A 143,445-nucleotide genomic window follows, 5' to 3' on the forward strand; every position below is an offset into this window, starting at 1 on the left:
CTGACCGCCGATCGACCGACCCTTCGCCTGTCCCCGACACTGGAAACTTGCCTCATCCCTCATCTCCGGACAAAAAACGCTGCACTTGGGTTCAGTTATCCCGGCTCCCTGTATTCCGCGTGACACTTATATGGACAGATGTGTGCCTTTCCAAATCATATCAGACCAATTGAATTTACTACAGGTAGACTGCAAACAAAATATAGAAACATCTCAAAGATGATCAATAGAAATGAGATGCACCTAAGCCAAATGTCAAGTGTCACAGAAAATGGTCTGAATACTTATGTCAATGTGATATTTCAGTGTTTTATTTTTAATAAATTTGCAAAAATTCAGAAAATCATGTTTCTGCTTTGTCATTATGGGGTTTTGCATGTACATTGACAAGGAAAAAAAATTAAACAATTTTAGCAGAAGGCTGCAACATTTAAAAAAGCAAAAAAATATGGATACATTTGTGAGGTCAGTGTATCGGGGAGCAGGAGAGGACCCAGATGCGGGATCATTCAGGCGGCAGTTCTCGAGTCGAAGCAAAGATCATAGTTGAGATAGGCGAAGGGTCAGAACCGAGGAGCAAATGTCATTCCAAGGATGATCCAGAGGCGTGGTTGGACGGATGAGTGATGATTGTGGCCGTGGGAGACAGGATACAAGGACAGGGAGACAGGCAGAGAAGAACGAGGAAGGGAAACGTAGAGAGCAGGACAGGCAAGGTATGAGCGTGGTGGGGGTGGTTGTCTTGATGAGATTCCGCAACCAGGGAGGGGTGGACTGGTGCCCTTCATACCCAGCTGCGTTGACTGTGACCAGATGCTTGTACTGAGGACGTGGGCATGACCATACCCCTCACCATATGGGTGGCTCTTGCCTCCCTGCTACCTCTAGAAGAAAGACGACCCCTGGGATGTGGTGCAGGCCAATCTGGATGGTCTATGTGGAAGTCGGATATGAGTGATGGATCGAGGATGTCCCATGCAGGCACCCAGCTGTGTTCCTCAGGCCCATACCCTTCCCAGTCCACCAGGTAGTAAAACCCCGACGCTGGCACTTTGAGTCCAGGAGGGAGTGAACGGTGTATGGCGGAGCCTCGTCCACCTCCATAGGAGGAGGTGCTGGAGTTCCTTGAGTGGTCTGGAGAAGTGAGGTCTAGTAGGGCTTGAGCAAGGACACATGGAATGTGGGGCATATGTGAAGATGAAGGGGTAGTTGTAACCTGTATGACAGTGGAGTGACACGTCGGATTACCTTAAAGGGACTAATAAACCAGGGACTGAGTTTCATGGAGGGCAGTTTTAGCTTAATGTCTCGGGTTGACAACCATACTTGTTGTTTGGGCTGGAAAAACAAGGTGCAACAGTGCTTGTCTGCTTGCTGCTTATACTGCCTGGTGTTTCTCCGCAGGTGCTGCTGGACTGTCCACCAGACCTATTCGCTGTTCTGGTTCCAGGAATCCACCGTGGGGATGTCACTAGGGCCAGGATGCCAGGAAAACAAGGGGGGGTTGGTATCATCATTGGACAGAACGTGGATACATTTGAGTCGGTGAGGAATAGGAGGTCACTGAACAAACTGCTCTCCATCATGGACACTCCATCCCACCCACTTCACAGCACGCTGCAGAGACAGCGAAGCTCATTTTCTAAAAGACTCATTCAGCTCCGCTGCCGTAAAGAACGGTTCAGGAAATCATTCCTACCGTTTGCAATAACTTTGTACAACAGCTCGCCTCTGTGTGACAGATGAACTATTCAGCACTATTGTTAGTTCATTTTGTTAATAATTCATAATGATTATATTACCGTTTTATACAACTTGCACTTTACTGTTGCACTACATATTGTTTTAATTTACTTATTTAATATACTATTTATTCTTTTTTTTCTATTCTTCCAACTGTATACATAATTGTACATACTTATATTTTTATCTTGTATTTTTAACTTGTATTTTTCCACTTGTTTTATATGTTTTTTAAATATATATTGCAAGTATTTATCTGACTTGTGTTCTGCTGTAACATAATAATTTCCTTTGTGGGCTCTATCTATCTATCTATCTATCTATCTATCTATCTATCTATCTATCTAATACACATTGAAACGGAGACAGTCCTGTGTACAAGTGTGAGAGGGAATTGTGAGCATACTCCGCCCAAGGCAAGAATCTCAACCACTGGTTCTACCATTGGCTGCAGTAACTTCTTAAGAATCAGTCCAGGTGGTCAACCTGTTTGTTAGCCTGGGGGTGTTATCTTGAGGTGAGGCTGATGGACATGCCCAGCTTCTACCAAAAGGCTTTCCATACTCTTGAGGAAAACTGGGGCCCCCAGTCAGAGACGATGTCCTTGGATAAACCATGCAGTCAGAACACATGGTGGAACAGGTGTTCTGCAGTGTCTAGGGCCGAGGGGAGTTGAAGCATGGGGATTAAGTGGCAGGCCTTGGAAAAGCGGTGGAGGACCACCAGAACAATAGTGTTAGTGTCAAAGGGGGGCAAATCTGTCAAAAAGTCAACCGCTATGTGAGACCAAGGCCTGGACGGCACCGGGAGGGGCTCCAATAGCCCAGTGGGATTTTCATTTGGAGACTTGGCCTGTGCACATACCTCACACGCCTCGACAAACTCCTGGACATCATCTTGGATAGATGGCTACCAGTACTTTCTCTGGAAGAGAATGAGGGTCCTACGGCAACCCAGGTGGCCAGCAGCTGGAGAATCGTACACTCAGTGGAGTAAGGGAGCTCTCAACCTCACCGGGACCTATTCTTTCCCTGGTGGGGATGTCTACAGGAGCTGGCCTCTGAGGTCCTGCAGAAATTGCCACTGCACAGGTGTGACAAAGCATGAGGTGGGTAGGCTGGATCCTGGAGAAGTGGTTTTTAGGTCTTTGTCATGAACGCTGGACAGGTCATCAGCCTTTGTGTTCTTTTACCTCAGTTGATAGGACACAGTGAACCGAAACCTGGTGAAAACAAGCAATCGTCATGCCTGGTTTGGGTTCAGCGTGGGACTCTTCTAGCCAATGCCTACATTCCTACAGAGCGAGCTTAATGGCCAGCAATTCCCAGTTCCCTATATCAAAATTATGCTCAGCAGGAGGCAGTTTGCACGAAAAGAAGCACAGGGGAAGAGCTTCTGCGGGGTCCCTGTCTCTGCAAGAGCACCGCCCTGAATCCCACTACTGAAGCATCTACCTCCACTACGAAAGGTAGTTTTAGGCTGGGGTGTTGGAGCACGAGGGACATGATGATCCATGTTTTTTAACTCCGGAAATGCGTCTATAGCCTCCGAGGTCCAGGTGAGCTGTATCCCCTTGCCTCGAGGCAGTGAGGTGAGCGGAGTTTCTATGGAACCTAATCCCTTAATAAAATGGTGGTAGAAGTTCACAAACCCCAGAAACCTCTCTAGTGCCTTCACCAGCGTCGGCCTGTGCCAGTCTAGCATGGTCTGAACCTTTCTGGGGTCCATGGCTACCCCTTCCAGACTCAAGATAAACCCCAGGAAGACGATGCATTCCTGGTGAAAGAGACACTTCTCCCCATTTACAAAGAGGCTGTTGCAAAGCAACCTCTGCAGCAACTGATGCACATACTGCACATGTTCCTCCATTGAACCTGAGAAAATCAAAATGTCACCCAGGTAGACTAGCACGCATTTGTTGACTAGCTCCTCCAACACGTGGTTGACAAAGGCCTGGAACACAGAGGATGCGTTCGCCAACCCGAATGGCATGACCAGATACTCATAGTGCCCCAGGGCGGTGCTAAGCACAGTCTTCTATTCGTCCCCCTCCTTGATTAGGATCAGGTTGTATGCTTCACAGGTCCAGTTTTGTGAATACCTTGGCCCCATGGACCTGCTCCAGTGCTGCAGTAATGAGGGGCAAGGGCTGAGGGTATTTGACCATGATTTCATTGAGCCTACGGTAATCAATGCATCTCCGCAATGCTCTGTCCTTTTTCCTGATGAAAAAGAATCCTGTGGATGCTGGAGAAGTAGAGGGCTGATTATGCTGGAGGCCAGAGCCTCAGTTATATATTCCTCCATAGCCTTTTGTTCAGGGAGGGACAAGGGATACAACCTACCCTGAGGGGGAGAGATCCCTGGGAGGAGGTCTATTGAACAGTCCCAGGGCCTATGCAGAGGTAGAGTCGATGCTCGGGTCTTACTGAACACCTCTATGAAGTCCCAATAGACCGCGGGCATCTCAAAGGGCTGGGCTGTCTCTGGGGTCTCTACGGAGGTGGCCTTATATGGGAGCAATAGGCAGGATGTGGCGCATAGCAATCCCCAGGACATTAGTTCCCCGGTGCTCCAGGAAAAAACCAGATGGTGACTAGTCAACCATGTGCATTCCAAAATGATGAGGTTGTGCTAGGACCTAATGAGGAAGAAAGAGCTATCTTCCCTATGGCAGACCCTCACCTGAAGTCCAAGTAGCTTGGTGCGGGACTTTACCACCCCTGTGCCCAGCGGTTGACCATCAAGCATGCTGATCAATAATGCCACATCACAGCCTCACACAGGAATCCTCCGGGCTTCTGCATATGTAATGTCCATGAAGCTACTAGCAGCCCCAGAATCTACGAGTGCCCGAGCTAACACCCGGTTCCCTCCCACAAAGCCACGGGAACACTGAGTTGCGAGACAGACAAGGAGGGTCACTCACCAGTCGCTCGCAGCAGGTGGCCAGGAGATGGTTGGGATGGCCGCAGTAGAGGCAGAGTCCCTTCATAAACCGCTGTTGCCTTTCTATGACAGTTAGTTGTCCTTGGCCGACCTGCATAGGTTACTGGGGCTCAGAAGGGGATCCGGGCACTTATGGGACCTGCCTGAGGAGCCACAGCTGTTCTCAGTCAAGATTGTCCAGGGTAATGGCCATCTCCACAAACCAGTCAAAGGGTCAAAGGACCAGTCTTCTCCTCAATTGGCTAGTTTGGCTAGCAAGGATTCAAATGATTGCGGAAGCTTGCCAGGAGAGCTGTGGCATTCCACTGGTTACCTGCTGCCAGTGTGCAGAATTCCAGTGTGTATGCAGCCATTGGCTGGTGTCCCTGCTGGATCTTCATCAAGCGGCCGCTGACTATCTGGAGAGTGGATGGTAAAAGACCACCACAAACTGTTTCCTGAAATGTTAATAGGTGACAGAGGTAAGCTTTTTCCAGACCACCATCGCCCATTCTAGCGAGGGTCCGGTCAGCAGAGACACTAAATAGGTCAGTCTGCTTTTATCTGGCTGATATATGTGAGATATACTGGCAAAAACTAGCTCACATTGTAATAAAAATCCTTGGAATTTCTCCAGGGAGCCATCGTACCTCAGGGGTGTGGTACATTCAGCCTGGGGTCTGTCACAAGGACAACTGGGGGCGACTGTGGATGAAGCCGGTCACGGTGCAATTTTATTTTAAAAATTGTAGTGCTGTAGTTATATTATGTGGCAGGACCTGTTTTCCAGAAATATAGAAAAACATTGTGTGAAGTCTTCATTAAAACATCAATCAATTGAAAACAAAAAACCTCCACAAATACTTTGCATGACTAGTTGTGAAAAAACCAATTGTCAATGCAGCTGGTACAGTTCACTCTGATGCCCAGTGCATGGTCTTTCCTTAAAAGAGTGGGAAACACAAGCAGTTTGACAAAAAAGCTTTACTTGGCAAATTTCTAATTGTTTTCATGGATCTCAAAGTATTACTGTAGGAGGATCCAGCTTTCCTTATTTCCTTAACCCACTGGCACTGGAGTCTCCAGCTCTGACCTTGTGCTGGCTGAATTTCTGTTGAAGAATTGTGTAAGTTGTAAGCCCACAGGAAGGACCTGGGTCAGGAATAGTCAAGCACCATGACCTCCTCGTGTCCTCAATGAGCACCAAAACCACACTGCAGCAATTTCCTTGTCAAGTTCCTATAAACACAAGTCCGCATAAAGTACGTAATCTCTGGTCTTCACCCATTATTATGCTGAGTTCAGCATCTGTCTCACACTGGGTTCTTATTCCCTACACATCTATCTCTGACCTGCCACCTTGTCTTTGATGGCATAATCCTGGATGAAACAAACACTATCAATGCAGTTTAGGGATTTATATGGCTAGTGTTTATGACAACTTTTTACAGTCCTTGTTGGTCAAAAGCCTTGTAACAGGAGTATTTAAAAGATAAATGAAGAGTAAAACTAACAATTTACTGAAGCTGGGCATATGACTGGGGTCCATTTTTAGGTTCTGCTTATCGCCAGTGGGGGCAGAGGTTTTTGGGGTTTGCCTGGTGTTACTCTCTCTTTTTTGGCTAGTGTTTCTTCTATTTTCTGGTTCAGGTTGTATTTTAAATGTTATTGGCATTTCTTCATTTTTCTTATGACTTCATTAAAGGTGGTGTCAGTATGGCCTAATTCAGTATTTACTGTTCTCTAAATTTTAGATAAGAAAAAATTTATTTGGTAAAATTATATTTTATCACCATTGGGGGTGTGGTGGCGCAGTGGGTCGGACTGGGTCCTACTCTCCAGTGGGTCTGGGGTTCAAGTCCCGCTTGGGGTGCCTTGCGACGGACTGGCGTCCCGTCCTGGGTGTGTCCCCTCCCCCTCTGGCCTTACGCCCTGTGTTGCTGGGTAGGCTCCAGTTCCCCGCGACCCTGTATGGGACAAGCAGTTCAGAAAAAAAAAAAATATTTTATCACCATGGAGTTAAACCACAGGATAAATACACACACACACACACACACATTTTCAGAACCGCTTGTCCCTTACGGGGTCACGGGGAACCGGAGCCTACCCGGCAACACAGGGCGTAAGGCCAGAGGGGGAAGGGGACACACCCAGGACGGGACGCCAGTCCGCCACAAGGCACCCCAAGTGGGACTCGAACCCCAGACCCACCGGAGAGCAGGACTGCGGTCCAACCCACTGCGCCACCGCACCCCACAGGATAAATATTTACGTCATTATTTGTGGATAATAGCTCATGAACACTGTTAGTAAACTCTGGAAAGGCCAATTACAATTTGAAAGGAAATTATAATAATTATCTAATTCTACAGGATTTCTGTCCTGTATCGGGACCTGGCAGTTTAGTTGTTTTTGTAAGAAGGTTTACACCACTGTGGCTAAATGAGCACCACTCCCTCATTGGTAAACTCAGGCAGGAAGAATAGTTGATCAAAGGGAGCCCTTACTGAATGGCTAGAAGTACAGGCCAAAAATACCCACAACTTCCCACAATGAAGCTCACAGTACAGGCACAGTACAGCAGGTATAAAGGGGCAAGCCAAAGAAGCAAAGGGCCCAGCTGGAGACAGGGCAGCAGGCAGTGGCCAGAGCAATAACAAGGATTCTGAAGGGAGAAAAATAAGGTCGAGCCCCAGCAGAAGCATGGTCTCTGGCCCTCTGTTAGTGTGTATGCGTGCACCTTTGTGCGTCTGCGGAGGCAGGCGGAGCTCCCCTGTGGGCGGTTCAGTGTGTGGCAGGGCCACGTGATGGTGACTCGTGGGTCTGCGCCCATAGGGGCCTCCACTGTGGCAAGACACTCCCAGTGTGTCTGTAATTACTCAGCCAGGCCTGGCCCTGCCCTGAGCCACAATTTGAGGTGGCGTGAAATAAATACATGCTTTCCAACAATAAACAACTGCTTTTTCAAATTATAGCACCTCCTCACCCCCCACCCCCCCAAGATTGGGGTTTCCTCATCTACCAGAGGGGAAAATGCCAACCAGTGCTGCTCAGGGCTCCCCTTATTCCCACGCTTTTAAGATCTTCATTCTGGCAAATACAGTGATTTTGGGCTGTTCACAACATCTCCCAGAGTCTGAGCAGTAACCCTACATTCCCAGTACAAAGGTGTAGATACAACCAGGGGGAACAAAGCCAGTATCAAACCCCTGAAGCTGCACTGCCCATTTGTTATGGCACGATGACATTTTTGGCTGCCAGCACCATTTTCAGGTGCTACATTGTTTTCCCATAGTTGCCTGTATCCTGAGTGCTGTTTGATATCTCTGAACAAGCAAGCCACTCAAAGACTGCCAGCAGGTTGTGGTGAACTGTCCTTACTGAGGATTCACACTCTTTCAAACAACAGCTTTATTCAGCAAGGATGTCACCTAAAACGTCTTGAGTTTTACTTCTAAATATGCTGGAAGACAACTACTTTCCTGTGCTTTTTAGTGCTCGTCTTCACCACGGCCCGACTGTAAATTTAGATGATTTTGTGAATACGAAATCTTTCTTTCCCACTCCTGTCACAAAAGATCCTATTTCATAAAATCTATTTTAACAGAGGCCTCAGTTCCGTAAGAGTGGTGTAGCATGAATCATTCTGCGGAGGCACTTAAGTACTATGCAATATTTATGGAAATAAAAAGAAAATATACATTACCTCAGTAACCTGAGAAAATACCACAATGCTGCTCAACAAAAAGCATATTTAAGGTACAAATAGACTGGAGTGAAAAAATTCAGGCAAATTTAATGTGATTCCATAAGTGTCTTTCTTCTCCTCCTCCTTCTTCAAATCTGCACAGGAAAATATAAATTTAAACACATATACTCAAAATGTTTATGTTATAAAGAAGAGGATAACGATAATTACAGAAAAAAAACAGGCACAATAGATTATGAGATACATGCACATACATTCTGAAATATCTTTCCAGGTTAGCAGCATTACAACAGTATAAAGAAAGGGATGTTGTTGCTGGTATTGGACTTGTCTCTTTGCTAACTAACACAAACATAAATAAAAAAGTATAAAATATAATCCTGTCATTTTACATACAGTCTAAGAGTGGAGTGAGACTGAGTGTAGAAAAAACATAGTCCCTGTGGTGCTGTCCTGTTCCTTTGAGGTCTGACCAACAATGGCTCAATTACATCTGGAATATATTTGCTAACTAACTTCCTAAATCAAGAAGACTTCTCCTTTCTTGTAAAAACAAAGTTCACTCTCACACACACACCTTCTGAACCTCTTGTCCCATGCAGGGTCGTGGGGAGCCAGAGCCTACCCGGCAACACAGGGCATAAGGCCAGAGGGGGAGGGGACATACCCAAGACAGGACGCCAGTCCGCCGCAAGGCACCCCAAGCAGGACTTGAACCCCAGACCTACTGGAGAGGAGGACCTGGTCCAACCCACTGCACCACCGCGCCCCCAAAACAAAGTTCATTTCTATAAAAAAAAGAACTTTGTGTTTGATTTGTTTTGGACAAACACCTTTAAAAATTATTAAGTATTTTCAAACACTGTCTTACTGACTCATAAAATCAGACTTAATAAATCTGTTTAAATTCTAGTTAGTGTGTTACAGCATTATGCTGCCTACACTATGACACACTGTCACCATGTGGTACAAAAGTGTATAACAGCACCAGATCCAAGAATTTGGGGTGTGAATACCTGTATGAATTAAATTTAAATCAAGTAACTAAGATCAGAAGATGCCAGCAACATCAGAAATCTGACCCACAAGAAATAACATGAAGGTCAACTCACAGTACAGGCCTCATAACCATTCAACTCTAAAAGACGTCTGGAAAATTCCATTATGAGCCTGGATCATGCCCTCACTGTTTCAGAAAATGGCAAACTTATAACAGAATTGTCAGTAAATGCATAAAGAAAGGAATACACTTCAATTTTTGTTGTGCATTTCCTCATAATGCAAGGTCAACCATGAACTCCAATACAATGTTAAAGTAATAGCAGCAATACTCCCAATGAACCATGACCTATGTCTGAACACCCCCAATAAGTCACGCTATTTCTTGACCCCTTCAACATGTGGTTGCTAAGGAAACAGACAGTGACATCTCAAATTCGGCAATACATTTTTTGGTCAAGGTGTTAAAGCATTAACACAAAACGGTGAATAAAACCCTGGAACCCACAGTCCTAAGGGGCTAAATGCTACATTCCATTTGTCCTCACTCACCTGGGGCAGTCTTAAGTCTGTTGAAGCTTCTTGTCTTGCCCTTAGTGCTCTGGAATGTGCTTTTAGTGACACCTGTCCCCAGAAAGACAGCCTGTGATTCTCCAGAAGGAGCACTGATCTCCACTTGACCAGGTTGTACTATTAGGCCTAGAAGAAGAGGGGCACATACACCTTGAGCCAGTGGTGTTATTCTATGGCTGCAATGACTCCACACCAAAACAAACATCCAAAGACTGCCCAATTTTTCTTTTTGTAAATTTTTATTCAATAAATAAGCCACAAAAACCATCATGTCACCACTAAAATATCCACAATAAAATAAAATCAATAAAATCAACCAATATAATCATTGCATGACAGAATCTTAAAAACACTAAAAAACATACCCTAAGCCTAAAACAATAAATAAAAACAAGAGTTTGGGAATGATGATTGATTCAAGTCTATCTTTCTTTCAGCACATCAAAGCCACAACCCGGACCTGCAGATACATCCTGCATAATATCCGCAGGATCCGTCCTTACATCACAACTGACTCTACCCAACTACTTGTGCAGGCCATGGTGACATCCCATCTGTACTACTGCAACTCTTTCTTGTGTGGCCTTCCTGCTGCTGCCATCAAGCCTTTGCAGCTGATACAGAATGCTGCTGCACGAGTTGTGTTTGACTTGCCAAAGCGTTCCCACGTATCTTCTCTACTTGTTTCTCTGTATTGGCTTCCTATAGCTGCCCGGAGCAAATTTAAGACCATGATTATTGACACCAGAGGGTGCGGTGGCGCAGTGGGTTGGACCACAGTCCTGATCTCCGGTGGGTCTAGGGTTCGAGTCCTGCTTGGGGTGCCTTGCAATGGACTGGTGTCCCGTCCTGGGTGTGTCCCTTCCCCCTCCGGCCTTACACCCTGTGTTGCCGGGTAGGTTCCGGCTCCCCGTGACCCTGTCTGGGACAAGCGGTTCTGAAAGTGTGTGTGTGTGATTATTGTCAACAAATGCATCAATAGAACTGTTCCTAGCTGTTTACAAGACTTGATCAACTGCTACACCACAACCAGACCGCTTTGCTCGTCTACTTCTGCTGGCTTGGTGATCCCGCCCATGAAAGGTAAAGTGCGGAGGTTCTCCGTTGTGGTGGAATGACCTCACTCAGAACTGCTGAAACCATGTCTAAATTTGAGAAGGGTCAGAAAAGACACCTTTTCCAGACTCACTTCGCCCATGATCTCTCAAGCTCATGTATGATGTAAGTGTTCATGCACTGTAACTTTATGATCATGCCCAGATAAGCCTTTACACAGTCGCTACTCTTGTATTCTATGTAAATGTTTGTGTACCTTTAAAAAAAAAAAAAAAATTGTAGGAAGGTGATCAAGATTCGTCTATTCTAAGTTTTATGCACCTACTCGTGTAATGAACAACGGTGCATGAAGTGGAAAGAAACTAAATTTTAAACTAAAGTTTACTTAAGAGATAGGGGGTGCGGTGGCGCAGTGGGTTGGACCACATTCCTGCTGTCCGGTGGGTCTGGGGTTCGAGTCCCGCTTGGGGTACCTTGCGACGGACTGGCGTCCCGTCCTGGGTGTGTCCCCTCCCCCTCCGGCCTTACGCCCTGTGTTGCCGGGTAGGCTCCGGTTCCCCCGTGACCCTGTATGGGACAAGCGGCTCTGAAAATGTGTGTGTGTGTGTGTGTGTGTGTGTTTACTTAAGAATCACGTCTGCAACTATGTCTCTCTTTCTACTAATGTAATGCACAAATTGTATTTTCTCTGAGATGTACGTCGCTTTGAAGAAAAGTATCTGTTAAATGACTAAATGTAAATGTCAGGAATTCCCTGTCTGTGGTTCAACCAGCTTTCCATGTTTGTCTTGACTATGAGCATACATGCTCACGTGTGCAGAAAAAAAAATAAATGAACAAATACAGACGGTCCCCGACCCACCCATCGTAAACCCATCATAAGTCAAAAATATCATAAGTTGAAAATGCATTTTATACACCTAACCTACATCTTTGCTTCTTATCCTTTAAGATGGTCGAGATCATTGATTGCGAAAGTCCAAGTTCATGTGCGATGGCCATTACCAGCTTGCCGCCTTCATGCCTTTATCTTGAGTTTATCCTGAAGAGTAATTGCCTTCCTCTTCTTCTTGTCAGTAGCAGGAGACATAGATGGGCGTTTCATAGATATGATGGATGCACAAAACACAACGCAGATACAGTGGGGTATCCAAAAAAATGCTGACAACACAGAACATTGTAGTGCATTGGTTGTATACACTAGGAACCGCGTGGCAGCCTGATCCGGAACGCTGCTGCTGCTCAGCTGCCTAACATAACAAGAGAGTTTTGCACCACATATCGCTTACCGAGGAAAGTAGAGTCAGTAGATAAGAGGCAAACATACCACTGTACTGAACTAATAAGAGTGATAGGTGTTGTCCCATGTGATGCAAAAGACAATGAAATCTGCCAGTTTGCCAGTTATTTTGATGCGGCTCCACGGATCATTTTCTTAATAACTTCACAAACTTTGATGAACTAAAAATTCTTTTCTCCAAAGTTGGACATGAACTTAGAAGTGGAGCTGGATATTCTGATAGATAGACTGATAGATATTCTGAGTGTTGGCATTCTGCTAAATTGTGATCTGATGGACAGATACATTGATGTATGTACTTGATGCATTTCTCCAAAGCAAATTAAAATTATTTACCCATTTATACAGCTGCGTAATTTTACCAAAGCAAATGAGGGTAAGTGCTACAGTGGGAGGCAGGATTTCAACCTGGTCTAAAAGCAGTAGCTCCAAACTCTACAGCCTGCTAAACCTAAATTGCAGGATTTTGGGTGGTTTGTCTGTCATCCCCGCAGGGTGACGCAGAAATTTTATTTCTACTGTTTTTACTCTAGATAGCCCAGAGTAGTTTTATACCTGAAGACGTTGGAAACACAAAAGGAGGACAAAAAGACATCATCAGTGGCAAGGACGGCAGCTTGAAGGATGCAGGCATTGAAAAACACCATCCACTTCCGCTGGAGGTACTGGGACAACGTTGATGGATTTCCCGAGCAGATTCCCTTCATTTGGGAGATCGTTCTTGGACTCTTGGGCCTTCCAGCGGAGGACATCATTTTCATCCAGAGGAATGGGCCGTCATCCTTCTTCGACTTCACGACAATCGATGAATGTTACCAAAGGGTACTGAAGACATGTAGAGTGAATGCTTTGTTCCTAAGCTGCTTCCCTATTCCATCGAGTCATTTTGAAAGACTGATAGAAGAGTAGTGACTATCTACATCTGTGACTGTTTGACTCCTTGTGACAGCTTTCCTGGGGCTTTGCTGACATCTTCCCTAAACACAAGGAAGACCGGGACATTCTGGGCACCTGGACTGGATGCAGACGCTACTTAGTTTGCCTGTGTCTTGACCCTGCAGGGATAGACAGGTACAGCCACCCACCTGTGTATTTCACCTAGGCAAGGCAAAAGGCTACTTCTTTTATTAGGGTCAGCTTCCTTCCTGGCATTTGTGTCTCATCCAGGGACATACCAGCAGAACTTGTAAGAGATGAAGTGCCAGCATTGTTTGGAGACTGGCTACCTGGCTAAGGATTGTGTTGGCCTCCATCATTGGGGAGCGTGGGGAGAAGAGCATCTTTCCTGCAATTGCCCACAGTGCATGCCATCCTATGCAGGAGTGATGTGAGCCTAGACAGTGTTGATAGGGGATGGAACCCACCCTTCATCCGGCAGCACTGTGGCTCAAAAGGGATGAGTGGCAGTGCTGGTCACAGCACTGAAACGGTACTCACATGTGTTGTTAATGATATTCTCATTTCTTCTGATGCTGGTCAGATCTCTATTCTTATGTTGCTGGACTTGAGTGCTGCATTTGATACTGTAGACCATATTATCCTACTGAGCAGACTTGAAAATCTGCTTGGACTAAGGGATAGTGATCTGAAGTGGTTCAACTCGTATTTAGGTAACCGTGAACAATTTATGCTGACTGCACCCCCTTCATCTCAACTATGGTCCAGTATAGTGTGCTACAGGGCTCTGTGTTGGGTCTATTACTGTTCTCCCTGTATATGTCACCATCGGGTGACATTATTCACAAACACAACGTGAATTTCCATTCATATGCCAATGACACACTGCTATATGTTTTGTTTAAGCCTGATAAGGTATCACATGTGGTGTCTTTACACACACACACACACACACACACACACACACACACACATACACACACATACACACACACACAATGTCTACAACCGCTTGTCCCAAGCAGGGTCACGGCAAGCTGGAGACTAGCCAGGCAGCACAGGGTGGGAGGCTGGAGGGGGAGGGGACACACCCAGTACGGGATGCTAGTCTGCTGGATGGCACCCCAAGAAGGACTCGAACCCCAGACCAACCACAGAGCAGACCCAGGACCAGGCCAAACCCACTGTGCCACAACACCCCCCCATAATATATATATAAAATTATGAATGAGTAAAAATTTTTTATCTCTAAATGCCAAGAAAACAGAGGTACTTGTGGTGGGTGGTGATGCCAAAACTCTTAACATAATCATGCCAATCTTTACAATAAATGGTATTAGTTGCAAGCGTACAGATTGTGTCAAGGATCTGGGTGTCCTGTTAGATGGAAAGCTGTCATTTGTATCTCAAGTAAATGCTTTGACTAAGTTGTGCTTCCTTCAGTTAAGAAACATAGCTAAATTACGGCAATTCCTATGTAGACAGAATGCTGAGAAATTGGTTCATGCTTTTGTTTCAAGCAGGCTAGACTATTTTAATGCTTTATTATTGGGTTGTCCATACCAGACTGTATCCAGGCTACAGTTGGTACAAAATGCTGGTGCGAGAATTGTCACTAGAAATAGGAAATATGACCATGTAACACCAGTACCTAAATCATTGCATTGGCTCCCAGTCACATTTACAGTTGATTATAAAATCCTACTTTTGACTTAGAAGGCAGTACATGGCATTGCTCCAGCTTACCTTTGTGAGATTATTGATTCTTATATCCCAGGACGATATCTTCATTCATTGGATGCAGGTTACCTTAAAGTACCTGTGATCAATAAGATCTCAGTAGGAGGTTACGCCTTTAGTTATAGAGCACCTAAACTATGGAACACTCTACCAGTTACTGTCAGAAATGCCCTGTCTGCCTCTGTCTTCAAATCCAGACTAAAGATTTACATGTTTACTCAGGCATTCAACCTTGAAATGTAATTCTACTTGGCTGTGTTTCTTTTTCCCACCTCTACATCAATGAAAATTAAATTTACTTCTTTAAGTTACAAATTACTAACTATTTCTTCTTGTTGAGGATTGTCTCCCTACATAAGACCTGAGGAGGCTGGCCGGCGGTCACAGACACACCCCCCATGCCAACTGAAGATAATAATCAACTGCCATGATGGACAAGACATACCACCCACACACACATTCTCAGAACCACTTGTCCCATACAGGGTCGCAGGGAACCGGAGCCTACCCGGTAACACAAGGCATAAGGCCAGAAGGGGAGGGGACACACCCAGGACGGGACGCCAGTCCGTCGTAAGGCACCCCAAGCAAGACTCGAACCCCAGACCCACCGGAGAGCAGGACTGTGGCCCAACCCACTGCGCCACCACACCCCACTACAAGACATACCATATAGCAACAATATGATTTTTACTTGTAAACTGGCTTAGAACTGTTACTTCTGTTACTTAATCTAGAATGCCCAGGAGGGGTGGGCAGCCAGTGGCTCTTGGACCCCCAGAGGTTTTTGCTCCCTTGATTTTCAGTTGGGTGTTTTTGTTCCTTTCCTCTGTGGCCAGTAGGCATATTTATAGCTCTATAAAAGCATTATGATAGTCGGTAGTCAACCGTCTTCTATGTTTCTTATCTGATGTGTTTGTTTTTCATGCCTTATGCCTGTGCTAAAGCGCTCTGTGTCACTGTGTGAGAAGAGCGCTCTATAAAAATGAATTGAATTGAATTGAATTGAATTCTCTGAGGCAGTGTGGCTGGGTCTTCTTCGCTGGGCACTTTTATGTGGTCCCTGGCCTAGGAACAGAAAAATACTCCTGGTAACACAAACAGTGCACAGGACTTCTTAAGAGTGACCAAGAAAAAGAATAAACACAGGAAGGCAGCTGGGTTAGTTACTGGTACTCCATTGGGTGAGCCAGTTTTGAATGCAACCACCCAAAAGGGCCAAGAAGATTCCTCCCCTCTATAGCAGTTGTTGGTTATTGATCTGTCCCAGGTGGGGTCTCACCCTAAATTCAGCTCATCAGAGAGGGGTCCCACCTGAACGCACATACACATTTTCTGAACTGCTTGTCCCATATGGGGTCGCAGGGAACCAGAGCCTACCCAGCAACACAGGGCATAAGGCCAGAGGGGGAGGGGACACACCCAGGACGGGATGCCAGTCCGTCGCAGGGCACCCCAAGCGGGACTTGAACCCCAGACCCACCGGAGAGCAGGACCCAGTCCAATCCACTGCACCCCCTGCATTTGATATTTAATAATGTTTAAATGTGTTTCTAGTGTTATATGAATGTTTGTGTTTTCGAAAATAACTGAAAAAATAAGAGTAACGTTAAAAGTTTAATATAATGCTAGGGGGGCACGGCGGTGTGGAGGCACGGCGGTGCAGCGGACTTGCCTGGATCCTGCTCTCTGGCAGGTCTGGGATTCGAGTCTTGCTTGGGGTGCCTTGCAATGGACTGGTGTCCCATCCTGCGTGTGTCCCCTCCCTCTTCAGCCTTTCACCCCATGTTGCCGGGTTAGGCTCCCATTCACCGCGACCCTGCTCAGGACATGCGGTTTCAGACCGTGTGTGTGTGTGTGTGTGTGTGTGTGTGTGGGCAGGCACTTTACTTATGGGTTAATCACTGTATTTTAGTGTTTTTTAAATTTTTTCTTAAAACACTTTTAAAGGTAAAGGTTTTTAAAGTTCCAAGTTTTGTTTTTAAAGTGGTTGTTTATATTTGTTTTTAGCCTCTGATGTTTTTGCCACTTTCTGTATTTAGAAAGATAAATTTATGTTCAGACAAGTGAAATATCTCTAATTAGGTACAATGTGGGTGTGGGGGGGCAGTGGTGCAGCAGGTTTGGCTGGGTCCTGCTCTCTGGTGGGCCTGGGGTTCGAGTCTCGCTGGGGGTGTCCTATGAAGGACTAGCGTCCCACCCTGGGTGCGTCCCATGCCCCATGCCGCTGGACTATGCCCTGGCTCAAGGCAACCCTGCTCAGGACAAGCTGCTTCAGCCAATATGTATGCAGTGTGGATGTGTTTTTGTGTTTTGGAATTTTGGAGTGTTTCACCTGAAATGGTATGAGATATAATTTGCAAAAAAAACCCAATAGTCAAAAAAGTGCCTGAATAAAGTACACATACACATTTTCTGAACCGCTCGTCCCAGACAGGGTCGCAGGGAACCGGAACCTACCCGGCAACACAGGGCGTAAGGCCAGAGGGGGAGGGGACACACCCAGGACGGGACGCCAGTCTGCCGCAAGGCACCCCAAGCGGGACTCGAACCACAGAACCACCAGAGAGGAGGATCCGGTCCAACCCACTGTGCCACCGCACCCCCCTGAATAAAGTAAATTACTGGAATTTAGTTTTTTTCCCAAAAGGAATTTAGATATATTTTGAAAAGTTTAAATTTTATGTTACATTTATCACAAAAACCTTTTTCTGTTCTGGGTATCACACCAGCCTGGTTTCTTTGTTCTTCTTGGAATGGTGGCTCAGCTTGGTGAATTCCTTTGGGCTGACCAGCTTCTGGAGGGTGCCAGTTCAAAATATGTATGAAAAGCTCTATCAAAAGAATATTGGTACAGACTGTGGTGACTGGGTAGAAAATCCTTCTTTTCTCCTACCTCCATACACAGGCCACAGGGTCACAGCTGCTCTTTCCCCTGACCTGCCCTGTAAGAGGTTGGGTTGGACCTCCTAGCCAATCATCCTCTGAACATGTTCTGCTTGTACCACTTCTTATTCAGACTCAGTCTCGTCCTACTCAGTCACCAGTCTACCCTTCAGAACCCTGCCATACAAAGTTGGTGTCTTCATTAAATTATTCTTGCATTCAGTCATTTACTCATTTGTTCAAAAAAAAAAAAAAAACCGCTTGTCCTAATGCAAGGTTGAGGATCTCTGGTGCCAATCCCACAAATAAAGGGCACGAAAGAGTACACACCCATTTCATCAGAAGGCTCGCACACATTCACTCATTACAGGCAGTTTAGATTCTATTTTAGCAAAAGTAATATTGAACTGGTTATCTCTGCACACAGGGCATCGAAGGCCCCAGGGATCATAGGATCAAACATTATTTATCAGCAAAGGACCCTGGACATCCTTCACCTTCAACTTCTGTTACTCCGATTGGTGCTGGAATGTAAACAATACAGGCGGATAAAACTTAGGCCAAGAACATAAGTCCATTGAAGAGTTGTACTACAATGTGTCAAACACTTCACTGTAGATATTTCACACAGAGACTGCCTGTCCACCCTGCCCTCAACCACCCAATTTCTGAACTCCCAGGAGAAATTCTCAGAGGAGACCCTTGACCTGATGCATCACCCTCTCCTGTCCTACCCCATTGGTACACACTTAAGGCCAGGTGGAGTCCAGCCATATTGGCACCATCTCACTTTCTACTAATATAACGTTGTTTGAGCGCTTCCCTGTTTCACACAGAAAAGAATGTCAGCGTGCCCATCTAACTGACACAATGCCTGTTCCCTTTATGGGAAGTAAAATGTGACACATACCTAAGTATATCTGGTCAAGTGAAGACCAAATTCAGGGTTGTTCCCTCCACTAATTCAGACCACCCAGTGTGTTTCCCACAATGGCTTTTGAGAAGGTTTACTTTCCCTACCCTTTCTGCCATAACATTTTTCAATCTCCAGTCGCTCACAAACCCTTAGAGAATGTGTAAGTCATTCAAAATGCCCATTGCTGGATTCAACATCACAGCACATCAAGCACATAGTGATAGTCCCTTCAAGACACCCAGCCTTCATACCTGTAATAAAATACAAACCCCACTTCCAGAAAAGTTGGGATATTTTCTGAAATGCAATAAAATCAAAAATCAGTGATTTGTTAATTCTCTTGAACCTTTAACTGACAAAAGTACAAAGATTTAAATTGTTTTCACTGGCCAATTAATTTAATATTTATAACATTAATTGTATTTTGTATATATAAACAAATTTAGAATTTGATGCCTGCAACACATTCAACAAAAGTTGGAACAGAGGCATGTTTACCACCGTGTTACATCACCTTTCCTTTTAATTACACTTTTTGCTTAGGAACTGAGAATACTAATTGTTGCAGTTCTGCAAGTGGAATTTTTGTCCATTCTTGCTTGATCCAAGACTTCCTCTGCTCAGCAGTCCGTGGTTGCCATTGTCTGGTTCTCCTCTTCATAATGTGCCATACATTTTCAATAGGACACAGATCTGGACTGGTGGCAAGCTAGTCAAGCACTTGCACTCTGTCTTTATGAAGCCACACTGCACATGCAGAACAACTCCAGGTATTGTCTTGCTGGAATAACCATGCACTTCCCAGGAAAAGACGTTGCCTTGATAGCAGCATATGTCTCTCTAAAATCCTAATATACATCTCAGCATTAACGGTAGCTTCGCACATATGCAGGTCATCCATGCCATGGGCACTGATACACCCCCATACCATCACAGATGTTGGGTTTTGCACCTTCACCTGATAACAGTCTGGATAGTCTTTTTCATCTTTGGCATGGAGAACTTGACGTCCATTTTTCCCAAAAACAAGCCGAAACATGGACTTAATTGACCACAGCACACGTTTCCACTGCTTTTCGGTTCATCTGAGATGAACTCAGGCCTAGAGAACTCGGCGGCGTTTCTGCATAAAACTGATGTATGGCTTCCTTCTTGCGTGTTTCAGGTTGCATTTCTGGATGAAACAGCAAACTGTGTTAAGTGACAACGGTTTTCCGAAGTACTGCTAAGCTCATGTGGCTATATTTATCACAGTAGCATGACAGTTTCTCATGCAATGCTGTCTAAGGGCTCGAAGGTCACACATTCATTAGTGGTTTCTGGCCTTGCCCTTTACACACTGAGATTTCTCCTAATTCCCTGAATCTTTTCAGAACATTATGTACTGTAGATGGTGAAAGACCTAAATTCATTGCAGTCTTGTGTTGAGTAATTTTCTTTTTGAACTGACTGACAATTCTCTCATGAAGTTTGGCACAAAGTGGTGAGCCACGACCCATTCTTGCTTACAAAGACTGTGCCTCTAGTGGATGCTCCTTTCGTACCCATCATGATACCCTCACCTGTTACCAATTAATCTGCTTATTGAGGAATCTTGCAAAACTGTGCTACTTGAATATTCTATAAACTTTTCTCTCTTATTTTGCCTCTGTCCCAACTTTGAGTGTGTTGCAGGGATCAAATTCTAATTTTGTTTATATTTACAAAATACAATCAAGTTGGTCAGCTAAAATATTATTTCTTTGTACTTTTGTCAGATAAAGTTTCCAGAGAATTTTCAAATTTCAGATTTTTGTTTTTACAGAATTTTAGAAACTTTCCCAACTTTTCCAGAAATGGGATTTGTAATATTACTGTTTTGGCCAAAGCTTTTGTCTTTGGCTGCATTTCTGGGATCTTCCCTGAGGAAGCAAAGAAAAGCAGCTCAACCACAGACCTGGAGACGGTAACCGGGGGGTGAACATGCCCACACCTCAGGAAGTAAACTCCATCACAAAGCCAGGTCAAAACGCACACAGACAAAACATTGGTTCTGAGTCACCGGTACTGAGACAGACAGAAATATCTCTAATGGCTATTTAGGATGAGCGGTCACAGCATCTGGATTGAAACCACCGCCTGGTTTGTATGCCTGGCTGTGTTAGGAAGTCATCTTAAATACATTTCACCCATGGAGTCATGTGCCCCCCAGCTGTGGAGAATCACGTATATAAGGGAGAAGAAAGAAACTGGGAGCCTTGCTTTGTGCTTTCTCTCAGTACAGGCAGTTGATGGCTTTAAGGCAGGCCTTTCATGTGACAAGCGCATCTGATCAAAGTTTGTCACCAACTTCTGTGCTGCTGACACAAAACAAATCATCCACTCTCCTCTCTGACACACCAGACTGAAGAACAGAAACAAATTAATTAGGTTTAGATCTGGTAACTTTGATTGGATGGAGAAAGTTGCTCAGTTTGGAGAAACATAGTTATGTCTGAAACCAGAGTGTGGGTGTAATGACGAAAACAGAAATCATATTCTATACATTCGTTTCCAATCAATAAAAAATTTAATATATTTAAAGTATACAAAATGTATATTCATTTAAACAGCACTGAAGCAATATAAACTTTCTTTTTTTGCAAACTATGTACCGCAGAAAAAACTCCCAAAACCACAGCATCTCGTACCAGACCAGCCCGTGGACCTCCACCAATGTTCGACCATATTCACAGTAGCGAGTTTTATTAGAAACACTTCACCGTATCGAAGAGGACAAAACAATGTGTACAGATGTCCCTGGAGGAACTTATCAGTGCAACCATCCAGCGTCATTCATCACAACCCTATAGTGATCAAACCTTTCAGCACCAGACTGACATAAACCAGATTAAAAGAATGACTCATGACGGTAGCCTGGCAGGGTAGCCAGCATGTGATACCCCTCACCGTGGCCGGTCTCCAGCCAAGCAGGCCACCCGTTAAAGGGGTCGAGGCACCAAATCCATTGCCAGAAAACAAAGCAAAACACTATCCTCTCGGCTTCTGATTGCTTTTTATTTCCATTACATACAGGTTGCCATTTTATTTCCTTGACACTATCACAAAACTTGGACAGACAAAAGTTTGGGAAAACTACATGAAAAAGAACTCATACTCCGAACAATAATGTCTATATATCAGGTAACTTGTCAGATATTTTATGAACCAAAAAAAAAAACAGCAAAAATACTCACTAGAGTTATACAGAAAAATTGGGGGACGGTACAAATTAGGCTTGATTGGACACATGGAGGTAATCAAGTGCCTAACCAGTGTTTTTCCTATTAATTAGTATGTTGCTGACACCTTTGTCCAAGATCAAGACAATTTTACTATACTGGACTTCCTACTATCATTCAGCTTGTTATATAGCACAGCAATGTAACAAACCATCCATTCATCAGTTTCCAGGCAGCTTATCCAGCTAGGATTGTGCAACTTCTGCCAACTCAACTCAGGAGATCCCCAGCTGCTGCCAGGCCCAATCATTCCAGAGGGTCCTGAGCTGACCTCAGAGCCTGGTCCCAGTTGGCCGTGCTTGACATCATTGCTGCCGCTACTCCCAGCCTGCAGTTGATCTCATGCTCCCTTCTCCCCTCACTCTTGAATAAGACCCCAAGATATTTAAACTCCTCGACCTGGGGCAAATTCTCTCCTCTTACGTGAAGGGGGCGTGCCATCCTATTCCATGACAAAACCATGGACTCAGACATGGAGGCGCTGATCCTCATACCAACCGCTTAACACTCGGCTGCAAACTGTTCCAGTGCGTGCTGGAGGCATCCATGTGACAGTGTCAAAAGTACAACAGCATCCGCAAAAAGCAGAGACATCACCTTCCGGCCCTCACACAGAATGTCCTCATGACTTCGGCTGCGGCCTTGATATCCTGTTCATGAAAACCACAAACAGGAGTGGAGACAAGGCACAGCCTTGGCAGAATCCAACACCCGCATTGAACAGGCTTGACTTAATGCCAAGTATGCGGACACAGCTCTTGCTCCATGTGTACAGAGACCGAATGGCCCAGAGTAGTGGCCCTGGCACCCCATACTCCCAAAGCACCTCCCACAGAATTTCTCAGGGAACTCGGTCATAGGCCTTCTCCAAGTCCAGAAAACACACGTAAACTGGATTAATGAACTCCCATGCCCCCTCAATTACCTGTGAAAGGGTGAAAAGCTGGTCTGCTGTTCCACGGCCAGGATGGAATCTGCATTGTTCCTCTTCAATCTGAGGTTCAACTATTGGCCGGAGCCTCCTTTCCAGCACCCTGGCATAGATTTTACCAGGGAGGATAAGAAGTGTGATACCTCGATAGTTGGCACACATTCTCCGGTCCTTTTTTTTAAAGATAGGGACCACAATCCCAGTATGCCAATCCAAAGGTACTGTCCCCAAGGTCCATGCAACATTGCAGAGGCGTGTCAGCCATGACAGCCACACAATATCCAGGGCCTTAAGCAGTTCTGGGTGAATCTCACCCACCCCTGGTGCCATGCCACTGTGGAGCTTTCCAACTACCTCAGTGACTTCCACGATGGAAATGGACTTTGATACCCCGGAAGTCTCTGGCCATGACTCCTGTAAGGGGAGGCATATCTCTCGGGTGTAGGAGTTCCTCAAAGTGCTCCTTCCACCTCCCGACAATGTCTCCATTTGACGTTAGAATCTCCTCACATTTGCTGAGCAAAGCCTGATGGACCGTCCTCCGACCCCTCCTGAGGCGCTGCATGGATCTCCAGAACCTCCTTGATGCCTACCGAAAGTCATTTTCCATGGCTTCTCCAGACTTTTCCCATGTTCTGGGTTTTGCTTCTGTAGCCGCAGCTACTGCTGCCTTTTATGCCTGTTACCTATCTGCTGAGTCAGGATTCCTCAGAGCCAACCAGGCCCAAAAGGCCTCCTTCTTCAGCTTGAAAGCTTCCCTCACCACTGGTGTCCACCAGCGGGTTCTTAGGTTGCTGCCATGACTGGCATGCACAAGCTTTTGGCCACAGCTGCGCCTGGCTGCTTCCACAATGGAGGTTTTGAACAGGGTCAATTCAGACTCCATGTCCTCTACCTCCTCCGGGACCTGAGAGAAGTTTTCACAGAGGTGGAAGTTAAAATCATTCCGGATAGGGTTCTCCAACACTTGTTCCCAGCACACCCTCACCATACGTTTGGGGCTCCCAGGTGTGTTCATCAGTTTTCCCTGCCATCTGATCCAGCTCACCACCAGATGACCAGTTGACAGCTCAGCACCTCTCTTCACCCAAGTGTCCAGAACATGTGGCTTCAAGTCAGATAAAATAACTACAAAGTCAATCATTGACCTTTGGCCCAAGGAACTCTGGTACCAAATACACTTATGAGCATCCTTGTGTTCAATATGGTGTTTGTTATGGAGAACCATGAACAGCACAGAAATCCAATAACATTTCACCATTCAGGTTTAGATCGGGTAAGCTGTTCTTCCCAGTCACCCCCCCGCCCCCCCTCCAGATTTCCCAGTCATTGCCAACTTGAGTGTTGAAGTCACCCAGTAAGACTATGGAATCTGTAGGTTGGGCCCTATCCAGAACCTCACCCACTCTCTCTAAGAAGGTGAAATACTCTGAACTGCTGTTTGGTGCATAAGCACACATAACAGTAAGTTTTCCTCTCTGCGGCCTTAAGTCGCATTGAGGCGACCCTCTTGTCCGCCGGGACAAAGTGCAACTGTACGGCAGCCAGCCGGGGACTTGTGAGTATCCCCATACCCGCCTGGTGCCCCTCACCCTGTGCAACTCCTGAGTAGGAGAGAGACCACCCCGTATCGAGGAGTTTGGTCCCAGAGCCGACACTGTAAATGGAGGTGAGCCCAACTATCTCTAGTTGGTATCCTTCAACCTTCTGCACGAGTTCCAGTTCCTTTCCCCCCCGTGAGGTGGTATTCCATGTTCCAAGAGCCAGTTTCTGCTGTGAGGGTCCGCGACACCATGCGCCACCCTGCCTCCTCTTGCTGCCTGAAAGGCACTGCACCCAACCCCCATGTTGGACCTTACAGGTGGTGGGTCCACATAGCCCGCAATGTAACAAAGTCAGTGCAATTTAGAGTCACCAATTCAGCACTGGGCTGTGTGAGGAAACCACAGTACCCAGAAAAATCCTACACAAAAGATGAAAACTCTGCACACAGATTCAAACCCACATTTGAACATACGGTGCTGTGACACACTACCCACTGTCCTGCTATACTACCACATTATGCCTATTCTTTAGATACATTGCTAAACACACTCAGCAGTGGTTTCATTTATACTGATGAAATGAACACCTTCTGTTTCCTTTCATGAAATCGTATCTAAGTGTCAGAAGTTCATGAGAAGTCCAGCACACGAAAGGTAAAGCTCAGAGGTTCTCGGTTCTGGCTCCACTGTGGTGGAATGACCTTCCCCTGTCATTCACAACTGTGGAAACTCTGTCTATATTCAAGAAGGGTCTGAAAACTCACCTTTTCCGGATCCACTTCGCCCAAGATCTCTCCAGCCCATTTACGGTGTAACTGTTCACACACCATAACTTCATGAGTATCCCCTGATACAACCTTTATTCAGCCACTATGCCGGTATTGGACTTTCTTATTTGTGTATCTTAGAATATTTAAGAAAAAAAAACTGGTGGGAGGTTATCAGGATTTGTCTATCCTGTGTTTTATCCACCTACTTGAACGATGAACCTCGGTGCAGCAAGTGGTAGGTAACAATCTAGGTTTACTTGAGACTTTCGTGTCTGCAGCTATGTTTCGTTCTCTTAATGTAATGCATAAATTGTACTTTTGCTGAGATGTACGTCGCTTTGGACAAAAGCATCTGCTAAATGAATAAATGTAAACCTATGTAAATGTAATGTAAGTTTTTTCATTTAGAAGTTGTTATTTCTTCCCCCACTTGTATGTAAAGTGAAGAAGAGGTCATCTTATAAAGGTTATGTGTGTCTGTTACTCCATCTGGTGCCATAGCAGTTCTTCAAAGTAAGCTATGAGAAAAATTATTTCCTTATGAAGCAATTATTTAATAAAAATTATTTCCTTATGGCATTGAATTATTCCATTTAGTGGAGATGAACTCTGGAACCTTATAGTTCAAAGTTAGACCTGCAACTGGAAGTCTGCAGAGTCAAGAGCCAGAGGAACCCTGAAGTGGTATCCTTCAGAAAGGTACTCTGCATAAGCAAAATATCCTGTGAAATATCTTTTGTATTAATAGGTACATTTTTTGGTACTTTGGACAAAATTATCATCTTAAAAAAGAAAGAGCTGTCTTGTACATTCTCTGTAATTAACCAAACTGATTTTAATTAAAAAATAATTAAAAGTCTGATAGGGGGCAAAGTGGCGCAGTGGGCTTGGCTGGGTCCTGCTCTCTGGTGGGTCGGGGTTTGAGTCCCGTTTGGGGTGCCTTGCGACGGACTGGCGTCCCGTCCTGGGTGTGTCTCCTCCCCCTCCAGCCTCACGCCCTGTGTTGCCGGGTTAGGCTTCAGCTTGCTGACACCCCACTCAGGACAAGCATCTTCAGCCACTCTGTGTGTGTGTGTGTGTGTGTGTGTGTGTGTGTGTGTGTGTGTGTGTGTGTGTGTTAAAAGTCTGCTATGATATTTTGGTGCTGTGGAGATTAAATGAGGCTCTAATTACTGATGCAAATCTATTGACAAGATAGAGGTCATCACTCGACAGTGACCAAAATAAGGAGAGCATTTATAAATCCAAAACTTTTTCTAAGGCATTACCCACATGCAGAAAATAAAATATAATGGTTAAAATATAATGGTAAGATCTGAAATATTTGAGTTGATTACCCAAATCCGTTAGATGCTGGTGATTACTTGCAGGTTATTATTACAAAGTTAATTTAATTTGACAGTGTCTAACTGAGAAAGGCTGATGCAGACAGAGGCAGTCCCTCTTTGTCAAGATCAACCCAGGTACCTCAACCTCTTTTTAAGTCAGCCAAAATCATCAGGGCAGCATTACAACCTGCAGCGCCCATCACTCCCCCACCTGAAACACAAAAAAAGGACAAAACAAAAAAAAATTCAGGGTTGCCAAGAGTAATTATGGTTCACATACCAGACTTGTGTGAGACCTGGATCTGAATTCTTGGGGTCACAACAAACACTGTGTGAAAACAATGAAAACTATTAAACCATATATAAACCATATATAACCATGTATAAAAAGTAGAAGAAATGTCACTTTTAACCCACGAAAGGGCTAAAAGATGATAAATTCATGGTCACAATGCTTCTGAAAGTGTTTTTAATTATAAAACACTTCTGAATGTTCCAAAACACAAAAAATGTCCATCCATCCATTTTCTAGGGTCATGGTGGCAAAAGGGAGAGCAGAGAAGCCCAGACGTTCCTATCCCTTGCAACTTCCTCCAGCTTAACCTGGGGAATCACCAGCCGCTCCCAGGGCGAACTGGGAGATATCATCTCTCCAGCGGGTCCTGGGCTGACCTCAGGGTCTCGTCCCAGTTGGCCATGTCTGGTATACCTCCGAAGGGAGGCGCCCAGGGGGCATCCTTACCAGATGCCTGAACCACCTCCACTGGCTCCTCTCAATGCGGAGGAGTAGCGGCTCTACTCTGAGTTCCTCCTGGATTGTCGAACTCCTCACCCTGTCACAGAGAGTGAGTCTCAGCACCATGCGGAGAAAACTCATTTCAGCCGCTTGTATCCATTATCTTATTCTTTCGGTCATTACCCAGAGTTCATGACCATAGGTGAGAGTAGGGATGTAGACCGACCGGTAAATGGAGAGCTTTGCCTTATGGCTGAGCTCACCTTTCATCACTCCAGTCCTATGCAGTGATCGCATTTCTGCTGCCACTGTTCCCAGTCTTTAGCCGATCACACGCTCCCTTCTCCCCTCACTCATGAATAAGACCCCAAGATACTTGAACTCCTCCACCTGGGGCAAATTCTCTCCCCTTACCTGAAGTGAGCATGCTATCCTTTTCCGTGACAGAACCATGGACTCAGACATGGAGGTGTTGACCTTCATACCGACTGCTTCACACTCGGCTGCAAACCATTCCAGTGCATGCTGGAGGCATCCATGTGACGGTGTCAAAAGTACAACATCATCCGCAAAAAGTGGAGACATCACCTTCTGGCCCCTACATGTGGTTTTCATGGACATGAAAACCACAAACAGGAGTGGAGACAAGGCACAACCTTGGCGGAGTCTAAGACTCACATTGAACAGGCTTGACTTAATGCCGAGTATGCAGACACAGCTCTTGCTCTGTGTGTACAGAGACCAAATGGCCTGCAGAGGTGGCCCCGGCACCCCATACTACTGAAGCACCTCCCACAGAATTTCTCAGGGAACATGGTCGTAGGCCTTCTCCAAGTCCAGAAAACACACGTAAACTGGATTAGCGAACTCCCATGCCCCCTCAATTATCTGCAAGAGGGTCCACTGTTCCACGGCCAGGATGGAATCTGCATTGTTCCTCTTCAATCTGAGGTTCAACTATTGGCCGGAGCCTCCTTTCCAGCACCCTGGCATAGATTTTACCAGGGAGGATAAGAAGTGTGATACCCCGATAGTTGGCACACATTCTCCGGTCCCTATTCTTAAAGATAGGGACCACCATCCCAGTATGCTAATCCAAAGGCACTGTCCTCGAGGTCCATGCAACATTGCAGAGGCATGTCAGCCATGTCAGCCATGACAGCCACACAACATCCAGGGCCTTAAGCAGTTCTGGGTGAATCTCATCCACCCCCCGGTGCTTTACCACTGTGAAGCTTTCCAACTACCTCAGTAACTTCCACCAGGGAAATGGACTTTGATACCCCGGAAGCCTCTGGCCCTGACTCCTGTAAGGGGAGGCATATCTCTCGAGTTTAGGAGTTCCTCAAAGTGCTCCTTCCACCTCCCAACAATGTCCTCGTGTGAGGTCAAAGTTTCTCCACCTTTGCTAAGCAAAGCCGGATGGACCCTCCTCCGATCCCTCCTGAGGAGCCGCATGGAACTCCAGAACCTCCTTGATGCCGACCGAAAGTTATTTTCCATGGCCTCTCCAAACTTTTCCCATGTTCTGGATTCTGCTTCTGTAGCTGCAGCTGCTGCTGCCTTTTATGCCTGCCGGTACCTATCTGCTGAGTCAGAATTCCCCAGAGCCAACCAGGCCCTAAAGGCCTCCTTCTTCAGCTTGACAGCTTCCCTCACCACCAGTGTCCACGACCAGGTTCTCTGGTTGCGGTCTTGACTGACCAACAAGCTTTTGGCCACAGCTGCGCCTGGCTGCTTCCACAGTGGAGGTTTTGAATAGGGTCCATTCAGACTCCATGTCCTCTACCTCCTCTAGGACATGGGAGAAGTTCTCATCGAGGTGGAAGTTAAAATCATTCTGGACAGGGTCCTCTGACAGTCGTTCGCAGCATACCCTCACTATGTGCTTGGGTCTACCAGGTCTGTCCATCAGTTTTCCCTGCCATCTGATCCAGCCTACCACCAGATGGTGATCGGTTGATAGCTCAGCACCTCTCTTCACCCGAGTGTCCAAAACATGTGGCTTCAAGTCAGATGAAATAACTACAAAGTCAATCATTGACCTTTGGCCCAAGGAACTCTGGTACCAAATACACTTATGAGCATCCTTGTGTTCAACATGGTATTTGTTATGGACAACCATGAACAGCACAGAAATCCAATAACATTTCACCATTCGGGTTTAGATCGGGTAAGCTGTTCTTCCCAGTCACCCCCCCTCCACATTTCCCAGTCATTGCCAACTTGAGTGTTGAAGTCACCCAGTAAGACTATGGAGTCTGTAGGTGGGGCCCTGTCCAGCACCCCAGCTACTCTCTCCAAGAAGGTCGAATACTCTGAACTGCTGTTTGGTGCATAAGCACACATAACAGTAAGTTTTCCTCTCTGCAGCCTTAAGTCGCATTGAGGCGACCCTCTTGTCCACCGGGACAAACTGCAACTGTACAGCAGCCATCCGGGGGCTTGTGAGTATCCTCATACCTACCTGGCACCTCTCACCCTGTGCAACTCCTGAGTAGGCAAGAGACCACCCGCTATCAAGGAGTTTGGTTCCAGAGCCAACACTGTGAGTGGAAGTAAGCCCAACTATATCTAGTTGGTATCTCTCAACTTCCTGCACCTGTTCTGGCTCCTTTCCCCCCAGTGAGGTAACATTCCACATGCCAAGAGCCAGTTTCTACCACAAGGTCCCGGTGACCCTATTCCAGGCAGGGTAAACGTTTACTTGTTTACATTCGCCATAGGCACATTACTTGCTTTGTCAGTTTAAATATTCTCACTTTTAGGTGTTCTGGCTATCTATTGTTATTTATTGTTACTGTTACTAGCATTATTTATTGTTTTGTTTTTGTGCAGGTCTATCTATTGGTTTTGTTCATAGTCTGTGGGGAAGCACTCAAGAATTTCATAGGACTTTGTACACGGTACTTGTACTTATGACAATAAACCTTGAACCTTGAACCTAGGGGTTTTTCAGATCATGTTAGTCTAGATCTTCCCTCCAGACCTAGTCACCATGGGAGACCCTACCAGGAGCATACTGCTCCTCATGACATAAGCCCTTCCACCACAAACAAGGTCCCAATCCAGGAAGGGGCAAAAAAAAAAAAAAAAAAAAAAAAAAAACATTTCATTAACCATTTAAATTTAATGACAAACCTGGATGGCATCCGCTGCCACACAGATAAAGACCTTTGACTGGTGAACGATAGCTGGAGACAGAAGGTAAAGGTCGTGCCAGATACAACTGGTCCAATGACATTGCACCATGAAAAATATTCTGTAGGATTGGGAATAAAGGAAATGAAATTGATTAGTAGCTCATTAATAAAATGTTTAAAGAAAGTTTATTAGCTCAAATTTTAGCAAAAACAAAAACAGGAGGCAAAAGGTAAAAGAAGCTGAGGGTTATATCTGAAGCTACTCAAAAATACTCCAAGAGCAATACTGGAAGCATCTCTGAAACTGAATATCTTTCCAATGTGTCACTGCAATCATTCTGAAACAGCAATTTTCAGTGTGTTCACTGAAATTTGTCCTAAATAATTTATCAGCCACACATTCCAAAATACCCAGCTACTGCATGTTTAACTAGAGATATAAATGGCAGTGGTATGTAAACGCACCCCTCCTGTGAGTCCAAAAATCCTTTCCAGGTCAGGGGGTGCCAGGACCTCCTTGCCCACTATGGTGCTTCTGAAACCAGGAGCATAGCACTCAATCCAGTTGAAGACTGCAGGATCAACAAGACATACATATAAACAACAGATATTTATAAAGATTATTAAAAAGCAGGGGGGCGCGTTGGTGCAGTGGGTTGGACCGGGTCCTGCTCTCCAGTGGGTCTGGGGTTCGAGTCCCGCTTGGGGTGCCTTGCGGCGGACTGGCGTCCCATCCTGGGTGTGTCCCCTCCCCCTCCAGCCTTACGCCCTGCGTTGCCGGGTAGGCTCTGGTTCCCCACGACCCCATTTGGGACGAGTGGTTCAGAAAATGTGTGTGTATTAAAAACTAAAATTCTCACACACTTTAGAAGCATTATAGTTCCATTTTATTTGTGAGGCCACGGTGTTGTAGCCTTAGAACGACACATACTGTACCAAAAATAAAAAACATTTTCTTCATATGAGGTTGAAGTCAAATGCGACAGCAGATCATTTCATTCAACATCCATTAAAATAAAGTACATTCTTGCCATTTCAGACCTCTATTTCAGATACTGGATAATCTGAATAAAAGTACAGGATTACAAAAACAAGAAAAATTTGAAAATGATTAACATAAAAAAAAAAAATCAGAGGTGCATAACTTTGCTATGCTGCATGTCTTAACGTAGAACTACGTGTGGGTGGTGAGCCTCGACCCACTCGGCCAAATATCAGGTCAGTCGCTGCTTCATCCACGTATATGGGCTCATGCTGCACGGCGATGTCGGGTACGCGAGAAGTCGATGGTTGAGGCTCCGAGGCCACCTGAGGCGATTTTGCAGCCTCCCGCACACGCTGCTCACGTTGTCGCTCAGCCAGTGTTTTGTTTGGCTGGTGTCTGTCATTTTCCTGCCGGCGCGATACATGTCCGATGGCACTGCTCTCTAGCGACGAGCTGACGTGCTGACGCCAACGCTATGACGTGGTTCAAACGTAATGACATGTAACGCAACGTGTAGCAACTCCATAACCAGCCAAATGAGGGACATTTTCTCAATGGTGCCAGCTCGCTCAGGCTGAACCGGCAGCACCCGTTCATATCTCGTTTGATGTGGTGTTCTTTCCTCTGTCCAACGGTATATGCACTATCCCTCTGTGTCTTTTCATTTGCGAGCAGTAGCGGCGAGAAGCGTTGCATTTTTTCATGACAGGCAATTCCCAAGTTACCCCCCCCACACATTGAGGAGAAAGACATAGAACACTATGTAGTTCTACGTCAAAATACAGAGCTGGAAAAACTGAGAAAAAAAGAAAGTGTTTGCAGTCATCAATCACTAAAAAAATCATGTTAACAAAGAAGCTGCAAAGGGGTATTAAACCAACATATGCCACAACAGTAATAGAATGGAGAATAAAATATGAATTGGCATCATTCAAGGTGGAAGTCCATATTCTTAACTATACTAACTCAATATAATTAAACAAGTCTTATTAGCTGTGAAATGTGGCTTCTTCCTGTTTGTGGCTTTTGCAAAGATTCCACAGGTGAGTACTGCGAATTTTGATCCGTCAAATATTCAACAGCTTCTATTTCTACTTTAATCTTCAGTTTTAATAGATGGAGAGTATGTGGATGTAAAGTATGCATTGTTTTTCACTTTCTCCATCTTTCCTCTCTGCAGCTGCCATGTGACTGAATATTGCAGCAGGTAAGAGAAACTTGCTCACCACTTACATACAAGGCTGCTAAAGACATTTATCAGTTGACAGGATATTAAAACCCACTGTATCTTGTACTTCTGAGAGACTAATCTCGACTCAATGAAGTGATACTGTTCAAGCATGTTAAGAAAATTAAAGTTTAAATTACATCTGCAAATCACTGTTATTTGTACTTAAATTTGCAGTCCTTCTCTACATAATACTCTCCTTCAGGTCAAGCTGGAAGAACGAAGTCCCACATGCTCAATTTTGTATAACCACCTGTGTTATGAGAAAATATTACTTTGGAAACAAACTCAGAGAGAGACAAATAAAAGTAAAAATATCCCACAACTCATGTTTCATGAGCAAAATGCATTTTTGGTAGCTCTGCTTTAAAAAGCACAGCTGCGGCTGGAGAACGCCCCCTACTGTCCACTTGGCATGGACTTTTACCTGAGTCGGCATACTTTTCCTTGTCATTCTCTGTCCAGGCACGCCCTCCTTCCAGCCAGTAAGGGGTGAACTGGGAGAAGATGGAGATAACGTGGCAGCCAGAAGGGGCCAGAGTGGGGTCCAGTACAGACGGAATGCACACCTCCACCATGGGTCTTGCATAAAAAACAAGGCATGAATAACAATGGCAAGGACGATTTAGTGCAATGCATAGCAGCTCCAGGAAACAACATGAGGCACTCTACTGCAGTTCACTCTCAAAATTCGTATGCCCAAGTGCTGTATCTTGCTGACCTTGTAGATGGACGACCATGCTTACATTCCTGGTAGGCCTTCTCCAATACATCTACACTCTCACAGTTTATATGGATGGAGCATTGGTGGTGGGGGCCTGGCAAACTGTCTGAGCGATTGGGGGCAGCCAGGAAATTAGGTAGTCTGTCCACAGCAACTGTAAGCAAGGAGCACATTTAGCAGCAGAAACATTGTTTGGGTGAGAGGGATGCAGCTCTCTGCAAAGGAATCAAGCATAATTTATGATCTGTGGGAATTCGGTAAAAATTGTGTTTGTCAGAAGAGCCAGAGCTTACCATTAATCTTGGTGACAGGAGATGTGTAGTCAATCTGAGATACTGCTTTAAGAAAATCTGGAGTCAGCGTGCTCTGCAGGCATTTCCAGTGGAGCAGAGTTAGTGAAAAAGGCCACCAGGGATGTTACAGTTACAGCTACAGTTCAGCAAAACACTGTAAGAGAGCAGTACCTGTGGCGTGAGCTGCCCGAAGGTCACATGTGGCGTGGCATTAGATAGAACCACTTTACTGTGGATCTCAAAGCCATCCTTCAGCACAATGCCTGTAGCACAGCCATCCTGATTAACCAACACTTGTGTCACCTCCTACAAGGTACACAAAAAACAAAGAGGCCCAGGAATTCAGGGTCAGTGATTGCACCAATATCAAAGAGAAAAACGTGCCTTCTATAACTGAGGCAGGAGGATATTAAGTTTGTCCTGTGGGGAGGTACATCTTGCCTGTTCCTGTGCACTCACCAATGATAAAACACTGTAGGGTGTGTGCATTTTCACTACACACTCTAGAAAGTTTCTTTCTGGAAAACTTTGCATTCTTACCATTGCTGCAAGAGACTTATTGATAAAATGGAAAGGTCCATGGGAGTTCTTACCTTCTCAGTGAAGATGGATGCCCCATGGGCACGTGCAGAACTGGCAATAGAATCTGACACACCTCCCATACCCCCTTCCACATAGCCCCAGGCTCCACGCTCCTTCTCCAACTCCCCCATCACATGGTGCAGGAGCACATAGCTGCCGATCATGACAACGTTAGACAACAATGTTGTACATCCCAGTCCAAAAGACCTCTGAATGCACTAAAGTTATGCAAGTTCCTTCTAAACTTTTAAATCCTAAATTAAGTTGTGGTACCCAGGAATGTAATATATGAACCTTACGCCCAAAGCGATAATTAACAGGAAGGTGGAAAACAGTAGTCATGACCTCTCACCCGCTGCCAGGGCTTCTGGGGCTCACCATAGCACCAATCACTGCATCTGTGGCCAGCGTAGCTTTCAGCGGTTCTGATTCAAACCAGCAGTTTAATACCTGGATGTCAAATACATACATGGTACACAGCACCCATTCAGTACTCAAAAAGAAGAACATTACACGATGCTGGACCCATTGCTCATCACTGAACAAAAAAAATCTGCATTCTTATTACCAACCTTCATTGCTGGTGCAGTTAGGAGCTGGTAGAAATCTGGAAGGTTCTTTCCCAGCTGTAATCCTGTTGACATAAGCAGCACATGGTGTATCTGCTGTGGTTTTTCCTTGGTACCCTGAGGTCATTAAGGTGCTTGCAATAGAGGCAGGTCATTATCTCTGAAGACAGGAAAGCCTGCCAAAGCCTTCCCAATGTCACTGCTAAAATGACCAAAAACTGCAGTTAATTTCCAGCTGTACAGTTGAGGCAGCAAATAGAGGCAACGTAGACTAGCATGTGGAGCTGCAACTGTTTGTCACTACTGCTGTAAGGTGTATTCCATATTGGACTTGGGCATCCATACCACACTGCAGCAGGGGTCTCAAGGTCTTTAGAGCAGCCACTCTCCTCCTCAAAGATCCCTCATTAATCGCAGCTACATCCACAGGTGGGGCATCTAAGAGAGGACTGATAGCACGAGCAATTTTCTCTAGATGACTCTGGAACACTGGATAGGCCTAGCAGAGACAAAGCCAGAGGCATCGGCCAGAGAAACAGGCAACATCTAGTTCAAACATGGTCCTGAAACTGAAGATTACAAAAAGATTAGGTAAACAAAGATTAAACAAGCAGACTATTTCTACTCTGACCATTAAAAGAAGCCACTGAATTTAAACTGTATGTGTTCCATACAGTGTAACATTAAATATAATTGGTAATTTAAACATTTATCAATTCTGCTGCAAAGAAAATAAAGTCATTAAACAAACATGACACAAAAACTGGAGCCAAAAAGCAAGCATCTGTGAATTTGCATCAGTGTCAGCAGTGAATATCTTTACTCTTGCATCCTTTTCAGAAAACTTCCCAATCTCCTGCATGTTCTTCTCTGAGTCAGACCCCAGTAGCAGAGAACGTGGTGGACGCCCACCAACACCTTCCTCCAGCATTGGTGTGAAGGCATGGGGGTCCCTCATGTAGACTTTCAGCCCATGTTTCTAAAAAGGAAAAATATTTGGACACATGAGAAAAATAAGCAGGATTTAGATTACATGTCAGATTTAAAAAGAGGGTTAAAAATTTAAGAAGCTCACGTGCTGACTCGTAGAATCTTATTTTAACAATCAGACTGTAGTCTTGAACAGGGTACAAGGTACTTAAGACTATCTAGTTAAACTTTTCAATCTTGTGGATAGTAGTGTAGTGGTTACAGCTGCTGCCTGTGGCCCTAAAGCTCACACGTTCAAATCCCACCTCCAGCTGTAGTACCATTCAGCAAGATACTTACCCTGAATTGCTCCAGTAAAAAATTACCCAGATGGATAAACAGTTAATAAGTAACTTAATATTGTAAGATGCTTCAGAGAAAAGCATCAACCAAATGAATGAACATGACTGCATTTCAAAGTGTACCATCTGAAAAGCAAAAATTCAACATCAATGAGTTATGAATGTATCAGTTATCACAGTTCTTTGTCAAATATAAGATGTCATGTATTCACATGCAAGCCATGAGGAAATGCAATGGAACACATATGCATTCCCTTCCTGTTTCAAAAGAACCCTTTCCTATGACAATATAATTATTTTCCTCACCAACTGAGTAATATCACAGTTCAGACTTAGAAATTTGTAGATAATAACACTTACATGGAGACAGCTGGTAGTGTAGTGGTTAGTGCCTTTATTTTCAAAGATTACAAGCTTGATCCTCACCTCTGGCTGTAGTACCTTTGACCAAGCTACTTACCCTAAATTGCTCCAGTTGTATAAATAAGTATATAATTGTAAGCTTAAAATAACTGCAACCTTAAAATCGGAAATTTCTTAGGAGAAAAGCGTCAGCTAAATTAATAAGAGTATACGATTAACAGCACTGTCTAGAAATTTAACTGACATTTTAAAATATGTACAGCCATTTTGCTCACTTTAACGACCAGCACTGTTCTCCTGGATGATGAACTCGGGGTAATGTTCAGTAGACTTGCCTGCTTTTAATTATATCTATGTGTTGCTTAATGACACTTCTATCCAAAGAAACTTACAGAATTGGTTCACTTCATATAATCCGATATTTTGCTAGAATAATTCAGTGTAAGTGGCACAACTACTGCGGAGGCAGCAGAGTAGAGACAGAACAGTAACCTTGAGGTTAAAGTCCGTATCCTTAAACACTACCTATAGTCACTAGATGCACTAAATGAAGAAAAATAGAACAGCTAGCATAAAATGCAGTCACCCAAAGTAATTAGTACCCTGTTAAGCTGTGCACTAACACCTCAGGTTATACTAAATTGATTTAACCCTTGCCAGGCAGATGTTGCAAACTAGCATGAGCTGGTACAGATTTTTCCTACTGCTAGTGTTAATTTGGTCCTGAGAGGGTTAAAGGATAACTCATCTATGTGTTTTAGGTGTGACGTAGAGAAACATCAGCATTAGACCCTTAGGCCCTTCATACTGACAAGCACAGTGCCCTGTTGTAACTTTGTAGTACTGATTTTATTTGCCTTGCAAGTTGACTGTCCTTTGAGTGAAATTTTGTCTCCTCAGTGGTGTTGATCATTCTTACACCTCTGTACACAAAGGAGCATGAGGTTTCACGGCACTCAAGATCTCTCCAGCTCATGTACGGTGTAAATATTCATGCACCGGAACTTCATGAGCATCACCAGATAAAGCCTTTATTCAGCCACTACTCCGGCATTGTTTTTGTTTGCTTGTGTATCTCAATATTTAAAAAAAAAAAAAAAATTGGTAGGAGGGTATCAGGATTTGTCTATCCTGTGTTTTATGCACCTACTTGAACAATGAACCTCGGTGCAGCAAGTGGTAGGCAACAAACTAGGTTTACTTGAGTCACATGTCTGCAGCTATGTATCTTTCTCTTAATATAATGCATGAATTGTACTTTTGCTAAGATATACGTCGCTTTGGACGAAAGTATCTGCTAAATGAATAAATGTATGAACAATAATAACACAACAGGTAGTCCTCCGGTCTTTGAGAAACAGTTATTCAGGAATACCTGGAACTATATTAAGAAAAACTTAGCTTTGAGACTTTTTAGATTGATATTTTTTTATTGTCTAAGTGATGTGCTGCATGCAAGACCTTTAAAAAATATGCTGTGGTACAGAGTTTCAATGTATCAGAAGAGAATGATCACCAATGATTTGGGTATTCTCACTGTGACTACAAACACGTTGGCAACAGACCCTGTCCTAACTGTCACGACCTCAGAGGGTAAAATCCCTGTTTAACACAGGCACCACCTGAGATCATGCAACTAACCAAATACACCTGTTTTCAGTTAGTCTCATAATCAGTTCCCAGCCCTGTGAAAGGAAGTAAAGACACATGACTAGTTTATGAATTCTTGATAAGCTCTTTACTACTTTCTCTGTGATTCTGTAACAAGTCCTGCCAACTGACCCATTTCTCATGTTACTCTCCAGTGTGTTTCTGTTCCAGTCCTGAGCTCCTGTCCTGTCGATACCAGTCCTTTGTATCACCCTGTTGAAGCCATGTCTTTATGTTAACTGTTCATGCCACAGTTTCACTTACTGTAAGAACACTTTGTGTATCTTATTCCATATCACTCATGCACTTTATCTCCAGGTTTGAACTGTGTACACGTGCGTATGTACTCTATGGTTGATAAAAATGCACTTTATGTCCGTGTCCAGACGTTACAGCAAAACACGTCCGTGTTTGCGTCACATCCTGAGGTCACAGTCACCTGAAGCTGTAGGTCCTTGTAGATATGGGGTCTTAGAAGGCTGAGCAAGTAAGAGGCCCGGGAAAAGCGAAATCCTATAGACAATATAAACAGCCAAATGAGCGACAAAAAATGGATAGAAGGCCCTACATGCACTAATAACAGGCTTGAACAGCAAGGGTACACAACCTATATGGAGAAGATCAAGCAGAGGACGTGTTCTCAGGCTCTTCTGAGAAAGACACACCTGGAATAATCTCCTCGGACACAGCTGCTCCTCCAAGCACATGACGGCGCTCCAAGACAACAGTCTCCAAGCCGGCCTTCTGCAGGTATGCGGCCTGGGCATAAACAGATCATCGTTAGGCTCTTCAGACAGGTCCTGGGATCAAGCAAATGGCCTACTCTGAATCAGCTCATAAGATTGGCGGTAGTTCTTCTGGCTAGCTGAAACTTATTTTTGTAGTATCCTAAGAAGGTTGCAAAGAACTCAGAATGCAGCATCATAGGCATTGCAAGGGGGCGTGACCCCCGATGTATAACTCCGTTTTGTATTGAGGATCATATCATGTGGTTAGTCTCCATGTGTTTAAGGTGTAAGGAATTGACCAGGATGCAACTGAACTTACTGCTATCAGCCCGTTGTGCCCTGCAAAGTAAAATGAGACTGAATGAAATAGTTCTATAATGCTTAAACAAATAAGGGAGGGGGCGGGGTAAAAAGCACAACGTCTCTCTGCCACATTTGCCACGAATAACAGGGACAATCATGAATGTGAAATCAGCAATCTGGTGGTGGCAAAAAGACGATAAGACACGGAAAAGTATTAAACACAGTCCTTAACTGCAGATCAAAGGACAGCCAGTTATGAATTTGCCTCTGTAGAGTGTGGGGTCAAATACTCGCGAGTGTTTAACCGTCTAAACTTTCCACATGAACTTTATGGGTTAAAATGTATCTCGTGCCAACATGCAAAACCATTCACGTGGCAAACTGTAAATATGCATATGACCACACCACCTAGCGATCGTACACACACACACACACACACACACACACATTTTCAGAACCGCTTGTCCCGTACGGGGTCGCGGGGAACCGGAGCCTACCCGGCAACACAGGGCGTAAGGCAGGAGGGGGAGGGGACACACCCAGGACGGGACGCCAGTCCGTCACAAGGCACCCCAAGCGGGACTCGAACCCCAGACCCACCGGAGAGCAGGACCCGGGCCAACCCACTGCGCCACTGCACCCCCTCCGCGATCGTATTTAACTCGTATCAAAAGTTGTCCGCTGTGTGCCAGTGTTGAAAGGTTTCTCTGAGAATATGCACTAAGCAATGGCGTAACGTTACCTCCTCCGACGACCACTGCATCGTATCGCGTTTTAAGCGCTGTCACGTGACTCGCTCGGGTAGCGGGTCTCAGCCCACACCACGCGCGACGAGACCACATCGCTGCAAGCTGCCAACCTGCTACAGTCTCTGGCACCGCTATGCAAAGGCCACAAGTGCCAGTCCCATTGGTATAAAAATAGCCATGAAGGGAAAACTAGCCAATAATTATATATGCAGCCAATCGTATGCACGGAAACCTCTGTAAATCATTTTATCTGGCCAATCAAAATTTCATGTCTATGACTATCTCTCTCAGTATCTGTGCTGTTCAAGGAAGAGGGTGAACGCTCTCTAATTCTAAATACTGGAGTCGTCGCAAGTTTTATTTAAGCGGATTGTTCTGTTTGATTTGTGAATGTTACGAAATGTACAGAATTTTGTAGAAAATATAGTACTTCCGCGTCCGACAATCCTTCGCCCTGGTCAGCAGAGGGAGGTACTCTCTCTCCCGCGCGAACTGTACTCTCTGTCCTTTGTTCTAGTAGAGTCCGGAGGGACGATGGACTTCGGCGTTATTATGGTGACCCACTGAAACAATAGATCCACTGAGTGTGTGTATCTGGACTCTGTCTCAGTGGTACATTAACAGTTATGGGAACCAAACGTATCAGCAAAATGTCCTAAACGGAGTTATACACTGGGGTCACGCCCCCTTGTCTATGCTGCCTCCTACTAGTTCGTTGCAATCTTATTTTCCCACTTTTTCCACATATTTCCTTTTTATACTTAACTGTTTATTTTTTTAAAAAAAAACTGATGTAATAGCTGTTATATGGAATTGCAACATGTTGTTGTCTTTCGGTGCAAACGGGGAAAAATGTGGCAACGCTTCAGACTTCCGGAGCTGGAAATAAAGGTGGAGACGTCAGCCTTGCTATGAAGCTGTGTTTCACTCAGAACATTGGTGAAAGCTGACTCTAAACCGTGGAATCTGAGCCTGACATAACAAGTTTCTAATCTAACATAAGCAGTTTTTTTAAGCTTGAGTCAACGCTGAAAGTGGCATGAACGCAACTTTTCATTGGGTTTAGACATCGGGATACACTTAGGTTTTCTTCGAAAAACGAGTGTGGTAACCTTGTGAAAATGCCATCAGAACAGCTTACGTTTGAAATTGCGTCTTTTTTTATGCCTCAGAAATGCAATGTGTGTAGAACAGTCTGAAGATCTTGGTCAAATGACTTGTAAATGAGTAACGTGTCGAAAGCATCATGTCCAAACAGCGCTGGAACGCCACTGTGACATGCATTACAGAAATTGAACTGTATTAGATGTCAGAAATACAATGTTTAGTAAAAATCAGTGTGACAAAGTGATAGTAACATTGGGCTATGCTGAAAGCAATATGATGTTGATTTTAAGCAGTGAACAGTCAGAGAGGAGGAAAGTGCGGGTACAGTGCCCACGGCTGTTATTATATAATCTCACCAGCGGGTCCTGGGCTGACCTCGGGGTCACATCCCAGTCAGCCATGCCTGGTATATCTCCAAAGAGAGGCACCCAAGGGGAATCCTTACCAGATGCCCAAACCACTTCAGCTGGCTCTTCTCAATGCAGAGGAGAAGCGGCTCTACTCTGAGTTCTTGGTCTTGCAAGGTAATACAATACATTAGCAATAATTCCTAATAGAAGGAATTATAAGTATAATAATATAAATACAAGTACTGTATATACTCACAATTGCTAAGTAATACACTGCTGTACACACACACACTTTCAGAACCGCTTGTCCCATACAGGGTCGCGGGGGACCAGAGCCAACCCGGCAACACAGGGCGCAAGGCCGGAGGGGGAGGGGACACACCCAGGGCGGGACGCCAGTCCGTCGCAAGGCACCCCAAGCGGGACTCGAACCCCAGACCCCCTGGAGAGGAGGACTGTGGTCCAACCCACTGTGCCACCGCACCCCCCTCTACACTGCTGTATAAGTCAGTAAATCCCTGCAAAATCGGTTACAGGCATTAGGTTATAATAGATTATTACAACAAAGGATATGAGAGTAATTTCGGAATGAGTTTGTGGTTAGTGAGAGACTCTGGAGAAGCTTCTCAGAATAATTAAAATTATACTGAGTGGAAATGACGACTGAGGGATATTGGGGAGAGAAGCAGAGACACAAATCTGTCAAGAGTGCTGCTGTACCTCCGAGAAACAACGCACCGCACTGTAAGCCTCCACTCTGCGGGACTCTGGGCACAGTTAATGGTTGAACCAGAGGAGTTGGAGACTGGCAGTATGGAGAAAGTACAGCAGTACTGCACCTGGAAAGCCTTATAAAAGGAAATCATATGGAAATAGATGCACATGATCTGCTGAAGCTGTTTGTCCCAACCGGGGTCGTGGTGTGCCGGAGCCTAACTCGGCAACACAGGGCGTAAGGCTGGAGGGGACACACTCAGGACAGGACGCCAGTCCATCACACGGCACCTCAAGTGGGACTCAAACCCCAGACTCACCAGAGAGCAGGACCCAGCCAAACCCGCTGCACCACCGCACCCCCAACCAGATGGAAATAGCTTTGCCATTTTAAAGTTGGTGGACTATGCAAGACAAAAAAGGAAACTGGGAATGCAAACTGAATATTGTTTTAATGTGTTTTAAGCAATAAATAAATGCAAATATGTTACTGATTGATAATTCTCAAAATTGCTACATGACTTGTACTTTTGCAGGAATTTTCTTTTATACAAGCCAACTTTGTTTCAACTGAAAACATTAAATGATGTGATTTTCTGCATTTCTTGGAGTAAAGGTTTTACTGAAAGTTTAATATTTTCCACCATCATATCAGCAGAAAATCTAGATAAGTGTCATGCAATACATCTGAGACCTCCCTTTGACTGTAGGTTTAAGGGGGTGTAATAGAAGTGCCTGCAATTAAGGACATTCGTAATATTGATAAAGTTTTGATGCCCTCCCCATAACTAAGAAGTTGGTATTTTACTGCATTTGACAAACGCAACTCCAAAATAATATCTGTACAGCTTCATTGTTACATAGCATCTGTGTCTGTGTATACAACATTTTTTTCTTTAATTTAGTCAAATCACAGTATAGGTGCAATAGTGCTTTAGCTCCATTCAGCAGAAGAAACCCTGTAGTTGACTCTCTGCATGGCCTCTCACTAAACCCTAGCGAGGAAGTCAGTTACATGAGCCCAATAGTTAACTTCACAACTAAACCCAATAACACACAATGCTTACCCTACCTGAGTAAGAACTGGAGTTCATCGGAAACCTAAGGCCCTGCTGAACAAAGCATATTTTAAGATTACCTACATGAATTTTGTTTAATGATTTTGCACTGTAATATGTATTAAATGTACATAATTTTCCAATATTAGTGTTATATTTATGCGTTATATTTTGTTGGTGCTTAACAAGGTGCTGTTTTCACATTTCTACCACAGAGGAGTTCTCATGCACCTTGCAATTGAGTAGACCCATTTTATTCATGTCTCTGCCCCAGAAGCCAAGTGCCAGTCTCACTGAACTGTCATCATCCCTGAGAGTCTGAATTTCTTAGAAAACAAGCATGGTCATTTACAGGAACATCTGTTCACCAAGGGTGTCCTCAGAAAATTAACAAAATCTAAATCAAAAAGAAATGTGTACAGCTACTGCTGAGAAATGGGTGAAAGAAACCTGGAATGCTTCTTTGTTTATTGCTATTTGAATTTGAAGATGTGGACATTTGACACAATAATGTAAAAATTAGAGTTTTCATATTTTTCCTGACAGTTTTTTTTTCTGTAACCCATGACATTATCGTTATTTCATACTGTGGTCTGTCCAGCATGTCATGGATTTTTAACAAATTTTAATGCATTTTGAAACGTTATGCATTGTCTTGATTTGAAACTCAGAATGGTGACTATCATCTGTAATTGTATTTTCATTGATAGTGGTTCTTATTTATAGCTTTATAACAAATGTTATTTGTTATATATTACATTTACTTACTCTTGTCAAGCTAGGGGGTGCAGTGGTGCAGTGGGTTGAACCACAGTCCTGCTCTCCAGTGGGTCTGGGGTTCAAGTCCTGCTTGAGGTGCCTTGTGACGGACTGGTGTCCTGTCCTGGGTGTGTCCCCTCCCCCTCCAGCCTTATGCCCTGTGTTACCGGGTAGGCTTTGGTTCCCTGTGACCCTGTATGGGACAAGTGGTTCTGAAAATGTGTGTGTGTGTACTCTTGTCAAACAGTTAGTCCTGACAATACTGATGTCTCTATACTTATACAGAAAAACATTAGACTCCTAGTCAATTCATTTTAGTGCTGGTACTATTTTAACACATTATCACCTGGAAACTTTAGGTTTGTATCCTGTGTCCACCTGTACAGAGTTCTGGCTCTTCCTTCAGCAACAGCATTCCCAACTCACCTTCTTATCCATCCATGTTTAGTGTTTTGGGATATTTTAATAATCATTGTGAGGGGGTGCGGTGGCGCAGTGGGTTGGACCGCAGTCCTGCTCTCCCGTGGGTCTGGGGTTCAAGTCCCGCTTGGGGTGTCTTGCGGCGGACTGGCGTCCCGTCCTGGGTGTGTCCCCTTCCCCCTCCAGCCTTACGCCCTGTGTTGCCGGGTAGGCTCCGGTTCCCCGTGACCCCGTAAGGGACAAGCGGTTCTGAAAATGTGTGTGTGTGTGTGTAATAATCATTGTTGAAATCTGATGTTTGTGGTCTGAGCAGAAGGGTTGGTATGGATTGGAGTCTCACCATCTTTTGTCATGGAATCTGCTGTCCACTTGCAGACCTGGGCTCAGTTCTCACCCTTGTGAGAGAATTGCAAATGAATGTTGTATATGTGGGTTATAACAGTGCAAGTGTAGAATGAGATCAATGGAAAATTATTATTATTATTATTAGAAGGAACAAAAGAAAAGTGGAGGCTATGTCCTTCTGCTTTAATAGTGAGGAAGATGGGTGCTGGGGCAGGGTGGCTGATGTATCAGAATTACTCACTGGACATGCAAAGGCACCTTGAAAGTAGCCTTTAGATATATCAAGTGCAAGTACCTCAGTGAACTGCTAAACAGAACATCTTAGTCAACAAAACATCTGTTTCCTAATGTTTCTCTGAACTGACAGAAAGAACTGCTGTATATGCCACCTTTGTAAATTATCACAATTTCTTTTTAGAAAACAAGGGTAGTGTCATGGGGGGTGTAGTGGTGCAGTGGGTTTGGTCAGGTCCTGCTCTCTGGCAGGTCTGGGGTTCAAGTCCTGCTTGGGGTGCCTTGCAATGGACTGGTATCCCGTCCTCAGTGTGTTCTCTCCCCCTCCAGCCTTATGCCCTGTGTTGCCGGGTTAGGCTCCAGCTTGCTGCGACCCCACTTGGGACAAGCTTTAGCCAGTGTGTGTGGGTAGTGTTATGCCTGCAACTGTACGATTCACTCCGCACCTGCAGACCTTCAGGGCATGCAAGTATAAAAGGGTGCGAGCAGACCATGGAACCTTCATTGAGCGACCGCAACCAGTGCTTTGCGCTCTGTGCTATTCTTGTCTGCGTTTCCCTTACCTCCTCCTCCTGTTTCCCCCCAACAATTGCTTTGGCTCCCTGACTTGTGCTCTTGTTCTCGAATCTGACTCTAGCCTGCCCCTTTTTGGAAAACATTTGTGAATCGTTCAAACCCAGACCGTCCCCGACCACGCTTTTGGATTTTCCCAATTTTTTTCTTTGCTTGACCGCCTGCACCACACTGTGTCCGCCCAAGGCGCCATGTTGGGCTCACATGAGCAATTCCTGTGCCAGATCGAAGAGACGTTCTGTGGTTTAGTCACAGTCCTGGAAGAGGGTGGGATTGTCCAGACAACCCCTGCCTCAGCCTCCCCGGACCCTCCTTGTGCCGCCACCATGGCCCCTCCAGAGCCTTCCCCACTCCTGCAGTCCCTCGCAACTGCCCCCGTCTGGCCACACTGGAAAAGTATAATGGCTCTCCTGAGCATGGTCAAGGATTCATTATGCAATGTGAGTTGGTGTTTTCGTGTACTCCACATCTTTACCATACTGATGACACCAAGGTGGTGTACATCATCTCCCTGCTGACGGGTCCGGCACGAAAATGGGCAATGGCGGGCTGGAAAAGCCACTCCTCGACCACCTATGAGGAATTCAAAGAAAAGTTTGAGGCAGTGTTTGACCATCCCTTGTCCTCTTGCGTCGCCAGTGATTGCCTCATGACCATCAAGCAAGGAAACCGATCGGTCGCAGAATGTTCCCTCGAGTTCCAGACCCTCGCAGAGCAAAGCGGGTGGAATTCCATCTCCCTTCTGGCCAGCTTCACGACCGGTGTCCACCTGCGGATCCAAGTCGAGCTGGCGTACCACGAAGAGGACTGGACCTTGGATAGCTTCATAGAGAACGCGGTTGTGGTTGACAACTTGGGCCGGTAACACTGCCCGAAGCCGTAGCTAATCCCTCCCATCCTGGGGCCAACCACCGACATCCCAGAAATAATGCAGATCGGCCAGGGCTGGCTCCCAGCAGAAGAAAGAAGGTGCAGACATCGGGAGAACCTGTGACTGTACTGCGGAGTATGAGGACACTACCAGCGGGACTGCCCACAACGACCAGCCCGCGAACCATGCCCAGCTTCGCAGGTGAGTGTTACATGTTGGCCTCGGTCGCAGTTAAGCCTGCTGGTGGTACTCACCTGGGGGGGTACGCAGGTTCACACTACGGCGATGGCGGATTCCGGGGCTGCAGATTGCTTTATGGATGAGGGGTTTGCACGCTGATTGGGGATCTCGGTAAAGGCTTGTGACGTCACATTATGGGTCAGTGTGCTAGATGGCCAACCCTTTAGGTCTGGCGTGGTGGACTCCATCACCGGGGCTCTACAGTTGACGGTCGGCGTATGCCATCAAGAGGAACTGACCTTCTACTTAATCCGTTCCCCTCACACCCTGGTGATTTTGGGTTTTCCGTGGCTTGTATAACAGGACCCCGTCTTTTGTTGGAGTTCCGGGGAATTAGTGACTTGGGGCCCCCTGTGTGTCCGGACCTGTCTGATGCTCCCCTGTCATGCTACCTCCATCGAGAGCTCCAAGGAGGCAACCCCAGTGGTCATCCCTTCCAAATGGCTTGACCTCAGTGAGGTTTTCAGTAAGGCCCAGGCGGCGGACCTTCCTCCACACCGTAGCTGGGATTGCGCGATAGGCCTTCTTCCAGACATGACACCTCCACGTGGTCATATATACCCCCTGTCCTTACCAGAACTGAAGGCCATGGAGGTGTACATCACTGAAGCCCTCAGTGCGGGCATCACCCAGCCCTCCAAGTCATCTGCATCTGCGGGTTTTTTCTTTGTGGAGAAGGAGGACGGAGAGTGCGGCCTTCTGTTGACTACAGGGGTCTGAACTTGATCATGGTGCATTACCCACTGCCCCTGATTTCGGCTACACTCGAGTGGGTCAATGGCTCCTTCTGATTCACCAAGCTGGACCTGCGAAGAGCATACAACCTCATCAGGGTACGGGAAGGGGACGAGTAGAAGACCGAGTTCAGTACCACCAAGTACACATATTTTGTCATGCCATTCGGTTTGTCAAACGCGCCTTCCGTATTCCAAGCTTTCATGAAGCATGTACTGGAGACCTGATTAAAATGAGTGTGTTCTAGTGTATTTGGACAACATCCTAGTGTTTTACCAGACCTGGAACCAACATGTGCAAGACGTGAGGGTGGTGCTACAGCGACTCCTGCGAAATGGTCTGCACATTAAAAGTGAGAAATGCTTATTTCATCAAACCCAAGTATCCTTCTTAGATTATATCTTGAGCAGATAAGCTGTGACCATGGACTCGCAAAAGATCTGGGCCATGCTACAATGGCCAAAACCGAAGTTCCTGAAGGAACTGCAATGATTCCTAGGCTCTGCAAACTTCTACAGGCACTTCATCAGGGGATACAGTTTGGTTGCCGCCCCTCTGACAGCGCTCACATCGGGCAAGGAGTCTTGCCTGAGATGGACAGAGGAGGCCAAATGCACTCAAGGCGCGGTTCACCTCAGTCCCTGTCCTCCGACATTCTAATCACTCACTCCCTTCTGTGGTAGAGGTAGACGCCTTGGTTGTGGGAGTAGGAGCAGTCCTATTACAGCATCAAGGGGACCTGGTCAAACTGTACCCCTGTACTTTCTTCTCACGCAAACTCAGGCCGGCCGAGTGGAACTATACATCAGGAACGAGGAGTTGCTGCCCATCAAATTGGGGCTCAAAAAGTAACGTCACTGGCTGGAGGGAGCGACACACCCCTTCCTGGTTCTCACTGATCATTGAATCCTGCAATATCTCCAGATGGCACGATGGTTGAATCCTCATCAGGCAAAGTGGGCCTTATTTTTCATCAGGTTTAACTTCACTGTCTTTTACAGACCAGGCTCCAAGAATGCCAAGGCAGACGCCCTGTCTCGTATCCATGACCTTTACCCAGCCCCAATTCACCCTGAGACTATCCTACCCCCTCAATGCATTGTAGCCCCAGGGAGGTGGTGCTTTTTTGATGAGCTCCAGGCAGCGCAGGCCACAGACCCGGGGTCCTCTGACGACAGACCGGGAAGGAATACGCTTCAGCCCAGCTCTGGCTGTCGGTCCTACAATGGGCCCACGACACCCCTGAAGTGAGTCATCTAGGGGTGCACAGGATGCTTTCCCACCTCCAAGGGCAGTTCTGGTGGCCTTCGCTGGCTGTGGATGTGCAGGATGATGTCAAGGCCTGTGTTACATGTGCCCAGGCCAAGACCCCGACACAGAAGCCTGCTGGACTGTTGGAGCACCTGGTCATGCCAACACACCCCTGAACCAATGTCACCATGGACTGCCTGGTCGACCTTCCCCACTTGGATGGTAAGACAGTGATACTCACCCTGGTTGACCGCTTCTCCAAATCGTGTCGGTTGATCCCTCTCCCAAGGCTTCCCACAGCTCTGCAGACAGCTGAATTCCTGTTCCAACACGTTTTCCGCTGTTATGGCCTCCTGGAAGACATAATGTCAGACAGGGATGCGTATTTCACCTTGAGGGTCTGGAAGGCGTTCTGGGACAGGCTTGGGGTGTCCATCAGCCTGACCTCAGAGGTACCACCCCCAAGCAAACAGGCAGGTCCAATGGATACAACAGGAGATTGGCAGGTACTGCGCACTGAAACAGCATGAGTGGGCTCATTTCCTGCCATGGGCCGAGTACGCCCACAATACCCAGCCCCACGCACCCACAGGTATTCGCCATTCCAGTGCATGTTGGGCTACCAACCAGCCCTATTTCCTTGGCAGTCTACTCGCAGTCAGTTCCCCGCAGTGGACACGTGGTACAGGGAAAGCGGGAAAACCTGGCGGGTCATCCAGTGGGACCTGAGGACTCAGACCCAACAGTATAAACATCAGGCGGACTGACACCGTCTTCACATCGCCTTAACGCCAGGACAGAGGGTATGGTTGTCCACTAGGGACCTGAAGCTACACCTCCCCTCACGGAAGCTCAGTCCCAGGTACATTGGTCCGTTTAAGGTCTTCAAACAGGTCATCCCCGACACCTACAAACTCCTTCTACCACTGTGGTTGCGAGGCCACTTGACCTTTCATGTTTCCCTGTTGAAACTGTGTGCGACGTTCCTTGTCCAGGCTCCCAAGCAGGAGCAGCTGGTCCCTCCGGTTCAGGTGGATGGAAGACCCGCTTAGACCGTGAGAGGCCTGACCAGATCAGACCACAGAACCTCCACTGAGCGACCATACCCAGTGCTATTCTTGTCTGCATTTCCTTTACCTCCTCCTCCTGTTCCCCTCTGATGACTCCTTTGCTTCCCTGACTTGTGCTCCTTTTCTCAACTCTGACTCTAGCCTGCCTCTTTTTGGAAACGTTTGCAAATCGCTCAAACCTGGACCATCCCTGACCACACTTTTGGATTTCCCCTACAATAAAGCACCTGCATCTGAGCCCACTGCGTCTGTCTCCTGATTTCCGAATGACAGGTAGATGGTGACTGCCCAGACCCTGGATCTTGCAGTAACAACTCTGCAGAAGTAGGATCTGCCAATTTCATGGCAAGGTATTTCAGCAGTAATATCAAATCTTCAAGCTGCTGGTTAAACATTTGTCTTCTTGTTAAAATAGAGGGCTTGCCAAAAAGGTTGACAACTAACAAGTTTCTGCACTAGGAGACCCAACACACACCTACATTCACGTTCGTCTGATTTTATTTCCAGGGCAAATATCGAAATAATTTAAAATGTTAAAACATCAACGGAATTCAAGACTAGTACAAATTCTGGTATCATATTGATTTTTGCACAGGAGATAAACTTAGGAATAAAACTGGATGACTACTAAAGTATCTGCCCAACAACAAAGTTTATATTAACATGAAACAGATATGCATTCTTCTATGTAAATTGATTTAAACAGGAATTCATATTTTCAATGCACATAAATTGTATCCTGCTTTTCGTAATATGAAAATAGATTCTCAAAGTAGGTTACTGGAAAAATAAACGAGGAAGAAATTTAGGTTAATCTAACACAGAGCAGATATACTACATATTAATGAGGTCCCAGCAGATTGTGTTTTTATCAGTAAAGTAATAAGATGTTGAGAAACACGTTAATCTTAAAAAGTATTTAGTTAAGCACACATGGATTTCAGTTTGTTAGTAATAAACTTTGTTATTGTGCATTAACACCATCCCTTATTTTTTATTCAAGCGGTAGATCTTATGTCGGATGATTTCAATAATAACAGTGAACAGTGAGAAAGCTTGTAAATTAAATAAGGTAAAGCCGTATGCGCCGGAACCAGTTACCGGAAAATGCAACTACACTGACAATGTTAAGATACGACTTCAGAGGTGGACAGGTAAACCCTCAGTGAAACAGCTGAGATGGCTGGTATGACCGGGATGACCACTTGATCGCAACCCAGATTTGTTCTTCCCAGCAAGGGGAGCGATGAACTCTGTCCCTTTGTCTACGCTTTCCATACTTTCCGTTTTAAATCAGGGTATTCTGGTGTTCGTTTACTGTATATTGTTTAAATTAATAGCTGTTTAATAACCAAAAATACAGATAAGACGTCAGTTTTATCAAGTCCTGCGTTGACCAAGCGTCCAATGCAGGGAAGCGCTTGTAAGCGTGACTCGCTAAAGTGTTTCTCAGCGCTCTGTCAGTCATGTAGAACAAACCATGTCGGCTACGGGGGGTTGCTTCTCTGTGATTATGTTAAAAAGCGACGTAAAACAACATTTTATTTAAAACACCTGACCGTATTTTTTTCATGGAAATTAAAGTAAAGCACAAACCAAACAATTTCCTTTGAGCTACGAGACTTATGTCTGTCCCCGATTCCACGGTTTACCACAATGGACCAGCTCTGTACCAGTTGTTTTAAACTAACTTCCTTTATAAGGAATAAATAATTTGCTCCACTTCTCTATAGATTACCTCATTTATCGCTTTACGTTTATTTTATTTGAAGTATTACTTATATGAGGTATTTAATTACCGTTGCAAACTTGTTTCATGGAAAACTTTTTCCTTTCTTCAAATTCCTGGCGGCGAATCATTTCAGCGGAGCCATGTTAAGTACATGCCATGGTAAATAAGGTAATTATTTATTTTAATAAAGCTGCGCCGATACACTTTGCAATAATATACTTGATATTGCATGTAAAAAGACAATATAGCAGGCATTGAACGTTAAAAGGTGAAAGGTGTTGAGAATTTTTTTAAGTGCCTATGTGACAGCTGTTAACGCTGTGGGTACGAACGTCTAGTAGAGAGGTGGACGCGAGTGGACGTAGGCTACAGGTGAGAAGGACCGAACGCCGTCTTCTCCTCGGGCTCACACACTTTTATGCTAAATCTGCAGACAGGATCTGGAATAAATCAGCGCCGATTCAAACATCAACTAGTACCATACAGGATTATCTTTTTCATGTTCGTGAAATAATTTCTCGTTGCACGTCTGTCACGGCACATTCTGACATCTGCAGAGAATGAATATGACAGTTGTAACAACTGCTCATCTAGTATTTACCAACCATGTTTCTCGCTGTCATACTTGAAATGCGCGACTAACACTGGGACAACCTAATATTAAGTTATACACGTTGTAGTTTAAAAGTTGGAATCTTGCGTGATAAACAGTAAAATGCAAGGAGATTTGTGACTTTTTGTCTGCATTTAGGGAATGTCTGCTGCTTCGACTTGTCTTTGTTTACTTGACTGCAAAACTTGCTGTTTAAAAAACGTATAGGACATTGTCATTGTTGATTAACAGTATAATAATTGCCCTTCTCCCTCATTTGTTTCCAACTGCTGTGCAGAAACTACTGCTATACACAAGTAAGTTTTAAACCTAAAATTTGCATTGCATAAGATATGAATACAGGTTTTGGAGAAAAATACATGCAAATGATCTGTCCTCCTTGAATTGTTGTTTTCAAAATTGTATGTTCCTTCCTGCTGTTCACCATGGTACCTTTGCTGCACAATCTTGCCTGTCTAAACTTGACGGCACCTGCATATTTGCCTAAGTGCATTAGTTATTTTCCCCTATGCCAGAAATAGCACTTTCTCTGTTTACATTATATTTCTCATTATTGTCTGTCCTAAACAAACTATTCCGCATCACCAAAATAATTTGAAAACCTGCGACTCAGATTCTTGGCTAGTAATTTAATAAATGCTACCCATTTTAAGAAGTCTGTCAGTTTTCAGTTTTCTCTTAGGGATATGATCTCAACAATCCACTTCCCTGGTATTATGTTGGACAGACCTCTCTATACATGGGCTTCACTGTTCAGCCTGCTGAGGTCAGAGGGAAGTGCTGTGCCAACAGGGCATGTCATTTGCATGTTATGCATGATTCTACCTGGTCAAATGAATCCAGCTGTTTAGACGAGAGGGAACCTTTTTTTTTTTTTTTTTTTTTTTTGATGTCACTTCCTGCGTTTGTTTTGTGGCTCATAAGCGTTTTGTAGGGACAGACTGTCCCTTTCAGGAATTTTTAATGGATTTTGCTCATGCGCTGTCTCCCCCTCTCTCTCCTCCCTTACTTCCTCTGGCTGCCTCATGCGTAATCGCTGCTGCCCAGGAGACTGAGCCTCCGGTGCCCAGACGACATGACACAGTAAAAGGAGTGATTAGGCTGCTATTTTGGGGATCTAGGACAAGGATTCTGAGGAAGAACTGCCCTTTGCATTGGTGTGAAAGAAAGAGGTACTATAGAATATGAACTCCTCCATCAAAATGGATTATCGTGTTTATCCTGGTATGTACCTGGACATAAAAGCGTCTAGTCTTTCAGCTCTTCATAGTTTCGGTGCTCCAGGTTTCTTCACAGCACCAAGCTAGTTACATAGCTACTTGACAGTGGTGGGACTAAACTCATCACATGACCTGTGATATAAATTTAATTTTAGATTTTGCAGCATAAATGCACCAACCCATCACAGGCACCCAGCCTTTGCTTGAATCTGCCCACGGCCTCTGGGTACAGTCGTAGCACACCACCTGAACATCTCTATCCACGGACATGCCTCAGGTAGGATGCCAAGGAGTCAAATTAAATGGTAATTTAAGCTATAGAAAGCTCTTTGTAACGGTAGGGAATACACATTTCTCTCTAGCCAGGCACCAGTGGTATGGAGCCCAGTTTTGGTGATCCCTACGGGAACCACAGATGCTTCCTTATCTTGGAGCCATATACCATCTCTCCACTAGGGAGCAGCACAGAGTATGAAGAGGTAAATCATTGGACTTAGACTGGAAAGTGTGACAGCAAATTGCAGTTATGTTGCGAGAAGCAGTACTTGGTTTTCTTGTGCTTTTTTTTACTTTCTGTGACATATACTATCTGTGCTTCACAGTTGACATGTTTATGTGTGTTCACATGCTCCCAGAAGGGCATGGTTCTAATGCTAGGCTCCCCAGCTATCACCTGCAAACGACCTTTTGAGCTACTGAGTGACCTAGTGGATGACGGCTTCGGCGAGGACCTACACCATGAGCGCTGGGATGTGTCTGCATTAGATGACATTGCCCACTCTTCCAAAGGAAGCCTAGAGGGGGAACTAGTGATCTCTGAAGGCACGTTGACTGCTAAGAGAAGCAGAAGCATGGAGGGGCTGACAGAGCAAGCAGGTTCACTGAGTGGTCAGCAGGCTCAGGGCAACTCCAAGACAGAAATCATGACTGGCTCAGATTCAGAGGCACAGCTTCAAGAGAATAGTCCTGAGGCTGAAGTCACAGAGATGAAGCCACCTCCATTGGAACAGCACTGTGGGGAGCACAACTACTCCCTTCAGGCAGAGCCCAATCTGGGCTCTGGGACTGAGTCAGGAGATGCTGAAGAGGAAGCACAAGGAGCTGCTGTGGAAACTACAGCAGATGTGAACTCAGGACCTGAGTGTGGTGAGCTCAGCTGGCAGTCATTCAAAACCAAAGAATGTACTACTGTTTATCCCAGAGGATTCTTAAAGTTTAAAACCTCAGTTTTCATCCGTGCCATGTTACAGCCACCATTATCTAACTCATTACCTATGTTTGTCTTACCCTGCTGTAAAATGAATGTGTTTTTTTTCCCTCTCCTCAAACTAAGGCCCAGACGATCAGGTCATCAGGCAGCCAAAGAAGCGCAGGTGTTTCTGGGAATACAGCCAAGGTCACATAGCAGAAAGCAAGAGGGAGTGCTGCAGACAGTCTCTGTGTTGGAGCTCCACCACGCTGCCCAGCACTCTGTATCTGAGGGAGGGAATGGCCTGGAAGGGTAAGGTGTAGCTTCCACCTGTTTTCCACGTCTTTATTTTGGGGTAAACGCGCATGGTGTGGAAGGTGATGGAAGTTCTAGAGTTTTGGTGGTAGTAATGGGTTCAGTTTTTGTAGAGTGAGGCATACCTTTAAGGCTGTAGCATATGCCTTTCTTTCTAACCCATTCCATGTACTTGATGAAATGGAACACCCTTGTAGGAAAGAAGTATCCTAGAAAGGCTCGCAAGACCGATGCCAGTGACCTAACACCCAATCCGCAGAAGCTGTGCACCATTGGTGATCAGCTGCACAAGCTCAATGCAGCCATTGAGGGTATGACACCTGCTAATGACCTGCCCATCGTGGCTCGCGCACGCTCCCGCAAGGAGAAAAATAAATTGGCTTCAAGGTAAGAGCACAGAGTGGAGAATGGCAAAGGCTTGATCAAGAGTGACAACAGCAAGGCAATTCAACACTGTCTCGTTTTTATGTGATTATAGAGCTTGCCGTCTGAAAAAGAAAGCACAGCATGAGGCTAACAAGATAAAGTTGTGGGGCCTCAACCAAGAGTATGGTGAGTTTTGGAGCCAGTGTTGGCCAGATCACCAAGTCTTAACTGGATAGATATGCTGCAGAAATGGCCTATAAAAGGATAGATAAGTAGCTTCCAATCCTCAAAAATAAGGTATATAATGAATACTGAAAGCTTTTCCAGTGCTGTCAGTATACTGTCTAATATGCAGACCTCCTAAGCAATGTATTAGTTGTGGAAAGTACAATTTTATACTAAGTGCCCTGTCAAAGATGGTCACTGGTTACTTTCTTCGGATCTTAGTTAATAGTTAATTACAGAGCAGACATTACTTAATGCAGAAAATTCTGCTAAATTAAGAACTTCTAAATTTAGTTGACTCATTTGTACCTTGATCAAATTGTTCCTCATGAGTTCTGGGTGTCCATGTAGCACAGGAGGTCATTGTTCATTTTTGGCTTTTAATAATGTTGCAATAATGTCAAGATATTTTATTTTAATATTACCAACTTGTCTAGCTGAACATTTACTTGAGGTATTCTGGCTAGGCGCCTTACAGAAGGGTACAAAGGTCTCTTACTTTCTTTGTGTATAAAAAGAAGTCCACTTCTCTTAAAGGAAGCCCTTTCAAAGAAAGCACATGTTAATGGCCTGTTAATCGATTGCTATATGACAACCGTCCAGCACCTTTTCTGGTCAGTTGTTCTATAGACCAGCTTGTATTTTATACTGTGGAATCCATGTACACTTCCATTCTATACATAGAATAGTTTGTATAAAGAAGCTTTCTCTGGCTGTGGAAAGTGGTGGTGAGCTGACCCATCTTCCTCACATCAGACCTTTAAAGTATACATGCTTACAACATGAAAATGCACCAGCCAACAAAAAAGGATCAGGTCAGAGCAGGGTACAAGAAATAAGCAGACAGTGACAGTAAAGCACGGCAACCAGAGATGTGGTCTTCTGAAGTGGTTGTGCTTTCTACCTGCAAAGAGAACTTGTTGAGGGCCCTGCTGCGCATCAAGGAGGTAATACGACGACGAGTGGAGAGCCGTAAGTCTGATAACGAAATGGGAATGACTGACACACTCGAGAGCATACTGAAGGAATCTGCCGGTAAGTCAGCCGGTGGCCTTTTCCCCATTTATATCTTGCATTATAAATGTGATCTTCACAGCTCTGGGTTTCTTAGCTGTTCAGCATTACATTTCACACCTTTGAATTTATTGTGTGGAAGCCAGCAAAAGTGACTCAAGCATTACTATGCTTTTATGACCTTGAGGTCTATAATATGAGACTGCTTTTAACAAATCAGATGTGCCTGCTGTGATGGACTGGCGTCTTGTCAAGGGTGGACCCCTCAAGCCTAGCACCCGGCATTTCTGGGAGAGGCTTTGGACTGCCTTTACCCTGACCAGGCCAAGCAGTTAAGGAAGGAGAGTGAATGAGTAAGTGATGTGTCTGTGTGTCTGAACAGGCCCACGTGTGGCTGGACAGACCAAAGAGTTTGTGGAGAGGATCCTGGAGAGCAGTGCTGTCTAACTGGGGGCTCTGGGACTTCAGCAGGGCCATTCCATGTGACTTTCCTCTCCCCCTAACCTTCAAAGCTGCACTTTGTTATGAATGAATGACAACAAGATACTGATCATCATTAAGAACCACAGTCTGCATCGGGACCCTCCTGGCATCTCACTAATGTCCTCACTTTCACAGCAGTATTTAATCCCCCACAATGCTGTGCAAAATGTTTGCTGCAGTTCTCATGTGCATTCATAGTTAGGTTAATGTTTCTGGTATGTGTGGGCACGCATAGCCCTGTTGAGGATATTTTTAGCCCATTGTGCCTATAAAAAGACACTGTTCCTGTAGTTGATGACTGAAGTGGCTGGGCAGAACTCTAAGCAGATTGACTAGCATCTTAAATATTGACTGGAGATTGACTAGCATTTTAAATGCTTCTTTCTAAAATTCCTATTCTGAAAGATGAACTGTAATGGTACAAGCTTCCTTTGTATAACTAGTGTAATTCCTTCCTGAAAATTGGTTGTATTGTGAATTCTTGTATAACAAATCAACATTAATTTAAGTTGGGGAAAATAATGTGTTCCTGAATGACAAAATCGGATTGGGGTCTTGTTGTGGCAGAAGGGCTTGCGTGATCTAGGGATCTCTAGAGCTATATTGTCAGGAGCAGTATGCTCCTGGTAGGGTCTCCCATGGTGAACAGGTCTGGAGTGAAGATCCAAACTAACACGATCCAAAAATCCCCATTAGAAAGTAAACAAAACAATGTTTACCTTGCCCAGAATAGGATCACCAGGACCTACCCGTGGTGGCTGGGTAGTCCAGGTAACCTGGCCAGGCTCAGCTCAAAAAGGCAACTTGGGGGGGCCATGTGGTCCCATCACCCAGAAGGTCCAACATGGGGGTCAGATGCAATGCCTTTCAGGCAGCAGGAGGGGGCAGGGTGATGTGTAACCCCTCATGGTAGAAACTGGCTCTTGGCACGTGGAATGTTACCTCAGCTGGGGGGAAGGAGCCAGAATAGGTGCGGGAAGTTGAGAGATACCAACTAGATACAGTTGGGCTCACCTCCACTCACGGTGTTGGCTCTGGAACCAAACTCCTAGGTAAGGGGTGGTCTCTCTCCTACTCAGGAGTTGCACGGGGTGAGAGGTGCCGGATGGGTGTGGGGATACTCACAAGCCCCTGGCTGGCTGCCATACAGTTGAAGTTTGTCCCGGTGGACGAGAGGGTCACCTCAGTGCGACTTAAGGTCGCAGAGAGGAAAACTCTCACTGTTGTGTGTGCTTATGCACCAAACAGCAGTTCAGAGTATTTAACCTTCTTAGAGAGAGTGGGTGAGGTTCTGGATAGGGCCCAACCTACAGATTCCATAGTCCTGCTGGGTGACTTCAATGCTCAAGTTGGCAATGACTTGGGAAGATTGGCTTGCCCAATCTAAACCTGAATGGTGAAATGTTATTGGACTTCTGTGCTAGTCATGGTTTGTCCATAACAAACACCATGTTTGAACACAAGGATGCTCATAAGTGTACTTGGTACCAGAGCTCCTTGGGCCAAAGGTCAGTGATCGACTTGTAGTCGTTTCATCTGACTTGAGGCCACGTGTTCTGGACACCTGGGTGAAGAGAGGAGCTGAGCTGTCAACCAATCACCATCAAGTAGTGAGCTGGATCAGGTGGCAGGGAAAATGATGAACAGACTTGGTAGACCCAAGCGCATAGTGAGGGTGTGCTAGGAACAACTGTCAGAGGACCCTGTCCAGAATGACTTTAACTCCCATCTCCATGAGAACTTAAGGCCTTGGTTGTTGTGGGGCTGTCATGGCTGACACACCTCTGCAATGTTGCATGGACCTCGGGGACAGTGCCTTTGGATTGGCAAACTGAGGTGGTGGTCCCTATTTTTAAGAACGGGGACCTGAGAGTGTGTGCCAACTATTGGGGTATCACATTTTTTCAGACTCTCTGGGGAAAATCTATGCCAGGGTGCTAGAAAGGAGACTCCAACTGATAACTGAACCTTAGATTAAAGAGGAACAATGCAGATTCCATCCTGGCTGTGGAACATTGGACCAGCTTTTTAAAACCCTCTTGCAGATAATTGAGGGGGCATGGGAGTTCGCTAATCCAGTCTACATGTGTTTAGTGGACTTGGTGAAGGCCTATGACCAAGTTCCCTGAGAAATTCTGTGGGAGGTGCTTCGGGAGTATGGGGTGCCGGGGCCACCACTGTGTCTATTCGGTCTCTGTACACACGGAGTGAGAGCTGTGTCCGCATACTCGGCATTAAGTCATGCTCGTTCAATCTGGGAGTTGGACTCCACCAAGGTTGTGCCTTATCCCCATTCCTATTTGCGGTTTTCATGGACAGGATATCCAGATGCAGCCAAGGTCAGGAGGGCATTATATGTGAGGGCCAGAAGATAATGTCTCTGCTTTTTCTGGATGATGTTTTACTTTTGGCATTGTTACATGGATGCCCCCAGCACGCACTGGAACGGTTTGCAGGCGAGTGTGAAGCAGTCAGTATGAGGCACCTCCAAGTGTGAATCCATTGTTCTCTCACAGAAAAGGATGGCATGCCCCCTTCAGGTAAGGGGAGAGAATTTGCCCCGGATGGAGGAGTTTCAGTATCTCTGGGTCTTGTTCACGAGTAAGGGGAGAAGGGAGCGTGAGATCGGCCGCAGGCTGGGAGCAGCGGCAACAGTAATGCAGTCACTGTACTGGACTGTAGTGGTGAAGGGGGAGCTGAGCCATAAGGCAAAGCTCTCCATTTACCGGTCGGTCTACATCCCTACCCTCACCTATGGTCATTAACTCTGGGTAATGACTGAAAGAATAAGATAGCGGATACAAGAGACTGAAATGAGTTTTTTCCACAGGGTGATTGGACTCACTCTCTGTGACAGGGTGAGAAGTTCGGCCATCCGGGAGGAACTCAGAGTAGAGCTGCTATTCCTCCGCATTGAGAGGAGCCAGTTGAGGTGGTTCGGTCATCTGGTAAGGATGCCTCCTGGGCACCTGCCTTTGGAGGTATACCAGGCACGGCGAACTGGGATGAGACCCCGAGGTTGGCCCAAGACCCGCTGGCGAGATTATATCTCCCAGTTTGGCCTGGGAGCAGCTGGGGATCCCCTGGGTTGAGCTGGAGTAAATTGCGAGGGATAGGGATGTCTGGGCTTCTCTGCTCTCACTATTTCCACTGTGACCCTAGAAGGACTATGAATGAATGAATGAATGAATGAATGAATGAATATGCTCGCAATTGCACTGTAATGAACTGGGATCCTCTCTAAGGTATACCTAGCCTTGTGCCTTGTGCTTCTGGAATAGGTTCCAGAACACCATTATCCTGCACTGGAAAAGTGGTAACTGAGAATGAATGCATTCTGTTGTGATTTTATTATTTTAAACACTGTTGTAATTTTTGTTCTTTTATTCTGTTGTACTAAAGGGGCAATTTTTAACATTATTATAAACACTTATAACTCTTCTATGCTGAGATATCAGCTCACAGATATTACAAAAAAACATGGGTGTTTTGGGTCTTTGAACATGAGACACCCTTGCCTAGAACCCCAAAACTCCAGGTAGCTCTACCTTGAAAGCTTAGCAAATTACATGTGATCATAAGTCCAAATTTTCATAATATGAACATTTGTTACATAAAGGAAGCTTGTATACTAAACCAAAAAAATAGTCAAATAGGTGCTTTAGATTGCATTGAAAAATTGTACCATAATGCTGTAATATGTTCTGTAGACTACAGAACATGCTGTGTAGATGTTTGTTTTATACCTCTCATAAACCTAAGTGTATTTGCAGGAACTGGATAAACTGGAAAAAAGAATTCTTGTCCAGTGCATCTCCAGATGCCTGCAGGGATGGGGAGTACCTGTTCTCAATGTTTGTTTACATATAGGTTCACACTTGACCTATACCTGAAGCATTAGTTTTGATTAGTATTGACTTCATCTCTTTAAGAAAACGGTGTACTAAAAAGGAAGCTGTTGACCCCCTCCACTCCTCATCCTAGAGCTGTCTCTGGTGCTCTGGAAAGTGCCTTCTGCAGGTTTATGGAGAGGATCTGATGTTCATGTCACCACTGAGCTTCTGCCTTCTTTCTTTCTCATACTTTTTTTTGACATCTGTTGGGAATACTTTAATTAGAAAATTCTTAACCGTGCCCAAAAACTATTGACTGATCCACATTAGGATGTTAAACAGAATTTGTTTATAATGAAAGCTCTGAAGATGTGAAATGTGGAGTAAGTGATAAAAACATTGAGAAGCCAGTGATACTGAAGAAGTTGGATGCTGTCCCCAAAGAGAGGTAACCTGTGTGCTGTATGTTGTATTTAGTCCCACTGCACCATTATCCTTCTCAGTAAATCATGTGTTGTTAGTGTAAATTCAACTCCTGGCATGATTCTTCTGTGTGTTTTAAAATGTCCGTTCTTCTGATGTTGTCTGGAATTGTGGTTTTGATTCCTTGGAGCCACAACATTCTGTAATGTGCACTATAATCCTCCATGCTTTTTACACTTTCTGCGCACACGGCCTACAACGGTGCTGTTTTGTGCAATATTATACCTGGGTGCAGTTAATGTCGGTGTGAGTTAGCTGCAAGGGTCTCCTGTCTGCTTGCTTACTAAACATCAAGCCCTGAAGTGTGAGTGTCACAATATTGTCATAGCCTCTCTGGTGTCCTTTATACCTATAGTAACATCTTCCTGCCACCTTGTAGATGAGAAAAGGGCTGAAGTCCTAATTCAGAGTGTGAAAACACAACATTGGGATTATAAAGTCTTACTAATGACAGATCTTAGTGCCTACACCTAACTAACTTAATGAACACTTAGTATTTTCACCATATAAAGAAACTTGGACAGTGGAGCAATAGCACAGTGGGTAGCACTGCTACACAGTGCTTGGGCTGTTCGGATGTAGGTTTGAATGTGGCTCAGTCTGTGTGGAGTTTGCATGTGCTCCCCATATTCAAGTGTGTTTCCTCTGGGTGCTTCTGTTTCCTCACATAGTTCAAAGGCGTCTTTTTTTAGTGGATTGGTGACTCAGTTACTGAGTGAAAGACTTTTGAGCTTATTTTATAAATTCAATTTGTTGCACTTTACTGCCTAAAACAGTAAACTGTTGAGAAAAGGGGGAAAACCTGTTACTTAAGTGGAACACTAGTCAGCTATTAACTTTCATTCCAGAATGAGTTGTGCAACAATTACCCTAAAAATCATTACCGTTGATGATCTGTCTGCAGAATTTGTGCTTGTGCTTATACTTTGGTCTCTCTTTAGCAGTATCCATTGCCAAAACAAAGCAAAGTGCCATATAAATAAAAGCCTTATATTGTCACTATTTCCTTAAGGCAAACTGTATATCTGCAAAATGTATATTTTAATATTTATGAGCATATGATGTATTAATAAAGTATATTTTTAAATCTCTGTTCTGATGTCTTACTATAAAAATGAATCATTGGCAAAGGATATTTATGGGGTTGTTACGATGTCCGCCCCAGTGCGGACATCGCCTACTGCATCCTGGTAAAACCTTAAAAATTGACTTACTTGGTTTCCAGAATCAGGATACACACACACATTGTCTGAAGCTGCTTGTCCTAAGAGCGGTCATGGCGAACCGGAGCCTAACCCAGCAACACAGGGCGGAAGGCTGGAGCAGAAGGGGACATATCCAGGAGGGGATGCCAGTCCGTCGCAAGGCACCCCAAGTAGGACTTGAACCCCAGACCCACTAGAGAGCGGGACCCAGCCAAACCCCCGGTGCCCTCATAGAATCAGGATCCTGGAGTTATATAAAATAGTTTTCAACCTTTCCACTTGAAATATTTAAAATCTTTTCAGTAATTTTGGGATAAAAGTATTCATTTGTTTTTCCATACAAAGATGATCCAAGAATTTTAAGTGAAATACCAGATTAGCAAAGGGGAAGTACACAAAATACCTACAAAACTGGAACAGCTGTTGGCATAATGGTTAGAGTTGCTGCCTTTGGCCCTAAAGGTTGCAGGTTTGAATTTCCCCTCTGGCTGTAGTATTCTTGAGTAAGGTACTTACTCTAAGTTGCTCCAGTAAATTTACCCAGCTATATAAATGGGTTGATAATTGTAAAATAGCTTAACATTGTAAGTCACTTTGGAGAAAAGCATTAGCTAAATGAATAAATGTAAGTGTACTTGAGGCTGACCCCGTATGGGACAAGCGGTTCTGAAAGTATGTGTGTGTACTTGAGGCTGACACTTGGTGATGTGAAACTGGTGGGTTATAGTCAATACTTTCACAAACATAGCTTTTGCTCAGATATGTTTTGAAGAAAAGAACCTTTTGAAATCCTTGATGGTTCATAACTCTATGGGCCAATAAATTTCAGTTCCCTATATTAGAGGAAAAAGTTGCCCCCTTCAGCGCAGTTGTCTTTTTGAAAAAGACTGCTTTCAGTAGGATTGCTCCAGCAGTCTGAATTGTGGTTTTTACTGGCAAGATGGGGCCAATGCACATCTATATGTCAGGCTTTTCGCTTGCTCATGGGATGGTCGTTAATAATGGATTTTCACAAACGTGTAGTTACTCAGCAGCAGCATGAGATGCAAGATTTTGGGAACCAGTGGCATTATTTTTGATGAAGGTGACACTTATGTTCCATGTTTCTTTGCTGTTTTCTTCTTTTCTCTCTACCCATATTCCAGGTCAGGGAAAGGGTGGGTAAATATCATCTGGCATATTCTCTTGATGAGGGGTCCATGCCAGTCAGCCCATGGAACAGGAATGACTGTTTGAGTTCTCCAACAGGGGCCACTGGGCTCTTTGAATCCATCTTCTTCTTTCTAGTTAATCTAACTGTAAGTAGATTAACATTGTAAGTTGCTTTAGAGAAAAGTGTCAGCTAACTGAGTAAATGTAATGTAATATAAGAATCCTCATTCCATGAAAGGAATGCCTTTGAGGAAATTCTGCTTTTTGATATTTTACCAATATCAGACACTAGATGGCGGAGTAATCATATAGAAAAGATGACACTGGGGTCCTGCTCGAGCAGTGTTTTCAGTGTTTAGATTCATAACATAAGCTTTGGCATGACATAGAGCATTGCCATAATGATCCATGGCTATCTGTGATGACTGCACTAGCTTTACAGCATTAAATATGGGCAGCATGGTGGCACAGCGAGTAGTGCTGCTTGCTGTCTCACAGCGCCTGGGTGGTGTGACGGGACATGGGTTTGATCCCCCCTCAGTCTGTGTGGAGTTTGCATGTTGTCTGTCTGGATTTCTTCCAATAGTCCAAATACGTGAGTGAGGGAGTGTGTTCCACTGCTCTATGGATAAGTGACCCATTGTAAGTAGTGTACCTAGCAGTGTAAGTCACCTTGGTGAATAAGGTGTGTGGGCTGATAACACTACACAGACTTCATTGGAAGTTGCTTTGGAGAAAAGTGTCTGCTAAATAAATCTGTCTTACAGAAAGTAAGGTATTCTACAGTACATCCAAGTTAGTTAGACAAGTCCCCCAATTCACCAACCCTCCTACCCTGTTCCCTCTATAATACTAAAAACAATCCTGAGTTTGTATGTAAGATGCCTGGCACAATGGCTTCAGCTGAATAATAATAGTAATCTACAGTACTGTGATAGATCACAAATAAAGTAATACATTCTTATAACTGGATATGTTAGAGTAACTAAATATGAGGAGATACCCAAGGTTAACCATTTCAGTGATTACCCTGGGATGGCTGGACCCACTAAGCCTCATAACACCCCTCTGCCTGTGGAAGAGTCGGCTACAAAGAGTGGCACTCCAACACTTCACAGCCTAGCATGGTGTTCTTTATACCACAGTCTCAGCAACGCTTCTGGACACAAACACCTCTTGTCAGTGCCACTGTCACTGTACTTTGTCAGAAATGGTCAGGTTTTAAGGAGCATGAATCATGGAACAGAGAGGATACTTACACAATAAGCTACTTAAAAACTAGCATTGCCTATATTTCACTGAGTTCAGAAATACACATAAAGTAAGAGAACAGGCTCTCCAGGATATGTGTTATCCCATTCAAATTGTTTGCAAAAACATACGACATGATCTCATATTGCTTATGCTGTGAAACTTAACTCTTCACATTTCTACCAAATGAAAGATCCCCTGGGGCAACAATGAAGTAGCCCTCTATTACTGCTCTTGGGTTTCCCGACAGCTGCCTATAACACCTCTCTGTGGGAATGTTAAAAGGCATGAGGTCAAGGAAGACAGAGAACACTCCCCCAGTGCCCATGTGCATCTCCTTGAAGTAGCTCATCTACACAACACACAATCAAGCCTAATATGATTAAGGCCTGAGACTTTTGTTCTTGTAAGCAGAAATTAACACTTCATTGCTTCTGTCGGCAGAAATTCAACACCGTGCTTCTGATCAGAGCTTACTCACGAAAGGGATGCAAATCAGATTAGCTAAAGATCGGCAAGAATGAAACATGATTAGCTCCTTTAGGGCAAATTAGCTAATTTCCTGCTTGCCCCAGAGAGATGCAGTAATGGAGATGTGGATGATGCTAATTGATAGCAAGGTGGAGGGAGGCTGTCTGTTTTTCAGTGATACCATTAACTCATATTTACAGAAGAGGGCCAGAGGCCATTCCTGCCTTCATGTTGAGCTCCACAAGGGGACGTCCTCTCTCTGTTAAGAACAGCGTACAGTCCAGCTGTACAAAACTTGGATTGCTCAGTTCAACATGAAAGAAGCAGAAGACTCGCTTTTGGAGTTTGAACCAACAAACTTGAAATCATACATAACACATCAAAATGTCCAAATAGGTACTTGCAGTCTACTCACATCTAAAAAAAAAAAAAAATCCATTCCTTTTGTCATGTTAGGAAAGGATGGGAAAAACCCCAGGACAGAACTTCCTGAAGAATGTTTCTGCATCAGCAAGGGGATTATCTGCAAAGAGATCATTGACTTTATCCCCAAAGCCAGTACAAGCACAGCTGGCTTCTTGTCACTAGCATTTAACTAAATCCACACTAAGTTTACACAGAATCACAGCAAAAGTGAAAGCATCCTATTCAGCACCAAGAAAATATTTCAGTAACTCTGCCAATTTCCCTGTAAAGCCCAGTTTTAATTTAGGACTCCTCAATGGCACAAGATAAAATTCTGAGAAAACAGCACAAAGTAAAGGTGGAGGGGTTCCTCTAAACTTACATTACTCTAATAGGACATGTAGTTTTTAGTTTTTAACTTCACCTATCTAGCCAAAATGGGAAGGGATGTGGGTTGGATACCAAAAAAATCTGGATAATACGGAATCATAAGTAATATAAAGCTCTATATGCACACAGATGGTTAAATGGGCTCAGAAATTAAGTAATAATTATTTCAGTGTTTTTAAAATAAACCTTAAAATGAAACCAAAATAAACCAGTTATTAAATGTCACAGCTCAGCACACAACTAAGGTAAAAAAAAAACACAAAACAAGCCTCCATGTAGACAGAGATATTTAGAGAATGGTGAGCAGAACTGCTTGATGCTACATGTAAGCCTAAACTAGACAGGTTTTCAGTCAAATACAAAATGTCAAGCACAAAAAAAAAAAAAAAAAAAAAAACATCAGCAGGATAATATGGAAGGCCTGAAAACTGATGCTATGGTGAACAGAGGACACAGAGTATACTGGACCCAAGAGCAGGATCTTTTATTCTGAACAGAAGGATCAGACTGGTACTCTTGGTCGGGGACAGGCGAATGGTCAGTCAATTGGTGAGCGGGGTGGTAGCGAGGAACAAAGCAGGTTGTCAGATTTAGGGAGTCAAGGAGCAGGGCTAGTGGATGGTAAGAGAATAGGCATAAAACAAGGATTTGAGATTGCAGAAGGGACGGTAGTTTCAGGAAAGATTCCGCAAAGGTACGGCGGGGGACTGGCTCCTCTTAAATCTGAACACTGGTTATGCTGGTTAGAAGAGGTGCCTGGGGTGTGGTGATGGGCGTGACAGTAAACCCCCCCCCCAGGTACACTACTTACAATGGGTCACTCATCTATACATCAGTGGAACACACTCTCTCTATCACTCACACACTAGGGGTAAACCTGAATAGCATGTCTTTGGACTGTGGGAGGAAACCAGAGCACCCGGTGGAAACCCATGCAAACACAGGGAGAACATGCAAACTCCACATAGACTGAGCAGGGATCGAATTCATGTCGTCTCGCACCACACAGGCGCTTGAGACAGCAGCGCTACTCGCTGTGCCATCATGCTGTTACGGTACCAAAAGTCAATGGCTGGGACATCCGTGAGGCCTGAATGCCAGGGACAGAGAAGGGGCTGATAACCTAGGAGACACTGGAAATGTGATAAACCTGTGGAGGAATGAGAAAGGAAATTGTGGGCATACTCCGCCCACAGTAAGGAACGGGATCACTGGTCCTGGTTGCGGTTGCAGTAGCTCCAACAAAAGCGGCTAAGGTCTTGGGTCAGGTGGTCTACTTATCCAATTGCCTGTGGGTGGTACCCCTGGGTGAGGCTGACCGACACCTCCAGCTTTTGCCAGAATGCCTTCCATACTTGGGATACAAACTGTAGTCTGCAGTCTAAGACAATATTTTTGGGCAACCCGTAGATGCAGAATACGCGGTGGAACAGCTGCTCGGCCATAGCCAGCACAGCTGAGAACCATGGTAAGGACATGAGACGGCAAGCTTTGGAGAACTGGTCAATGGCCACCAACACGACAATGTTTCCCTCCAAGGTGGGTAGGTCCATGTGGAAATCCACTGCCATGTGGGACCATGGCCAGGAAGGGACAGGGAGAGGTTCCAGCAGGTCTGCTGGCTTTTGGTTCGGGGTCTTCGCTTAGGCACATACCTCACAGCACTCCACAAACTCCTGCACATCCTCACAGATGGAGGGCCACCAGTATTTTCACTGAAGTAGAGTGTAATGATTGAAATGAATGATGAATCAGCATACAGAGAGGAGCTGCACCAACTCACAGAATGGTGTAGAGACAACAGTCTATCTCTTAATGTTGATAAGACTAAAGAGATGATTGTTGACTTCAGGAGGACCCAAGTAGACCACTAACCAATGCACATCAACTGTGGAGAGAGTCAAAAGCTCCAAGTTTCTTGGTGTCCACATGACGGAGGACCTCTTCTGGACTCGCAACACCACCTGCCTATCCAAAAAAGCGTAGCAGCATCTCCACCTCTTAAAGAGGCTGAAGAGAGCTAAAATCCCCCCTCCCATCCTCACTACGTTCTACGGAGGAACAATAGAGAGTGTCCTGACCAGCTGTCTCACTGCAAGACCCTACAGCAAATTGTGAGAACATCTGAAAAGATTATCAGAGTCCCTATACACACCATCGACGCCTTATACAACAGCTGCTGCATCCGCAAAGCCACCAGCATTGTGGATGACCCCTCTCACCCCTCTGATGGACTCTCGCCCTCTTGCCATCTGGCAGAAAGTACAGGAGAATCCGTGCCACCACAACGGATTCCACAACAGTTTCTTCCCTTAGGTAGTCAGATTACTCAACACCCTGCTGCCTCCCAGTGCTCACCTGGCACAGTCAGACAGATAACCCAGCATGACTTCATACACTACAAACTGCCTACAGTTCACAGCGCATGTTTTTTGTATTTATTTATTGTCTGGTACTCCTGTTCTGTGTTGCACCATTGTCACCGGAGAAACGACATTTCATTCCACTGTATACAAGCTATACAGAGGCATGACACTAAAAACAACTTGAACTTGAAAGGCTCCCTTGACAACCTGGATGACCAATGGCGGAAGAGTCATGGACCCATCGGCGCAGCTGAGGTCACGTCCCTGCGGAGACATGCTCCTCTCCCTCGGGGACATCCTCAGGCCCAGGGTCCTGCCCTAAGATCCTATGAAAACTGCCACCAGATGAAAGCAACAAAACATGACTTGGGCAGAATGGGTTCTGGTGAGGCTACAATGGGGTCCTTATCATGGATGCCGGACAATGCATCTGCTTTGGTGTTTTTTGACCCTGATCAATAGGAGACAGTGAAATGAAACCAGGTGAAGAACAATGGCCATCATGCTTGTCGGGGGTTCAGATGGGGGCATTCTAAAATATTCTAAGTTCTGGTGGTCAGTGAGGACCAGGAATGAGTGAGTGGCTCCCTCCAGCTAATGTCTCCACTCCTCCAGGGCTAATTTTATGGCTAACAACTCTCAGTTCCCAATGTGGTAGTTGCGTTCAGCGGGCGATAGCTTACAGGGGATATAGGCACAAGGACGGAGTTTCGATGGGAATCCCTGTTACTGCAAAAGCACGGTACCCACCCAATAACCGAAGCATCAATTTCAACTACAAACGACAGTGTAAGGTCTAGGTGCCGGAGCACCGGGACGATGGTGAATAACCTCTTGAGGCTCTGAAAGGCCTCCAGGGCCTCTGGAGATCAAATTAATCTCGTGGCCTTCCCCTTAAGCAGGGAAGTGAGAGGTACAGCAATGGTGCTGAAACCCTGAATAAACCTACACTAAAAACTGGCAAAGCCCAAAAATTGCTGCAAGGCCTTTATCGAGGTCAAACGGGGCCAGTCTAAAACCATCTGGACCTTCAAGGGGTCCATTGCTATCCCATTAGGGTCAAGGATGAACCCCAGGAAAGAGAATTGCTTATGATGGAAAAGGCACTTTTCACCCTTGACAAAGAGGTTGTTTTCTAGAAACTGACTTAGCACCTAATGTACATGCCCCAGACGCTCGGACAATAACCTTGAGAACACCAGAATGTTGTCTAGGTACACAAGGACACACTTATTGGACTAAATTCCCCAGTACGTGGTTTACAAAGGCCTGGAAGATGGAAGGGACGTTTGCCAGGTCATAAGGCATTATCAAATATTCATAGTGTCCTAGGGTGGTGCTAAACACGATCTTCCACTTGTATCCCTCTCGAATGCAGATTAGATTATAGCAATGCGGAGATATTATTTGGTAAAAATTTGGGCCCCATGTGTGGCTGAAATGAGAGGCAAAGGGTGCGGGTATTTTACGGTGACCTTGTTCAAACTGCAATAATCTATGCAGGTACGCAACTCCCCGCTTCTTCTCAATAAAAAAAAAAAGAAAAACCCCACCAAAGTGGGCAAGGTTGACGGCCTGATGAGGCCGGAGGCCAGTGCTTCAGTCACAAAGTATTCCATAGCCTTTTGTTTGGGTAGGGATAAGGAATAGATTCTGCCACGTGGTGGCGAACCTCCTGGCAACAGATCAATTATGCTGTCCCAGGGCCGGTGAGGAGGCAATGCAGATGGCCTGGTCTTACTGAAGACTTCTATGAGCTACTGACAAACCTCAGGCACCTCTAGAGGTAGTGCTACCTTGGGGCTTTCTATGGACGTTGCCCTACATGGGAGTGATAAACAGGAGGATGCAGGCTGTGGGCCCCATGACACTAGCTCCCTAGTGCTCCAGAGGAACACGGGGTCATGCTGGGCCAGCTAGGTATATCCTAGGATCACGGAATTGTCGGGAGACTGAATCAAGAAAAAGGGGAGACCTTCCATGTTACAAACCCCCATTTGGAGGGTTAGCAACTCCATACAGGACTACACGACACTGTTACCCAGGGGTTGCCTATCAAGTGCACTAACCCATAATGAGATGTCACACGCACAGGTCGGAATCCCATGTGCTTTGGTGAATGCAGAATCCATAAAGCTGCTGGCTGTCCCAGAATCTATGAATGAGTGCATAGCGACCCAGTTCTCCCCCACCACAAAATGATCGGGACTGAGAGCTGAGAAACTGGTTGGAGGGGGTCACTCACCTGCTGTGTTGGTCGGTGGGGGGTCCTTTGGATGGTCTTGCCGGGCAGGTTGCTCTGAATACTCCAAGCTGCCGCAATAGAGGCAAAGCACCCCATGGAGCTCCCTTTGCCTCTCAGCTGGTGTTTGACACCTTTGGCTAATCTACATAGGTTCCAGGGACTCCATGAAGGGTCTGGTGACTGTGGGGGTTTGCTACAGGCGCCTCAGACGTTCTCGGGCCAGATTGTCCAGTGTGATGGCATTGCCGATGAACTAGTCTAGTGTCCAGTCTTCCCCTCGGTACACTAGCTCAGCTTGGATGCAGGGATTTAGACCTTGCTCTGCCACCTGCACAACATCATTTCACTGTGTCTCTGCTCCCAGGGTGCAAAATTGGAGGGCATATGCAGACACGGATTGGTCACCCTGCTGGAGGGTTATTAGGTGATGACCGATTGTCTTACTGGACAATGGGTGGTCAAAGACAGCCTCGAATCATTTTTCAAAGTCCGCATACGTAAAGGTGGAGTGCTGCCTCCAAATCGCCGTGGCCCATTCCAAGGCTGGTCCCATCAGCACGGACACAATGTAGGCAACTTGAATGTCGTCAGTTTGGTAGATGTGCAGCAGGCTGGAAATGATCAGCTCGCATTGTAGGAGAAACCTGTGGCATTTCTTCAGATCACCATCATACCTCTTTGGCATGGCAAGTCGGAGGTCCATCGCTGGCACTGACGCAACGGCGAGTGTTGATGACACGGGGGCTGGTGCGAAAGCGGAGGCGGTCACTCCAGTATCCTCAGTTCCATGGTCCTGTTGGAGGACACTCAGTATTCCTTGCATGGTCTCTGCCATCTGTTGGAGGGTCTGCTTGTGGGAGCCAAGGAGTACTTCTTGTGCGGAGACGGCATTCCGAAGACATTCAATCTCTGCTGGGTCCATGGATGAGGCGAAATCTTCTGTCACGGTGAACAGAGGACATGGAGGACACTGGACCCAAGTGCAGGATCTTTTATTCTGAACAGAAGGATCAGACAGGTACTCGTGGTTGAGGACAGGTGAATGGTCAGTCGATTGGCAAGCGGGGTGGTAGCGAGGATCCAGAGTCATGGTCACGGGGCGAAGCAGGTGGTCACATTCTGGGAGACAAGGAGCAGGACTAGGGGGAAATAGGCATGAAACAAGGATTCGAACAAGCAGAAGGGGTGGCTGTCTCAGGAGAGATTCCACAAAGGGACGGTGGTGGACTGGCTCCTCTTATACCTGGTCATGCTGATTCAGGTGCCTGGGGTGTGGTGATGAGCGTGACAACTGAATATGGGACAAATGGGACTCCACACATAACAGTTACTGTCTCTCACGAACCCATCCCTAAATATTCTAAATTATTTTTAAAAATGTGAACTTGTTATACTGGGTCCTTAACTTATGAACACAACGGAGACCAGAAATCTATATCCTGATTTGTAATATATATGGCCATTGACTTTTTAATGGGTTATTAAAAAACTCAGACAAAATTAAAATAAATTTTAAAACCCCTCTTGTAACACTTCCATCTCTCCAACCATTATGAAAAAGCAGCTGTCCAATGCAGGGATACAGTGTCTACAACCTTTTCTACAGGCATAAAGAAAGAGACAGGATACACCATGGACTTGACCCAACTTGGCTGCAGTTTAACGGTTTTATTTTCCTACTTTTTATTAAGTTCAAACTAAATGAAAAAAATAGCTGTACTAAAATTACTGCAAAAAAATGTGTCATTTGCATAACCTCCCATCAATCCCACTGACCAATAAATAAACATATCCGACAAATATTTCAACTTCCTATATCACCTACAAAGATGCAGTATGGGTAGGAATATGACACCAGATTAATTCACTTCCACTGTGTTTATAGCTCCTGACTGGTTTTCAGGAGTTATTTTCAATTAATGGCGGCACGGTGGCAGAAAGTAGCACTGCTGTCTCACAGCCCCTGGGTGGTGCGAGAGGACGTGGGTGCGATCCCTGCTCACTGTGTGTGGAGTTTGCATGTTCTCCCCGTGTCTGTGTGGGTTTCCTCCAGTTTCCCCCCACAGTTCAAAGACATGCTGTTCAGGTTCCCCCAGTGTGTGAGTGACAGAGAGAGTGTGTTCCACTGATGTATGGATGAGTGACCCATTGTAAGTAGTGTATCCACCAGTGTAAGTCACCTTGGTGAAAAAGGTGTGTGGGCTGGTAACACTACATAGTATCCACTGGAAGCTGCTTTGGAGAAAAGTAACAAGAGGACGAATGTCGCACGTGTTCATGGGAGGAATCTAAAGACTCAGCACTGAAAAGAAGTTTGTGAAGTGAAGGCATTTTCATTTTTAGTTTGATATATTTAATTTTAATGTTCCAAGTTCATCAAAATTTTAAAAAAAGAAAAGCCTTGGTAACACACTTCTGGTTTCAGGGGACAGAGGTTAAGCGCTCAGTGACAGGCGAAACATGCTCAATGGTACTTCAACATACTAGGGACTCTGATCTGGATTTCTGAATGCGATATTCCGTCCTTAGCTTGAAGAGAATGCATTTTCCCCCTTTGATTTTCAATAACTTTTAATTTTAATATAGTTTTAAGTTAATAAAAATAATGTTTAAAAAGTGTCATTGCCAAGCAATGGTGTCAGGGTACACCCTGCTTTATGCCCCATGCCTGTGGTACAGACTCCGAAGCACTCCTACCCTTAACTGGACAAAAGGGCTGTGTCATGTAGCTTTTATTTATTTTGACTTAGTGGTAAAAGTGTATGTGGAATTGCGAACAAGTCGACTTAGGGTCCATTGTGTTCATAAACTGACGAAACAGTACAGGGAAAACTCTTGAAAGAGCCTAAAAATCGCGCTAACGTATGACTGCCTACAAACAGAGGCACGGAGACACACAGGTCGTGGCGGATCACTACAGTTTCTGTTCCCAGTTCTGCAGTAATGTAGACTGCGCGTATCCGGTGAGCGACAGATGTACCCCGTTTTTTTATTTTAATATACATTCCAATTTCAATAACCGCGCGCCCTGAGGTCGCGGTGAACCGGAGGCTATCCCGGAAGCATTAGCCCAAGGCTGGGTTGTTGTTGTGCACCATTGGGTGCAAGGCTAAACGGATACACCCTGGACTCAGACTGGAGGAGACGACAGTCTATCGCAGGGTAGCCACTCATACACGCTACGGGCAATTTAGTCAATCCACTTGAACTACGTGTCTTTGGACGGTGGGAGAAAACCGGAGCACCTAGAAGAAACCCACGTTCTCAGACTGAGCTGGGATTGAACCCACGTTGTCTCGCACCACACAGGCGCTACTCGCTGCGCCTCCGTGCCGCCATTTTATACGTTGTTATTAAACATTCGACAGTATGTTAGGCATGCGCTTTTTAATGTTCCCATTGTTTTCTTGAAAATTATACTTTAGTAATAACTCTGCAATATGTTTTAATCATTAGGTATTATGAAGATTTAGATAAACACTGCACTTTTTTATGATTTTATAATACCTAGCACGAAATACTGAAAAAATTATAATCTTGTTGACGTTTATATTTGTAGCTCTGTGTTGGTCAGTTTCATCTCGAAAACAAAAGTATTTCGCGTGCATCAAACTATTTAAAACACTCGCGTCACTATGACTATCGTGAGTAAATCGCTTCGTAAAAAGGAAGCATCGGAATGTCCCTTATTTAGCAATTCTCAACTTTCTTCGGTCAAAGCCATACGATTTAATGGAACTTTGGCATGAATACAGTTACAAAACTCAGATCTTACCAAACGCCAGATGTAAAAGCATTCCATTTTAGTGTCATTCAGCACCCAATACGTCTTGCGAACTTAAGTTTCAGAACCAGAAAAGTAAAAAATATGGAAATACAGCAGTCACGCGTTGTGTCATGTGTGTACATCAATTCATATCTGGGCATCTAAAAATACATTTTTTTCACTGTTATAATTTTGTTTCTCAGATTTGCTAAAGAAACAGAACTGCAGACAGACACGTTTCGTGATTTATGAAATCAAAACTCATACGGTGCTATGAATCATAGTATGATGAGTTATTTCAATAAATTGTACTCGGTCGCTCGAAACTGCCTTGGCTTGGCATCAGACTTGAGTTCACGTCGTCAAATGGCAAATCCAGCCTGAAAGACTGTCTTACAAAGCACGACAAACTGAGACACAGATTTACTGTAGAGTGCTACAGACACACAGCCCGGGGGCATGTTCTGGCCCTGCCAGGAAGGCAAAATAAAAATAGGGTATAATCATGAAATTACATCCACTAACGTAATCGGTTTTTTAGTCACTTGTGAAACTCCAAAAACATTTTACCGCCCTTTGCTTACATTAATATTTACGCAACGGATGTATGCCCTACTTCCCCGTCCTCTATCTCACTGACAGGAAAAAATGAAAACAGGAACGCTTCCTCTACTGTATCCGTGTGTTACACAACCGTCCCCGCGTCTCTTTGGACCACTCAAATTCCGGAATCGCTTGGTAGGCGGTATATTTTGGACCACTCAGACGGCTGGGCACGTTTGACGGACAGTAAATTTGGACCGCTCAGAAGCTTGAATTCGCTTAGTAGGCGGGATATTTCGGCTGCGGCCTATTCGTACTGCCTTATGTCGTCAGTTTCGCCCTCCTGTGTCTTCAGGAGGCGGGAGACGGGAGGGTCGATCCTGAGAATATCTAATGATTTGTAAATAATACATACAGAATACGTCTCAAAGCCCAACATTGATCACTTCGGACTCATCTGGTTTCAAATGGAAGCAGATGGCTTTTTGAGGAGACGACGGATGTCAGCTGAGACCCCCGGCGGGGACGGAGGGGTTGTTGGAGCTTCGGCGGGTGCAGAGATTCGATGGCTTGGTGGCAGGTTTTGGGGCGTTTCGGAGGGGATTGTCGGAAGCTTGTCCCCTCGGATTGGAGGTGACTCGGAACTTCAGACTGTTCTGCATGGCGTTCCAGAAGCCCCCGAAATCCCCGAACCAGATTACGAGGGTCTGCCACAGGGCGCCTCCACCACTACCCACATGCTTGCAGGGGCCGTCGCAGGCATCATGGAGCACTGCTTGATGTTTCCCATCGACTGTGTCAAGGTACACTACTATTACGTCGTATGCCCTTAAAACAGAGTCTAATCAGAAATGCCTTGTTTCTACATCTTCTTCATGCGATGAATACGATCTCGGTTGCATGATAAACTTCACGAGCTTCAGTGAAACCCTCATTCATTGATCCGTAGTTGTCAAAGTTGCCAAAGATGGTCGTACTCTGACTCTCGGGTGTTGACTTTATTATTATTTTTATTATTATGAACCGCTTTATTTTCAGACTGAAATAACTTGCAGCACGACGCATGGATTTTACGTATGAAGTACCCACCCAGAAATAATGCATAATCGGACAGGTCAACTTGAGAGGTTGAGAGAAACGTTCAAAAACATATTTTGAGATATAATAACATAAATTCTCTAGCGTTACCTCTTGTCACCAGACCAAAGTACAAATAATTGAAATAGATCATGCAAGTAGGTAACATCATCCTACTACAAATCGCTGGCAAACTCGCTCATTACTTTCCTATATATTGATTATGTCGTAGGTTCCAGAAAACTTTAAATACAGTGAACGAATCGGTTATGACCCCTGCCTGGCACTTTTGTTAAACTATTCCACCACATCACATGGCAAATTGGTTGCTAGTAGTTAGCCAGCCGGCGCCGTCTGAGGCCGTTTTTGTCGTGAAAAAAAATGTAACCAAATTACTGCTTTAATTGTTATTTATAGCAGTCCTTCGTACTAATCTACTGGAGGTAATTTCATTATTAAGATGATTAAGGTAATCCTGCGAACTTGGATGGGGCTCCCTGGCTGGTTACATAAGGGCCGTTGGGGGAACGGGACAGGACAGTACGGGAGAGCAGAGGCCGCGATGCATCGCGGGATATGCCCTGCGCACGGGGGTGGGGGTACGACGGCACTTGCAGGACACTACCTCACTTCCTGTTTCCGCTGACAGATTCCCTCTATTTACTCTCAGTGTGCAGAGACAAATTGCTGCGGCGCGTTTGTTAGCAGTGCAACCACCCGGAGAGCACGTTTTACGTCCCCTCCAAAAGTGAGCGCTCGTGACAGCCCAGACCAACGTGCACGAGCGTCGCGTGTCTGGTCGTGGCTCGTGAGCGCCATAATATAATGGTTGCGCTGAAAGTAATGAAGGAAAATGGTACATAATCTCTGTAGGAATCTCCGTGTGTGGGACTCGGTGAGGGGAACGTGTTCAGTGTTTACAGTCAATGCCGGCTCTGGCGTTCGGGATTAGGAGTTAAATGAAGTAAGAATATTGAGCAAATGGCGACTTATCCTGATTTAAGTGGCTTGCCATAAAGCACATGCACTGATCTACTGCACACGCACACACAGTCATTGTTAAGGCACTTTGTTGTAATTAGTTGTGATTAGCTGTCAGAGTATTCGGTTGCTTATAATCAGCAGGCACTTTACAGCAAAGGCATGTGCAATTAATAGTAAACAACATTGCATTTAAAAACAAATGTTAAATATACATAATGAGTGCAAACAGGCTCTATTAAAAGTATGAAAAGTATGTTTGTAGAACTGACATACAGATAGTCAATACATAAGTAAAAATAACAGATGGTGATAATGAAATAATTCAGGAAGTTGTTAGGCGATCTGAAAAGAAGAGGATCTAAAAGATGTGAGTTTTGAAACTTTTATGTTAGGAGGATTTCCATGTTGTAAATAGTAACTAAGTGTTTTGTGGGCTGATAACATGACATAGAGTTCATTGGAAGTTGCTCTGGAGAAAAGCGTATGCTAAATAAATAAATAAAATGAAATATATAAATATGAATACATGCTGGGGTAGTATAGTTATCAGCATGGTAGGTAGGTTTTGGTGTATGTGTGCATGATGCTCCATATATGGTAATGTTATTTCATCGTGTAAGTGTGTATGTTGTGTTCTGTATACTGTATGTGTTTGTGTGCTCTTTCTGCATGCTACAGAGGGATTCAGTACTTGTGAGGGACCGAGGGAGTTCATTCCACTACACTTGGGCCAAAACTGAGAACAGGCAGGCTTTCAGTTTTGAGCCCCCTTGTAAGGGGGATGACCAAGTGGCTCAAGGTGGAGTAGTGTATTGTTTTTGCTGGAGTGTATGGAGTGATCAGGTCCTCTGGAGCTGATAGGCCTTAGACAAGGATCTTGAATATGAATTTTGAATTGGTTGTCAACTGGAAGGCAAGCTCATTTAGGAAGAAAATTCTTCCTCAGGAAGAAGCAGTCATTACATCACCTGTTCCTACTGATACAAATGACTTAAAACCTTACTTTTCCATTTTACTGATAATACTATATTAATTGATTCATTAATTAAAGGAGAGGTGTCATTTTCCAATGGGAAGCAAGGGCGTACTCTTGCAAGACAAGGAAGGAGTTGTCTGAAGGGTAATCTGAGTGGGTTTTAAATGTGAAATCTTTCACATATTTAAGTCTTGACCCAAAGGGAATCTGAAATGCCTCTTCAGGCAGTGTTCCTCTGTCTTGGTCATGGGTAAAGGGTGGTGTGTCGTAAGACAGTGTGCCAGTTATGCTTGTGCATTGTTTGTCATCTGCTCGCTTCTGTGCTTTATGGTCCCCATAACTGCAGCAGTCCCTGAAAACCACAGGAACTGAGAGGGTATAAATATTTTTATGGGTATCCACTTACTGCACGTGTATCAACAGCTCACCTCTTGTCCATCGTATTTAAGAGGTGTGCAGACTGACACCTTAAAGCAAGCATGTCTGTGATCTATATTTGGCAGTATTTGTGTGGTCAAAACATGGTTAACTGTTCCAGTCACTTTTAGACTGTTATGGTCTGTTTTTAATGTCAGTGAAAAATGTTGATTTTGATTGAGAAGGAATGTCTGGATAAGTGGTGTGTGTCTGGGGAGATTTTCAGACAGCAATGACCTTGTAATGATTTAATCATTATCAAGATTCCTCACAACCACAGCCATGCAAAACAACGAGTCTCTTTTTGTAAATTATAAAAGGCATTGCTGTGGTGTAAGCTCATGCACAGTTACGCCACTTGGGGCAAAATGCAGTTTCTTATAATATGCTGGGGTAAGTCATAAAAAGTTTGACAATGCTTGTGTCACTGGTGGCCATGCCCTTCTTCCTTATGCTGAAGGGAGAGTGTGTGTAGTACAAAGACACTGGCTTTCAAACTGCCTTGTCCTTATTCTGGAAAATATATTGACTTCCTGAAACCACTTGACCTGTATGTCTGAAACTATTCAAGTGCACTTAGTGTATTACTGATAGAGAGCAATACCAAAGCATTTTGTAGGATTGCATATAATGGCCTTGTGTGTAACGTCCTTAAATCGGACACTCAGGGCTGGTTACTTGTAGCCAAATAGAATGATCACTAGTTGATTTTCTGCCTCCTCTTTCTCTGGTTACTCCCCCAGACACGAATGCAGAGCCTTCAGCCAGAGCCTGCTGCACGCTATCGTAATGTGATGGATGCACTGTGGCGCATTGTGAGGACAGAGGGCATCTGGAGGCCCATGCGAGGGTTAAACATCACGGCTGTGGGAGCGGGCCCTGCTCATGCGCTCTACTTTGCCTGCTACGAGAAGCTGAAGAAGACATTGAGTGATGTCATCCACCCTGGGGCAAACAGCCATTTGGCTAACGGTACCAACCCTCCCTCACCAGCTAGGAGGCTACATAAACACATGGGCATGCTCATATTGCGGTTTTAAAAAAAAAAGTTCTAAGTGGACTTCAGGTTCTTTACCCAGATTTTTACACTGGAAGGTGGAAGGCTGAGAAAATACATTAATTGTGTTTGTAGCTTACTAGCGTTTTAAAAATAGTTATTTAAATGTTTGTTTGTGATGTTTCAAATTCACAGGTCAAAATATACTGTGAACGTGATGGTTGAAACCAGAAAGGAAAGACAAAATATCATGTAAAAGAAAAAGGAAGTCTTTGGCTGGTGGTTGTTTCTGAGAAATGTTGAAGTGGAACTGCACTGGAACTGGTATCCTTGGAGAGAAGCTTATGCTTGTACCTACCACTGCTGTGGATGTGGAACGTGGCATCTCAGTGAACTCATACGCTTTTCTTTGCACTGGTTCAACCACAGCTGTATATGTGAGACATGTCACTTCTGAGATGCAGGTCCCACTTTGCCTTCCTACTTGAACCTCAAAGCAGGCAGGCCCACTTAACCTCCCCTGTTGTCTGCTGTGCTGCCATTCTGCTGATGAAGCAGAGCCCAGAATTACTCGGGTTATCTGAACAATTTCAGAAAACTTCTTTCACATTACGTAGTACACATTATTGGGAACTACTGGTAGCATAGTGGCTAGAGCTGCTGCCTTTGGACCCACAGGTTCAATTTCCCACCCCTTTCTGTAGTGCCCTTGAGCAAGGTACTTGCCTAAAAATTGCTCCAGTAAAATTACCTAGCTTTATAAATGGGCAGATAATTGTAAAACAGTTAACATTGTAAGTTTGGAGAAAAGCATCAGCTAAATGAGTAAGTGTACTTGAGGCTGATGCTTGGTAATGTGAAACTGGTGTGTTGTAGTCAATACTTCTTTTGCTCAGATTAGTTTTGAAGAAAAGAACCTTTTGAAGTCCTTGATGGTTCATAACTCTGCGGGCCAATAAATTTCAGTTCCCTGTATTAGAGGAAAAAGTTGCCCTCTTCAGTGCAGTTGTCTTTTTGAAGAAGACTGCTTTTAGTAGGATTGCCCCAGCAGTCCGAATTGTGGTTTTTATTGGCAAAATGGGGCCAATGCAGATCTAAGTGTCAAGCTTTTCGCTTGTTCATGAGCTAGTCCTTAATGGATTTTGACAAATGTGTTGTTACTCAGCAGCAGCATGAGAAGCTAGATTTTGGGAACCAGTGGCATTATTTTTGATGAAGGTGACACTTATGTTCCATGTTTCTTTGCTCTTTTCTTTTTTTTTTTTTTTTTCTCTCTGCCCATATTCCAGGTCAGGGAAAGGGTGGGTAAGTATCATCTGGCATATTCTCTAGATGAGGGGTCCTCGCCGGTCAGCCCAGGGAACAGGAATGACTGTCCGAGTTCTCCAACAGGGGCCACTGGGCTCTTTGAACCCATCTTCCTCTGCCCAATCCTCTCACACCTCTTCCTTGTCCTTCTTCCCTCAAGAGGTCAAGGGTTTGTTCATTTATTTGAGCATGTGGTCACAGTAGGACAATCTGCAAGTGACTCTGGAGTAATCTTTTTTTTTTTTTATTATTTTTTTATAAAAAAATCAAATTCATACTTGGGAAGGAAGAAAGCTGTCCTGGTGGATGAAAAGGTTTTATGAGATTTCTTGTGATATTCTGTAGAGGGTCATGGAACAGTGGGTGTTCCTCCCATGTTCTTCTCTTACTTACACTGTTGTGTAATTTTCCGGCTCCAGCAGAGTCGATTTTTGATTACAGTTTCTGGCAGTTAGCCCAAAAAGAGTGATAGATCAGCCGTAGCTCGGTACAGTGCGTCAAGTGGCAACATCTCATTGGGCGGAAGCTGTGTCCCTCCTGCACCTGTGACCAGTGGCTGACTCTTATTCTCACGTGTGAGGGTTTATTTTGCAGGAGCAGCAGGATGTGTGGCCACCCTGCTTCATGATGCTGCCATGAACCCTGCAGAAGGTGGGCCCCGCCTTTGCACAGTTATTACTGGCTGCATTCCCTGCTTTGCTCTTGACAGGCAGCAGACATACTTTGAACATATTTTTTAATAATAATAATAATAATAATCTGAATGAAGTTTTATTTGCCAAGTGTGCTGATGCCCACAAGGAATTTGCTTTGATGCTTTCAGTATTACAAACACTACACAAGACAGACAGCTGACAGACACAGAATAAATAAATAGCTTATTTATTCATAGTAGTAATGATGATGATGATGATGATACATTTTTATTCAAATACATTTTTATATGTATCTCAGAAAAACTACTAGGAAGGCGATTAAGAATCGGTGATATTCTGGTAAAGTTTTATGCAGCTACTTTTGTGATGAATGCCTGTGCATATGGTGATGGAAACTAACTACTTAAGAATCACACATCTGCAGCTATGTCTCTTTCTCCTCATGTAATACACAAATTGTATTCTCTGTAAGATGTACATCACTTTGGAGAAAAGTGTCTGCTAAATGAATAAGTGAAAAGTAATTTTTTTTTTTTTTTTTTTTTTAATTTGGCAAACATTTTGGGGAAAAAAGAAGCAAACGTTAGTTGATTTTAAATTATCTGACCCATGATTTCTTATAAAATTGTTGTATATATTGAAGTACACTCTGTGATGCACCTGTTCCTCTAAGTGCAAGTTAATCTGGTTTTAGGGAGAAGTGGCCTGAATGTTTCAGTTTATCCTCCAAATTCGAACAAGTAGCAGCAGCTGTCCAGTTGTCCTACAGATGGAGCTCTAGTACAGTGAGACCTAGGCTTTCACTGGAGACATGTAATCCCCAATCTTAAGTAAAGCACATATATACAGAATCTGTTGTCCATCTTTTGAGAACAGGTATATTCAACATTTACAGTATATTGTGCTATTAGCTGTCATTATCAAGTGCTATTTAAGTAGGACATTAAGGGCATGAAATTTGCCCTTCTCTCCATCTTGAGTAAGTAGCTGATCTGTCTTGTGTTTGCATCAGTCAAGTGTCTTGAGAAGAAAGTATCACTTGTGTTGTTTTCAGTTGAAAAGCTGAACATCTTATGTTTCAAACCATCAGACTTTAAATTGTGTCTTGGTCTATAGTCTATATACTTTTGTTGATTTATTTATTTGTTTTTTCTCTGCTCTCACTTTCTCTCCCCTTCTTGCTGTTATTCTGCATTGCTTAAACTTTTCCTGGTGCTCTTGACCTTCCGCTGGGAACACACATGGCTTTATCATGCCCGATGTGCCACCTAGTGGTGAAGCAGAGGATGCAGATGTACAACTCTCCATACCGTGGTGTTTTAGACTGCATGCGGGCCGTGTGGCAGAAGGAGGGTGCAGGGGCATTCTACCGCAGCTACACCACCCAGCTGACCATGAATGTGCCCTTCCAGGCCCTGCACTTCATGGCTTATGAATACCTGCAGGAGCTGCTTAACCCCCACAGACAGTACAACCCCTCCTCCCACATGGTGTCAGGAGCACTTGCAGGGGCGCTGGCCGCTGCGGCCACTACCCCACTGGACGTTTGCAAGACGCTCCTCAATACCCAGGAGTCCGTGGCTCTGCACTCACTCAACTCCAGCGGAAACATCTCAGGCCTGGCCCATGCCTTCCGGACAGTGTATAGGCTGGGTGGCCTGCCTGCCTACTTCAAGGGAGTGCAGGCTCGTGTCATCTACCAAATGCCCTCTACGGCCATCAGCTGGTCTGTCTACGAGTTCTTCAAGTACGTCATCACCAAGCACCAGCACAAGAAGTGGAAAACAAACCGGGATGGGGAGAAGTAGCATGCCAAGCAGTCGTGGTGCACCCATCTCAGCATTGGACCTGCTTCTGGACTGAATAGAAAGTTAAAACGCACATAGAATCCTTACGCTCCCTATTTGCCTTCTTTCAGACTCTGTTCATTTGAAAAGGGGTCCTCACGTGGTTAACCAAACAAATTCAGTTTACTACAGCCAGTAATAAAGAAATTGTTTGAGCCATTGTCATAAGTATTTGCACTTAACTTTTTGAGCTCCAAAGTTATTTTATGAAATGTAAATATTTGCCGTGAGTCCCACGAGAGGGCACTGTGATCCTTTGTCTCAGAGGCTCTCCAAGATCAACAGAAAAGTGTGAGACAGCAATAAGGGACTTAAGAATCTGAATGCCCATTAAATGGCGTGTGACCTTTGCAAGGTCCTAGATGTGCCTGTTTGTGGGGAGAGTACTCCTCCCATATTCCTTCCACTTATTCTCCAAATTCAGGACATGTTTTCCACCACAGTGGAAGCATTTGTATTTTGACTGAGAAGATGATTATTCTTTTTAAATATGACCCTTTCATGACAGTAGCACCCCCTGCAAATTACTGCTATTCAGGTGATTTATTTGTCTGCTCCCACTTTGAGTTCAGTTTTTATATGCCGGACTGCTGGGACGCTGTTGGAAAAAAACAAGTGGATCAAGTTTAGGCAGTAAGTGTGCGAGAAGCTTCCTCATTAAGAAGGCTTAAGACTCTTTGGTGAAGGTTCTTGAGTCCCCAGTTCCCTCCACAAGGCCATGTGAATGATCTGAGCCTGCAATAGTCCTCCACTAATTTGTTAGCGTATGAGTCTAATTAAACTCAGGTCTCTAAGTAGACCTTTTCAGACAATGCCATTTAAGGTTATGTTGTCCAACAGCAGAAGCACCCTCTTACAATTATGAGTGGGTCTGAACACTATGAATTATTTTGTCCAACTACCCTGTAAAGTTTATTGGCAGTCAATAAAATGTCGCGGATTTCCCTGAGATGCTTGACCAAGTTACAAAGTATGCCTGTGTCTTATTTCATTTGTAGATTTAGGAAGCAACAAGCTACTGTGGATAAATGGATACTGCATTTTACTTGTACAATGATAACGAATGAATGAAACTTTCTCCCAAAGGAAAATTTTTATGTTGTACATTGTATGCTGCTGCAACCTAATATATACAGAAATGTACATACAGATGTACTGTACATTAAATACAGGGATTATTATGAAAATGATTAACAGAAAGCTAAATAAGAGAATTTGTTTTTCAGTTCAATTTAAAGACCCTTGATCTACAGGCATATTGGACTAATGCAAAGAAGTCATTGATTTGATGTTTTTTCACATACAATTTTTAATATTTAGCTAATGCTTTTCTTCAAAGTGCCTTAGAAGGTTTGTATGCTAAGCTGCTTGTAAGTATTTACCCATGTTTCTACTGGATCAATTCGGGGTAAGTACCTAGCTGAGTTGTACTGCAGTTGAAGTGAGGACTTGACCCAGGCTTCATGATCATCTGAGAGGTACATGAGTAGCTGAACACTCTCTGGATATTTGTTCTGCTTAAGAGGCATTTATCTGATGTGCGCAAAGAACCTGCAAAGCTGGTGCTATACTAGCCTCCCTGCCTTTTGCCTCTCTATGTTAGGTCACCTCAGGAGAGTCATGTCACACCTATATTGAGCTGAGCTCTCTGGTTGGGCATGGACGATCTACAGCTTCTGTGTATTCATACCTGGCTCTAGCCTGTTTTCGTCAGCTGGGCTTTTTGAGATTACTTAAATGCTGGTGTATCATGGAAAGGGGGAAACATTTAAATTATATGAGAGTCAGCCTTAAAGTAGAAAAAAATGCACCATAGAATAAAATTGCCTGTATTCATCAATACCCTCTAGCTCAGCCTAGTGTATTCAGAATTAGAGCAAGTGCTATACATATATTTTCCATAATTCTTTAATCTTGTTGTCAGAGATGAAAAACCATCTGATACTTTTCTGCTCTCTTCCTCACACAAGTGCACACACCCTTTTAGGAATACTTACATCAACAGCCTGTTTAAATATATGTGACTCCAGAGTTTCAGGCAATGATTTAGTTTTCCTCACCTACCCACAGACATGGACCTTCAATGTCCATATTATACACCTGGGTCAGTTCTGCCCACTTCGATGGGAGATACTGTTCTGTGACACCATGTTCTGCATTTAAACATCTAAGCATATCACTCTGGGGCACAGAATGAATGTTAATAAAGGAGTTTAGGTGAATGATGTGTAGAGAGTGTTAGAATTGAGTTAATCTATCAGTCAGTCCTTTAAGACCTAAACTGTTCAAGTTGACAGACGACCTTGCGTTTGCCTTTCCTCCCTTATCTAGGTAAATTCATTGCAGTGTATATGTAAGTAAGCAGCTCACCAGAAGCCTATCTGCTTATTGGTGCATTGCTGTTAAAGTCCTAATTTGGATGCCTTCCTAGGATAGAATTATAGGTAGGTCAGGATGCTGAAGGTGCAGGTCAGTGAATTTCTGACTTTCTTCCAGTACAAAGAAATTGTCCTGTATCATAATAGATCATCTTTGAGCTGGCAGACTCAGCAAGATTCAGCTGCTTCTCTTTCAGGGATAGCTTTCTTAAAACCCACCATTTATGTTTGCGCTTTGGAAAAATATACAGGTGAATGAATGCATATTTTATTTACATGGGAAAGATGAATTGCTATTGAAATACTTTTTAAACATGCAGTTTAAAGTGAGCTGAGGTGTTGTGAAAACTAGCACATCCTATGGATGCAGAGAACAGGAACTGCCAATAGCTGTGCATCCTGCAAACCTCCATAAAGAGGCCATGCGCTGGTTCAACACTCTTGTTTATGGTTTTTTTGACCTAATGCTGGTCTTTCCTGTAACTCTTTGTGGCTTCCCTAATCTAAAATATTTAGATTGGACTATAAGAGTTTAGTTGACTAACACACAGGAAACCTCCATGTGTATGTAAGGCAGGAGGTCCTCAGGAAGTTAGTAGGTGCCATTTTTTGGAATATCCAGAAGTATCAGTCTTGAGCTTTGGCCATGAGACCTAGCTGTGCAACTTTGAATTGCAAAGATTAGCTTTTCCCACCTGAAAAACTGCATTCTACAAGGCAAAACATAGCTTTTGGATGTAATACAGCTTATGTTAGTGAATAACAGAACCAGTCTTTCTGAACCAGTACTCTGGATCTGGTCAGTGTTACTTTTTGTGGATCTGGTTAAAATGTGATGAGCAGGAACTCTAAATAGGCATGTGTTTGTAACCAGAATGATAATATTACAGCATTGCTGCTTACCAAGGATTTTTTTTCAAATATTTTATGATATAGCTAGATAATTTTGCTAAAGTATATTCATATTAGGTGACTTAAGCCTAGAAGCTTAAGACAGTCTGCCTAGAAGTTCTGATGGAAACAGAAAAGGTGACCAGCTAGTCTTATGGATAATATGGAACTCTTGGATTTGAATATGACTCCACAATTTTTCTGACATTATGCAGATGTTCTGTGGTGGGGAGGCACCCAAGTCCTCTGAAGTGTATGAAGAACAAAAGATGAACTATAAAGAAAAAGACCGAAAGGGGAACCTTTTAGATTCCCTGGCAACCAACTCACAGCAAGATGACAAACACCTGTTTCTTGGAGTGAGATCATTGGAAGGGTAAGAAAGACTATGCCAGCTGGGGAACTGCTTGAAGGACTTCTTTCCCATGACTCTCTTTCCCAGCAGTACTTGCCAGACCAGGATGGACTGTGAAGACCTGAGATCTGACAACCCAGAGCATGATTAACCCAGGAGAGGGAGGTAGAGTGATGCATCTCTGATAGAGCATTTGGTGGTGACCTGGGAGTTGAATGACCTAGAGTTGAATAGAAAATCCACCTCAGTGGGACCCATGAAGTATTTACTGCTGTCATAAGAGCAAAGGCCCATTAGTACATATAACTCCATTTTCAAAAAAGTTGGGACAGTGTGTAAAATGCAAATAAAAACAAAAACAGTGATTTCTAAATGGTTTTGTATCCATAATTAATTGAAAACAGTATAAAAACAAGACATTTAATGTTGTACCTGATGAACTTAAAACAAATTTGTAAATATAAGCTAATCCCAATTGTGATGCCTGCAACAAGTTCCACAAAAGTTGGGACAGGCACCTATTTACCTGTGGAATATGTATAAAAAAAAAACCTTTGGAATTTTCCACAGGTAAATAGGTGGATTTGGAATAGGTGACACTATCATGATTGGGTGTAAAAGGAGCATTAACAAAAGTCATGGTCGTTTACAAGCAAGGATGAGTCGAGGCTCATCACTTTCAAGTTTCAAGTTTATTGTCATTTTTTGCACTAAACCTTTTAAGCGAATACTTGAAAAGTTCAGAACCAACATGTACCAATGTACGACTGAAGGAATTTAGGGATTTTGCCATTTATGGTCCATAACATCATAAGAAATGTAGAGAATCCAGGAAAATCAATGAACAGAAAGGGTAAGGCCGCAAACCAATATTAAATGCCCATGATCTCTGAACCCTCAGACAGCACTGCATAAAAAAATGGACATTCTTCTGTAATAAATGTAACCATATGGGCTTGGTGATTCTTTAAAAAAACCGTTGTCAATAAACATAGTTTGTCGCATTATCCTCAAATGCAAGTTAAAACTATATTACACAAAGCAAAAGCTATACATCACCAATATCCAAAAAATGCCACCAACTTCTTTAGGTTAAAGCTCATCTGAAATAACCTGGCACAAAGTAGAAATGTGTGCTGTGGTCTGATGAGTCATGTTTTCAACTTGTTTTTGAAAAAAATGGACATCATGTTCTCTGGGTAAAAGCGAAAGATTTTCATCCGGATTGTTACCAACACCAAGTTCAAAAGTTAACTTGTGTCATGGTATGGGGGTGTGTTAGTGCCCATGGCATGGGAAACTTGCACATCTGTCAAGGCACCATTAACGCTCAAGGGTACATATGCATTTTGGAGAAACATACGCTGCTATCTAGACAATAACTTTTTCAGGGACACCCTTGCCTATTTCAGCAAGACAACGCCAAGCCACATTCAGCACTTATTACATCAGTGTGCTTAGCAGTTGGAGAGTGTGGGTGCTAGACTGGCCTGCCTGCAGTCCAGATCTGTCTCCCATTGAGATTGTGTGGTGCATTATGAAGCTCAAAATATGCCAATGGAGACCCAGGACTGCTGAGCAGCTGAAATCCTATATCAAGCAAAAATTGGAAAAAAAATCCCTCTTTCAACATTACAACAATTAGTGTTTTCATTTCCAAAAAATCATTTAATGTGATTAAAAGGAAAGGTGATATAACATGGTAGTAAATGCACTCCTGTCTCAGCTTTTTTGGAATGTGTTACTGGCATTGCATTTAGAATGAGTGCGTATTTACCAAAATAAATGAAAGTGATTAGTTTAAATTTTACATGTCTTGTCTTTGAACGTTTTTCAATTAAATATGGGTAAAAGAGCATGTACAAATCACTGGTTTCTGTTTTTATTTACATTTTGTCATACTGTCCCAACTTTTTTGAAAATAGGGTTGTAATACATTTCCCCTCTCACAAGTACCTGACCTACCCAAATTCCGTAAGTAATTGGAAGTGTTGGAGAAATTGCATAGCCAACACCCTGTGGAGAGAAACATAGAAAACACACGTCTCTGCAAAGCTGGAGAGATAGGGAGAAAGACTGTGGAAAGTCATGCTTAGTTAGATTCATTTGCTGATCTTTTATTCCTTCTCGTCTTTTGCTGTGATAGATGCAGAAAAAAAACTGGAAGGATTCTGTAGCTGTTCATGTGATTTTTCCATATATTGCTTCCTGCTCCTATCATCCAGATGGCCTACCAGCTATCATCACCTGCCACAGTTTCCGAAGCAGCATACCAACTGCTGCTGGATCTCGTTATAGAGACACCTTGCCAACTGTCACTACTGGGTTCCTGTATTAGGTTTGAACTGTCACATGTTGTCACATGTTGTGCTCCACCCCAGCTATGGAAGCAGCTTGCCCAAAGACTGCCCAACACACAGGGCTCCAAAGTGGTTTTTCCAAAGCCAATGATTCCAGCTACCTCAAATTATAATAGGAGTTTGAGACATCTGGTCAGAATGTTTGGAATAAAGGAGAGTGACAAAGACAGAGAACGAAAAGCAGGAATGCTTCTTGCATGATCTGTGACTTTTGGAGAAAACTGGGTGACAGTCTTTCATTTTTTATTGGTTTGTTTTGTACTCCAACTTTTTTTGAAGCCTAAAAAGGCTATGTCTTCATGTTTGTCTCCACACTTTCCCTTTAAGATTTATTCTTTTAGAATTATTTGCTGTCCAGTGCCTCGCCCAAACCTGTATGGTAGACTCAGCTCCTCAGTGGTTCAAAACTAATTTTATATAAACAGCTTGATGTAGTAATTTTGTGGGAATAATAAACATTTTTGCCACCTGGAAGCTGGAGGCCTATCTGTCATCCAAGGACATTTCTATGAGAGAATGAAAAAAACAACCTTGGACTTTTTTCCTTTTTCTATATTTTGTAGTCTTTTCATGAAAGAGGTACATAGTTTTCTTCTTGCAGCTTTTTCTTTGTATGGTGAAGGTTGACAGATAGTTTTGACAGGGGTGAAAAGCAGGTCTGCAGGTGGAGTGGAAGTTGCCATATTTACCCCAGGCTGGTGCACAGATCCCCTTTCACCCACGGTGTGCATGTTTTCATTCCCGCCTGCCACTGCCTCTTGCTTTCACTTGTCGTCTCTCTTCAAATCCTTTCTCCTGACAAATGTCTGTCAGGTTCTCTGTTCCCTCCCTCACAGGAACAGAAGAGGTTTGTAAAACAATCAAGTCCTGAAAAGGAGGCAGCCTTCTTCAACATGCACCTGTGGCCCAGCTCCAGGCCAGCTGACCCAGCTGCAGGATCGCAGGCCTCCTTGTTTATTTTGCTTTGCATGATTTTGTCTGCTTTCAGTTTGCACAGAGAGAAATCCACTCATTCATGTTACTCTGTTCAGAACAACAAATAAGGCAAATCGGGTAGACTTTTAGACAACAGTCAGCACTAGGGGAGTGCTCAGAGCTGGAGCTCCTTATGCTTGCAGCAGCCCTGGACCTGAGTAAGCAGGGCACCCGGAGGGATGTGGATTTGAAGACAGCAGTGCTAATGGTAACACATTAGCAAAACGCTGCTGGACCAGTTTTATTGGGAGCTCGTCTGTTCTCTCCTTCCTTTATAGGTAATAGCAGTCAGGTAAATATTGCAGTAGTTACGCAGGTGGGAAGCTGCTTAACAGTCATTGTTGATAAGACCTTTAACACTGCAGTCTGATGGATTCGGTGAAACACTGCTGCTATTAGCCTTGCAGCTGTTTGTGCCTCCGTTGGGTCCTCGATCATGCCTAGCTGCTCATTCAGGTCTTGCCTGGATGAGACAGTATGGCGCCCTGCTTCTCTGTGTACATTAAGTGCAGACTCTTCCCATGGGGGGAGTCCAACCAGCCGGAGGGCTGCAGATCTGGCCATGAGACTGCTTGTGGAATCCCATTGTCTGCATTACAGTGACTGGGGAGAATCTTCCAGAATCTCCCTGTCTAAATAGTCCATGACAGAGTGGGCTCCCCATCACATTAGTGTCCGGCCTCACTTATCACCGTAAGCTGTGCAAAAAAGTTGGCTTTAACAGAAGGCAGGGGCCTGTGCGTCATCAGCAGGCTAATCTCATGCCTTTAAAACCCTGCAGAAATTTTTGTTCTCTGGACATTGCCAGCCCTGCCTTTAATACCACAGAAAGAGAGTGAATGATTTATCTCTAAACGTGTTTATCTGCAGTGTACCCATGGGGTCTCGGAGGCCTTGCAGTCTGACTAAAATCCTGTGGTGGTAAACAACTTTGTATAAATGGAATAGATAAAATGAGAGTACTCAGAGCCATATTTTTCCTTTATCACAGGGAACACTGTAAAACTTTAGTATGGTTTCCTTATATGTTTCTTGGTGACCATACAGTACTCTCTGTTCTGTATGTGCTTTTATCCTGCAAAACATACCAACCGCATTATTCACAAGCAAGCGAAATCCAGTGTACTTGAATGCATGAACATTGATTGAGTAGGCTGTTGACTTACTCTTGCCCTCCATTGTGTTCAACCACTGAATGTTCACCCAGCAATGTGACAGCAGGCCTCAAGGCCAGGGGGTTATAGCCCAAACCTGTGGAGGAGCTGGCAGCAGCAGATCCTTCCAGTAGCTTACTCCTAGAGAGGGGCCTCAAAAATGTGACACCCACGAGAACTTAATTCACCACTGCACTGCTTCTAGCCCTGAGGACATTACACCTGGAAGAGGGCCCAGTGCGCAGATGTTTTTGTCATGCTGTTTGTCTAGGGCCTTCATAGTGAAACACTGATGGGCCCATGCAGTTATTTCCCTCAACTCCAGCCTCACAGTGTCTGTGCCAGACTGAGAGGTTACTAGATGAGGTGTATGTAGGAGGGTGCCAAGGACCTCTTTCCATTCTTCAGGTGGTGACACTCATCCCTGATACTCTGGACCCACATTTCTTTGCTGGATGTTTAACAGATGGGGGCCAGTTAATGAACTAGCCAACTGGGAGACAAAAAATTGCTTTGCCTTTTTTATTACACAGATCTAGTGATGTACCTGGACACAAAATCAATTATGTTACCTTGGGTCCCTGGGTGTTTCAGGTCTACCTGACCAAAGCTGATCAGATCCCATCTCCTTGAACTCACACTGGCTGCTGATTCTGCTGTTTCACCGTCCTTGTCAAATGCTATGGGCTACTTTGCTGGCCGACAGCTCCTATTGTGTGCTATTCCCGCACAGATGGACTCTGCCACAGCCTTGTGTTCTGGTTCAGTGCATTGTAATTATAAGTTACAATTGCATTGTAAATGCATTGGATCCTTATTTCTCTCAAGTTTGAGGATTCTTTTGCTAGTTAGACTTCCAGGTGGAAATCTGACTCAGGTATTCTGATTCAAACCAAGTCAAAAGGAGTTTAAGATGTTGATAATTCATTTTAATTTTGCCAAAATGATTAAACGTGTCGGCTATCAAGACTTGTACAAAGCTGTTGCTCCGAAAGTTATGTCCTTATTGGGAATGCAGAAAAGGAGTTCCCTGTAAATTGTCATACACACTTTGGATAACAGAAAAGGGAGCGTTATAGCAGAAATCTATCTAGGGATTAGCAAGAAATGTTCTTTCTAGTGTTCAGCAGATAATTAGTCTGATCTGTAAATGCAATACAGTGTCCCTCAGTGTGAATGAGCACTTAGGTCCACTCTTTTCAAGACTTGTATACTGCATGTTCACAGTGGACAGGGATTCTCTAGAGAACACAGACTTGTCACCATACTGGGAAGTATGCAAGAATGCTGTGGCACCTGAAGTGTTAGGAACACAGGGGGAAATTTCCTGCTGCTGGGGGTCCAGAAAGCTCAGAGCCCTGGGACAATTAGAGCTGTGGAATGATGGCATACAGCAAATTTATCTGTGGGCTTGATTCTGCTGTAAACCTGCAGGCACAAAAGATGTATGTGTGAAACCAGACACTTCGTGGTACTTATCTAATACAAAAAAAATCATGGTAGGTTTGCAGTGAAAGGACCACTTACCTCAATAAATCCTGTTATTTATAGTTTTCCAACATTACTAATGGTCTCCGGTGCTGAAGGTACAGTGAATTGTCATGCTTCAGAAAACTGATTTATTAACACCGCACAGCTTGTTGGCACAACTATGCAAAGACAAATTGAATTATTGAAAGAAAGTATTCTTAGAAGTGGTTTTCTGGCTTGCTTTCAGATCTTTTGTAACATATTTACATCTGCTGGCACAAAATGAAACAAAAGGGAAAAAAAAAAGAATAGTACAGGAACAGAGGCTGGCAGGGACTGTGTGTTTTTGCTGAACATCTGTGCACAATTTGATTATTTTGGCAGGGGTTTACAGCAAGAGCACAGAAGCAGTGATGTGCGTTCATCCAACGTCAATGTCAGTGTCCACGTCAAGAGCAAAGGAAAGCCCCCAAGGGTTAAATCAACCAGGGATCTTGTAGTTTTGGCTAGAGGATTCCAGGTGGTCAAAACTCTCACCCGCAATATTCCTTTTCATCTCTTTTGTTTTGAAGAATCCTTCAAGAAACTAAACAAGGCCACACAGTCTCTAAAGTGCTTAATGGACAAATGCCACTAGTAGCATCCCTCCCTGTAAGTTGCTCATTTTCTCAAGGTGTGGAAAGGACTGAGAAAGTGAAGTTTAGGCTTGTTTGCCTGAGAGTACAACAGGTGCAGTCCAGGAATGTACACCAATGACCAAAAGTTTGTTTGTGCTTTGACCTTCATTGTTAGAGAATCATTGGATTTCTGTCACTCATGAATACCAAACAGTGTCTGTGTCTGTACTGGTCATCTTTTATCACGTGCTATTAGCGTACTAGTATTTAGTGCAAGGCTGGAATGGAGTACTATCTTTTTGAATTCTTATTATTATCTTTTCATATACAACATATGGATTTCTATATGTTAGATTCCATACCAGTTTCTTTATTTCTTCATTTCCTTGCAAGTCTTCACCTACCTTGGGGATTTTACATATGATATATCTTTGGGAGTTTTCTTTGGGATATATCTGCAGCTGTGGAATGACAGGTATTTTTTAAATAAACGTATTGCCTTTCATTGTTTACTTCATGAGGGACAACACTGCCAAAAAAAAAATGTTTTTTTTAGTTATCCAGCAAGCCTAGCAGTTGTGAACAAATTGGTGTGGTGATCAACATCCACTACATTGTCTAAGTGTGGTGTAATTCTGAAGACAGACAAGACAAATTCCATGTTTGAGAAAGAGTGAGAGGCGCAAGCTGCTGTTCCCAAAAGGAAAGAGGTTCCAGAACCTCTCCCATGCCCAGTCTGAAGGGGCCCTACTGCAGTAGTGATAGGAAAAGATGTCCTGGAGCAGCTCTCCTCAATGCACTCCTTGTTCTCGCTTATCTGTGGCATAAAAATGTTTAAATTCTTTTCCGAGAACTTCAAGAGTGGGAGTGGGTTGTCAAAAAGGAGCCTGAAGAAAAGTAGCAGGTTGTGGGATATTCAGGCCATCTATGGCTACAACCAAGCACAAAAAAATCCACTGAATCCTGCCAAGAGACAAACTATTCCCACAATTTGCAACTATTCAAGTTATATGATTTTTCTTAAAGAAATTAACCTGTTGAATCCAGGCACCTGCAGTAAGTTATTTAAAGTGTTCAGTTGTTCCACACTTTTTCAATTAAACAAAAATTCCATGATAATAACCATTTTGTCTTACTGTTTTATCTGATTATAAGTTTCCATGCATTCATCCATTCATTACCAGTAATTGCCATGCAGGGTTGTTGTGTTCTGGATCCTATCCCAGAAGCATAGAGTGCAAGGTGCAGTACACCCTGCAGTGTAATCACAAATGAAGGGTAAATCTAAGTCACTAATTCTCCTGAAATACATGTTTATGGACTGTGGAAGGAAACCAGAGCACCCTGCACAAAAACACAGAGTGAACATGCAAACTCCTGAGAGACTGCGCTGGATTCAAAGCCACAGCTCAGGAGTTGTGATGCACTAGCACTACCTGCCCAGAAATGGTACTGCCCTGATGGTAACTTAGTTTTACTGGACAAGCAAATTATATTGTACAATAGTCATCAAATGCAGGGAAGTTTGTCATCAAACGCAGGGAAGGTGAAATCTAATGTGACTACTAAAAAGGCCTAATACGTTAAATATATGATACTTTTAATGTATACATTTATGGTACGCTAAAATTAACAGTCGTCCCATCCAGAGGGTACCCCCAGGTGCCCTGTGCTCCTGGGATAGGCTCTGGACTACCATAAGCATCATTAGGACAAGTTATTATCAGTACAAGAGTAGTGAGGTTATGGCATTCATGCTGTATGCTTTCAAGAGGAAAAACTCTTATAAAAATCATTTATTAATGTATTTAGTATGCTGAAATATTGGACTGCATGAGACTGCGTACTTAATTGGTCTAGGAGTAAAAAAAATATGGAAATGGCAATAGCTAATTTTATAGTTTTACAATGCTTTAATCATGTCATTTATCTATTCACAAAATTAAAGAAATGTGTTTTCAGCTGTTTGTGTAATATTTGTCTCTTTGATGTTCATACTTTATTTGTTCCATTCACATAACTGTGCACTACACTCCCCTGTAATCCAAAAGTGCAGTTCAATATGAATATTCCTTAGAATTAAAATAAGTGTAAATGTATATAAATGGGGGGTGCGGTGGCGCAGTGGGTTGGACCGCAGTCCTGCTCTCCGGTGGGTCTGGGGTTCGAGTCCCGCTTGGGGTGCCTTGCAATGGGCTGGCGTCCCGTCCTGGGTGTGTCCCCTCCCCCTCCAGCCTTGCGCCCTGTGTTGCCGGGTTAGCCTCTGGTTCCCCGTGACCCCGTAAGGGACAAGCGGTTCTGAAAGTGTGTGTGTGTGTGTGTGTGTGTATGTATATAAATGCAAAAATCAGTAATTTTATAATGGACTTCAGCATCATCACCATGTTACTACCTTTCACTTTCTGAAGAACTATAGCTAGAATGCAAATAACTGTAGCATTAGCAGTGTATGTTGATTTAGCTCTTTACTCGTTGAGCTAAACCTTTTCCCCGGAGCAACTTTCAGTGTTAGGCTATTTAGGCTGGATTTGGAATTTTTATAGCTGGTGATTACAATGCCTAAAGGGAAGAGGGTTTCAAGGCTGAGTTCAACCAGTGTAAGGCATCAGTTCTAAATACTATGTTGTTTGCTGCCCTTAATAACAGTTCATGGTGAAATATTGTGCTGCATTGACACAAGAATGACAGATAACAGCCTAAAGCTTTCTTTACCAGGAGTGGGGTTAGAACCCATGCAGGCTTTGTCTATTGGACAATAAGTCAAACACTTCAACCAGAACTCAGGTCATAAGGCTGGAGGGGACACACCTAGGACAGGACACCAGTCCATCGCAAGGCACCCCAAGTAGGACTCGAACCCCCGACCCACCCCAGAACAAGACCCAGTCCAACCCACTGCGCCACCACACCCCCCCAAATAACCACTAATGAATTTTTTGTTTTTCTGAGATGGGTAGCTTAAAGTCCAGCTCACTGTATGTGGAATGTATATATAGTATGTATGCATGTGTTTGTTTGTTGTGTTATGGCCTTGGCTCAAAAGCCTTGTAGTATTTTCTCTCCCTCTCCATCACCATGCCGCAAGGCTACCTCACCAAAAGAAGTTGACACTACCAGAAAGACTTGTGGGTTCTTGCTGGTGTTATCAATGTACGTTCTAGTGAACTGTATGTTTTTATGAGTCCTTGTTCTTAGCTATACGCCGTGAAAGTGGTGTGAGGGCTTATTAAATAGCCTGTAAAAACCTGAAATGTTTATTATGTGTAATATATCTGTAAATAAGGGGGGCGTGGTGGTGTAGCAGGTTTGGCTGGGTCCTGATCTCTGGCAAGTTTGGGGTTCGAGTCCCGCTTGGGGTGCCTTGCGATGGACTGGCGTCCCGTCCTGGGTATGTCCCCTCCCCCTCCGGCCTTACGCCCTGTGTTACCGGGTAGGCTCCGGTTCCCCGTGACCCCGTATGGGACAAGCGGTTCTGAAAATGTGTGTGTGTGTGTGGTGTCCTGCCCTGTGTATGTCCCTCCCCCTCCAGCCTTGTGCCCTGTGTTGCAGGTTAGGCTCCGGTTTGCCATGACCCTGCTTGGGGTGAGCAGCTTCAGACAGTGTGTGTGTGTGTGTGTTTGTGTGTGTGTGTGTGTGTGTGTCTGTAATATCTATAAATGGTAACTATTTAAGTGTAGCTCATTTACACTTAATTGCAAAGAACAGTTCTTTGTAAATAAACAACCCCTGGAAAAGGGTGATTGCCATTTTCTTTTTCTATAGTTTTCTTTCTTTCATCAGGAGACAGGTTAAATTGGTGTATTGCTGTTTGTTGTATTTCATAGATTACACAGGTATCACTATGGTTAGGGTTCATGTTTGTTTCTTGTCTTGGTGTGACTCACCCCTGGAAAGGTGGTTTATGGGTTGCCTACATTCAACAGAGCAGACCACTATCTGGCAATCTGAAAGAATCAGTGCACTTCTTTCTTGTGGTAGCCAGTCTCTACAACCCTGTGTTATAACCAAACCCTAGACTGGGGTGTAAAATGGAGTGAATGCCACCTGCTTTTCCATGTCCAGTTGTTCCTTGTAGTGCAAGGCACCCAAACAGCATATGAATAGGAGAGTGTGTTCAGTCAAGTGGCTTCCACAATGTTTACAGCTTGTGTCTGCTGCATGTGAGTGTCTCTGAGTAATGACAAGATGAGGAAGTTTACACATGTTTATGAGATAACTGTCAGCAATTGATGTTAAATTGGAACTTGTGGAAAATAGGAGTTTTGTAGTTAAACAGCTTAAAACATTAAGTTGTACAGTGTATTTTATTGTTTATTATACCTATATCAGACCACTGTGACCCTGCTCTGGACAAGTAATTGCTGGTAATGAATGGATTCCATTGTTCTTTTAGTGTTATATTTAAAATTCTGATAGTTATTGCAAGTTTACTTCCTTCAGAGTTGTTATAATAGACCGTCTTTTTTGTAAGGTACTTTGAGAAGCTGTTCTTAAAGGCCATTTATAAAATAAAGATTATTGTAAATGCTTCTAATGGTCATAACTCCTATCCATTAAAGTATTTGTAAATTATCATTTGTAGTACGAAAAGCTGAGACAACACACAGTCATTCGTAATATTCCCTTTTAAGACTTTCTTTCTTAAGATTTTCTTACTTTGTGTTTTTCACTCGTAGGTAAAACTCTTCTACTTTTCTTACCTTCTCTGATCACTTTTTGTAGAACTTTTTTAGCTTCATGGCTCATCATAATAATGGGTAATGGTTTCACACTATTCTAGAAACTCACAAGATTTTAGAGAGATGATTGAGAGCAGGCATAAAAGGCAACTCAGGTGAGCAAGAAAGCAATGCTCTGTGAGGGGTGGCACGCTCATCTTGTGTAGTACTTGGTGTCACCAGGCCTTGTATTTTGTGCTATAATTTTTTAAGGTGTTGTTTATGCAAATTGCAGCTTGTTCTGCAAATTTTAGGGAGCAAATTACATTTGTTGTCAAAGGTGAACTCTCTTTATACAAGCATTTGTTGTGCAGGGGAAGTCTGTATTCCAGGGTTTGGCAAAACCTGCGTTATACTAAGGCTTAAAATAGAAGGTTTTTAGGAATAAGAGCAATAACACTGATATTCCCTGTGTAATACAACATGGGGATCCGCTGCAAAACCAACATCAGGTAGAGGAGAGTAAAATCAGCCTCTAGATATGCTGAAGAAAACCATATTAACTCTCTCAGTGCTGATGTAATATTACTTATTTTACTGTTTTATTGCCTTCTACAGTTTTAGTCCCAGTAAACACTACACAAATGAAAAGCAACAAGTCTCAAAGATTTTAACAGGCAAAGCAATAATGACAATAAAAGCAATAAAAGCAGTAAGTGAAGCAATAATAAATTAAATCGCTTAAAAATCAATAAAAAAAATCCAAGTTGTCAAGTTTTTATTTTTCCGCCAGTCTTACATTTATATTTATTTACACATCTACCATGTTTACTGATGCAAAATCAAGTCAAATCTGTGGCCACTGCCAACTCATCCTCTTGTAAAAGTACAAGGCTTAATACTTTGCATTTATTTCTGGGTATATGGAATGAGATCCACTGCTATGAAAGTTACCATTTACTCCAAATCTTGTGTCATCATCTGCACCCTAAAAGGCCCTCTCAGTTTACTCATAGTAACGGCTGTTTGTGAGAATTCTTCTCATCATCCATCACATTGCCCCTTGTTGGACTGATCTCTGGCTTCTTAATCTTCTGAATCCTGTTTGCCTGCTTCCTTTATCAGAGCATATCAGAGTATGTGTGTATATGTTGCCCTGGTACTTTACCAACATAAATTATAATGGTTTCTGAATACACTGGATTGGTCCATTTGTTAAGGTCTGCATCACTGCTCTCCCATATATCAGTTCATATGGTTTTTGACTGAGGGTCTATGTTGAACACACACCAGACAGAAAACACTGAAGCATAGTACTGGAAGTTAATTACTAGTAATATTTTTTTATACCTTGAAACTGTCCAAACACTTATTGTCATAGTTTACAAATTTACCATCTTATAGTGTACTTGACATTCTGTAGTTGCCACTCCATCTTTTAGATTCTAGTGCACTGATATAGATGTGCTGACAGTTCCATGGAAGTAGTTATCTTGTATCTGTTCTTTTTATAGACAATCAATGGGTCTTTTGTGGGTGTAATTATATTCAGTGTATCAGCCTTGAATGTTCCATAATATAATGTGACTACAATATTAAATATTGTTTAAAGGCAGGGGAAAAGTGTACCATACTGTACAACAGATATCATAGATGTTAGATCCTTTGCCTTCCAGTTGATGGACCAGAGTTTAAATCCTGCACCCACTGCAGTACCCTAGAAGAAGGTATTCACCCTACTCTAGTAAAAGTATTCAGCTGTATAATGGAGTAAATATTTGAATTTAGCTTAGTGTAAAAAAATATTGTAATGACCAAAGAGAAAGGTGAAACCAAATTTAATTCTCCATTGTAATTACAGCTGTAACTTCTATAGTTCTACAGAAACAAGCAGTAGTGCAGGTTTTGACCAGAGTATGGAGGGGTGCTGTTAGAATCTTACTCTGTATGTGACAGTAATTTTCAGTTTGAGGAATGTGAAACGTAACACCAATTTAATTTGCACATAAAATTTCATTAAAAAGTAAGTTATAAAATTACGATGAAGGAACTGAGGTTGGTTGCCTTTCAACAAAAAGGTTGTTGACTCACACCAGAAACTTACAACCAAGATATGTACAAAGGTGAAATATATTATAAACAGCTATGTATGTCTGACAAGAAGATCTGGATACTGATAGGACAAAATAATTCAGCAAATCTGAAGACTTGTTTAAAACAAATTTAACACATGTTACAATTATTTTGTTTAGTGCTTGGCCTGTTAATTCAGACCAAACATAAAGTGAACTTTTTTTCTCCTTCCAGGGGTAAGGAGGTACAACATACTTTATCCAGCTTGTTTCTCACAGCTGTAAATGTTTACACTCTTCTGGATTGTGATGCTATCAGCTAATAGTCTCTGGAGCAGATAGGGGAGTCTTCTGGGCCAGATCATGGAAAGCAACATGCAGGGTGGGAGCTGGTAAAGAAGAGCAGGAGACAGGGTCATGGGGAAGCTCTGCGCTCTCTAAACAAAGGCATTAACCATGGCCCATTTCCTTCCTAATTTCTGCCCCTCACCAGGCCAGACTAAATGCATTAGTATCTGCTGCTGTCCCTCACCACCTCTGTGCCATCACACCTCTACTGAAGGATGTATATGTGCTTTGCCTGAATTCGCCTGTTCAATAATGCACCAGTAAACACAGAAATAAAATAGCAACTTGCAATTAATGTTCCTAATTACAAAAAGTGCAAATTCTTCTACCCAGATAACCATCATATACATAATTATTAAATTTATTACTTTTTTAGTTAATTTTTTTTTCTTTCACTGAATTTTCAGTTTAGAATTAAAAGTTGTTGGTTAAATGCACAATCTCTCTCACTGAACTGCTTGTCCCATACAGGGTCGCAGGGAACCGGAGCTTACCCGGTAACACAGGGCATAAGGCCAGAGAGGGAGGGGACACACCCAGGACAGGACGCCAGTCCGTCGCAAGGCACCCCAAGCGGAACTCAAACCCCAGACCCACCGGAGAGCAGGACTGTGGTCCAACCCACTGCACCACCACATCCCAATGCACAATGAGTTCTGTTTTTGTTGTTCATTAACTACTATGAAAATTAAAGGGGTCCTGAAGAGCTCAGAGGTACTGCAGACATGGTGAGATACCTACCAGTAGAATACTAAGGAATGCATACAATGGTAAACACTACATATTTAACTGTAAATAAGTGCTTCATGTTATTCAGTATTTTTCTTGAATTTGAACTGAGTATATTTTAACTTTTTCTAAATGTATTGCCTTTTCTTGTCAGCTTTTTTCAAATATATATATATACATGTTTATATATAGGGGGGCGCGGTGGTGCAGTGGCGCAGTGGGTTGACCTACAGTCCTGCCCTCCGGTGGGTCTGGGATTCAAGTCCTGCTTGGGGTGCCTTGTGGCGGACTGGCGTCCCGTCCTGGGTGTGTCCCCCTCCCCTTTCGGCCTTACGCCCTGTGTTATCAGGTAGGCTCCGGTTCCCCGTGACCCCGTATGGGACAAGCGGTTCTGAAAATGTGTGTGTGTGTATATATGTATATATTTGTCTTGTTGTGCTGTGTAATAATTCATAAATGTACACCATTACACCACATCAATTACAGCCAAACAAACATAGTGAGATGGCAATTAGCAGTGCCTTTTTATAATGCAGACAGTTTATGTAATCTCCATAATTAATAATACTGTTTGTGTCATCATATCTACATTAGTGAACTATATCTACAACAAACAGAAAATGGACCTTTACAAAATGTTGCTGAGAAATGAATAGAAGACACAATTCAGCAAACATGCTCAGGTACACATGTATAGTAATCTGCGGTGAATTGAAGAACTGTGAAAGTGATTATTACTGGAGACACTTTCAAATGCTATAATTGCACCCTTTCAGGTACACCAAAGGTTTTTATCAGTAATCACTCTTTTAGAGAAGCATCCTACCAAAACCAGGCTCATGGGCGAGTTAGAACTGCAGTTAACGTGTTTCTCAGTTCCCCTGCATATTGTTACTGCAACTGAGAGGCACACTAATAAAACAAAACATAACTGAAATACTCCTCTGATGGCAGAGGATTAATCATCTCCGGAAACAAAGCTTTACGGTTCCCAACAGCCTTGTCTTATCTTGTGAAGATGGGCTTTAATTCTCAGGCACTGTGTCTAAACAGGTAGAAGGTGATAACTCTCGGTTCGGATGTGAATCACTTCTAAGAACACTGAGTCACCTGGGAGAGAGGTTTAAAGCATCCATTTATGTGAGATTGTGCGGAACCACAGCAGTGGTGCAAGCTAAGATGGAATGTTTACATACCTTGTGCTCCTACACAGCTATTATACTGTATATGTACAAATAATGTACATAAAGTACATACACTTTAAAAACTATGTAAAGCATGTAAAAAATAAAGTGCACATAGACTGATGAGGCTCTGTAAATACAAATATTAAATATGAAGATGATGAGCAACTGCCATGATGGACAAGATGTACCTTGCTGAACTGGGAAATCAAGCCACCGTACAGCAACAATGTCATTATTACCTGTAAACTGACTTAGAAGTCTTATTTAATCTAGAATGCCCAGGAAGGGGGGGTGCAGTGGCGCAGTGGGTTGGACCGGGTCTTGCTCTCCAGTGGGTCTGGGGTTTGAGTCCTGCTTGGGGTGCCCTGTGACAGACTGGCGTCCTGTCCTGGGTGTGCCCCCTCCCCCTCTGGCCTTACGCCCTCTGTCGCCGGGTAGGCTCTGGCTCCCTGTGACCCTGTAGGGGACAAGTGTGTGTGTGTGTGTGTGTGTGTGTGTGTGTGTGTTCACTGGCACTTGGACCCAGAGGTTTTTTCCTTTCTCATCTTTCAGTTAGCAGGGTGTGGTGGCACAGTGGTGCAGTGGGTTTGGTAGGGTCCTGCTCTCTGGCAGGTCTGACTGGTATCCCATTCTGGGTGTGTCCCCTCCAGTCTTGTGCCCTGTGTTGCCGGGTTAGACTCTGGCTCACCACAACCCTGCTTGAGACTAGCGGCTTCAGCCAGTGTGTTTGACTTTCAGTTGGGTGTTTTTTGTTCCTTTCCTTCGTGGCCAGTAGGCATACTTATAGCTTTATAAAAACATTGATAATGTATTACGCTAGTTCTGTAGTCAACTGCCTTTTTTGCTTCTTTGGCTGATGTATTAGTTTCTTTGCCTTATGCCAGTGTTCAAGCGCTCTGTCATTGTCTGATTTTCAAGAGCACCAAATTCTTTGGTGTTTACCTGGCAGAGAACCTCACCTGGTCCCTCAACACTACCTCCATACCTAAGAAAGCCCAGCAGAGTCTCTACTTTCTGCTAAAGTTGAGGAAAGCCCATCTCCCACCCCCCATCCTAACCACATTCTATGTAGGGACTATCGAGAGCATCCTGAGCAGCTGCATCACTGTCTGGCTTGGAAATTGCACCGTTTTGAATCGCAAGACCCTGCAGGGAATAGTGAGGACAGCTGAGAAGATCATCAGCGTCTCTCTTCCCTCCATCACAGACATTTACACCACATGCTGCATCCACAAAGCCACCAGCATTGTGGATGACCCCACACACCCCTCACATAAACTCTTCACCCTCCTGCCATCTGGCAAAAGGTACCAAAACATTCAGGCCCTCACGGCCAGAATGTGCAACAGTTTCTCCCCCCAAGCCATGAGACTCCAAAATACCCAGAGACTGGTCTGACACCAAACCACACACACACACATACACACACACCCATACTCAACTGAATACCATTCCACGATACTGTCCTGACCAACTACCAACTGTATTTTTTGCTGCTAATTAGTATTTTGTATATATATTAAGTATTTATTATTATATTGGCATCACGGTGGCACAGCGAGTAGCGCTGCTGTCTCACAGCACCTGGGTGGTATGAGAGAACATGGGTTCGATCCCTGCTCAGTCTGTGTGGAGTTTGCATGTTCTCCCTGTGTCTGTGTGGGTTTCCTCCCACAGTCCAAAGACATACTGTTCAGGTCCCCCATAATGTGTGAGTGACAGAGAGAGTGTGTTACACTGATATATGGATGAGTGACCCATTGTAAGTAGTGTAAGTCACCTTGGTGAATAAGATGGGCTGGTAACACTACATAGGAGCCATTGTAAGTCACTTTGGAGAAAGGCATCTGCTAAGTGAATAAATAATCTCTTCTGTTTTTTACTGTTTATTGCTTTGTTAATTACTGATTTCTGCTGTTTGCACACATCTTGCACATGTGCACTTTATGTAATCCTGTGTAGGTAGCTCTGTGTTTTATGTAGCACCATGGTCCTGGAGGAACATTGTTTTGTTTCACTTCATACTGTACCAGCTGTATATGGTTGAAATGACAGTAAAGCCACTTGACTTGACTTGACTTGACTTGACTTGACTCTGTGTCACTGCGTGAGAAAAGAGCTCTATAAAAATAAATTGAATTGAATTGAAATATAAGTACAAGTATTTTAAAATTCTATACTGAAGTCAATATTCTTTCACTTATAACTTTCAACAATGTACAGAAAATGAGCTCATAACTGAGTGAAACTTTGGACTTTAAGAACCTGAAACAACTATTACAGCCAGTATAATAAGGTCCCGCAAGACACAACTTGTGGGCTAGTGCCATTACAGCCTGCCCCCCAACACAGAAATACACTAGCAACTATGGCATTCTACTGAAGTTTTTTCAAATGAATGATTTTTAAAGCCCAGTGTTTAGTGACAGAAATTTTAAAAAGCGGAGTATTCAAAAGTATCCTTAAGACACTTGAATTGCATTAATACATTTTCAAGTGTATAAAGCAGCAGACCTCTAGACTGTAGAATGTCTTAAATATGTTTTATGCCACTGAATTCAAACATTCTATGAAGTATGTAGTTAAATCAAGGTCAATCAAAGGAATGTGACACACAGTGATACATAATTTGTGACTTCATGCTGCAAAAAATGCTGTTTTCCATGCAGTGAGGTTTATAATACCCTAATTTTGCTGCTGAAGACCATAAATCATCTCAGTTATGACAACTAAATTCCCAGTGTTCCCAAAAGGCTATTTCTAATTTTTACTTGCATCACTAATTAAATCACACTCAATGTTTTGGTTTCTTGAGAGGTTAGAGCCTTAGCATTTAAATCATAAATAAAACACATGCATCTTACATGCAACTCAAACAAGTGACGGTTGTACTGTAGATGCATGTCCTTTTTTGCACGTCCACGCCTACCCATCCTAGTACACTATGTATTATTTGTAAAGTACTTTATATCTCTCTTATAGGCAATAGGCCTACAAATGAAATGTCTAGGAAGCAGTATTTGATGTACGTAATTTGAGTCTTTTTCCTAGCCAATGTAATTGTATCTAACTTAATACCAATTTGATTTTATATTGTAATGCATAAGACACTAAGCCTTCGATTTGCATTTTTCGTTATTTACGTGTATTTAATATTGTGTTTAGGGGGTGCGGTGGCGCAGTGGGTTGGACCACAGTCCTGCTCTCCGGTGGGTCTGGGGTTCGAGTCCCGCTTGGGGTGCCTTGCGACGGACTGGCGTCCCGTCCTGGGTGTGTCCCCTCCCCCTCCAGCCTTGCGCCCTGAGTTGCCGGGTTAGGCTCCGGTTCCCCGTGACCCCGTATGGGGACAAGCGGTTCTGAAAATGTGTGTGTGTGTGTGTGTGTGTAATATTGTGTTTAATTTTATCACAAATATGCAAATAACTTTTTTTCATTTAGGTATTCACTGCTTTTTAGATCATTTTTTTACGTTTGACAATAGAAAAGTAAAAGTAGTAAGTCCTTGCTGCGTTTATATAGTCTGATCGCAACGAGATAAAAAAATTAAATGTAACAAGCAATCATAAAGAAGCATAATTTCGCAATATTTTAAATTTGCAGTGTGTGATCGGAATAGTTTCGAACAGCTATGCCGAATGTGCACAGCACCGACTTCTACTTCATCCAAGTCACCACCATTCATACATGGATAAATGTATGAAACATGTTACTAAATGACTATATGGACAGGTCAAGCAGGAAAGTGGAAGTGATTATATAGTTTATTATATATGGTAAGGGAGTTGGTGTATTTTCTCACGCAGAATATTGTGCATAGTGTAGCTTTGGGTCGACGATAAAGCCCTATTCGTTATTACACGGTGGCACCGACAAACAGCTTCAGTCGAATTATTCTTTTCAGATCTCCCTAATTTCTTATTATTAAAAGTCGTGCTGATATTACAGTAGTGACAAAAATTTTAAATGATTTCTTATTCATTATTTCAACTCTCTTAATATATATTTCATAGGTCTGTGTTAATTAAAATTAGCTCTATATACAGGTATACATACAGTATATATTATATAGAGTGTATAGTATATAATTCAGTGTTTTTATTTTTTATTGTTGCTTCTTTGTCACTTTCCACTAGTTTTAGGCTATCATCGAAACAGTTTTTTTAATTAGTGCCTATCCATTTTTGTATAACCGGAAGTGTCTCATTAACATAAAAGTATATAAGACGACAAGCTCATTAATATTTTAAACACTGTATCGGCGTAGAATGCATGATTCCATGAATACTTTTAAAATAAAACTTTATTTTTTGTAACTCAATTGAAACAGAAAAGTAAGTAAACTGCAGGTAAATATTTCAAGGCTTTTATTTGTAGAGTGTAAAGTAATTGACAGTCCACCGAAACACACACACACTGTCTGAAGCCGCTTGTCCGATACGGGGTCGCCGGGAGCCGGAGCCTAAGCCGGCAGCACAGGGTGTAAGGCTGGAGGGGGAGGGGACACACCCAGGAGGAGACACACCCCGGACAAGAGGCCAGTCCGTCGCAAGGTACCCCAAGCGGGACTCGAACCCCAGACCCACCGGAAAGCAGGACCCGGTAAAACCCACCGCGCTCCCCCTAGTCCCTTGCAATGTCACATGAAAATGCAGCTTTTCTTCAATTTTTTAAAACTTTATTACACTATTTTAACTAAGCTAAGCTTTCTATAAAAACGAATATTTCTCTAAGGATTTAAAACGTCCAGACGAAGACAGCTGCGATTGTTTCTAATGAAATCATAAATCAATGAACTGATAATGTCACGCACACCACGATAAATAACGTCTATAAATTTCTATAAATTTTGGTTTAATAATATAATAGCTGTAACCCTATGATAGGGTCTATCCATTCACAAATTTCATCTGACAAAAACATCTCAGCATGTTTGAGACTGTCATACAGATGAAATATTCACAGAAACCACGATGAAGATCCTGTGATTTCACTGCAAAAATTATGGAACGCTTCTAAAATATATTTTAATGCAAGAACAAATATATACAGTACAAATGTATTTGCTTATAGCGATTATGTAGTCTCACTCTATAAACTGCTATTTAACCTATTATTAGTAATAACAGGTTGAACAGACATAAAGGAGGAATAACAGCTGTCTCAGCTCGATCTATTAATGCATGAACAAGGAATATGAAACAGTTTGCCGTTGTTTGTTTTATTAGTTTTTGCACTACAAATCTATGACCAGAAAAAAGGCAGTACAAGCCTTCGTTTTTATTTTATTCAAACTATCACAAGCAGCTCACATATAAATACAAATTCCCAGAATTAGAAAAATCAGACACAGAACAAAAACTTGAAAGGGAGTTGGACAAGTGGCAATATACTTTTAATTTTAACTGAAAAGTGAGCTGTCATCGGTATTGACGTTTTTGAAGAAGCCATATTAGTTCGCAATTCAATGAGCACTTTGAAGAACTCAACTTGAACATTATATTATCATATAATCGTTAAACACGTTCATATGTAGTATTATCTCGTTAGTATTCAAAACCATGACTAGTAACGCCATTAATCTCAATCTGTATCTGGTCAATAAAAATCTCAAAGACCTAACCATGACCCTCTTCCTCTGTGTTTGTGCGTCTGTGTACACCAGTGTTTTACAGAATATCTCAAGTTTAAACATATAAAAACTGCAGCAGTATTTAAAACATGTAAAAATAAAAATGCAACTTCTTTATCATTTTCCTAAAAATATTATGACGGGGTCATTTCAGGAACGCAAACTCGGTATAACTAAGGGATCGATGAAAAAGTAATACATTTATTCTCCCTGTAAGGGTCCATTGCACGTTATATTCCGCGTATTAAAAAATACAAGTAGCTGTTCAGAAACACAAATTCAAAACGCAATTGGACCATTTTTTCGTAATACAGTACCATGTGAGCGTTGCCATATTTGCCCTGCAGAATAGTCGATACTTGGTGCTGGGCTGTTTTTCATTTTGTTTATACTACTTTTGGTGTCTGGATAAAGTACTCAAGAAGCCCAAGCATAACTGCTGCATGAGGTTACTTAATAATATGTGACTATCGTTAATTTTGAATGATGCAATTCTCGGAAAATGTTCACTTAAAAAGAAGCATAAAAGCCTTTGTGTAAACGATTTGTTGCACGTATCTATTTTGTTAGGAACACTTGCACTCAAAAAATTCATGTGCATAGTTACTAATGTGTATCTTTACGTATTATTTGTACACACTGTTCATAATAAAAACAACAGTCTGTTAATTTATGGTTTGTGGTGAATGAAGAATGATCACGCCGCTGGGGAAACAGGGAACACTTGTTACCTCGGCATGATACAATGAATGACACATATGTGTGACGCTGCGCAGCGCGAAGAGCCCACGGTGACTGGCGTGTTTATGAGGAAGCGCTCGCGCGCACGCTGTAGGTGGTGTGTACGCGCTCGCAGAGTTAGAGTTGCTGTGCTCGTCTTCCTGTGTCACTCAACCCGCTCCTTCAGCGCATCCCTGCACAAAGCGCAGTGTCTGAAATCCAGGGCTGTAAGCAGTACACGTACGGGTAATAGTACTGATAGGCCCGGAACAGGGAAGCGCCGGACGATGAGGCGCTCAGCTCCTCGGGTCCGTACTGCCTCTGGTCGTTCCTCACCAGCACCTTCACTGCCACTTTCTTGGCTACGACTGGGGGGGAACTGGCTGCCAGCTCGGCCGCCATCTGTCGCCGTTTAGTTTTGTATCTCCTGTTCTGGAACCAGATCTTCACCTGGGTCTCTGTCAGCTTTAGGGCTCCGGCCAGGTCTGCCCGCTCGGGACCGGACAGGTACCGCTGCAAGTTGAAGCGCCTCTCCAGCTCGTAGACCTGCGCGTGAGTGAAGGCCGCTCGGGAGCGCTTTTTGGCGGATCTCGGCTGCTCCTCCGGCCTGCTGTCGTCCGCCTTCTCCGGGCCCGAGTCCGGTAACCGTCTGCGCTCAACTGCGTCCAGAACGGAGAGAGACCTCGAGGTTATAGTACATACTGGAAGCGTGACAGACCTAACCTACATGTCAAATACCGCAGGTTTTAGCAGAACATGCTAACAGGTTCGACCACCCTGAACGCTTACATTTTTATGGCGTCATAAATTTCAACTTCAAAGAAAAATGGTAGCACTAACGGCTCGTGAAACAAGTCCATACATTCGTTCTCATCTCTTACATAAATCCCAAAAAAACATTTGACAGATTGGTTTAATGGAAAAAAAAAAAAACTTTATAAAGTAATGTTCATGTTTATGAAGAAAATTATGAACCCGAAAAATTACTAATATTTTAGGCAAAATCTATAAGGATCTTTGGTCATTTACTGCGTTCACCTGAACGTCCAGATGTAGAAAATAATCATATAAATGCATCAACTTAAGAAGAAAAACTGGTTTACAATATTTCTTCTTGATACACATTCACACTTATTCATTTATCTGAAGCTTTTCTCCAAAGCGACTTATAATGATTCACAAATTTGTACAACTGGAGAACTTTACTGGAGCAATTTTGGGTGAATACCTTGTTGCTCAAGGAGGTGAGACTCGAACCTGCAATCTTTGGGTCCCGTAGCGATACCCATTACACCACCAGCTGCCCCCCACCTGCTACTTACTATGCTTAGAAAAAGCGAGACATTTCTGTTATTTGAGTTGCACGTTGATGATTAAGGCGGATTTATCATAACAAAAACTTTTCTGTCATCAATACCAACTGTGTATCGGTATCGGAACGTGCGCTGAATGGTCCTGTACCTTTGCGCAAGTCCTCGTACTCGGGATCCTCTCCTGTTGACTCGTCGCTGCACGAGTATTCCTCAGACACACCGCCTTGTCGCTGGCACAGTCCCGATACCACCCTGCTGCCCTCGGAGCTCTGGTTCTGCTCACATGGAGCCCTTTTGTGCTGTTCACCGCTATCCACAGCGGAGACACCGGGGTAAACCTCTCTCCTAGACCCGGCTCCCCCCTCCAGTGCGTAGACATGTGCTGATTCCCGGGTGACAGGAGCGGTCATCCCAGAGTCCCGTCCTCGGGTTAGTATGTGATCGATGGAAAATGAACTACCACTTCGCGCCATTTAAGGCACTTGATGCACTCCCGTTTCTAAATGTGTTACACCGCAGACCTGCGCTGGAAACAGCACACCAAAGCCGCGCGCACTCATCCAAAATGTCCGCTCACGCAAAAGCCGATCAGCCGATCATTGGGGAAGTTTGCGCACTTTCTTCTCTTTCTTTGTGTAAATTCATTGTGGCGAATCTCTTCCGAGCCCAATCAACAGCAAATTTGTCAAAAAGTGTCAGTGGTTCTGCTAACACGGGAACGCTGAGCTCACTGGTGATCCGCTCTTCGAGGCTCCGCCCTCCTGCAACCTTCGTCGATGGAACCCCCGCGACGCTCGCCTGCTCTTGCGGCCTTCGCAGCGCTCACGCCTCGTTTCCAGCGCGCCAAAGTGAATGCGGCGCCCACCCTGCTGTAGATGCAATATGTACACGTAAAATAATGCGGGACATTACACCACAGTAGTAAGCAGCGTTGGAGAGGAGGCGCTTTCTAATATCCAAAAACAGGAATCTCAGATTTTCAGTCTACCTTAATATCGGACCTGCGGCATTAGGTGTATCCGACAGTTGTGGGTTTTGAACAACATCTACCTGAGGAGAGTGCTGCCTGAAATCAAAGGTCCTAAGGGAACTGGACGATATCTAAGTTCTGCTTTAAATGCATTGTTTGCTGTTGTTTACTTTATTTTATATGCCTTTTACGATTGCTTACGTGTGATAACAAGCATACTGTTTCATACTCATATCTTTTGAGCCTTGTGAATGTGCTTTACTGACTGAATTGATAAGTTACACGTAAGCCTCATGTACGTACGTTTATGGCATATAATGTAAAAGATCTTATATTGTAATATTGTAACGGCGTCTTCCCGGTTTCGCCGCGCTGCAGCGGTGCGCGCAATGCAGGATTCGCCGAGAAATTGAAAATCAATGGAGCGCAACATCTCAAGGGCTATATGGCTGAGAAAACAAAAAGGGATGAAAGATGCAAGGGTACGAAAGAATCACATATTTCTGGGCATAAAATAAATGCAAGTATATGTGCCATTACATAATGTAGACTGATTTTAAAGATTTACGCGATTATCGATCGTTGAAAATACCGAAGCAGATTCTTTTCATTTACAACATTTTCATTTACATTTCATTTACATTTACATTTATTCATTTAGCAGACGCTTTTCTCCAAAGCGACGTACATCTCAAAATTGCATTATGTCAACAAATAATTAAAATCATTTTAACTGTTACTTTTGCTAACCTTCATTTGTCGGACGTTTTTCTCCAATAAGACTTTCGATATTAAATCAATGACTGCAATAGTTGTCCATTTACACAACAAGGTTTTTTTACTGTATCAGTTCAGAAGAAGCATCTTAACGGCGCAGTACAACAGACCACGAATCGAGAAGCTTCACGGTATGAAGCGCCTTGCTACAGTCTCTATCTCAACTCATCTCAAGTTTTTCAGGATAACAAACTGTCATTTTCCCATCTGCTGTTATTTTATCCAGATATACACTTTTTAAAATTACAACCTTGGTACTGAAGGCGTCTTTCAGAAGCTTTAGGTTATTTCTTGTTTTTAACAGCTTTTTAGCTGGTGCCTGTTCTGGCTCCTATTCCTCAGGTGACACGTTAAAGTCTAGCTTTGGAACCTAAATACAATTTTTATTAATAATTTATACTAACCTATTAAATGTCGCCCTTGGGATCTCGTAATACCTGACAGAGAATTAGAAATATGATCAACTCAAATTAATTATAATTAGAATAATCATATCATATCAATAATCACATCATGGTTCTAAACTGAATGGGAGGCTGTGACTAATGTATCTTGTAAACATGAAATCGGAATTTCAATGTTTTAAAGACTGAAAAAGTAAAAACTTTATGAAATCATTAGGCTACTTTATTGCAAAATTCACAGCCATTACTTTTTCTGTATTTATTAATGACAGTTCAGCTGAAAATCGTTGAGGAACAAAGATTGCTGCCTTAATGAAGAATGGGCCGTCTAAAAACACGGAAAAAAAAATTAAAACGTAAATAATATGTTGTAAGACATTATTTCAGGAGTAAGGTTCGGTTCTAAATGTTCTAAAATTTAATAAGCATGTATGCGGGCAAATATGTGTGTGTGAATAAACAGACTAAGTGCAGGGTTTCCCCTATTTCAGTCTCTTGGCTTGGCTTTCAGACTGTGCCCAGGGCCATGCGGGCACCGTACGGGCAACCTGCGGGCTCCGCTCCTTCACACGGGCGCGCACACGGGAGCGCGACCCAGGGAAACGCCCAGAATCTCTACCCATCATCACTATTCACTGGGTCTTATAGCGCGTCTATTTGGGAACCGAGTTCATTTTAAGAATCATAAAGTGGGGAAAGTTTGTTTTAAAAATGCGTTGTCAACGGCGTACGTAACAGGGTAAGAAGGTAAGAAAAAAAGTTGAAAACGCACTATTTGGCAAGAAACGCCTTAAAACCGAAACCAAGTGTTTTCATTCTAAGTGTATTGTAAACTTCTGTCTAAACTGTATTTCTGAATCATAACAATTTGTGGTACGTTTCACAGCTGCTTGTAAAGTACATTATTATTTTATTGGGTTTAGTGGACCGTCGGCAAAACTGACGATATATTTGCGTTTGTTCTGCATTAAGAGGAGCACTTTGTGTAAATACATAAAATTTCCTATTAAAATGTTTATACGTTTCTCCAGAATTTTGCTAAAATTAACTAAAATTTGGGTGATCTGAATTCAGACGGTATTCTATTGACTTTTTTGAAAACCATAAACGATCGGTCACTGGAAACACTGAGTATTTAGCGCCACGTCGTGGAAATACTCGGGATTTTCAACAGCAGCAACAAAGCCTTTTATTTTAGTAAGAGTGTAAAGGTCTGCTTTTATAGTAATTAACTTTAAGTCGTTAAGTTACTCTTCTTTATTTTCAGAATTGAATGTTTTTTTAAACGGAGCAGCTGGTAGCGTAGTGGTTAGAGCGCCTGTCTTTGAACCCAAAGGTCGCAGGTTCGAGCATCACCTCCAGCTGTAATACCCCTTGAGCCAGGTGCTTACCCTCAATTGCTCCAGTAAAGCTACCCAGCTGTGTAAATAATTGTAACCTTACCATAGTAAGTCGCTCTGGAGAAAAGCGTCAGCTAAATGAATAAATGTAAGATTAATCTCAGTAGCGCGTACAACAGAAATTAGTATTGTCCTCTACGTCTTTTGCCGGGTCTCAGTGCGTGCGTGTATTCTCTACCTTTCTTAAAGCTTTCCATGTTTGCACAACTAGATGGCGAGATTTCCTCATACTTTCATCATTTTTGTTGCTCCTATGATAGAAAATATAAAAAATGTGTCTTTGGCTTTCCCAATTTTTATAAAATTTGAAAATCATTTTTAAGATGTGCAAATTACCTTGGAAATTGACAGTTGGACAATGTCTGTTACTGTAAATATGTACACTGGGCCCTCAACTTTCAAACACAATTGCGATTGTGACTCTGTATCGCAATTCGCTTATAATTCCAAAGTGACTTTTACAACTACTTGCAGTTAGTGAAACTTTAATAATGCTTATTAAATTATGCATATGCATATGGACTAAGTTCTGTAAAAACCTCAGAAAAAGATATAATAAATAAAAATATTCTTAAATCCCCTCAGCCACTCACTGTAACGCATTCTCCACAACTTCTTGCCTAAATTAGGGTTGCAATACTTTTCAATCCATCCATAATCAATAACCACTTGTGCAATGCAAGGTCTTGGTTGTCCTGAGACTTGGAAACAATGTGCAAGTTATTGTACACCCCACAGTGAAACGGTTTGATTTCTTTTTTTTTCTTATTAGTTTTAATTAATTAAAATAGAAATTCATTTCAGATTACTGCTTCAGACCGCTTTCAGCTTTCTATAGTATTTGCATTTAGATTAATACATTTACCTGATGTATTTCTCTAAAATGGCATACAGCTACAATGCTATGTATGTATACTTACACTACATTGATTTTTTTAGCCATTTATACAGGTTGGTAATTTTTGCTGAAGCATTTTCTGGTGCCACAATTTATTTACAAGATCTTTGTTTGATTTATTTGCAAGATTTGTAAAATCTTGGAAAACTGAAATGCTTTGTAACATTTTTCATTTTAACATTCCTAATTGTTAAACTTAAAGCTACATTAAATTAGAAATAATTTTAAATGACCAAAAAAATTCACAAACCCCTATTGAACATTGAATGCTAACTGATTAATTTTATAAACATGTGCATCTGTCATCCTGTCATTGATCACTTAGAGTCAGGAACTCCAGATACAAGCTGTAAACACTGTAGAAGTAAGTTGATTGACAATATTCTAGAGCGTTATTCTGTTTCCTCTTTTTGCAGGTGTATTTTACTGCCAGATAAAGGATGGATGTGGAAGTGCACATGGCTTTTGTTCCACCATAGACAGAAATTTTAGAAAATAACCAGTAATGTTTGTAACTCAAATCTTTTTTTAATGAAATGCCGGTGTAGTTGTATGTGATATAGTTAAACCTATGGTCACAGAGCATATCAGTTTGATTCCAAACATTTTGTAGAAAATCTCAGAAAAAAAATAAATTTCATTGTGTTTTCAAATGTCTGAAATCCATAGATCACTCCAGGATCATAGTTTACTAGCAAACTTTAAAAATATTTGTATCTAATTTTATTTTCAACACACTCAGTATTAGTAATCTGTAGAGAGTTCTGCAACGGTCCAGCACAAAGCATGTAAACAGCAAGTGGACTGCAGCGTCTGACTGCTGTTATACCGCTGATACTAACCAGACACTTAATATTGTGGAATGTTTTTAAGTCAAAGTATTCCAGTCAACCAAAATCCACCCCTATTTAATAAATCGTATCAGTTTTTTACTTGAGTAGAAAACTTACCAGAGAGCTAAACTGAGAAATACTGGCTTGCAATTAAGAAAGTACATCATCCCATAGTAAGTGGTTCAGTATCATTTTCTGTGTACAATTTACTTTCCGCCCCTGTATCTGCTGAAGAAAGTACTGAAGAAGCATCAAATTCCCAAATAAAACAGCAGCTGTACATATTTTGTTTCTTCACAAAATATCAACAATGAAAATGTCAATGTAAACTCCTAATATATCTACAAATAGGATGTCAGAATTGTTTTGCATCATTTTAAATACACAACAAAACTTGTAACATGGAAGAGATAGAACCTTTATAAGAAGGCTACTTAGAATTATGTATGTTTACATGCGCAAATAATGGTGGTTAAGGACACAGATTTGTAACTTGAAGCTTGCTGCTTTAGCTATTGAGTACATGTGTATATACATACAGTATTTACAGAAGATATGTGACAAATAGCTCTTTTTGCTTAACTGAATATGCATATGTTGTCAGTGAATAGTCAGATATTATATTTATTCATTTAGATAACACTTCACCTCCTTAAACAGCTTAGAATTTTTGCCTCTTTGATCATTTGGGAATTTTACACCAGTAATTCTGCATAAATGCATTATTCAAGGGTTATACAGAACTTCAGAATTTTTTGTCATCTAAGTAACAATGTAGTTGATGTCTTCTGTTGTCCAAATGCGTATCGATTGCACCATTTCCTTTCTTTAGATAATCATGCTGCGACTTATATACTTCTGAACTGAACAACTGGAGACCGCTATTATTATCAAGTGAGAGTTCAGTTTTCTTATTTATATCTGTGTCATACAAAAGCAAACATATAACATACAGTGCCCCCTTAGTATCTCACTATTAAATTTTCCAGTACCCTAAGGCAGGGATTAGGCTGATCAATTGGCCCAAGGCAGCAGGTGGTGCAGTGGTCAGAGCTCTAGCTTTGTAATATGGGGTGGCACGGTGGCACAGCAAGTAGCGTTGCTGTCTCACAGCGCCTGGGTGGCATGAGAGGATGTGGGCTCACTCCCCGCTCAGTCTGTGTGGAGTTTGCATGTTCTCCATGTTTGCGTGGGTTTCCTCCCACAGTCCGAAGATATCCTGTTCAGTTTCACCTGTAGTGTGTGTGAGTGACAGAGAGAGTGTGTTCCATTGGTGTATGGATGAGTGACCCATTGTAAGTAGCGTATCTAGCAGTGTAAGTCACCTTAGGGGTGTGGGCTAAGAACACTACATGGAGTTCGTTAAAAGTCGCTTTGGGGAAAAAAATAAATAACTGTAATGTGATTCCTGGTTTGAATCCCACTTCTGCACCAGAACCTGCTCGAGGTGCTTGTCCTCAGTAGTAAGAGCAGGATACGATCTTGCATAAATATTGCAGAACTGATGGGCTAATGTTGTAAGTCACTTGGACAAAGGTGGGAGCTAAATAAATGTTAATCATAATGAAAAAACAGGCCCGTGGCTAAGATGGCTAAGGTTTTCGCCTTCTCTGTTACAAGGATGTAGCGCCAGCAGGTCTGCGGCTCCTTATGCCGCCCGTGAACCCTACAGACTCACCCGTGAGAAGAAGCGCAGATCAAATGCGGCATGTGTCAAGGTGTGTGTGTCTGTTCGTCCCCACCCCCAAACTGCTCTGCCAGTGTACTACGAGGGGAACATGCAAGAAATGGATAATTTATTGCGAGCAACTAGGAGAAAGAGGTACGATGTCAATGTCACATTGTTCAGAAATCAGTAATCTAGGATGATCAATATTAACAAGCCAAAACAGCGATGTTTTCGCAGTTTTCATAAGTAAATGTATCGCCTCGGCAGCCCTAATGGACATGCACAAACATGCCCAGCACTTGGACTAATAGTTTGGCTTGATGTCTGAGATTAAAACCCTGTTACTGAAAGTCAGTGAGGAGCGAAAAGCCCAGACTGCTTTCATCTTGACTTGTGAAAATTGTTTTTCTTTTAGATGCATATATTTAACTCTGTTTGTTCGGCTATGGTGCAAGGAGAGGAAGATTACGTCGTTTTGTTTCCCTTTCTAAAACAATATTTTGTTATATATGTACCATATTTCTAGGGGGGACGCGGTGGTGCAGCAGGCTTGGCTGGGCCCTGCTCCCTGGTGGGTCTGGGGCTCGACTCCCGCTTGGGGTGCCCTGAGACGAACTGGCGTCCCACCCTGGGTGTGTCCCCTGCGCCCCGCACCGCTGGGGCTCCGGCTCGCGGCGACCCCGGCTCGCGGCGACCCCACCTGGGACAAGCAGCCCCAGATAGTGTGTGTGTGTGTGTGTGTGTGTGTGTACTATATCTCCAACAGTACATGCAACGCACATTCCTGGAGTAACTATATAAATAAAATACACACACACACACACACACACTTTCAGAACCACCTGTCCCATACAGGGTCACAGGGAACCGGAGCCTACCCGGCAACACAGGGCATAAGGCCGGAGGGGGAGGGGACACACCCAAGACAGGACGCCAGTCTGTCGCAAGGCACCCCAAGCAGGACTCGAACCCCAGACCCACCAGAGACCAGGACCCAGTCCAACTCACTGCGCCACCGCGCCCTCCTATAAATAAAATACTAATGATAATTATTAAATATACAAGCACCAATGTATGCGAACGGACATACCAGCAGTTCCATTAGAACTAATATCTATTTTGATCAAATAATATAAAACATTTTGGACTGTTAGTCATAGGGTGATAATTCCTTAGTTCATGAACAGATAATTTACAATTCTTGGATGCAGCGTTCGATATAAATTTATTCTTTATTTCTCCTGTTTGCTTCCTGCTGCTTGTTGTTGATAACATTTAAGCACTTTGGGGATATTGGGTGAGTTAGTGCCTCTGTAATAGATAGGATCTCCCTGTTTTCCACAGCCCACACACCCTGAGCCGGCCCTGCATCCTCAGACATCGCCACTGTCGCCAGTTCTCTTTACACTCTTCAGTGTTTGCTCCTCTTGTCTTCACACCGGGTATGGCCAACCGGCATCTGCAGCACGGCAAGGGATCGCCTAATCCCCGACAATGCCTTTGTTTTTTGTTTACATTCTAATAAATATTATTAAGTATTTCAATCCATATACCTGTATAGTGGATCACTGAAGCCATAAGTATTCAGTGTACTTTAAGAAATCAAGGATGGTTGCTAGAGGCAAGGAAAGAGATTTTCACATGGACGGTTGGGCCCTTATTTTTTCCACATCTCTCAAGTTACCGCATTACACGTACTTTCCGTTTTACCTATTGAACAGATATTTATCTCAAAGTTGCATTTTGGCTTTGTTTTTTTACCATAGCTTGAAGAAATAAAATCTTTGTTCGCTCTAGTTCAAGTTGATGTATTTTTTTCATTTAAAATGTAGAACAGAAATAATTGATGCACATTGCTTGATGTTAGCAGAGCCGTGTTTGTGTATATGGACTTAATGCGATTTTCAAGAATGGAGCACAAAAGCACTTATATTATAACTTTGTTTAATAATCGCATTATTTATCATTGTGCATAAGCTATGACAACGAAAGAACGTTGGATGCTGTAAATGTTAGAGCACAGGGATGTCACTGGGTCCAAGGCTGTGTCTTGGTGTCTGTTTAATGTCTTTCTGTTCCATTCCTGCTCCATTATCTGCTTCCTATCTTTTCCTGGCCTAGACTCATATATCGAGTTGATCTACCCTGTATCTGTGTGTAGGTGTGTGCTGTCCTGTGGCAGCCAGTTCACACACATTGATTGCATATTCAATCCGCCCTTAATCAAAAATCAAAGCAGCACACTTCCGCTGTTTGTCAACATTTTTCTTAGATTTTAAGTATTTCCTAAAGAGGATTATTGTTTAATGAAGCCATAAAATATTGCTATAATAATTAGTCTGTAATATTTAAATAATGCTTGTATCATATTTTCTACAAATAAATATGTAGGCTATCATAAAATGTGAAGCAGGCGATATAATCATAAAACGTAGACGACGCGTTATTTTGTGATGTTTTCAATTTGTACTTTTGGAGGGGTTTCTTTTAAAAAAGACATTTTATACAGCAGATTCTGTTGAATGGTTAAGAATGATCCTTTAACGCTGTTAACCAGTCCAGCGCTGCCTTTCTTTATGAAAACAGATTACACGCGAAGGGGGCGAATCGCGGAAGGAAATCCTTACAGATTTGCCTTTAATGCTTCAGAAGCTACATTTTTAAAGAGTTTTTAGAAACAGTAAACAGAGACGTGACGCTTATTTTGCACGCTATGCTGTGCGCTCTTTTTGGTTACGCGCCGATTCATTTTCCTTCCCTTGTGTCACAGAGCAGGCCAGTCTATTCTAAGGACACAAATGGCTAAACTTGTAGCAATAATGACCCCGCTTTCAAGCACCAGTCCCCCGCTGTACCTCCATGTATCCCGGCTATGGAGGAGCCTGAAGAGCGCTCTCCCCACCCCCCAATCAGCACCCCTTTCTCTGCGAACAAAAAGCAGGGAACAAAACAACACATGATTTCCTCCCATCGAAGTAACGCAGCCAGCTTGTTAGGATAATGCCCCCGCTCCTGCCTCATTTAAGAATATTTTAGGACGTCAATCTTGCAGCTCTTGGGATCTTTTGTTTTTGATGAGGACCCAAGCTTCCTACCACACACCTTTTGTTCATGACTCCAATAACGACTATTATGCAGAGCCCGTAACCCAACCCTAGCTGCCTATTTCAGCAGGGCCTTTAAGATGCTCAATGGCGTTGTCAAAGCTGCCCGATGTAGAATAACTTCCTTCTTTCACAGCACTTGGACAGTTATTACGAGTGAGTGCGGCTTGCCCTCTCTGTCTCACCCAGACATTTCTGAATAAAATCGGCATATGCGGACAAAGATGCGCCGCGCCGCACAGACAAGCGCCGAAAGTCCTTTTAACTTGTGGTTCCGTTAATACTAATTTTGTTTCAGAAACGCGTGAATCGTATAACACATTTAATCTTCTTATGACTTTCAAACATTGTGATTTCGGGGCGTGTGTGTTCACAAATATCAAAATATCTCATTATTTCAGCGAGGACCCCACTTCCAAAGCGCAAAATCGAGTACTGACAGTTTTCTGAGTTTTTTTTTTTCCCCAATATACAGAAGAGCGACGTGTTACTGCTCTTTGGATTGTAGAGGATTTAGCGTAAAACTGATCTGGATTAGTAGGTTCAGTGTGTGTGTGTGTGTGTGTGTGTGTGTGTGTGTGTTTTAAGCCCTAAGGACTACCTAATATCCTATATACATATATATATAAAATGTTCTGTGCGTATATAATCCATTTTGTTCCCATCACAATTATGAATAGTTTCTATACCGATTACTTATAAAGTTGTTAGGCCTATACAGTATTAAATAAATATTGCAATTTCGTATTTCTTCATCCATATCACAGACAACAGTTTTTATTGTAATACTTTTTGCTGGGAAGTAATCCTGCGGTATACTTCATTTTCATTTTCATACTCACCAGAACAACATGTGTATGCTGACCCTGAATGTTACTGAAAGGAACAGGTCCACCTGGCTGAATTTTAATTACTCTTTTAAACTAATTCACAGTCCCGCCTTAAAACCTCAGTCTGTTTTAGAAATACTGCAGTGGTTCTAAAATGAAGTAGAAATGAACTGTTGACACCTGAACATGAAGAGGGTGTCAAAGGGAGAGCCCCAGGCTACCAAGCCCGAATGCCCTGCAGTGTTCCTTGACAGGAGGACACCGGAGTCCCTTGGTGTGCGGGACTCTGCGGGGACCCAGCCAGGTTAGCAATGTTTCCCAGGTTCATGTTCATGAAGGCGTTTGCGGCGGTGGTAGGAGGCAGAGCTGGAAGACTCGAGTAAGTGCAGCTGTAGCCGTTGTTATAGGGCGGGCTGCTGTAGGTGTACGGCGGGTAGCCGTTGTAGCCGTAGGCACTCGACCCCACACTGTAGTGTGAGCTGTAGTTCTGCGATCCACCCAAGCAGGGCTTGCCGTCTCGAACCAAAACCGGCACAGCCACCCTCCTGGGCGGCGGCGGGTGCTGATGTCCTGCCATCTCCAACGTTTTGTCCTGTCGCTGCCGTTTGCATTTGTATCTTCGGTTCTGGAACCATATCTTCACCTGCGTGGAAGTGAGTTTGAGGCTCGTGGCCAGGTGCTCCCTCTCGGGCGCGGACAGGTACCTCTGCTGCTTGAAGCGCCGCTCCAGCTCGAACACCTGTGCCTGCGAGAAGAGCACCCGCGGCTTCCTTCTGCTCCGCGGCCTCTGAGCTCTCTCCGAGTCCGAGTTTCCCGCTTCCTCACACTGCCGCGACCTCTCTGCCAGGCCACCGAAAGAGAATACACTTAAAATGTGCACAAGGAGATCCCGCACAGAAGAACGGCGTTTTGTTCCAGCGTCAGAATGTGCGGGACGATTAAAACAAACGCTGAATTTAATATTATGTTCTTAGTTATAGTTCAGAAGATTCGAATATTTAGAATATAACTAATAATAATAACCAAGAACAGAATAATAACTACTATAATAATAAATAACTAAGAACATGAATCATGATGATGATGTGTGAAATGTTTCCCGAGTGAATGTCCATACATTCAGGAAATCAACCTACACAGACGCAGTTTTCACACGGACAAAAAAAAAAAAAAAAGATCACACTTTAACAAATGTAAAACTGTATTTTTCGCACAACTGTAATTTTATGTGTATATGCCATAGAAAGTATTCCTTTATTTCCCTTTTTTTTTTTATAGGAACTGCAGGCTGTTTTTTCTAACATGCATAAGTGGTATTATTGCTTTCGAGTAAAACATCACGTCGCTAAATGACCGTTGTAAATTCATTAAGTTTCTTTAAGTGTGTGTTTTTTTTTTGTTTTTTTTTTTTTTTTTGCTGAACTTACTTTGTTTTATTTCAAATGCTTTTTGTTTAGGGCATTATTTTTTAACGCAAAAACGTTTTATACAAGTTCACACAAGTAAACAAAATAGTGGAACGCATAATAAAGCAAAAGAAATGCGCGCATATGCTCGTTTTTTTCCACATTTAGATGCAGCCTGTATTACTCACTGATGTCCCGACTTTCCACTCCGGCCTCCGACATACTAGGATCGGGGGTGTGGGCACACATGTCCAGAGACAGAGCGTCGTCCCGGCAAGGTGCTGTGCTCATGTAGGACATGTTCTCCTCTCCCTGCCCAGGGTCGAACGCACACGAAGTGGTCTCCCCGAAACTCTGCTGTTGCTGCTCCTGCTGGTGGTGCTTCAGCTCCAGCGGGAGGCGCGTGTGGCTGCCCTCGAGCTGCAGGGCTCCCGACTGCTGCTCCAGGTTCAGGATGTCTTTGACAGAAAACGGTGTCGATGTCGCTGGACACAGAAGCATCCTCGGCTCCTTTCGGTCACATCAAGGAAACTTCCCGTGCTGCGGAGGAGCCGCGCAACATCGAACCCTCTCACCTGATTGTTTGTTTAGACGGGCAGTGGGATGTAAACAAACATAACGCTTCTAATCATCCAGCAAGAGCAACAAAAAATGCGAAGAGAAAGCGAGGGCCGCTTGTTAGTCCATGCATGAAGAGGAGGGCTGGTCGACATGTGTGACGGCGAATGCATCCAGCTGTTGGCTGCTCTTGCTGGAGGCTGCGCAGCGCCTCTCGTGCTCAGCGACGTCATTGCGCTGGGCTGGACAGGGGTGGGGGGTGCGGAATGGGAGAACAACATTATTATCTGCAGAGCACCAAGAGACACAAAGACAGAATTTCTCAAATCGAAATTCAGCGAAGCCAGAAAGATAGCAGACAAGATGAGATCTGCAAAACAGGCAGAGCCGAACTGACTCCGAGGGAATTAAATCAGCTCGGAGGGGAGCTGCCAGGCTTATAAACTCTGTCAGCGCTGATTTACCACTGCTGATTCCACTGTGTACTTCAATGTCTTGCAAATATTAAAACAATTAAGATTGAAATATCAAGTTAGTAAAACACTTCTATCAATAAATGGTTTTTTAATGGATTCTTGAACATAAAAATTTGTGCCGTGCTCGCAACCGATGATCTGACTGACTGACCTCAGCAACACTGTGTCATGAATTTATGTTAGTGTTTTATAGCGTCATCATTAAAATGCCGTGTAATTCCAACGCAAGAGAGTATCACACCTTACAAACACAAACTGTATGATCATTAAATTGAGAAATGTGTAACTGGACTTTTCTTTCAAAAGATTTGGACTTTTTCTCGGCTGATTAAAAAAACGTGATTATAGAAACAAATATTTCGTTATTTGATAGTATTTTAAACGAAGTATTGTAATTTCATGTCTGATTAGGAAGACCATGGTCACACGCGCCGTAAATCACGGTTGATTGAGGAGTGACTGACACGGAAAATCCATCGGTTTAGTGGAACCGCTTCATCCATCAAAGAAAAACCTTTTAAAACCCACAAATGGAATTTTCTGAAACAGAAACCGCTATTTAAATCATTCCAGTTTACATTGCAGCTCGGAGGAACTGTATTTAACACTCCCGTAATGTCTTATATTACGACTTACACAGCTCCTCTAACTGATGTAGTCAAAACCATATTGGAAGTTGATTATTATATCGCTCATGCATATCATTACAGTAAATAAAAATATAGATAACTGGTATATGAAATACGTAGAAATCTGAAACGGAATAGTATATATAAATAATTTATAGTGAAACTGGCGTGATGCGAGGAAAATGAGAACTGAGGTTTCTATGAAAAATAATAAAATCTGGAATTTCGAAAAATTATAAAAGATATTTCCATTCTGCATAAAAATATTTGTATATATATTGTGTGATCGGTCATAATAAACGGGCTTCCCTTCGGTCTTAAGATTCAGTAAAAATTAGGCTTTTTAAAAATCATCAGTGGTAAATTCACTGTAATAACCTTGATGTTTGTTTTGTAATTAATTGCATGCTGAAAGTTAAGAATGCATGGATGAAAATAATCGATAAATAAAGTAATTTCCGACTTTGTGTAAAAAAATCTCGAAGATTTGGGCGTGTAGTCATACTACAAATAGTTTTGTCTTTTACTGTTTCTTTTACCGTAGGCCTAATAAAGGTTATCAACTGACAAATGGCTGAATTGTAAACGTGAAGGAAAAGTAAACGCTTTTCATCCTTTGGTATTAGTTTCATTGCTTGTTAAAATATATTACTTTTACCTTTAAACATTAAGCTAAAATTAATATTAATTAAAATCAATTTTCTAGAATGTCCAAATATGATATGTGGGTTTCTTTAAGTTATATGTTCTGTTCTTTGTCCACCAAATATATAAGGTTTACAGTGCCAAGTATAGAATGAACTTTATGTATTATATATATAGTCTGTGGTACTTAGAGACATAGTCACCCGATATTACATCTGAAAAGGCTATGTCCTGTGCATTCAGGCCATGCTGTAAATTTCGAAACTCTGTTATCAATGAAAGGTTTTTTCATTTGTAATTTAATTTGTCCAAGTTAAGTCACTAAAACTTGAGGAGGAACAAAGTTCAGTTCTGTCACCTCTCAGTTTATGTATTAGACTATTCCTATTTCAGTTTATATATTTGAAGGATGTTACGTTTCAAGACTGTGAACAGCCTACTTATATCATTCAAAGCCTGATATTCGATGCAACCTTATGCTTTTTTGCAACTTCGAAGATTGTATATAACCAAAAATATTCCTATTATTAAATTCATTCTTGATCAATGTAATGCTGTATCTTCACACATCCAGCTGAGATGGAATTTAACTTGTAAAATGTATATATTTTCAACCTACATTAGGTCACACTACCACTCTTTTCCAAACAATCATTGCCCAAAAAAACTCACTTTTTTTCACTACCACTGTAAAATCTGTGTACATCTCTATTTATTGAACTGACCAAGCCACTGCACTTCATTCCATACTGTTTTAAGTTTAATAATTAGTTATTGTGAATTGTATTGTAGTAGTAGTATACGGTATGTTATATATGTAGTGCTCTATGTCACACCGTCATCCAGGATTTTGCATTTTGCTATATATACACACACATATACAGTATGTGTGTATTAAATATAGGTCAATATATTTATTACACTATATATATAGTGTAATAAATATATTGACCTACTACTGAAGTTGAAAAACTGTGTAATTTACACCTGAAATGGTATTATTTTTTAATAACAATGTTAGGTTTCTACAATACTCTACTGGCTGTTGGCACAATAAGTTATCCCCTAAAGCAGGAGCTGTTGAATGGCCGGTGGCTCTTATCTGAATGAGCTAATCCCAAAAATGAAGCACTGATAAAAACATCTGTCCTTTCTCTTTTTTGTATCATAATGCAATGTTTCCACATGAATAATGCTGAAATTCTCCCCTTGAATACTATTTCTAATATTTCACCTAATACTCAAGTTGATCATATTAACTGATAAGATTAAAGTGATTATTTGGCTTTGCTAATGATGTTATAAGTAGTTGTCATTATTATTAAGATAAATATTGAATCTGTTTTAATTTAGATTAAGAATGTCAATTAGATTAAACTACAGTACATATTCATGTTCTATTATTAAGCTAAATATTGTATCTGTTTTATTCCTGCAGAAAGTTTTTCTCACCAGTATCAGAAGACTGATCAGTGAGCTCCTACCTCCTAAGCGTGTGCAGTCCTACTGTGACACCTTCTTTCTCACTTATGTTGCTGAATAGTTACTCTGTTAAATGTTTTATGTGGTTTTGAAAAGATTATAATTGAGCACTCTCTCTCTCTCAGACTTTTTTAGATGCTCTCACAATCACTGTCAGATTCAATGAACGGTTATGGTGCCATCTGACTCATCATTTCTTACTGATCTCTCCTTTGAGTTGTAAAAACCTCTGATGAGGCCAGACTTTGCTTTGGTAAGCCATATTTTCCTCCCCCTTTTACTATGAGTGGTATTGAAAATATTAATGCTGTTGCTGTTACACCACTTCACATTCTGCAGTTCTCTATTAAAATACACTTTCTGTATATATTTGGTTGCAATGGTTAACGCAATGCTCATACCAGTGTCTTGCAGGCGGGGTATCTTTTCACATGTCAAGGTGTTGGGTGCAGGAGGACAGGGCTACCTGGGTTTAAGGAGAAAACAATAAGGAAACGCTACACCTCTGGTCTCCTGTCATTTGCAGTCCTGCATTGGCGCCACTGACAAATGCTCTGGAAGAAAGAAAAGGCAGAGATCCAGACGGTATAATCTCATCCGCTGGCCGTCGACAAGGTGCTGTTTAGATTAGGACCTCGTCTTCCTCCCCCTCTCAGGGTGTGTGTCCTGAAATGGGCCATTGCAGAGAGTCAAAGAGGGTAACCCCTCATGTAAACATGGTGTTTGCTCTTGTATCACTAAGAAAGTTTAACGTCTGTTTTTGTTTTATTAAGCAATGAAGAAATATGGCTCTTCCCCAAAACATCGTAATTTAGATCTAATTCAATCAAATTAATTTGCATTCTTTAAATAATACATTCCCGGTAAAATATTTGTTAAAGGTTACGATTTTTAAGCTTTTTTAATATTTGCAAGTCAGTCAGTGAATTTGGGAATCAAGGCTTTTTTTTGTGTTCTCATTTTGTATTCTCACAAATCAACCGCTAATAATAATTTTACATCATTTACTGAAGATGACATCTCAGCCTTGAATGCTTTGTACCCTTGCTGCAATAACATGTGGGGTACTGGGGACCAAATACAATAGCAATAGAACTCAATGGAGCAATACACACATACTGGGAGGGAAAAGGAGCCTTGTTTAATACTGGTGGGACAAATTCAGTGCCTCTGTACAGGGCGGTGCTTAGAGTAGTTAATGGCATAGTAGTCTGACTTTCTGCCTTTAGCTGTAAAGGTTGCAAAAAATCCTGTCTTTTGCTGTTGTACCCTTTGGAAATGTACTTTAAACAGCTCCAGTACAATGATGCTCCTGTGTAAGTAATTGTAAGTCATACAGGAGTAAGTAGATGTAAATAAACTTGTATGAATCACACAGTTCAAGCATACTCATTTACTCGTTTATCATAATCTTTCTGTGGTTGTTGGATATGAAGAGAGAGCACATAATGCTTTATAAATGAATGACTGAATGAATGAATATTATACAGCTCAAGTAATGTTTCAGATTGCATGGCTTTAAATATCTGATTTTTAATATGTGAAAATTAGATTTCTCTCTCACCTAAATAAATGGAAATGAACAGATAAATGAGCTGACACATTTCATTTAAGGTTATATTAATAATTTCATCACCTTATAAATATCCATGTAAACAACCATAAATGCCCTCCTGCCATCACGTTCACTGCTTCTTTAAGACTGAGTCTCCTGCTCAATATGAATAAATCACGGATTATAAAAAGCAGACAAAACTTAATATCCAAAAGTTAAATGGTTCTTTATTTTTGCATATTTGCATGACTTGATCACCCCAAAACACATGTTCCATTTGGATGTATGTTTAGAGTGACATGCCCCTCAGGTGTGTGTATTCAGCCTTTGATGTGTTTGATGTGCAGACGCAGACAGATGTGGAGACAGAGAGCGCGCACCACCAGCAGTGTGTCCCCACCTACAGGACACACAGGCCTCCACTGGTCACTGCTAATGACCCAGCTAATGACCCTGCATGGTGGCTATTGGCAACAGAGAGGCAACCGCATCTGCGCTCATGTTGCGTTCAAAACACAACATCACACAGGTGTGAATGGAAACGCAGAAGTGTCTGTTGAACCCAGCAGCTCTGCAGTTATTGACTTGGTCTCTCACTGTAACCTGTTACTCTGGATATTTTGTTCAAATCTGGGAGGCCCTGTCTTTGGACAAATCTCAGATTTGTGTTCCTTGTAAACACCAACCCCTTAACCTCCCCACGACTTTCTGGGTATCTCAAACAAAACATAATTTATGGTTGTAGAGCACTTTACCAGTTTCCAGTTGTACCAGTTTAGTTAGGTTTCTCACCTCTCTCAGATGAAAGAGACAGTAAGAGAGTATTAGTAAACTTCTACAAAGTACTGAGAAAAGTGTGTCGTGACTTTTCCAAGGGTTATAAGTATTTATAATAACATCACAAATAGTATAAATATCGATTTAATAAAATCTGCGGATACAAATAAAAGTCATACCCGCAAACACACGATACATACACGCATGCAGACTTTGTGTGTGTTGACTTTCATTTGTATAAATGTTCGCGTTGAATGGTTTATCTGGTCGAACTTCTGTTTCTCGTTTTCTGTCAGAGAGGCGGCCTCACTGGTATGAAAAATGTCCCCTTTGCTCGCCAGAGGAATGTGTGACTCATATGGGAAATGAAATATATATATATATATATATTTCTAGAACTTACTTAAATTAAATTCACACACATCAAAACGCCATTGATTTATTTATTAAGGAATCATCAGTCCTTGATTCCATGTTCAGCTTTTCTTATGGAATTTTTGAACGTTGAGGTCCGTGGGAGTGCATGGAAGAAGTTTTATGGCCTTAACGTAAACACCATTATTTTGTCATTTAGGCCTGTAAAACCATTAACAATGCCAAACTTTCCGTTGTTATAAATAGATGGGAAGCACTGGAGCAAATTTTCACACTGTGCAAAACTGTTTTTGCAATTTTAGGAAATCAGGAAATGTTTTGTAATTCTATTATGTAATTAAACCATTGATAAAAAAAAACAAACAAAAAAATGTACATTTTACATGATTTTTGCATCAAGTAAGAGTAAATGGAAACATGAATTTAAATAGATTAGTCATTTTTTTAAAAAAGATATCTCATCAACAACAATAATAATTGTCATCATTATTATATATTTGTGTATTCTACGTATATTGGCATAAGACATAAAACTGGTAATTTTTAGTATTAATGTTATCATTAATGTTTTTAGTAATTTTTGTAGCGGTTCGTACTTATTTTTGAAAAAAGGACAGTTTGGGATTGAGACTGTACCTTTGCTTCCAGCTCATTACAGCCTAAATCAATCAGTGTACTGACAGCCACTCCACCCTTGTCCCCATTAGCACCATGCTGCTGGAGAGCCAGGCCTTTATCAGCGCTCCATCAGGTAAACAATTCCTCCCTCGCCTTGCCCAGCCATTGTCGAACTGCTTCTCCTGTAGCCTGCAGCACATTTTTCTCCACCTGTTTCCCTGGATTACAGTCAGATTCACTCCTTCAGTCTCCTGCTAGGATTTAAAGATATTCTCAAGATTGGAAAACATCTGCATGGGCTCTAATACCATGCTTCAATCCATGTTTTCCTACATTGACTCTTTCATTTATTTCCTTTCATAGATATTTAGCTTATTTAGATAATATTTCAACTTTACTTCCCATGGAATTCTTAACTGGGAGGTTGGGTTACCCAGGTAACTAAACTAAGCACCTAAATTGTTTCATTCGGTGGCAACTGGTAGTGTAGTGGTTAGAGTTGTTTTCTTGGGATCTAAAGGTTGTGGATTCAAATCTCACCTTCTTCTGTAATGCCTTGGACCAAGATACTTACTCTAAATTGTACCAGTAAAAATTACCCAGTTGTATAAATGGGTATGTAATTGTAAATAGCTTAACATTATAAGTAGATTTGCTGAAAATTAATACACTTCATTTCCATTCCTATGTAATGCACCTTATGTGAGTGCATTATCCATTTTTTTCCACACATGTAAAAAGGCCAAGCCCTCCATCATTAAGTTCAACCCAGACTTGCACTGTAAGTATTAGTCGCTCATGTTAAGGCACTTTAAGATTCATACTTTTCTGTGGCAAAGGTGATGATCCTTCATGTGCTTACTTGTTTGCCACTTGTTTGAATAAGAAGGTAGAAGGTGATTCACAGGTGCATTCTTACTCCAGGATAATTTCATGATAAAATGCAAATTACTGATTTTCATAAAGGGATATAACATGAACTCTTTTAAGCATGGCAGAACAGCACCTTATAAGTGTGGCTCAGGAAAAGTTCTGGCCAGATTTTTAAATATCATAAGGATTTCACTAATTTAGCATTACCATGAACCCGTGTAAAGGGAGGTTCCCAGTTAAGGTCTGGTTCTTTGACCTTCTTCAGTCTTTCTACTGTAATCACAAGAAGTATTTCCATCTGCAATCCTCACAAACGCTCAATTTATTTCAGATGCACAAGAAAGAAAATAATGATACACAGTTCACCTGCGCTTTTAACAGGTCTGAAATTAACTCAAAACCTGGAGTCCTAACAGAAGAATGTTTTTCACAGATCCTGTCAATAAACTTTCATTTTAATCAATAGAAAACATTTACGTTTTTAAAATTAATGTTACCCTTAAACTCATGCTTTTGTTTGGTACGAAAAGGCATGGTTACAGTTATCCTAGCGTGCCACTACCAGACTTGTTGCCGGCTGACCCGGTGTAGTGTTTACAGAGAGGAAGAGCCTGTTTCCTGGAGCTAACAAAACCCAGGTCTGAAAAAGTGTTTCAGGGAGGTAGTCCATGCTGTACGACAATTCAATACATCATGTTCCCTGTGACTTCATGCTAGACAACAGTCTGGGCATTGAGAACCCTAACAGAAGGGTCAAGGGCTTGACCCAGATAGAAAGCTTTTTATGCCATGAAGTCAAGGATCTTGGGTTGCCATTGACTGGATGTAGCTACTTCTCAATTTTGTTATTTAAATTTATACTGAATATCCATCTCGCTGATAGTGATTGGGCACCTATACAGATAAAACAAAAATGCTAAAAATTTATTTGGTTGCATATTCTGACAATGAGTTAACTTCTTTAAATTTCCCTTTATCTATATAGAAAAACATAGCTCAAACTTTTAATTGTTACACTCTGTCGAGTGGTGATCGATGGCTGTAGATCAACTGAGTCTAGAGATGTGGAGCCGTCTCAATGGACATGTACTGATTCCAAAGTAGCGCCCTGAAAAGAACTAAGGTTAATTCCCAGAATGGGGAAGGACTCCATTCCTGGAAGGCTTATCAACAGAATGTGTGACTTCTGTGTGCAGGGAGTCAGGGCAGCTTCTGTGTGCTACTGACTGAGGAGGGGTAGCTGAGCGTGCTACTGCAGAACAACATTGTCTGCACACAAACACTCCACAGCAGAGGAGCCACTTTGTGCTGAAAGAAGTTTCATGACTGTGCAAGGACAGCTCTGCAGGATTCATGAATGACACTTCTAATTTTTTCAGTGACAGTCTCAGATTTTCAGGGGCGTAACTGAATACATAGACATAGGCTGAAGGAAGTATATGGACAAAATATGCAGCCCAAATATTCCATATACACATTTACTGATTTTACTGACATCGTTTCCAAAGCAATAAAAAACTGAATGTACAGAACTGAGGCAGATAGAAGATACAACGATAATCCTTACAAATTAGGTTACAAATTATGACAGATTGTAACTGTTTGGGGGCACGGTGGTGCAGCAGGTTTGGCTAGGGCCTGCTCGCCAGTGGGTCTGGGGTTCGAGTCCCACTTGGGGTGCCTTGTGATGGACTGGCGTCCTGTCCTGGGTGTCCCTTACGCCCTGTGTTGCCAGGTTAGGCTCTGGCTCCCCGCGACCTCGAATGGGACAAGCGGTTCAGAAAATGTGTGTGTGTGTGTGTAACTGTTGTTTGGGGGCACGGTGGTGCAGCAGGTTTGGCTAGGGCCTGCTCGCCGGTGGGTCTGGGGTTCGAGTCCCACTTGGGGTGCCTGGCGACAGAATGACATCCTGTCCTGGGTGTGTCCCTTCCCCCTCCAGCCTTATGCCCTGTGTTGCCAGGTTAGGCTCTGGCTCCCTGCGACCTTGAACGGGACAAGCGGTTCAGAAAATGTGTGTGTGTGTGTAAGTGTTGTTTGGGGGCACAGTGGTGCAGCAGGTTTGGCCAGGCCCTGCTTGCCAGTGGGTGAGGGGTTCAAGTCCCACTTGGGGTGCCTTGTGATGGACTGGCGTCCTGTCCTGGGTGTGTCCCCTCCCCCTCCAGCCTTGCGCTCTGTGTTGCTGGGTCAGGCTCCGGCTCACTGCGACCACACTTGGAACAAGCAGCTTCTCTCTCTCTCTGTGTGTGTGTGTGTGTGTTTCAAGGTAAGGCAGCAGTAAAAAAAATGAAAAGGTCTGCTATTGACTGGGAAGCAGCAAGAAGTCCAAATTTGCAGACGTAAAGAAATTAACAACATTTCAACAACTTGCCTGTGTCAAAGGAAAAAAAAAAAATACATTGTGACAGATAATTTGTTTACCATATCCATCTAAGCATGGCAGTTCACAGCTGTTAAATGAACTTTACTTCAGATGTTAGAATTTATTTTTGAGAATTTGATAGGATTATATTTAAAAGAAGCACGCAGTCTGACCTTTCCAAGGGTAAACATCTTGCTGAGAAAGACTGAAGCTGATGTAGCCAGCTAGTGTGGTATCTTCATCAACATGACAATTTGTATCCGGAAAGTAGAGATGCCTCATTCATAAGCTGTCATCTCTGTAAATAAGAAAGGAATGCTTGTTTTGCTGTTTCCTTTTCCTTTGCAACTGGATTTCCCTGAGTGAGTTCATCCCAACTGCTAGGGTAAGCACCACAGATGCCTAATCTACAATGTATTGATCTTAGTGGAGAGTTATGGTATAGGTGGGCATCAGTAAGAGCTGGTGGCCTTGAAGAAGAACAAATGAGTCTTCCTTCCAGGGTGTGTGAGAGGGCAGCTGGCCCATGGCCTGGGGTTCCTGTGCCCTTGGGAACTAACAAACCAACACTGTCCTTGTCCACTTCCCCTGCTGCACTGGATGTGCACGTGACTGCTTATTTAAGTATCTATCTTTTCTAGTATGAATAGAAACTGATCAATAAGTAGCCCAAAGTACCATATCTCTGCTGTCAGTGGGGTACAGATAACTACAAGCAGTAGAGAAATGTAACATCATTTGTTTTCTTCACTGCTTGAAAAGTTTTCAGAAAGGACACTGTAGATACCATCATCGAATTATCAAAAACAGATTTGAAGGACATGGTATATGAACATATGTTAAAATTTTAAGATGCCAGATGTTATAAGTTAATTTTAGGTTTTTTATTGTGCTTTTCAAAGAAAAAGACAAACTGTTAAATGTAATCTGTAATTATTTTTACATCGTGCTTGTTTGTAATAGTTAGACAGATGTTCCAGTTGTAATTTTGAAGAGTTTTTCTTTGATTCCCTTCAGGCTTTAAAAAAAAAAAAAAAACGGTGAGAAAATTTCAGTTTAGTCCAGCAGATGTAAAACTTACACTTCCTTTCATTGTTTAAAATATTGTATTTCAATTTTCTCAAGGTCCTTAAGTCAAAGCTGATCCAAACAAAAAATAAATCAGTGTAGTTGCAGGTTGAGGTGATGCCCTTAGGTCCAGCCTTGTTAAAAGAAAGACAGGGCTTGCAGAGTCACAAAAAAATAGACATTTAAATACACTTTGAGAACTGAAGTCTTCTATTACATTCTTTGGTATAAGGCCTCTTCCATGTTTGCCATGGAAATCAAACTTTAAAAAAAATTTAGATCGTACTCCTAGATTTCAGGTTTATCAAATGTGTGAAAGCAACACCTTGCAATGTATGTACTTAGACATTAGCTCTGATCATCAAGTACAGACATTCCAATGTGTGCAGTGTTTGCTAGTGTGCTGGGCGCAGCTAAGAGGAGAAGGTGAGCATGTCTCATGTGAGCTAAGGGGGTGTGTGCACTTCAGTATCTGAGAACGTCCAGCTTTTTCTATTGGAACAGTTCTGTGGACTCCACCCCTGTCCCGGTCCCTCAACCACTGTTTTGAAAATCCCATAATTGTCAAGCTGACAGGTTTCACATAACCTACGCTCACTCTGGTGGGCAAGAATGCAAACATCGAGGGCAGCAGGCACACAGGGGTGGAGGGGGGATGGGTATTCTGCAGCTGTGGCAGCACCTCCTGCCTTGGCTTTCAGCACCGACAGGCTGAATGGTGGCCAAAGAACTCTTTGGGATACTGTGGATACTCCAAGAATGGTTATTGCCTTGTTAAAGATTCATTTTTGTTGGCCATTGTTTTCCATATGACGAGACCTTAGGAGACCAGCTGCAATAAGCACTCCATGTTGTCGGAAACTGATGACTGCATGCCACAGAGGATGAGCCCTACAGCTGTGAAGTGGGACAGCTGGTAGCGTAGTGGTTAGAGCTGCTGTCTTTAGAGCCAAAGGTCACAGGTTTAGATCCCACCTCCAGCTATAGTACTATTGAGTAACATACTTACTTTAAATTACCCAGCTGTATTTGTATAGAGGCAGTACCTAGATTACAAACGAGTTGTGTCCCCAGTCTGTCTTTAAGTCGGAACAGACAGGTATGGTGGGTATCTAACATCAGTCAAATGTTTGTCTTAATATAGTGTACCTTTCTATGCATTAAAACATTAAAGAAACACTTCCAGATACACTAAAACATCTTTAACATAATAATACAGTAGTAATAATAATACAATGTAATAATGACAGTAATAATAATAATAATAATAATAATAATAATAATAATACATGTAACTACAATATTTATAATAGAGAGGAACATAGAAAGAAATAACAAATAAATGTTACTACAGTCATGATGAACAGAGGACACGGAGGAGGCTGGACCCAAGTGAGGGACATTTATTCAAAATCAAAGGACTAGATTTGTTTTCGTGGTCAGGAACGGGCGAATGGTCGGTCGATCAGTGAACTGATCAGAGGCGAGGATCCGAAATCGTGGTCAATGAACAAGGTGGGCGGTTGTTATCACAAAGAGACGTGGAACGGGACTGGGGAACAATAAAGGGACAGGACTTGGAAAAGCAAAGCGAGGTAGGTTTAAGAACGCAGTGAGGAATGAGATTCTGCAATTCGGAAAGAGGTTGAGAAGTGTCTTTTATGAGAGAGAGTGTGTGTGTGTGAGTGTACAAAAAATTAAAGAAACTTTAATGTTCGCTTTTCCAATGTTCGTGGGCGTTTCACTTTTCGCTTTAATTCATTATATTTCCACTTGTTTTAGTCGTGGTCGTTTCCTTTCATCACCATCACTTGTATCACATTTACGCTTTGATGCCATGATGGTTAGGAGGGTAAAAACAAAACAAAAAAAAAGCCAAATACAATAACACACGAGACACTTGACGGGAAAAGAAAGAAATCTGTCCTACCTCTGGCTCACGCGCCACGCCCACGAGCCGACGAACCGCTGTAGACTCACAACGTTTTGATGCGCTTTGCAAAGTAGCGCCCGTTTGTTATTACGAACCATTGTATGTTACAGCCTTTATTTGATTTGTGTATTCTTATCCTTTTTTCAGCACTCTGTGTCACTGTGTGAGCACAGTGATCTATAAAAATAGATTAAACTGAACTAAAATATTTAAGCCCTGGAGTACTGTTAGGACATACACGTTTCACATACACGCGCATAATGATCTCAATGTTTACAGGAGCGCAGAAGTTTGATGGATGAATGTGCAAATCGACAACATGCAAATACATACATTGTGTCTCAACTATAATGTAACGGTGCTGAGGGAAGTTGTAATAGCGCCGGTAAATAGTTGATATTAGTGTTCATGTATGTACATGATTGTGTGTGTGTTGTTCTGATTGGTTGTCGTTCTGCTTATGCTCAGTGGTCAGGAGGGGAATTCTGGGGAGTCTGGAGGTGGCCCCTTAACCGTGGGGCGCGGTAGGGGGGCTGGGAGTGACCCAGCGGGATTCTTAGGTGTTTGAGACTACTTATAGTATCTGAAGTCTTTTCGTTAAGATTATTGTTTTAAAAAAAAAAAAAAAAAAAAAAATATATATGCCTGTTAACGCATACACATTTTTATCATTCATCTATTCTACTAAAATGTTAATAGGAGAGCAGTGTTGTGAAAAGGTAAACACCCAAGAACTGTAGGTAAGGTGTATAGTAATCCCCCTGGGAGCAGGCCAGTGGATCGCCCCTCTTGAGAGGTAAATGTTACCGGATAAGTTACTTTTAATTATTTACGGTTTTAAGCCTTGGGGTATGTTTTTAGTGTTTTAATAGGTTCTATCATCATGGGGGCTTGGTATTTGCTGGTATTATTGATTTTTATTGTTTGGTTTTAGATTTTATTATTGGCATGGCAGTTTTAGGGTTCATTTCTTTATTGGATAAAGAGTTTAGTAATCAGAAATGATGAATGAAGAAATTTTTACCTTTCCAGTTGGACAGTGTGCGGAACCAGACATCCTTGGTGGGCTGGTGATCCGTGAGAGAGAGAAGAGGAAGAAGGGGGGAGGAAAAAAAAAAAAAAAAAAAAAAATTTTACCCGTTTAATAAAGAGCGCGTTCCTTTTACCCTGACTCCTGAGCCGGTTTCTAGTAGCTCCCTGGAGGGACGCTACAATATTAAGTCTGTATAAACAAAGATGGTTTTAATTTCCATCCAACAAGTAGGCAAAATGGTACGTTATTGTGTTTTCCAACACCAATAAGATTTTTAAGAAAACAAATACCACTCGTCACGCGCTCGTAGTTAAACGTTATGTTTTACCGCCACCTTGTGGAAGAGAATGTATTTGCAAGTGCTTGTGGAAGAGAGTACTTTGACGGGACTGTTGAAGTGTGTACAGCTGTCACTCAGCCGTATTGCTCTGGAACCAGTAGCGCAATTACACGGTCATCTCTGTAACATTTCATTTATATGTCATCTAACATTATATTCTATTACAAGGACGCACTGTTTTCTGAAAAATGTTCAGCCGTCAAATAATTTGGACGATAGATCATGACATATATTCAGAAACTACGTGCGAATTAATAACAGCTTCAGTTCAGCTAGTTTTAAGGACAGAGGGGAATTCGTTGATACAACCTGTGAGGTGGCTGCCTATGGAGCAGTAATTTTAAGTACATCTGATCTGTAGTTAGTAATATAGATTGTCTATTATAACAAACACAAAACACGAAGTCAGTACAATTGAATTCCCAGTCAAAACTCCTCCTTTTAAAAAGAACGTCACTGAAATACAAGAACGAACCAAAAATTCCCCAAGCAGCCGATCATGTTCTCACTCATTTTCTGCGTTCAACAAAATACGGCAGAAAAACACATCCACGTCTCTTGGACATCAAAACCTGCCCACATTTCAAATTGCTCCGTCCATAACTTGACGCTTTAGACGTCGTTGTTTCGTCAGGTTTATGGACAAATAGCATTTTAAAGTCAAGAGGACTTTTGAACGTCATTCGCCAATTTGAGCAACGTTCATTTTAGTCCCGCCTTTACTCGTTCTTCGTTCGGTTATTTGCAGCACCAGCTGTCGGCATTGTGACGCAATTTTTATCGGACCATGTCGTCGTCATCATCTTTTTGTTGTTTGTTGTAATATTTGGATCTGTTCCGGTGTTTTATTTATTATCCTGACTGTTGTACTTACTGTTTTTAATCGATAAAGTTTGTTTAAAAAAAAAAAAAAAATCCTTTTACGACTTCTCGACCTATCCACTTTGCGCTGATTGGTTAGATTTCCTGTCAATCACTCGTTCACGATGGCTATTTGTCTTAGCTGAAACGCCCATTTCCCATTGCTACAGTCCCATGTGAAGGTGAACCTCGACTGTCCTTTACATATTCAACCACGGCGCCCTGTCCTGGACTGCACGGATCTGCTGTCATGTCACTGTTCTCAGAGGTTCCGCAAGCCACCCCTGTGGCTGTTTTCAAACTGACCGCAGATTTCCGTGAGGACAGTAGCCCGAATAAGGTGAATCTTGGTGTTGGAGGTAAGGCGAGTGGCCGATCGATGACATTGTGACAATTGTGGATAATTGCCAGGACTGGAGGTGCAGCAGGATATGCTGAGCGTGGTGGACCACCATTCTGTCAAAACAGTGCCTTATTGCTTTGTAAAACAATTTAGTTCCTACAGTGTGGAACTTCTTTAGTAACAACAAATAGATTATTCCTGAATTCTGTGGGTAGCTGTAAGTGCGCTAATTATAGTCATAATGACTTCTTTCCCCTGCGTAGCGGAAGTACATGAGGGTATTATAATAATGTGTTTGCTGGCAAAATCACATTCTTATATTTTTCTTATGGGTGCTGCTAAAGATGGTGCCATTGTCTTTTTTTTTTTTTTCTTCTTTTTCAATGCTGACCCTTGCCCCCCCCCCCCCCCCCCCGTATTAAGGTCCTGGTGATGAAAGATCAGAGTCTGTCCATCCCTCCTTTATAATCCTCTTCAACACATACGTCTGAATACCTCTCTGGGGTCTTGAAGACTGCTCCCAACACGACACCTGTACTGCAGATCATCACCAGCATAATGCCTTCCTTAAATGTTAACACAAAAAAAAATGCACCTTTTTAACGGATGAAAATTGCAACTCAGTTACTCATGGTCATGGTGCAAATTGCAGCTAGGCTGTTTGCTGGTGGTGACCTCCTTCATGATAAGTATGTAGCTGTAAGCCTTCCAGTTCTCTGTGACGGTGCAGCTAAAAATCCTTTCTGCCATCAATGAGCTCAAGAGCAGCCGCTGCTGTGTTTATGCAGCTGCAAAAAGCAGGATCATCCGGATGTGTATGTACCAGGGCGTAAGGGACTTGTTCAGATCGGTTTTGGGGTGGTGTGAAGGCCAGCACAGATATTTAGATCTTCTGTGGCTTAAATTGTCTTGTCAGGAAGCCAGCAGTCTGTGTTCCCGTTGACACTGTAGATGGCTGCAGTGGAAGCCTTGTGGGTGTTTGGCTGCATTCTATTAGTGGTAACTGCCAGGACTCCAGCATCACCTTCTAGGCTACCATAGCGCTGGATTAGATCTCAGGCCGTATGGAAGCCTTAATCTAAGGTCTTCAGTTTTGTGCCTGGGAAGTACAAATTGGAATCTTGGCACAGAACTTACTGGCTTGGTTGAAATCTTTCCTTCCCTAAGGCCTTCTCTCACTTGATAAGCCCTCAAGAGTATTACACTCCAGCAATATAAAAATCCATACTTTACCTTGGGAGCAACAAAACTCAGTTTTCCTGTTTGTATAAAATGGAATATTATTTACAGAACATTAAGGTTTGGTTGTATAAGTTCTGTAGCTGCTTAGGAATTGTACATCTTAGCCCTTAGGTTAAATTAATATAAATTGTATGTGAATAAACTATATCACTATAGATGTATATACGTATGAATTAAATTAAAATTGAATAAGCAATGAAAGTAATTGTTACAACTCAACATTTTACAGGTGGTCCCCGACTTGCAATGGGGTTACTTGCCGTGAAACCCATCATAAGTTGAAAATGCATTTAATGCATACCTCTGTGTGACAGACTTGGAGATGCAGATTGCTGCCACAGCCCAGACCAAATTGCGGGTTCGATTATTGTGGGAACCAAAACGAGTAAGCAAGGACTGTAGTCAGGGACAGGTATGGATCATTCGAAGCACAGAGCTCTTGGGACAAGACAGGAATCCAAGTCGATCAGGCAAAGCAGGAGATCTGAAACCGGGAAGGCAGCAAACGGAGAGAAGGGCAAAGGACAGAGGGACTGGAAGGCCAAGGAAGTAAGCAGTGTTCTATCACTATTGCAGGTTTACTCAACGAAGTTCCACAACCAGATGAGTTGGCACAGATTCCTTTATATCCTGCTCCTCTAGTTCAGGGCAGGTGTGGTCGATTGGCATGAGGGTGTGAGCATGACATATGGTTGGTACTGAATGTCTATCACCAGCTCACTATTGTAAAGTCGAAAAAATCGCAAGTCGAACCATCGTAAATCAGGGACCACCTGTAGTTTACATTTACTAATTTGGCAGACACCTTTCTCCAAAGCGACATACAACTCGATCAACTAAGCGACCGCAAAAGTACTACAAGAATAAGTAAAAGTGTATGTCACTAGCAAATGGAGAGATACAGATGCGGACACCGGATACTTAAAACTGCGGTTAGTCCAAAACCACCATTTTTGGCAGCATACATTATAGAGGTAGCTGCCCATGGAATTAAAAGCTTAAACCTTTGTCTCTGACAGTTTACGGTGTTAGGACAATACAGCGAAAAGCTACTTACAATGATAATTACTCTTTTATACAACAGGTATACACTGGTGCAGTTCAGGATTGGTACCTTAGGATTGGTCTGGTTAAAACAGGACACAGTAGCACAGCAGGTAAAGCTGGCACCTTGTAGCTCCTGACCTGCTCAGGGGGCATTTGTGTTTGAGTCCAGCTGAGGGTGTGTCGAGTTTATGTCCGACCGACATGCATGGAAGAAGGCACAGGCATACCACTTCTGTTCCTCTCTTGCCTGGCAACTATTCACTCGCATGGTTTTCTAATCGTTGAATTTGGCGGGCTGGCATTTCCACACACGCCCAACCCTTGATCAAAAGTTCCACAACATGATCAAGGTTTCATACCAGGACCCTTCAGATTGCAAGGTGGCTGCTTCTCCAGTAGTTAGCAGCATGTAGTGTAGGGGCTAGGGTTGTTGCCGTTCACACTCATGGTTTGAATCCCACTCTTGCTGTAGTACCTTTAAAAAAAAAAAAAAAAGCTATTTACCCTAAAGAGATTAAATCAATCGTTGTAAAGTTGCTTATCTAACATTCAAGTTACTGTGTTCAATGGCATCTGCAAAATAATTAGTAAAAATAATGAGATGATGATGATAAAACTCTGAGATTTTATGTATTATGTGCTCCTGATCTTTCCCTGTCGTCTAAGCAACACTTTTTCTTTCTTTTTCCTCTGTGCAGCATATAGGACCGATGACAATCAGCCATGGGTTCTTCCTGTGGTGAAGAAGGTGGAAAGGATGATTGTGGAGGACCAAAGCCTCAACCATGAGTACCTGCCCATCTTGGGGTTGCCCGAGTTCCGCTCTAGCGCCTCTAAGATTGCCCTTGGCGATGACAGCCTGGCCATCCTGGAGAACAGGGTACAGCTCGGCCAGTAACCTCACGGTGTCGCAGAGTGCTAGGACAGCTGATAGCGTAGTGGTTAGGACCTAAAGATTGGAGATTCGATCCCATCTCCAGCTGTAGTGCCCTTGAGCAAGGTACTTACTCTAAATTGCTCCAGTATAAATTATCCACCTTTATAAATAGGTAAAATAATTATAAGTAACTTAACATTTTAAGTCATTTTGGAGAAAAGTGTCAGCTAAATGAGTAAATGTACATATTTGTACTTATTAACAGAAACCCTCAGCAGCCTGGGTGTTGCCTCCTTTCTTTTCCTCTGATAGAGGTGTGGATGTGATATTATAGTTAGGGTTTAATTGGCTAAGTTGGAAACAGACAGATCTGGCCCTTTATTTCCAGAAATTTTGTGTTTTTTATGCAGGTTGGTGGTGTGCAGTGCCTAGGGGGAACAGGAGCTCTGAAGATAGGGGCAGAGTTTCTGCGCCGGTGGTATTATGGCTACAACAACACAGCTACTCCCGTTTATGTTTCTGCACCCACATGGGGTAAGAAATTGCAAATACGCTGCCAGAAATGACTGTCTTCACAGATATCCCTGATGAACATTTGTTATGGGTGCCTAAGCATTATGTGCGAGACAGGTTGAGTATTGAAATCTGGCTCAGGGTGCATGAAGTTTGCATGTTCTTCCTGTGTTTGCAATATGTGGAAGTAGGCAATGGTAAATCACTTTTGTATGCTCTCTTAATATGGAAACTAGGTGAGTGGTTTCCATGAATCTAGTTTGACTTGCCTTTAGCATTATGTAATGACCTTTTTTGTAATTCCATTCCTCTACAGAAAATCACAACGGTGTTTTTGCTGATGCTGGGTTTCAAGATATTCGTCCATACAAGTACTGGAATGCTGAAAAGCGAAGTTTGGATCTTGCTGGATTTTTAGGTGACCTTGAGGTGAGGGGTGAATTTGAATGCGTTTTGTACTTTCTGATTCCCTTTTCCTGTTTTTCTTGTTGTTTTTGTAATGATCGACATGTGAAATGGTCAGAACTCTCGTATGAGCACAAAACCTAAATGGTAATCATAAATTACTCTTTTAACATGTCTGTAATTTGAAAAAGCCAGATGGCCAAAAGAAGAGTAAAAACTCCAAAATCAGTGATTGTTCTGTTGGTGACTCTTAATTTTAGTTTTTCCACAGTTCTATAGTTACAACATTCTTTGCTAAAGAGACACTATCTTGACAATAGCAAGATGACATATATATATATTATATACACACACACACATAATAAATGGCTCTCCCAGTGTGACCACGCAGCTCTTGCATGTATCTAGAAGTTTTTTGGATGGTTGGTACCAGTAGAACTGATTTGTCCTTTGTGTCCAGAGTGCTCCAGAGCACTCCATCTTTGTGATGCACGCATGTGCCCACAATCCCACGGGCATTGACCCCACACCAGAAGAGTGGAAGCAGATTGCTGAGGTCATGAAGGTGAGTTGCAAGGTGATGCAACTTGAACATGAAGACTTTCAGTGTTTGCCACTTTTTATTCTCTATAAAAGAAATTGTTTATCTTGGATTTTCACAGATGGCACTTGCTTACATATTTGTATTCTGCATTTTCTAAGTGAAGGTTTCTACCATTTGTCTAGGTTTTTAGAACTCCTGATGTATAAGGTTTTGAATACTTGCCAGATGTTTCCTGAGTCATTCTCTCTTTCTCTATAGCGGAGGAACCTCTTTCCTTTCTTTGACTCGGCCTACCAAGGTTTTGCTTCTGGAAGCCTGGAGAAGGATGCTTGGGCTGTCCGATACTTTGTGTCTCAGGGTTTCGAGCTGTTTTGCGCCCAATCTTTTTCAAAGAACTTTGGGCTCTATAGTAAGTGAATCATGCCAGTACTTGAGAAGCGTTGTGCAATTTCTTTGTCATTTTGTTCCTGGTATTAAAAGTTAGCTTTCACTTAACAGATGAGAGAGTTGGGAACCTCACCATTGTTGCAAAGGACAATGAAAACCTGACCAGGGTTTTATCTCAGATGGAGAAGATTGTTAGGA

The 143,445-nt window shown here is 43.0% G+C and overlaps 6 protein-coding genes and 1 long non-coding RNA gene across 18 annotated transcripts in view; 4 read left to right on the forward strand and 3 right to left on the reverse strand.

Annotated features, from left to right (window-relative positions):
* Nucleotides 1–26,332: 26,332 nt before the first annotated feature.
* pyroxd2 (pyridine nucleotide-disulphide oxidoreductase domain 2) lies at nucleotides 26,333–40,072 on the reverse strand. Of its 5 annotated transcripts, XM_018766056.1 has the most exons (16): nucleotides 39,898–40,072; nucleotides 39,172–39,191; nucleotides 38,790–38,883; nucleotides 38,564–38,637; nucleotides 35,664–35,819; nucleotides 35,186–35,339; nucleotides 34,844–34,905; nucleotides 34,624–34,721; nucleotides 34,283–34,424; nucleotides 33,861–33,995; nucleotides 33,690–33,762; nucleotides 33,394–33,550; nucleotides 33,100–33,254; nucleotides 30,925–31,031; nucleotides 30,458–30,578; nucleotides 26,333–26,791 (listed from the first exon to the last, which is right to left on the reverse strand). In XM_018766056.1, the coding sequence occupies exons 1-16, from the start codon at nucleotides 39,995–39,997 to the stop codon at nucleotides 26,721–26,723; spliced, it is 1,719 nt and encodes a 572-aa protein (XP_018621572.1). In that variant the 5' UTR covers nucleotides 39,998–40,072; the 3' UTR covers nucleotides 26,333–26,720. The 5 variants fall into 5 exon arrangements, with proteins under 5 accessions (XP_018621572.1, XP_018621573.1, XP_018621576.1 ...); XM_018766057.2 differs by lacking the exon at nucleotides 39,172–39,191 and having other exon boundaries at nucleotides 39,898–39,998; XM_018766060.1 differs by lacking the exons at nucleotides 38,564–38,637; nucleotides 39,172–39,191 and having other exon boundaries at nucleotides 39,898–39,975.
* An 11,209-nt stretch (nucleotides 40,073–51,281) lies between these two features.
* LOC108942692 (CREB3 regulatory factor-like) lies at nucleotides 51,282–57,139 on the forward strand. 5 transcript variants are annotated; one of them, XM_018766155.1, is made up of 10 exons: nucleotides 51,282–51,531; nucleotides 53,024–53,148; nucleotides 53,352–53,473; nucleotides 53,559–53,675; nucleotides 53,832–54,342; nucleotides 54,530–54,697; nucleotides 54,898–55,087; nucleotides 55,179–55,252; nucleotides 56,204–56,326; nucleotides 56,688–57,139. In XM_018766155.1, exons 3-10 carry the CDS (start codon nucleotides 53,465–53,467, stop codon nucleotides 56,750–56,752), a joined length of 1,257 nt encoding a protein of 418 aa, XP_018621671.1. In that variant the 5' UTR covers nucleotides 51,282–51,531; nucleotides 53,024–53,148; nucleotides 53,352–53,464; the 3' UTR covers nucleotides 56,753–57,139. The 5 variants fall into 5 exon arrangements, with proteins under 5 accessions (XP_018621671.1, XP_018621669.1, XP_018621668.1 ...); XM_018766153.1 differs by adding an exon at nucleotides 52,254–52,272 and having other exon boundaries at nucleotides 56,204–56,747; XM_018766154.1 differs by lacking the exon at nucleotides 51,282–51,531 and adding exons at nucleotides 51,548–51,735; nucleotides 52,254–52,272 and having other exon boundaries at nucleotides 56,204–56,747.
* Nucleotides 57,140–75,210: 18,071 nt separating this feature from the next.
* Nucleotides 75,211–84,122, forward strand: slc25a28 (solute carrier family 25 member 28). Its single transcript, XM_018725170.2, has 4 exons — nucleotides 75,211–75,701; nucleotides 79,096–79,324; nucleotides 81,252–81,308; nucleotides 82,586–84,122. The coding sequence occupies exons 1-4, from the start codon at nucleotides 75,366–75,368 to the stop codon at nucleotides 83,119–83,121; spliced, it is 1,158 nt and encodes a 385-aa protein (XP_018580686.2). The 5' UTR covers nucleotides 75,211–75,365; the 3' UTR covers nucleotides 83,122–84,122.
* Nucleotides 84,123–107,575: 23,453 nt separating this feature from the next.
* Nucleotides 107,576–110,902, reverse strand: nkx3.3 (NK3 homeobox 3). Its single transcript, XM_018766096.2, has 2 exons — nucleotides 110,165–110,902; nucleotides 107,576–109,362 (listed from the first exon to the last, which is right to left on the reverse strand). The coding sequence occupies exons 1-2, from the start codon at nucleotides 110,487–110,489 to the stop codon at nucleotides 108,887–108,889; spliced, it is 801 nt and encodes a 266-aa protein (XP_018621612.1). The 5' UTR covers nucleotides 110,490–110,902; the 3' UTR covers nucleotides 107,576–108,886.
* A 1,492-nt stretch (nucleotides 110,903–112,394) lies between these two features.
* Nucleotides 112,395–118,649, forward strand: LOC108942738 (uncharacterized). 4 transcript variants are annotated; one of them, XR_001966731.1, is made up of 4 exons: nucleotides 112,395–112,914; nucleotides 116,131–116,192; nucleotides 116,919–117,120; nucleotides 118,312–118,649. It is a non-coding gene; the product is annotated as an uncharacterized LOC108942738 (long non-coding RNA). The 4 variants fall into 4 exon arrangements; XR_001966732.1 differs by having other exon boundaries at nucleotides 116,919–117,016; XR_001966734.1 differs by lacking the exon at nucleotides 116,131–116,192.
* Nucleotides 118,650–120,695: 2,046 nt separating this feature from the next.
* Nucleotides 120,696–123,574, reverse strand: LOC108942724 (homeobox protein Nkx-2.5-like). Its single transcript, XM_018766194.2, has 2 exons — nucleotides 122,496–123,574; nucleotides 120,696–121,741 (listed from the first exon to the last, which is right to left on the reverse strand). Exons 1-2 carry the CDS (start codon nucleotides 122,806–122,808, stop codon nucleotides 121,119–121,121), a joined length of 936 nt encoding a protein of 311 aa, XP_018621710.2. The 5' UTR covers nucleotides 122,809–123,574; the 3' UTR covers nucleotides 120,696–121,118.
* Nucleotides 123,575–138,034: 14,460 nt separating this feature from the next.
* got1 (glutamic-oxaloacetic transaminase 1, soluble) overlaps nucleotides 138,035–143,445 on the forward strand; it is a 7,476-nt gene continuing 2,065 nt past the window's right edge. Inside the window, exons 1-7 of the mRNA XM_018766018.2 lie at nucleotides 138,035–138,248; nucleotides 141,220–141,401; nucleotides 141,809–141,932; nucleotides 142,228–142,340; nucleotides 142,777–142,881; nucleotides 143,119–143,269; nucleotides 143,359–143,445. The exon at nucleotides 143,359–143,445 is cut by the window's right edge and continues 79 nt beyond it. Coding sequence (XP_018621534.1) covers nucleotides 138,140–138,248; nucleotides 141,220–141,401; nucleotides 141,809–141,932; nucleotides 142,228–142,340; nucleotides 142,777–142,881; nucleotides 143,119–143,269; nucleotides 143,359–143,445 — 871 coding nt within the window. The 5' untranslated portion in view covers nucleotides 138,035–138,139. The remainder of the gene's footprint in view (nucleotides 138,249–141,219; nucleotides 141,402–141,808; nucleotides 141,933–142,227; nucleotides 142,341–142,776; nucleotides 142,882–143,118; nucleotides 143,270–143,358) is intronic.

This window comes from Scleropages formosus, chromosome 8 (assembly GCF_900964775.1).
Source record: "Scleropages formosus chromosome 8, fSclFor1.1, whole genome shotgun sequence".
NCBI classification, from domain to species: Eukaryota; Metazoa; Chordata; class Actinopteri; order Osteoglossiformes; family Osteoglossidae; genus Scleropages; species Scleropages formosus.

What these genes read in the sequence shown, in the direction of transcription:
- pyroxd2 (XM_018766056.1), bottom strand. Translation starts at nt 39,997, where the DNA reads ATGTGGTCTCGTCGCGCGTGGTGTGGGCTGAGACCCGCTACCCGAGCG. An exon ending in GGCACAACGGGCTGATAGCA is followed by an intron (nt 38,884 to 39,171) that starts GTAAGTTCAGTT and finishes GTTTATGCCCAG; the next exon opens with GCCGCATACCTGCAGAAGGC. An exon ending in TAACTGCACCAGCAATGAAG is followed by an intron (nt 34,722 to 34,843) that starts GTTGGTAATAAG and finishes TTTGACATCCAG; the next exon opens with GTATTAAACTGCTGGTTTGA.
- LOC108942692 (XM_018766153.1), top strand. An exon ending in AAAAATAAATTGGCTTCAAG is followed by an intron (nt 55,088 to 55,178) that starts GTAAGAGCACAG and finishes ATGTGATTATAG; the next exon opens with AGCTTGCCGTCTGAAAAAGA. An exon ending in GGGCCTCAACCAAGAGTATG is followed by an intron (nt 55,253 to 56,203) that starts GTGAGTTTTGGA and finishes CTACCTGCAAAG; the next exon opens with AGAACTTGTTGAGGGCCCTG.
- slc25a28 (XM_018725170.2), top strand. Translation starts at nt 75,366, where the DNA reads ATGGAAGCAGATGGCTTTTTGAGGAGACGACGGATGTCAGCTGAGACC. An exon ending in AAACAGCCATTTGGCTAACG is followed by an intron (nt 79,325 to 81,251) that starts GTACCAACCCTC and finishes TTTATTTTGCAG; the next exon opens with GAGCAGCAGGATGTGTGGCC. An exon ending in TGCCATGAACCCTGCAGAAG is followed by an intron (nt 81,309 to 82,585) that starts GTGGGCCCCGCC and finishes TGTGCCACCTAG; the next exon opens with TGGTGAAGCAGAGGATGCAG.
- nkx3.3 (XM_018766096.2), bottom strand. Translation starts at nt 110,489, where the DNA reads ATGGCGCGAAGTGGTAGTTCATTTTCCATCGATCACATACTAACCCGA. An exon ending in GTACGAGGACTTGCGCAAAG is followed by an intron (nt 109,363 to 110,164) that starts GTACAGGACCAT and finishes TTCTGGACGCAG; the next exon opens with TTGAGCGCAGACGGTTACCG.
- LOC108942724 (XM_018766194.2), bottom strand. Translation starts at nt 122,808, where the DNA reads ATGCTTCTGTGTCCAGCGACATCGACACCGTTTTCTGTCAAAGACATC. An exon ending in AGTGGAAAGTCGGGACATCA is followed by an intron (nt 121,742 to 122,495) that starts GTGAGTAATACA and finishes GTGGCCTGGCAG; the next exon opens with AGAGGTCGCGGCAGTGTGAG.